General features: G+C 37.8%; 1 protein-coding gene and 1 pseudogene across 1 annotated transcript; both read right to left on the bottom strand.

Moving 5' to 3' along the window:
* Positions 1-30,239: 30,239 nt before the first annotated feature.
* On the bottom strand, positions 30,240-97,534 carry LOC142616038 (G-type lectin S-receptor-like serine/threonine-protein kinase At1g67520; annotated as a pseudogene).
* Positions 97,535-118,377: 20,843 nt separating this feature from the next.
* On the bottom strand, positions 118,378-120,375 carry LOC142616037 (uncharacterized). Its single transcript, XM_075788929.1, has 5 exons — positions 120,190-120,375; positions 119,849-120,070; positions 119,665-119,757; positions 118,566-118,667; positions 118,378-118,467 (listed from the first exon to the last, which is right to left on the bottom strand). Exons 1-5 carry the CDS (start codon positions 120,373-120,375, stop codon positions 118,378-118,380), a joined length of 693 nt encoding a protein of 230 aa, XP_075645044.1.
* Positions 120,376-144,179: the final 23,804 nt, after the last annotated feature.

Below are 144,179 nucleotides of genomic sequence, written 5' to 3'. Positions count from 1 at the left end.
AAAAGAATGAAAGGAAATTTCACTGGTGAGATGATGTGAATATATACATAAAATATAGGCAGGTATGGCCCCATCGCACCCAGAGTGAGTAAATAATTTAGTGGTCAAAGAAATTTTTTATTTTTCTTTCTTCAATTTTGTTCCACACATTGTCAGAATGTGTCATTGTGGTACTTCCGAATTCTGATCAAATCTATTAGCAAACCTTGTTGTTTATGGGTTTTTTTGGATAGAATTTATTGCTGAAAATTAAAAACTGAAAACTGAAAACACTGTAGCAAAATAATTTTTAAATGTATAAATAATATTGTGGGACCCATTTTTAATAAAAAAAATAGCTGAAAATAAAATTTGTGGGTTCGTAAACAGTACACGAATGCACGGTTCACGACAAAAAGCAGCTGAAAAGTCAGATATATACGGCTACTGTTCATGAACAGTAGCCGTTTGTCCCTGAAAAGCGTGTTGCTGCAGGAAAAAAAAAAGAGGAGAAACGTAGGACAGTCAACAAGTGCGGCTGGGGAAAAAAAAAAAAAAAAAGAGCAAAACGCGTCTGGACTAAACGCAGACGCGGAAACGCTCAATCTAGTTCCAGTTCATCATCCTCAGCAGTCATATCCTCAGCAGTCACTGATACCATTACCACTTCTTGTGATCTTTCCCAGAACTCCATTATCATTCCACTTTCAAAGAAATTCTGGCAGTTAAACATGGTATTGAAAAGTTCTGGCAGAATATCTTTCAAAGAAATTCTCTCATATGTTCATTTGTTAGTTGTGGTTTTGTCACGGATTGCCAAAAGGGGAGATTGTTAAAACATATGTGTTTCGTCTGTTTAGAACATATGTCATTTATTATTTATGTAATTGGCTAATCCTTTGTCAAAACTCACTTTACTTGCAATTGGGTAGATTTAGGATGAGGTTAATGCTTCAAGAAACAAGATTTCAAGATCAAGTGTTAAAGCCATGCAAGTCTGTTCAAGAAACAAGTTAAGAAGTGCTCTTCATTAAAGGTCGACAGCTGGCTCGACAGTTGCATCTATCAAGCTTTAAGAAGCTGTTCTAGCCCCGAGGCTCAACAGTTGCTCGACAGCACCTTGACACCTGTAGCTGTCGAGATTTAAGAAAAACAGATACCTAGTTTTGTTTTGATTCTAATTCGTAGATGTGTCTTTGGGCATTTTCTTCTCCTAACCCTAGACATATAAAATGATTATTCTAAGGGCCGTGGAAGTGTGGCAAGTTGCACAAGTATTGAGAAATCTTTGTTCATGCAAATTGTAACTTGAGACGAAGTTGTTGCCCTAGTTCATCTCTTTTGTGAAGAAATTGCTGTGTCTTTGCACCATAGGGTTTTGTAACCAAGCATCTTCTTGATCTTCATCGTGTGGATGAATTGAAGAACTTTGCAGCCAACAATCTTCTCTAGTTGGTGATTAAAGTCGCGTACTAGGATCCGCGCAATTGGTTAGTCACGTACTTGGGAGCCGTGCATTAAAAGGAGAAACTGTCACTACAGAACAAGTCCAATTGGGTATTGGGGTAAGGGTCCAACTGTAGGTTGGTAAGGTACTTGGGATTCCTTTACTTGTAACCGCTTGTTATGGTAATAGTGGAGTTTCGAGAGTGGTGACCTTAAAATCACCCGTTAAGGTTTTTGCCGTGTAGGTTTTTCCCATTCGTAAACAAATCACCGTGTTATTTATTTTCCGCTGCATACTTAGTTTATTTGGTGATTTGTTTGTGCTACCACATGTTTTGCATGTTAAATTGTTTAATTAATTGAACTTGGCTAATTAATCAATTAATCCATCATAAGGGGTCAATACGTTTTTAGCCTATCAAGTGGTATCAGAGCAGGCACACTCTGATTAGGGTTTAATCTTTGTGTGTGATCCATTGACCCCTGTTTGTCATGGATAGAGGTCAGTCTCTTATCATACCTCCATTGTTTGATGGTACTAACTATGCATACTAGAAAGTACGAATGAGAGCTTTCTTGTAGTCTCTAGATGAGAAGATGTGGCAAGCTGTGGGGATAGGCTGGACCAAGCCTAAAGAAGCGTCGGCTGATTGGGATGAAGCTAAGATCAAGGCGGCAAACTTCAACAGCATAGCATTGAATGCCTTATTCAGTGCGATCGCTAATGAGGATTTTAAGAAGATATTTTCCATTGAAACTGCTGAGGAAGCATGGACCATCCTCTAGACAACCTATGAGGGAACAAAGGCGGTCAAAGATTCGAAGCTACAAAGGCTCACTACAAGCTTCAAAGAAATTAAGATAGAGGAGGATGAGTCATTTGATGAGTTCTATGTCAAGCTCAAGGACATAATGAACTTAGCCTTCAATCTTGGGGAAACCATTCTTGAACCCAAGATTATGAGGAAAGTGCTCAGATCTCTACCCGAGAGATTCCATGCCAAGATCATGGCGATAGAGGAATCAAAGGATATTGACAAGATTCCTTTGATTGAGCTGGTTGGTAATCTGCAAACCTATGAGCTAGGATTGACAAGAATTGGCAAGTCGAGAAAAGGCAAGAGCATGGCACTAAAGGCCAAGAGTAGTAAGACAGACAAGTCATCGGACGATGAAGACTCTAAGATGAAGTCCTACATCACCTGGCAATTCAAGAAATTCATAAAAAATGCCAATGGAAAAGGCTTCGACAATGACCGTAGGCAATCTAGTTCTTTTCAGTTTAAGAGACAAGATAAAGGGAAGAAGGATGCAAGGGATGGCGGTTAGTACACTGTTCCCGCAGGACCCAAGTGCTTCGAATGTCAAGGTTTCGGTCACATAAAGCAGGAGTGTCCCACATATCTTAAGAGTATTGGGAAGAGTAAGGCACTAGCTGCTACTTTGAGCGACACTAAGCCTGAGGATGATTCCGACAATGAAGATGACGGAATTTTGAATGCCTTCACTGCCACTGTCAATCCTACTGAAGGAATTGTTGAAGATGTGGATGAAGAAGAAGAATTGGTGGAATCTAAGTTTGAAAAGATGGATGATCAAGATGATATCCATGCAGCCAATGAGAAACTGTACAAGCTTTCTGAGAAGCATGAGAAGCTCTATAGACTAGCCACCAAGAAGCTTAGTGATGTGGAACTTAACCGTGATGAACTTTCGACAAAGTTTGATGAAGCTAATCAAACTATTGGGGCACTGAGATTCGAGAACAATTTCTTGGCTGAGAAGATCAAGAAACTTGAAGAGGAGCTGTTTCAAGTCAGAGCTTAATTGGAGAGAGCATCAAGTGTGAAGCTAGATCAGATGCTCAGCATTCAGAAATCTGCTTCTGATCGAACAGGATTGGAGTATGAATTCTCTTCTTCTAATATTGCTTCCGCTAGTACTACTGTTTTTGTTCCTCCTGCTAATAATATTAAAATTGAAAACAATGATGTTAAAACTGAATTAGCCAGTGAGAACCTAAACAAGGTAAACAAGGGTAAATCTATCTTAAGAGTACCCCCTAAGCTTGAGAAGAAGGACACTAAAAACCCTAGGACTAAGAAGACTAACTCTCAAAAACCTAAACAGAAGAAGCAGAGTCTCTGTCATCATTGTGGTATTGCTGGTTATACTTGACCAAATTACTATAAGTGGTTAGCCACTCAACAGAGCAATGGCATGATAGCATCTGGGAACCAGAATCAGCTTCAGACCTCTTTTGTTTCTCTTGGAGATCTTCTCAAAGCTCTAATGTTCCTTTCAAACTTGAACGGTTTCAATCGTTCCCCCTTATCACCGGTTCAAGGGTTCACTAAGAGGAAAGGTTCTTCCAAGGTGTGGAAGGAAAAGGGTTCCAAGTAATTTATTCACTTTTTCTCTCTCTCCCCTTCTTGTTTTTGTTTTGCATTACTTGTGTGTTTTGCTTTCTGTTTTTGAGTCAATCTAGTTTTATGCATTGTTTTATCGTGCTTAATATGTTTTTGTTTGTGTGTTTTCAGTTTTATTTTTATTTTTGTTTTTCAAAAAAAAAAATTTGAAAAATCAGAAAAATACAAAAACAGTGTGTGTTTTGTGTACATCGGTTCTTGTGAACCTTAAAATGGCCTTTGAAACAGAATTTTTTAAACTTTGTATCTCTTATAGCTTAGATGAGCATTCTTATGCACAACTAAGTAAGTGAGCTTTATGGCTTTTTGTTTGTGATGAGTAAGGTTAAGTGATCTCTTGAACTTAACACTTGTATCACTCTTTTTGACGGGTAGGACTAGAAAATCCTAAGAGAAAGATATAAATAACCATCTCACCACTGTTACTCACCAATCATGATATGACATCTGTATGCTTCGGCATAGCAAAAGTGCAATGTCAATGACATTTGTATGCTTCGGCATAGCAAAAGTGCAATGTCAAAAGCTCAACATAATTGGGTATCTCTTATTTCTCTTTTATATACCCATGCATAAGTTGCTTAATAAAAAGAAAATATGCAAAGAAAATAAAGTCAAAAAGATAAAAAATGCTTTAAATATGGTTGCAAGGGTGTTTTCTAGGAGATGTGGGAGTTATAGGATGTACCTCAAAGGTGATAATCCCCATCAAACAGTTATGATTGTGTGTGAGTTAAAGTGATTTTCTCATATCTTAAATCGTCATAACATAAAGACACTTATGTAATCTTGCGATGTTTTCACACATAACACGCAATATTCTTTGCTACTCTTGATACATGTGCAAGTACAATGTGATTTGGTCATCACAAGGTTTACATGTGTTGATGTATGCTCACTAAACTGTCTTGACTTGTTTTTGAAATATAAAATCGGTTAGACTTGTTTAGTGTGTGAGTGTGTATTTTGAGATCCCTGTGCTTAAAATTGTTTTTGAGAGATGATTTTGAGAGTCTAATATGTTGATTGGATCATTGGTTGAGTTGCATGAGTAATTGCATTCATGTTCGTGTTTTTCCTTTCTTGAAAAACTATTTTGAAAGTTTGGCTCGACACCTCCTTGATACCTGGCTGTCTGTCGAGCTTCTCATCTTTTTCTTATCATAATCTCGATAGCTTCTTGACACCTTCTGGATCGATCGAGAAACCTTCTGTCCTCTCGATAGCTTCTCGACACCTGGTGGATCGATTGAGCATCTATTCTCGTGTCCTGTCTCGTTCCTCAACACATTCTCGATAGCTGGATCTGTCGATGTGTATTTCTTGCCACATACCTCGATAGATGTCTCAACACCCCTCGATACCTGTAGTTGTCAGGATTTACTGAGGTTCTATGTAAAGGTTTTTTGCAATCCGATTGTCATTTCTCTCGATCTCTCTCTCGACAGATTTGTTTATTCACCTTCCCAACCTTTCTCTTTCACTCCAAATCCATTTCTCAAGGTTTCTCAAAGCTTCTTCAAGTTTTTCTTCACTTGGTAAGATTCTTATTCATCATTCTGCATGCATTTCATGTTTTTGAAACCTAGATTTTGGGGCTTTTGAAAAATTTTGGGGTTTTTCAAAATTGATGGGTTTTTGTTGAAATTTTTGGGATGTGTTTTGTAGTTTCTATCTTAAAAACTCCATGCATTGCATCACATTCGCATTCCAACAGTATTCTCATGCATTTAGATGTGTGAAATATGTTTGTGTGCTGGTAGGATTGGATTGGGCTGAACCCATGATGTTTTTCATATTGCATGTCACATGTTCATGCATTCCCCATGCATACGTTCTATCTTTTCAATATACTTGTTATATTTGAATTGTGTTGAAACTCTTTTGAGTGTTTCTTTCTCCCCCCTCACTTTCTGCTTGCATTAGTAGTGTCTATGGCACCAAAACGTAAGTCTATTCCAACCCAGAACCCTCTTCGTTCTAGGGCCTCTTCATCTTCTGATTCCATTCCCATTTCTGTTTGGTTCCGTGATGAGAAAGCCCATCAGGACTTCTTGGAGAACTTCTTTAAACGAGGTGTTCATTCGGAACGCCACGTTGTTCTGGCAAACTTTGCCGACACTGACCTTCCCAATGTCTTTCACAAACGGGAATGGGAGTCACTGTGTGACGTCCCGGTCACTTGTCCTTTCGTGCTGATTCAGGAGTTTTACTCCAACATGCATGGATTCGATTATTCAGTACCTCTCTTTCTTACTCGCGTTCAAGGTACGCACATAGTTGTCACACCGGAGTTAGTATCCGATATGCTCCATGTTTCGAGAGTTGCGCATCCTGACTACCCTGGTTGTAAGCGTCTAAGGACTGTGTCCAAAGACGAGATGATTTCTGCTTTCTGTGAGCGCCCTTCTGATTGGGGTGAGCGCTAGTTTATGTCATGTCGACCTTATGCTAAAGGTCCTCGTTTCTTAAACATGGTAATGACTTTTGTCCTACATCCTCTCTCTCACTACAACTCTATCACAAAGCCTAGTGCTCGTTTTCTGTTGTCTCTTATTGAGGATCTTACCATTGATTTTCCTTCACATTTCATCTTTTCTATCTTAGATGTGTATAAGGATACGGCTACCCGTGATAAGCTCATCTTTCCTTCCGCTATCATGAGGATTGTACGCCATTTTTCTATCCCTTAACTTGTCTCCGACCCTTTTTCTATCATGGTTGCCATAGATGTCGCTACCGTAAAACGTAATGAGGCACAGTTTCGGTCGCGTTAGACAGGTTCGGCAGCTCCTTCCTCCCATTCTGCTCCATCTAGATCTGCTCGTGCTTAACCCACTCCCTCTTCCTCTTCGAGCGATGTGTCACTAGGAGATATCATGGCCCAGCTTCAGCGCATAGATGCTTGCCTGGATATGCTCTTTACAGAGTTGTATCAGGTGAATGTTCGTGTTGGTCACATTGCTAGGCGACAGGCGACCATGGGTGGCTTTGCTCCCGAGGTTCTCCTCCACCACCTCCTGTGGCTTCCACATCTGGGGATGATGATGGTGATGACGATGATGCTTCAGATGATGATGATGATGGAGATGCTAGCTCTACTGATGAGATGTCTATGCTAGCTCTACCAATGAGATGTCTACTTGACACTCTACCCTTTGTCACTCGTGACAAAAAGGGGGAGTAGTTTTGGGTTATGAGAGTAGTTATACTTAGGAGGAGAGCTTGTATAGGGACATTTTGATAGGGGGAGTGTTGAGTGCTGAGGGATGTAATGAGGATTACTTGTATCTTTTTCTTTTCTCTACTTTAGATACATTTTCTTCTTGTACCTAGGTCTTGTGACCATTATTACATACATTGTGCTCATTTTTGTTATATATATATGATGTTGTATGTTTTCTTCACCTACCTCTACATGTGTTGTTTCTTTTCTCCCTTTATACACATGTTTTTTTATTTGTATGCAATCTATTATTTATGTTTCACACTAAGATGTCTTGATGAGTTTTGTTTAAAGTGTTTCAGAAATACAGGTTGTCAAAATCTACTTGTCATAAACTCTCTTCTTGCAAAGTTTTTCAAGAGTTTGTGATAGGATAGATTTTATTTTATTCAACAAGTGAGTATAAGTTGAGTGATTTATGACTTCTCTCATATGTTCATTTGTTAGTTGTGGTTTTGTCACGGATTGCCAAAAGGGGAGATTGTTAAGACATATGTGTTTCATCTGTTTAGAACATATGTCATTCATTATTTATGTAATTGGTTAATCCTTTGTCAAAACTCACTTTACTTGTAATTGGGTAGATTTAGGCTGAGGTTAATGCTTCAAGAAACAAGGTTTCAAGATCAAGTGTTAAAGCCATGCAAGTCTGTTCAAGAAACAAGTTAAGAAATGCTCTTCATTAAAGCTTGACAGCTGGCTCGACAGCTGCATCTATCAAGCTTTAAGAAGCTGTTCTAGCCCCGAGGCTCAACAGCTGCTCGACAGCACCTCGACACCTGTAGCTGTCGAGATTTAAGAAAAACAGATTCCTAGTTCTGTTTTGATTCTAATCCGTGATGTGTCTTTGGGCCCTCTTTTCTCCTAACCCTAGACATATAAAATGATTATTCTAAGGGCCGTCAAAGTGTGGCAAGTTGTACAAGCATTGGGAAATCCTTGTTTATGCAAATTGTAACTTGAGACGAAGTTCTTGCCCTAGTTCATCTCTTTTGTGAAGAAGTTGCTGTGTCTTTGCACCGTAGAGTTTTGTAACTAAGTATCTTCTTGATCTTCATTGTGTGGATGAATTGAAGAACTTTGCAGCCAACAATCTTCTCTAGTTGGTGATTGAAGTCGCATACTGGGATCCACGCAATTGGTTAGTCACGTACTTGGAAGCCGTGCATTGGAAGGAGAAACTGTCACTACAGAACAAGTCCAATTGGGTATTGGGGTAAGGGTTCAACTGTAGGTTGGTAAGTTACTTGGGATTCCTTTACTTGTAACCGCTTGTTGTGATAATAGTGGAGTTTCGGGAGTGGTGACCTTAAAATCACCCGGTGGGGTTTTTGCCGTGTAGGTTTTTCCCATTTGTAAACAAATCACCGTGTTATTTATTTCTGCTGCATACTTAGTTTATTTGGTGATTTGTTTGTGCTACCACGTGCTTTGCATGTTAAATTGTTTAATTAATTGAACTTGGCAAATTAATCAATTAATCCATCACAATGGGTCAATATGCTTTTGGCCTATCAGAGAATGGGATGTTGACAATGAAAAAATGATGGAAGAAGGCTCTTTTGGCCTAAAAATGGCTGCATCAGTAACTAAAATAAGGTTGTTCTGGCTTAAGGATGGCTATAAAAATTAAAAGTCGGAGAATGGCTACAATAATGTCTTGAGAAATATCAATGAAGAAGGGCGTCATGATAAAGCATGTGTAAGTGGGAATGTTGCATTTTGTGTAAAAAAAAAGAAAAAAAAAAAAAGAAGCTTTTTGGCTATGATAGTAGGGTTACTGTGATGATATTTTGGTGGAACAAAAGGACAAATCATTTTTTTTTTGGAGGCCAATATCTTTTGCTTTAATACCATATTTGATTATCCCAAAAGTATAGAAAATAAAGTGGTAAATTTAATTCTTTAACTATATAAATTCTAACATTCTCCCCCTCATGTGTGGGCTCGATCTCTCCGTTAATAAGTGCGAGTAATACGTGAGATTTTGAATGGAGGTAGAGTGAAAGAGACAGATAGAACTTAAAATTTCATGCTCTAATACTATGTTAAAATAAAAAAAGAAATTGAAAATATTGATGTTAAGATTGTATTAGTGGGCAGAAACATAAAAGAGAAAGACACGAGGAAATCACATGGTTCGACCTGACGGCCTACATGTATGAAGGAAGTCCTAAACAAATACATCTCAATCCACTTGATTGATAACACATTATAAGAGAACCCATATTTATAATGGGATTTGCATAATTTGAAAATATGTCAACTATCAATTTATTTAAATAAAATATATTATGAATTTTTTTAGGAGCTAATTACAATATGCCTTGACTCATTTTTCCCAGATCTAGGATTTCAAGTTAGGGGGGTGGAATATAAGAAATAAAAACTTCAAATAGACATCCATATAGTATTAACAAATTATCAACCAAGAAAAATACAAAAAAAAAAAAACGCAAAATAGTCTTGTTTCTTTAGAGAATTTGCATTAAACAATGCAAAATAGAAAGAATAAAAATAAAAAGTATCACTTTTACACATTCAACTTCCAAAATCACTCGCATCAGTCAAACTAAAAATATGTTAATTTGCAAGTTGCTATAGTAATTGTATAAATTTACACTGATATTACTCACTTTGCATATAACTTATTTTTTTTCTTTACATATCCCAAGGTTGAAGGAAGAGAGTAGATGGCGGTTCTTGTGTGTGAAGAAAGAGAAATTGTTGCACCGTGAGCTGTGTCATTCCACTTCAAAACCAATTGGTGATGAGGAAGACACACTCAAATCTTTCTGGCATTCGACATCACGCCCCGTGGGCCTGTTTTTGGAGTGGTTGTAGAGAGTTGAATTGTGGTCCTCCCAACAATCTCTCCCTCACAATGACACTCTCGTGACTCGAACCCATAACCTTAGCTCTGATACCATTTGTCAGACTGTGAACTGTGTCATTCCACCTCAAAATCAATTGGCGATAAGGAAGACACACTCAAATATTTTATGGCATTTGACATCACATCTCTCGGGCTTGTTTTTAGAGTAGTTGTAAGGAGTCAAATTGTGGTCCGCCCAACAGAAACAATTAAAAATATCAAGAAAAATTGATATTCTAATGTAATGTAGTGTAAAATAAATAATCTAATGTGAAACTTTTTGAAAAATCAGTATGTAAAATAGAAAAAATAGGTTCTTATCTTAAAACAGACTAATTTGTTTTGCAATAGCTAATATAAATGCTCTTATACTAGGCTGGCTAGGATTTTTATTTTTATTTTTTATTTTTGTTAAGTTTTTCGTTTTGGTGGTTGCTAGATGGGTTGAGTTGGCTAGGTTGATTAGAGGGGAGGGGAGCCTAAGAGCACTAGCATCTAGGGATTGGAATTGATTTCTATTTTCCCATCTAAAAACCTGTTTTATCTATTATACCAACTCACTTTACTATTCACCCTACTTCCCATCTTTATTTTTGTATACAACCCAATAAAATAATATAAACTACAATTCAATAAAATAATATAAATTATCTAATAAAATACTAATAAAAAATTCTACTCTCACTCTCTCTTTTTCTCTTCACCCATAGCCACAAATATATCCAACCAGCAACCAGCACACCCATGATCAAAATTGGTTGCCTCCGCTACAACTAAAACTGACCTCCACTGCCACCACAATCAACATCCATCCAAAAATCAATCCAATAGCAAATAAATAAATAAATAAATAAATATAAATAAAAATAAATAAATAAATAAATTAACCTAAACTAAACCAAACACACTCCAGAAATCTCAATCCTCACCGGCGTGGCTGGACCATGGCCCCATGACCTATACCCATCAAGATGTGAGAGAGGGAGGCAGAGGACAAAGTAGCAAGAAAAACCCATCAAACCTAAGACCCACAGCAAGAAAAACCCATCAAACCCAAGACCCATGATGGCCCATGACGAGCAAAACCCACAGCCACCCAAGGCCCCATAACCCCACGCCCACTGGAAACCCACCCAATCTAAAACCCATGGCCACCCAAAGCCAATCTAAAACCACGACCACCTAAAGCCGATCTTGAGAGAGAGAGAGAGAGGCCTTACCATGAGAGGAAGAGAGGAGAGAGCGTGAGACAAAGAGGAGAAAAGATTAAGGAGATAGGAGTCTGAAAGAGAGAGAAAGAGAGAGTGTGAGAGATTAAAAATCTTTTTTTTTTTCTTTACAAACTCATGAAAAGTAAGGTTGCATATATGCAACCTTACTATAGTTAAGATGTAATTTTTTTTGAGTTTGCATACCCAAATGAAGCATGATTTTAAGAGTCAAGTTGATTAAATAGCAACTGAGTGGTTTTTACACCCCCAATATTAGTGCTCTAAAGTTTTGGAAGAGGGGGCTCAACTGCAAAAATAAAAAAATATAACTAGTGGAAAAAATTTCTTAGAACCAGGGAGCCTCCCCCCTAATCCATCCCTGCTTAAACTTCAAGCACTTTGTGCATAGGAATGAGCCAATTTAAGAAGTAGGCCCTTGGCAAATATATTTTGAATTTGAATTTCACTTCAATATAATTTGTTAGGTTCTAAAAGTTTAGAACAATTGACAAATCGTGAATACAAACTTGTCTAAATATAGATCGTAGAGTCTATAGGAATTATTAGACAATGCTCAAGGTGATACAAGTCAAAATTCAAGAATATACAAGCTGCAAAAAGAATAATTCGAGAATTTTCTTGGTTCAATCGATCAAAAGATAGGCTCGACCGATAGAAACACGTATTTGCAGAATTTTAAGTTAAGCCCAAACAGTAGTTCAATCCCAAAAAGGATTAGGGTTTTAGATCTACTTCTTCTATTATATAAAAGAAATCCTAAGCACATTTTTAATAAGGCTTTTCAAAGAGAGAAGAGTGTGCCTCTTTGTATCTAGGGTTTTGTATCCAAAAAGCTCTCTTATATCCTCTATTGGTGTTATTCCTTCAAGAACTTCAAGATCCAGTGTTGTAAAAGTTGCTGTCTTCTCTAGTCATCAAAGGTGCTGATGATTTAAACCTTCAAGAGTGGTCTTGGAGTCACAAATAGGAGAGTTTGTGTTGATTTCACAAGTGTGGATGCTTGTGTTGCAAAGGCCTAGAAAAGAAGTAGTCTGAGGACTCGGAGCTATCATGGAATTGTGGTAGTAAGTTTTCTACTCGATGAAGTAATAGAATGTAAGTGGTTTAAGTTCTATTGTACAAAGTTCAATTCTTTCACAGTGGATTTGCTTTTTACCTTGAGGAGAGTTAGGTTAAATCTTCCTCAGGTTTTTTACCAGTTTGGTTTTCTTGGGTCAATATATCATGGTCTTATTTATATTTCCACTGCTTTACATGATATGATTTTATTGTGTTAAACTAGATTTGAATAATAAACCTAATAACCAACTTGGTTAGTTAATTAGGTTAAGCAATCTAGTTTACAGGAGTCTAAAACTTAATAAGTGGTATCAGAGCGGGGTAGCTCTTAATTTAGGTTATTATACCTAGAGTTGATCCTTGATCCCTATTATCATGGATAATTTTAAGTGTCTTACTATTTTTTATTGTGATGTTTTGAATAAAAAAGACACTATTGTTTCAGTTGATCTTTTTGAGGCTTGTGAAAGGAATTTGCAGGATTTCAGTTTTTCTTAGAAGATTGGTGTAATCCCTCAAATACACTTTGCTTCTCATGGGTTTTCACCTACAAAGCCGAAGACTCGTGCTATATGAGTGAGAAAAGACATACTAAGGTGAGTGTTGGTTACTTGTCCCTGATTTAATTCTTTCAATTGTTTGTGGACATGTTTTGTTTTTGTTTTTTTTTTTTATTGTTTTTTTTTTTAAAAAAAGAATCCAAAAACATTGAAAATTTACAAAAAGACAAAAATATTTTATTTTATGTCTAGTTTTATTTTTCTTGAGGATTACATGAATTATGCTATCTCTCTCTTGATTTAGAACATGCTTGATATTGTGGAGAAACTCGAATAGTATGTATTTCTCAACTAAGTGCATGATTATTTTGAGATAAATATGATTTTGTATGAGTATGTACTAGTTTTTACATGTACTCATGGGTTAATAAAGAAATTGATATTTCTTTTTTGTGTACCCTTTATAGCTTAGTTTAGCACTGTCATGCATTGTTTTTGCATTTAATTTATTAAACATAATGTGTTCTTTTAGTTTTGGTCATAATTTTTTTTTTGAAACAATTTTTTTTTATTTCTTTTGTATTACAGATAATGGATGTGTAATTGAGGTTGGTCATTTTATCTTTGCATAACATGTCTGTGTACCTTGGTTAGCTTGGATGGGCTTATTTTTATGCATTTTGCTAATTTGTGCTATGTAGTGCATGTTTTGTGTGAGTTGTTTATAGCTTTTGATCAAATGCTCTTGATTTTGAAATCACATTCTTTTTATTGTAAGGACTAAAAAATCCTAAGAGAAATGCATAAATAACCATCTTACCGCTGTTTATTAGCTAATCATAAACACCTTAGTGCATCTAAAAAGTTTTTGTGCTTGAGAAAGTGTAGCACTTGCACATAAAAAATCATAAGGTGTTGCCTCTAAAAGAAAAGAAAAAGTTGAAAAGGAAAATATGCCTAAAAAATAAAACAAAATATGATAAGGCAAAACAAAAAAAAAATGCATGGTTCGATCTTAGATATAGATCTTGGCAAATTGTGAACATAAACTTGTCTAGATATAGATCTTAGAATCTATAGGTATTATTAAAAAATGCTTAAGGTGATACAAGTTAAGATTCAAGAATATACAAGCTGCAGAAAAAAGAATTCGAGAATCTGTCTGGTTCGATCGATTGAGAGACAGGCTTGACCGATCAAAACACGTATTTGTAGAATTTTAAGTTAAGCCCAAACAGCAGTTCAAGCACAAAAATAATTAGTGTTTCAGATCTACTTCTTCTATTATATAAAAGAAACTCTAAGCACGTTTTTAATTAGGCTTTTCAGAGAGAGAAGAGTGTGCCTCCTTTGTATCTAAGGTTTTGTACTAAAAAAGCTCTCTTATATCTTCTACCGGTATTATTCTTTGAAGAATCTCAAGATCTAGTGTTGTAGAAGTTGCTGCATTCTCTAGTCATCAAAGGTGCTGATGATCTAAACCTTCAAGAGCAGTCTTGGAATCACAAACAGAAGAGTTTGTGTTTATTTCACAAGTGTGGGTGCTTGTGTTGCAAAGGCCTAGAAAAAAGTAATCTGTGGACTCAGAGATATCATGAGGTCGTGGTAGTAAGTTTTCTACTTAAGGTAGCAATAGAATATTAGTAGTCTAAGTTCTATTGTACAAACTTCAATTCTTTCATAGTAGATTTGCTTTTTACCTTGAGGATATATAGTTCGGTTAAATCCTCCCTGGTTTTTTATTGGTTTGGTTTTCTTGGGTCATCATATCATGGTCTTATTTACATTTTTGCTGCTTTACATATTATGATTTTATTGTGTTAAACTAGATGTGAATAATAAACCTAATGATCAACTTGGTTAATTAATTAGGTTAAGCAATCTAGTTTACAGGGGTCTATAACTTAACATAATTAATTTCTCTAATCCTATGAATTACTCCTAGAATCCATTCCTTGATTTTATATTCAATTTGTGGAAAGTAAATCAAACTTTCCATCATCATTCATGTTTTATGGTTGCAAATCTTAGATACTCACTAAACTATTTGCCTTCCCGAGGTTCACGTTTTGCAGAACTTTTCATTGATATAGTGACGGGAAGTGTGAACTGGAAACATAGATAAAACATAAAAAAATTCTGTAGTGCATTTAGTCGGTGTGGTTCAACGATTGGGTAAAGAATTTTTAAGCAGAGTTTTGTCATCTGATAGGATTTTAGATTCTATTATGGAAATTTCATGTTTTGGGACAACGATAGAAAGAATTTTAAAATTTTAGTCAAGATATATATAGGTGGTGTTATAATTTTACCGTGTGTGGGCGTAGAATTTTTAGGCAGAATCGGTCATTTTATGAGATTTTAAATTCTATCATGGAAGACTCTTGATTTCGGAAAACAGTCGAGAAAAATATTTCAAATTTTGTACTGCATATATGGGCTCCATGTCCTAACTAAAAATCCTGCCCAATGAGATATCATTATTCATTACCATATGGGGTTTTATTAACGTATGACATATATTAGTAAACCATTTTAGTAAATGTTTTATGAAAAAATTTCTTACATTTTTTACATCTTTTTTAATTTTTTTGAAAAAGTTTCTTAAAATAGATGATTAATGTATACCCTTATGACATACATTAACCGGGTCTATTTATATATAATTTAATGTTTAGTGAAGTTGCATATTCCCTATGAATTCTCTGCATTTAGCATGCCAAATTATCATACATTTACATTTATGTCATTGAATTAAATTATCATCATTTATTAGTGGATAGATACAGTTTTGGTGTTGGCGTGTGTGTGTATTTCCTTATCTCATCTCTCTTCCCATATATATATATATATATATATATATATGTGTGTGTGTGTGTGTATTTCTCAAAAAAAAAAAAAAAATCTATTTCTCAAATAATTTTTTTCCAAAGAATTTACATGGTTCTCTCTCCCTCTATGATTGCATGAGAAGGATGTTGTAGTTTTTATTCCCCCCTCTCTCTAATCTTTTTTGTTTTTAAGGGTAGAAGTCTAGAAGATTCTCTCAAAACACAAAGCCTAATAGCTCAATTATTAACACATCATAATATTTCCAACATAGATTTTCATGGTTCAAATCTCCTCCCTAACTATTGAATAAAAAATATATATTAGCCATCAAATTTCTTAGAAATCTGTGTTTTTTATTTTTTAAGTAAACTATTACAAAGCTATACCTGATGTAATTTTAAGCACTATATATCACACAATATTTTTTTTTATTGTATAACAATTTTAACAAAGCCACCATTGTACATTACATCTTCTTCTTATATTTTCAATACTTGTGAAATTTCAAGATAATCAATGATGAATAACTATGTTATCAATCAAATATTTAAATTTTAGGTTTTTGTAGTTTAAAATTATGCATAAAAGATGAGTTTATGAAACAAATAGTAAATAACATTCATTTGACACAAAATTCTATCATAAATATTAAAAACATAAAGAAGATATAATTCTATGGTGAAATTTTCAAAATATCAATCTAGTAAAGATTTATTAAGTGATGCAACACACACACACACACGCACAAACACACAATTTTTTTGTTTAATACAAATTCAAAATTGTAACGTTAGATTATACATTTTTATTGTCCTTGACACGTAAGCTGAATTTCATGTTAATAAAATATTATTTATTAGTTAATCAAATATTTTACAAATAAAATAGTTATTGATCTATGCTAATTTTAATAAGAGAATAAAGACGTAATGTAATATCTAATAAACAATTTAGATTTTTTAACTCATTCTAGTGATGTTTAACAAGTAATTGAATTTAATTTTCTAAATATAATTGATGATGGGTAGTAAAATCAAAATTAAATTTTCAAATAATATAACATATCATGAGTATTACATATGAATCATAAAAAAAATAGTTTTTTATTAGAATTTTCAAAATGAACTAATAGCGTACATGAGTATGGCGCGGGATATTGAATAGTTTATATATACTTGCAAGACGATGAGTGACCAAATTTTCCACAAATTCTACTTTTTCTTTTCTTTGATCGTATTATTATTCACACCTTTGAGCCTTAACCACTCGTTTCGACAAATCATATGAAGAAAGCAAGAAAATTGAGGAACCATTATGCAATATAATTCAACTTTTGACACCGATTTCAAAGAAAAAGGATTGAACCTTCAACATGAGTCATTCCCTAATATATTTTACATTATCATTATTAAGATTTTTTTTTTTTAATTTTTTTTTCTGATCATAAGAATAAGATATGCATATCTAGATATAGTTGAGAAATGGCTCCAAGTTGTGAAGTTTTGTCGAGTCCAAGTTTAGGGGCCGACAACCTTGGATTGAGTACTCTTACGCTAAAGTGCCACCAAGTTGTGTTTCTCAAAATAAAAGAAAAAAAGAAAAGTGCTCCCAAGTTGTGAAGTTTCGTCGAGTTCAAGTCTGTATTTCTCTATAATTAAATCTCCTGCTCTTGCTTATCTTGAATTGTCTTTGAAGCTATCATTAGTTTTAATTTAACAAACGTGTTAATGGAGTGTTCCAAAATCAAGGAAGTCAATTTCTTAATGGAGTTAATACCAGTACACCATTTTGGTGTGTATATAATATATATATATATATATACACACATATATATATATATATAAGTGTGTATGTTTGGATTTAAGTTACAAGTAATGTAATTCTAAATAATGTTATACCATTTAATAACTTGTTGTTGAATTCATATTTTAAAAATTCTATTGTTGGATTGCATATTTAATACATGTTGAATCTTAACATGCATGCTAATGAAAATTTGGATGACATTTACAATTTGATCCATTAACTCATTTTTTATGCATTATTTTCTACTAGGAAAACTTGAATTTAAACAATTAATTGTGGACATGCATGGCTATTGAGAAAATTAGAGTTGCACACAGTGTATCTTTAAACAATATTATACCATTCAATAACCTTTTATTGCATGTGAATTTTAGCGATCCACAGTTGAATTAAATTTTCTTCTTATAATCTACATGTTTATAAGATTTCAAGATAATTAAGATCTATAATTATGTAATTAATCAAATGTAAAAATTATAAGTTTTTATATTTAAAATTGTGCATAAAAGATGAGTTTTTAGTTGAATAGAAAATAATATCCGATGAATACAAAACTTGATATGCGTGCCGAGAACATAGAGAATATGTAATCCAACGATAGAATTTTTAAAGAATTAACCTAATAAAAAGTTATTAGGAGGAGTAACATTGTTTAGAGTTATAACATGCATAATTGGATATATATATATATATATATATATATATATATATATTATTTGTGTGTGCACATGCTTACTTATTGATATCTTTATAAATATATAATTTATAATCCACATATTTTATATACGTAAATATTAGTCTAAATATATTAGTCCAATGTATTAGTTCAAATAACATGTTTAATAAATTTTCAACATTTTTTTACTGTATTGACCAAAGCATCAATATCAGCTAAAACATCCAAAAAATCCTTAGTACAGTTAGTACTGGCCAGTCCTACTGTTTACTACCTTCTATTTTATCCAAGACGATCTAGAAGAGTATCATTATCTGTTTAAGGCTGGTATGGTTTATTTTCCTAGTGCCAAGTATTGGATGGTATTAACCCCATTGTCCATAACTCTCGAACATAAAAGGGGATTCCTAGTTGGCCTAAGAGGAATTATTGTCCATAACCCTTTGTGTGTGTGTCTATATATATATATATATATATATATATATATATGGGCATAGTGATTCAAGGTTCTGTCATGTGCTAGATTCTTTTAAAAGAAATAAGAAGTTTTGGCTTTCAAAGTTTGGGGCTGTTTTCATTTAGTTCTTTTATGTTTCGAAATTTTCATTCTCATAATGTTTGTTTGCATTTTCATGTTGGCATTATCATTCATTCTATTACTAATCTAGAGACATCTAGAATTTTTGGGTGATGTGGCTAAATGTAAACACTACTTGTGCTACACTTAAGAGTCATTTATAATGAAAATGGACACGAGCGAAAATATGAAAATGAAATCAAACATAAAGGGTCAATTTTTTTTTTTTTTTTTTTTGAAACAGAAACCAAACTTCAATAATGAATATGCGCAAGATCCAAAAACAAAGCTTCTAAAGCGGGGGGAGGAGAATCCTCAATCCAAAAAACATTCTTCTGAATATGTCTCACATAACGAGTGAGCTACGGAATTAGCTTCTCGTTTAACACTACTAATAGAAAACCATGATAACTCTACCAACAAGGCTTGAATATAATTAAAAATGAACCCCAGCCAAGCCCCACAAATCTCCTTCTTAGCAATGGACCCCATAATCATAGCATTGTCCCCTTCTATGACAACATCGGTAATGCCCACCTCAATAGCAAATTGTAAAGCCCTCCGACATGCAAGTAGCTCTGCTTCACTGCTGTCAACAGCCATCGGACCACGGACAGAAAATGAGGCCATCACTTCAGCATTCTCATTACAGATAACAACTCCATATCTAGTGGACGGCAAGTTCGAAAACACTGCAGCATCAAAATTGAGTTTAAAATGCCCAGTAGGAGAAGGCAGCCACAAACTTGGATGTACCCTGCTATGCTGCACCGAGAGCCTAGTTTGAGATCGTTGAAACTCCTTCAAAAAATCCTTAGCTTGCCTATTAATAAGAGAGGGCTCCTGCACTTGTCCACTGTGCACCACCAAATTCCGTTGATTCCGGATAAGCTGCGCTTCCACATGAAAAAAAAAAAAAAAAAAAAACCTATAGTCTAAGTGCTAAAAGTGTACTTTAGTCTACTAATTTATTGTAATAGAAAATGCATTGGTTTTCATGCATTGATTATCTACAGATGCTACATATTTATGTAAAGAAATTTATGTGGTTATTTTTATCAAAAAGAAAAGAAAATAATTGATTTAAAATATAAAATTTTTCCGAATAAATTTTTCATTTTGGAAACATGAAACAAAAACATCAAAAGGTAAAAGCAAATTTAATAACACATGCAATAAAAGATATAAAAAATAATTGTGTGCTTAAATTATTAAATATTTAAAACTTCACTAATATAATATGTTAATTTTTTATTTAAAGTAATATATATATATATATATATAATTAATTTTTATTTCTCATTCTTACTCAAATTGAGTTGCTTTAACTATAATTGAAATAAGGTATAAAAAAAAAATTACACACGAAGATATAAAAGATAATTACATGCTTAAATTAGTAAAAAAATTGTCAAAACAATAAGTTCGTATTCTTAGTATCCTTTCTTTTTAATGACATGTTATCTGTATATATATCTATATATATTAAGATGATTCAAAAAGTTAGTTATTACTTTTTTTACTGTAAAAAATGCTCATAAATTAATTAACCAACAACTTAAAAATTGGGTTAAAATAGTAAATTGACAAAAGAAAGTTAGTTATTACTTTTTTTATTATCAAAAATACCCCTACCTAAAACTTAAAAATTGGGTTAAAATAGTAAATTGACAAAATAATAAATTCCTACTTCTAGGTTGAAATATCTTCCTACTTCTACTCAATAGTTAAAAAAAACTCTCCATTCCTACTTCTACGTTGATATAAATTCCTACTTCTACTCAATAACTTTAAAAACTCCCCACATATTTACCTTCCTCACATTTTCTAAATAGAATTTCTCAAAAAAAAAAAGGAACATGTAAAGAAAAGTAATAATTGATTATCCTACCCAATTTTTATCAAGCCTTAAACATGTAGGTGTAAGGAATTTTTAAGTTTTTAATTATCTAAAATTTTAAAATTTAGTTGAGGAGTAACCGAGTAAGAGAGATTTCTAAACAATTTTAAAAGTTTTATTTTATTAAAAAAATAATGGAAAAGATAAGGATTAGAAGTTAAGACTAAGAGTACAGCTTGAATTGTGGGAGAACATGTGTATCATGGTGGAAGTTTGTAATTGTGTAGAAGTTGAGTATTTTAAATTTTAAATAATTAATGGTCGTCTTTTCTATGCACAAAATAAAAAACAAACTAACTTTCATGTTTATCTTAATCTATAAAAAGTCCATCTATTACTCTCTTTTTTTCAAATTGTTGCAAATCCGTATAATATTCTATTATGTACCATCAAATTTTCATAAAGTACTACAAAATACTTATCTGATTTTCATCACATCCTATGTTTTTTTTCTTTTTTTGGTGATTTGAAAATATAGTAATCTCAAATTATAATGGATGTAATTTATTAAAATTTACCCAAAAATAAAAAAGCCTTTGGGTATAAATTATCCAAATATTCTAACACTTAATAAGTACTATTACTATACATAAATATATAATATAATTTCTTCACACAGGACATTAATGGAGGGAATGACGCTAATACTCCCATTTAAAAACTTGAAACACGTGAAGGGCAAATCCGTCACATGTGACTGCACCAAATATTCCTTTTCAATACAAACAACCTTTTCAAAGCTTGAAACTCGCAAAGCACTGAAAGCAGGTCGGTGATAACAATTTTAGACTTATCGGGAAAACTTATTAATTTTTTATTTTAAAAAGGCTATTGGATAACAATTTAATGATTGACCCCAAATACAAAGTCTAGTCAGTCCACCTTTTATTTTTGCATAGAATAACATAACGTGGAAACTGTATTGGAAAATCCGGAGATAAATGAGGGCCCCAGCTTCTATAAATATATACAAAACTTTTCTCGCATGGCTCTCTATTTTTACCTTGTTTTCCAGCCCAGCTTTTGGATAAGAAAGTTGGCTGGCTGGTAAAATCCCGACAAATTTACTAATTTTTGTTACGGCGGACAATCCAATTTTTGACGCATAAAAGCGTGGGTAAAAAATTTAGCAATTTCATACTACAAAAAACTATTTTATTTATTTTATTTATTATACTATTTTATTTTACAAAACACCAAATAGTAGTAATTTTATTTTAGTATTCAACATAATAAAATAATATAAACAACACAATAAAATAATATATCTTTTATAATAAACAACAACTACAATCACAACCACAACCACAACCACAACCAGGGACGGAGCCAAAGCTTTGAGCTAAGGGGGTGGCTTTATAGTTGGCTGTATGCAATGGTTTCAACATTTGACTTTGCTAGTACTTAGCTGTTGAGTTTTTTTATTTATTTTTTTGTCAGTAAGAACATAATTATTTTTGTTTAGAATTTTTTAAATGACAAGGTTGTTTATTTTAAATAAAATTGGTTAATTGAGCTTAATTTTTTTTTTTTTAAGTTTTACTATTGGTCATTTTTGTTGTTGAGCTATTTTTGGGGCTTGTATATATTGATTTAGATTTTAGATCTATAAATTTTTTTATAGTCACTAAAATGAGGAAAATATTAGTGCTACAAACTTTTTTTATAAATTATTAACGTAATAAGTGGTTATTAGCAGGGTCAGTCCTAGACATTTTGGGGCATAAGGCGAGAACTAAAAGTGGGGCATTTTTTATCCCTATATATTAATTAAATTAATGTTTATTTAATAATTTTATATTCAATTAATTTTTTTTTTCTTTTTTAAAGTTTTTCATATCCAGATGCATATTTTCTAGTAGACATTTCTAATCAAACAATATATTTATAAAGACTAAAATAAAAAATAATTTTTCAAGTGTAGAGCAAATGAAAAATAGAACCTGATTTATATAAAAAGTATTGTTATAGTTTCACCGAACAATAACAAGTTTTTAATAATCTAAACTTGCATAAATAAAGACTTATTCAATATATTACCACTAACTAATATATATATATATATATATATATATATATATATAAACACAAGATTAAAATTTAAAAAAAAAAATTAAGTACAAGCATAACAAAAATTTAAGCACAATTATATCACAAGGCTTATTAATAAGACCCATCCACAAAAAAAAAACACAAAACAAATCCTATCTATAACCCAAAAAAAGAAAACCAAACTTCATCTTATTACCACCACGGTTGAATCAATGAATCTTAATACAAAAAGTCAAAAATGGCTGACAAAACCAAGCTTGAAAAAAAAAAAGAAAAAAAAAAGGAACTTGAAGTTGAAGGCCCAAAATTGATTAACAAAACCAGGGCCCAAAACGGCAAAATTGATAAGTGATAAACAAGTGAAAGTGAAGTGCCCAAACCCCAAATATTTATACCTGATACATATGGTGAGCATAGAGCAGTTGAGGACAGAGGACTTGAGGGAGGCAGAGAGCAGTGAGCATAGAATCAGATTCCGATTTTCGAGAAAGCTTGCTTGACAGGCCAGGTGGAGGAAGAGAGGCGGTCTAGGCCAGGCGAAGGAAGCTTGCTGCCTCCTTGCTTGAGCTGTTGAGCAGATGAGAACAGTGGAGAGAATCAGAGAGAATGAGAGACAGAGAGAGGCAAAGAGCAGAGATAAAGGTAAAATTTTTATGGTTTTAGTTGTTTTATTTGTTTTGATTTGTGATTGTTTTGTGGTTAATCTCTTAGACCAAATTTGTAGTTTATCTGGTTGATTTTTGGTTTGTTTAGAGGATAATAATGTTTAACCGAATTCGTCAAAAATTTTGTTTTTTGGTTAAAATGATGTGCCAGATTTTTTTAATTTTGAAACTTTTCTTTCCCCTACTACCCCTTATTTTTAAAAATTTTAGGGTCTTCCTTCCACTTGGGAGTCTTAGGCAATTGCCTAACTCGCCTAAGGGAAGGGCCGGCCCTCGTTACTAGTAAGTAAAAAAATAATGTGAGTGATGGGTTTATATGCGAACTAATAAGAATTTGCTACCAAAACAATTTATAAAAATATTATAAAAACATTTGTGAGTATAGTATTATTCTTAAAAGAATCAATTATATCGTTTAAGGGAAAAAATGTAATTTTATAAAAAAAAATTGCTAAAATTAGTAGACACACACAACTATATATATATATATATATATATATATATATATATATATATATATATAAACAAATTTAGCCATAACCACCGTCACAGTGGTGTCTTAATAAAATAATTATTGGCAATGGGAAATAAGAAAGGAAGAGGAAAGGAAAAATCTACGCTACAATGGTGTCTTAATAAGAAAGGAAGAGAAGAAATCTGAGCTACAGTGGTGTGAGAAGAGAGAGGAGCTTGCAATTAGAAATAAGAAATGAAGAAAAAAAAGAGAGAAAAAGAATCATTTAAATAATCTGAGCTATATATATATATATATATATATATATATTAACATTTGAGCTACAGTGCATAGGCAAAGATAGCTCTACACTATAACTCAGTAGCAAAAAATTATGCCTTTAGCTCCATTGGTGTACTTGGCTTTTGCTATATTTTGATATTAAATTTAGCATTTTAGCAAAATGCCTTTACCAATACTAATTCTCTAATGATGAAGTAAATCATGTCACTTAAAATCTTAACATCAATAAAAGAGAAGAGTAGTTCTAGAATCACAAATTATTTTATATTTTTTTTTGACGTGACAGACTGTGAATAGTTCACCAGCACTTTCACATGAATCAACTATTTTTTCACTAATCACACTCTGTCACATCACTTATGACAAAAAGTTGTAAAAAATTTTGTAGTCCTAAACTTTTTCTAAAACACGACTACACGAAATCTTTAGGACAATTAATAACTTTTTGCATCATCCTTTTCGCTAATTGATGCCGAAAACTTATAGAGCATCATCAATTAGGTTGGCTTATAGTGTATTGAATCCTTATCATAAAATAAATTAAAATTTAGAGATTTGGTGAAGGAGAGATAGAGAGGGCACATGCAACTTGTGCTACCACACAATCTGAAACATATTTAGAGATTTGCTACTTAATTATTGTTGATACCCACTTTTAACAAAAGGCTTAGTGGCAAAAGAAGTCCAACAATAAGGAAAATGAGAGGAAGACAAAAGGAAAAATGGTAAAAGATAAGGTAACAAGCCCAGTGGGCTAACATAGTAAGAATGATGGCTAGCAAGCCTATGAAAGTAACAAGAGGTGATGGGTCGAGGAAGCTAAAGGAGTGAAGTGGTAAGCCCATGGGAACAATGAGAGGTAAAGATGAAGTAAATGGGCTAAGGAAACCTAAGGAATAAAGTGATAAGCCCATGAGATCAATGTTGGGTGTTTTGTAAAGTGGGAAGATAAAATAGATAAAATAGCTTTTTGTGGAAGTATATTGCTAAATTTATCCCCAAAATCTCTAAAATGAAAAAAATACCCATAAAACCTCTAAAATGACCAAAATACCCCCAATATCTCTAAAATCACCAAATAAAATATCCCCAAAATTTCTAAAATGAGCAAAATACCTATAAAAACGTCTAAAATGACCAAAATACTCTTGATATCTTTAAAATCATGAAATATGCTCAAAAACCACAAAAATGTTCAAAATATCCCCAAAATCTCTAAAATGAGCAATACCTATGAAACCTCTAAAATGACCAAAATACATCTAATATCTCTAAAATCACTAAATATGCTCAAAAACCACTAAAATGACCAAAATACCCCCCCAAAACCTCTAAAATGACAAAAATATTCCTAAAACCTAAAAAATGATCAAAATACCCCCAAAACCTAAAAATGACCAAAATACCCCCTAAACCTAAAATTTGACTAAAATACCCCTCTAAACCTAAAAAATGACTGAAATGCCTCCAAAACCTAAAAATGACTGAAATACCATTGAAACCTAAAAGATAACCAAAATACCGCCTCCAAACCTAAAAATGACCAAAATACACCCAAAACCTTAAAAAAAAAATGCCAAAATACCCTATAAACCTAAAAATGATCGAAATGCCTCTGAAACCTATAAATTACCAAAATACCCCATAAACCTAAAAAATGTTAGAAATACCCTCGAAACCTATAAAATGACCAAAATACCCCCAAAACCTAAAAATTAATAAAATACTCCATAAACCTAGAAAATGACCGAAATACCTCTGAAACCTAAAAAATGACCAAACTATCCCCTAAACCTAAAAAAATGACCAAAATACCCCAAAGATCTAAAAAATGACCAAAATACCACCAAAACCTAAAAGATGACCAAAATACCCCTGAAACTTGAAAAATGACCAAATTACCTGTAAACCTGTAAGATGACCAAATACACCTAAAACTATGAAAATTACCAAAATAGAGGTTTAGGGTATTTTGGATGTTTTGAGCATATTTTCGAAAAATTTAAGGTTCTAAGAGTGTTTTGGCCATTTTATAGGTTTCAAGGGAATTTTGGTAATTTTTTAGGTTTTGGGGTTATTTTGGTCACTGTTTTGATTCTAATGGTATTTTGATCATTTTAAAGGTTTTGGGAGGTATTTCAAACATTTTTTTAGGTTTAGGGGTTATTTTGGTCATTTTTAAGTTTCGGGGGGGGGGGGTATTTCGGTCATATTTTAGGTTTTGGGGGGGGCATTTTAGTCATTTTTTAGGTTTCGGGGGGTATTTTGATAATTTTTAGGTTATGCAGGTATTTCGATCACTTTTTTGGTTTAGGGGATATTTTTGTAATTTTTACGTTTAGGGGTATTTCAATTATTTTTTACATTTTAGGGTATTTTGGTAATTGTTTAGGTTTTAGGGGTATTTTGGTAATTTTATAAGTTTCAAGGGGTATTTCGGTCATTTTTTAGGTTTGTAGGGGGTATTTTGGTCATTTTATATGCTTCGGAGGTATTTTGGTTATCTTTTAGGTTTATGGGGTAGTTTGGTAATTTTCAGGTTTTGAGAGTATTTTGGTCATTTTATAGGTTTTAGGAGTATTTCAGTCATTTTTAGGTTTAGGGGGTATTTTGGTAATTTTTAAGTTTAAGGAGTTTTTTTTTTTTTTTTTTTTTTTAATTTTATAAGTTTTAGAGGAATTTCGGTTATCTTTTAGGTTTAAGAGGTATTTTGGTAATTTTTTATGTTTAGGGTGCATTTTGGTAATTTTAGGTTTTAGGAGGTATTTTGGTTATTTTTTATGTTTTGGGAGTATTTTGATAATTTTAAGGTTTTGGGGGTATTTTGGTCATTTTTTAGGTTTCATGTGATATTTTGGTTATTTTTAAGTTTCGGGGGTATTTCGGTCATTTTTTGGAAATTTGGATTTTTTGTTATTTATTTAAATTTTAGATGGGTTTTAGTGGAGTCCAAATCTTCTGTCCTACTCTTCTTTCTCCACTATATACTCCATAAATAAAAACATGCCACATGTCCATCTATTTTATTAAATGCTAAATTTATGGCTTCTATTATTTCAATTTCCTAAAATAAATAAATAAATAACCCATAATATTTAGGCAATTGAAATAATAAAAGGCATAAATTTAGCATTTAATAAAATAGATGGACATGTGACATGTTTTTATTTGTGGAGTATATAGTAGAGTAGGAAGAGTGGGACAGAAGATTTAAACTCGGTTTTAGTGGGTATTAGTGGGTTTATCCATTAAGACTCATATAATTAAATAATACAATAGGTCTTTACCCATTTAACCCAAATATTCAAATGGGTTGGATTAAGACATATCTAAATTAGGTGAACAATGGGTGGGTTCATGGATATGGATAAAAATTACCACCCCTAGTTGTATGTATTATTTATTAGGAGCAGTATTCCTTTTCACTCAACCTTATTAAAACTTGAAACAGTGAAGTAGGCCGATGATAAAATACAAATAAAGACAAATTTCAGCTACAAAACTAGTTGTAGCCTAAGGCTACAAACTGCTCTAAAAAACTGACATGTGTAAAAAATGGCATGTGCATTGCACATGATTACTTAAGTAAACTTAACTCAACTCACCCTAGTTAACTACACCACTTATTAAAAAAATAAAAAATAAAAACAATAAACCTAATAGGACATAACGTATAATCTCTCTCTCTCTCTCTCTCATCGAAGAAACCAAGCTCCTAAAACCAAAGAACTAAACCCTCCTATATCCACCGCTAGCTGGCCAACCCAAACGCTTTGTCTCCACCGTCAACCAATCTCTAATCCTATAATGTCTCTACTACCGGCCAACCTCAAATCTTGTACCATCTCCACTGCTAGCCTACCACCTAAAATCCTTTGCTATCTCCACCGCTAGCCCATTCATCAAACATTAATCAACATTTTAAATGTATAAGCATTTGGGTGTATCCCAATTCTCCCCATTTCTTCATATACCTCCTAACACTGATGAACACATCTGAGCTTCACCAACCCATTTTCAAACGAAAATTGCAAGCAACTACACTAGGGACAAAACCAACCTCCATAGACCTCCAAAAAGTCCTAAAACCTTTTTCAATCATGTTGGCTTTCACATAAGCCTTAATAAGCATATCAAAGACAACTGGATTCGATTTACAATCTTCACCGCACAAAACCAAACTTTCAAAAATATCACCATCATTTGGTGAAACAACCTTAATCATTTCTATCAATTCAGACAACAAGTTCATAGCTTGATAAAATTTTCTAGACCAAGTCAGAATATGAACAATAATATAATAATTCTAGATAGTGGGTTTGAGACTTAAATCATTCTTGACCCAATTGAATTCTTGACCCAATTGAAGAAAGTGATAGTTGACGAGGTATCCAAAAGAAACCTCAGCAGAACTTAAAAAAAAAAAAAAAAAAAACCTAGCAAATCCTCTTCAATTCTTGAAGGAATCAAGGTTATTAGGGAAAAAGGGAAATTTAGTTTTGACCTGTGAAGCAGCAGAGTGACGTACAAGAGTTGGCATTGAGCGATGGAGACTGGGTGGACTGGTAGTGGAGATAGATGAGGATTTGAGGTGGGCCGGCGGTGGAGACAGGAGGGTTTGGGTTGGCTAGTGGGAGCTGGGTTTCAGGGTTACAACTTACATAGAACAAAGAAGTCTGAGAGAGAGAGAGAGAGAGAGAGAGAGAGAGAGAGAGAGAGAGAGAGAGAGAGAGAGAGAGAGAGAGAGACAGTATAGGTATAGGTTTTTTAGTTTTTATTTTTTTAATAGGTGGTGTAGTTAATTAGGATTAGTTGAGTTAAGTTTACTTAAGTAATTATGTGCAATGCACATACAATTCTTTACATATATCAGTTTATTAAAACAATTTGTAGCCTTAGGTTACAATTGGTTTTGTAGCTAAACTTTGTCCTAAAAATATTACTTTTCTTGGAAAAATATACCTCTCTTTATTTTAACAAGGCTTTTGGATGACAATTTCGTTATTGACCCCAAAAGACACAGTCAATTTTTTGTCTATTTTCGTGTGGAATTATGACCAAGATAACATAACATGAGCTCCTTCGTAGAAAAGTACTATAGGAAAATACGAAGACAAATGAGGGCCCGAGCTTCTATATAATAATGATTATTACAATAAGAAGGATATAAGAACAAAAATTAATTGAAGATTTTATAATGTTCTAGTTGTTCCCACAAATATATAGCAGGTTCTTTTTTACCCAAAGAGCGCACAACAAAGATAATCTCGTCAACAGATTACCCAAAACTGTAGTTCTTCCAAATTAATCCTACGTTTTAGTTACAAGAATCAGCAGATCTCCAAAGGTGAATTTATTTCCTCCTGACAAACATAAGAGACAATTAACGAAAGAAAATTGTACCATTTATCAGGCATCCATATCTAAAATGGACAAGCTGTTCACCCGATAAACTTCCGTTCTTTATTATATATATTTTTGATACAATATAGAAATTTTACTTTAATATAATCTAAGTGTATATATATGTGAAGCTCATTTTTGGAGACTTGAACCCCAGTTTTGGCCCTCACACCCCACAAGCATTTATATTTGTAGAATGACCATTGCGCTAAAGGTGCGCAGTGGTGGTTCTTTATTATTGATATTTGCTACAATTGTTTTCCCTGTAATAGAAATCTTTAGATTCGTACTTTGATAAAGGAGTACGTTTTTGGCTTTTAAATCTCTATGGATTACTTTCAACCTTGAATATTTATGGACATATATCAATCCTTGAACAATTCTTTAAATAATTTTAAAACATTTCTGCCAATCTTGTAGCTTGCTTCTATTTGAATCTGGCCAATATAAAAATTTATGTATAAACAATAATCTACTTTATATAAAGTAATCTAGATTAATATATAAATTTTTTGGAGAAAAAAAATATTAAAAAAAAATGAAAGCTTAACAAGATTGAATGTTTTTCAAACCAAATAAAAAAATAGTCTAAGTTTTTGTTTGGCATGTATTCGTAGACCACTATCATTTCTTTTCCAACATGTAACAACATAAAAGCATAACAAGATATGAGTGTCAACTCATTCTTGAACTCAATTAATTCTTGTCCTGAATTTCTTGACAGTCACTTTTTATCTATTTCTCAACTAGTTGGCTGTTACTCCTCATCTCACAGTTACTTCACACCTAATACACATGCAACATAACAAAAGAAAATCATACTCTCTATCGTGGATCCATATCAGAAATGGATATTTTATTTGTCGTATGAACTTCAAATTCTTTCTTAGGAATAGTTGCCCCAACTGGTTTCCTTTCATTAGAAAAGGCTGGTTTTTTAGGCAAAGGCAATTGTGTACTTTCATTTGTCAACATAGATAGCATATCTAACATGGTAGGGCGATCAACAACACCTTCTTCCACGCATAAGAGGCTGACATGAATGCATCTTAGCACTTGATTTGCAATAAATGAATCACTAATTGTTGGATCAACTAGGTCTAGTCCTTTATCTTCTTTCCACAAGTCCCATGCCTAAAAAAAAAGGTAATAGTTATTTAAAATGTTGGATACACAGAACTATGAAAATGTAGATGATCCAAAGTTTTATATTTATATTACATACATATCCAACTAGATTGAGCACAAGGTCAAATTGATTGAAGCTGTTGTTTCTTCTACCACTCACGATTTCAAGCATCAAGACACTAAAGCTACAGACATCAGATTTTATAGAGAACACACCCTTCATAGCATATTCAGGAAACATGTAACCACTACACCAAAATATGAAACAAATATTTGCATTTCACATATGAATGAATGAGCTTATAAGAGCAGAAATGTTTAATTAGCAGCCAAATGAATGAATGAGCCTATAAGAGCAGAAATGTTTAATTAGCAGCCAAATAAATGCAAGCATAGGGCTGCCTTGTTAACCTTTTTTTTTTTCCCATGAAGGATGTGTAGTTAACTTACTATGTCCTAACAATTCTATTAGTATTTGCTTCTCGTTCATTTTGTTGAAAATTCTTGCCATGCCAAAATCAGAGATCTTCGGATTTATACTTTCATCAAGGAGTATGTTGCTAGCTTTTAAATCTCTATAAATTACTTTTAACCTTGGATACTTATGGAGATAGATCAATCCTTGAACGATTCCTTTGATTATGTTAAAACGTTTATTCCAATCTAGTAACTTGCTTCGATTTGAATATGTTCAATATAAAAAGATATATATGGTCAATAATATACTTAATATAAAGTACAATAGATAATTATATATATTCATTGGGGAAAAACTAAAGTCTTCAGAAAAAAATTATTTGCTTTTCAAACCAAATAAGTAGTCCAAGCTTTTATTGGGCATGTATTCATAGATTAACATCTTTTCTTCTCCAAAAATGCAACATCCCAGAAGCTTAACAAGATTAGTGCGTTGGAGTTTAGATATGAGTATCAACTCATTCTTAAACTCAATTATTCCCTGCCCTGAATTTCTTGATAGTCGCTTTACGGCTATTTCTTGACCTGTTGGTAGTTTTCCCTGTTGTGATGATCAAATAAAGTGTAAGCCAATGTTAGATATAAGTTAGTTTAAACGTCTCTCTTTATAGTTTTTTTTTTAGAGATTACCTTGTAAACAGGTCCAAATCCCCCCTCTCCAAGCTTGCTTTCTAATGAGAAATTGTTCGTAACTAAATACGCTTACATCATGTGCTTTCTTTCAATTATTTGAAATTCCATTTTCTCCCGTAAATATCTCTGAACTAAGTAATTGTTTGTCATCATTTGTGTCATTATTACCTGTATAAATTTACATAAATTCATAACCTCCATTTGGGTAACAAATAATCAAGAAATAATCCAACGAGTACAATCTATAGGTGAACCATCTACCTTGAAGTACAATTATTCTCCTTCTATGTAGATAACACAACATATAGAAAAAAATTACAAGCAGAGCAATGGCGCCGATGGCAATGGCAATGGCAATCCATAGCCACTTAGTTTTTCCTGCATTTAGTCATGATCATAAGTATATAGGCATCAATAATTATTTGAAAAACCATCTTTCTCTCTCTCTCTCTCTACTTGTGATTTTTTAAAATTATATATTTCTAGTTTATAATGTTATGTATATGTACGAATACAATTAAAACAATCGCAGTTAACATGTACACACACATATATGTAATATATTTGTCTCTACCAAGTTAGTAACGGAAGATACTCGGTATTGTTGAGTTGTTCTATATCGGTAAGGTGTGATATTGAGAAAGAGTTTATCACTTACTCCACGACACTAACTGCCGCATGCAGTTTTGGTGTTGACGTGTGAGTGTATTCTCTTATCTCATCTCCCTTCTCCTATATATATATGTGTGTGTGTGTGTGTGTGTGTATGTTTCTCAAAAAACGTTAGTAACGGATCCTTCATATTCATAGTATTGTATAAATAACTTATAAATTTGAATTATTTTAGTTATACAAAATAATGGTTCATAAAAGTAAAATTGTTTAAACTATCTCTTCTTTTAATTTTATATATAAATTTAGATATATGATTAAGTTTTTATTTTTTATTTTTATTTTTTATAATTTATTGATATTAAACTTCTCTTTTTCTACACTAAATTAACGCACTAGGTACAAAAATTAAAAAATTTAGATGGGACATGTGGTAGAAAATTAGACTCTAATTAAAATTTAATTTAAAATCTAATTGAATTTTCTCTTCAACTTTGGCTATATATATATGTATATATACACACACATATTATTGGATGAGAAACATATTAGATCTGAGAGTATGGCTTTGAATGTTTCTCATCCAATAATGTCCCCACACTCTTCTATATTTATGTCAACATTTTTTCAAATCATGTGTAAAATGGGGACATCTATTATGAAAGTGTGGATATTGTGTGAAACATATCAGATATGAGACTATGAAATAGTACTCTCTTTGAAGGTTTTACTTATTTACTTATATTATTCGACTTATTGTTTTATATAGAATTGTGGCAACACTTAGACTTCTTTTAAATTTTTGTTAGAGAAGTATAATTTTGAACATTGGTTTTTAGTAGAAGGAAAATGATTTCCATATAATTGGCACGCTACTTGGCAAATTCATACGATATTAGCTATGTCACTTGTCATATTTTAGTTTTCTAGTGTTTGCTTTGGAGTGGAATTGAAAAATTAATACTTTATTTAATCTTTAGAAGAAAAGATTTTGGAAACAAAATCATAATAAAGCACAAAAAAATGGATTAAGAAAATTCACAACACCTAAATTCTAAGCTTTGTCTCAACTGAATTAGACCTCCAAACTAACATTTTTTCAAATCATTGAGTAGTTGAATTCTTTAGGATTGGGGGAAAAAAAAAACCCTTAAATATGAAATTCATAAACCAGTATCATTCTTTTATTAAAACAAATGAAAAAGACAAACAAATCGAGTTCTCTCAATTTCACTAAACCGGAGACATTCAAAGTAGATGCGAAGATCAATTGGTGAAGAAGTTGAAGTCATAGTTCCAATCACAAACTTGCTACTTTGAATCAAATCTTCAAGGGGTTGTTGGATTCAGTCAGAGGTTCTGGTCATGAACACTACTACGTCATTCGTGAGGGACTTCACTAATATAAGAGTTTAGAGATTCTAAAGCAGAAGATTTATATTGTAAGTTATCTACAAGTTGTAGAGTCTAGGCAAAGGATTTACTTAGATTATAAACTTCTCTCAATATAGTAGATTTCCATTCTAGGCAAAGGATTTACTTAGATTATAAACTTCTCTCAATGTAGTAGATTTCCATTCAAGAAGGTTCCCCCCCCGCCCCCCATTGGTTTTTACTTTGGGACAATTTGTTCAGTTGTTTTTTCCTAGGTTACCAAACTTGGGTGATGTTATTTCAACTGCATTTATAATTTTAAACAAAATTGGTGTTGATTGTTTAACCAAAGCCTTAAGCATAATTTGATTAACAATTTACTTGGCATTAAACTAGTTAACCAGTACAACTGAGGTCTAAAAACCCTATCAATTGGTATTAGACTAGGTATACTCAGATTGGAATTTATTTTCTTGAATGTGATCCGTGACCCTTGTTTAATGGATCGTGGATGCTCTTTGACCATATCCCCACTCTATGATGGTTCAAGCTATGTTTATTGGAACGTGCACATGAGAGTATTCTTAAAATCCCAAGGTGAGGATGTGTTATGATAGGCTGGAGTCCACCTGAAGAGCTCTATGATAAATGGAAAAAAGAATGAGTGGCTAAGGCTGAACTTAATAGTATAAGCTTGAATGCAATATTTATTGTCGTGTTTCAAGAAGAGTTTAGGCGATTTTCTAATGTAGAAATTGCTAAAGAAGCCTAGACCATCTTAGAAACCACACAGGAGGGAACTTAGTCTGTTAAGAACTCAAAATTTTCAAATATTTACCTCTAGGTTTGAAGAGCTTAGGATCTAAGAAGATGAAAATTTTGATGAATTTTATGCCAAGCTAAATGACATAGTCAACTCTAACTTCAACCTAGGTGAAAGGTATTCTGAGTGCAAAATTATAAGGAAAATCCTTAGGTCCTTACTTGAGAGATTTAGGCCTAGATTCACTGCCATAGAGGAAATCAATGATTTAGATGCACTGAAAGTAGATGGCATGTGGAGGTAGAATCCTTCTAGACTTATGGGATGACCTTACCCTAGGGAGGAAGAGAGTGATTATTTTGATGATGTGGAAAATCTTCATATTACCAACTAGATGGCACGTGGAGGAATAGCCTAGTGCATGGCTAACCTTAGTGCGAAAATGAAGATTTAACATAGGTGGGTTTTATTTAAGCAAATCATAAACACGTTTCCAAGAATGAAATGTAGGAATACTTCTAGGAATTGGAGTAGGATCACTTGAGAGAGGGGATGCTGAAACCTCTATTTCCTATCATAGGAGAGAGTCCACAAGCTTTTCTCATACATGTTTTAGAGTTTGTTTAAGGGAGAATTCTTGAAAAAACAAAAAGAGTTTTAATTAAGTCCTTTAAATTATGTTCTTGCTTATAAATTGCATTCATGTTCAAGTTCTTTAAATTATGTTCTTGCCTATAACTTCCCTTTACATTCAAGTTCTTTAAATTATGTTCATCCTTGCTTTCAATTCATGTCTTTTACCTTTAAGCTCTCCTAATTGTCCTTGTTATCATTCTCATGGGTACAAGGGTTCAAGGGAGCTACATCTCTAGCTAGCACCATGAACCTTAGATTACAAAACAATAGAAGTTTGGGTAAACAAATATCCAAAAATGTGTTTTCAAAAAGATTAAAAAAAAAAAAAGACCCGAATGACCATCCCTTTTCTTTCCCCTGAAATTGGTCTTTACAAGGCATAAAATGCAATCAATGCCATTTTCAAAATCCTTTTCCAAAAAGAGATTAAGTTTGGGTTTTTTTTTTTTTTTTTTTACATAAAACTAAATAAAAACCATGGTTTTCACTAAAACCATGGAAGCCCATTTCTTAAAAACCTTTTAAAAAATGATTTTGACCTAAGTTTTGGACATTTTTCTTTAAAAAACATGGGAATTCATTTTCCTAAAATAACATGGTTTTACTTGTTCACGAGTGAAAGCTCCAGTCGCGAGTTTACTCAAACAGTCTGGTGACTCCTGTCATGACTTTCTCATGAGTGGAACTTTTAGTCGCAAAAAACACTTAGCAAAATTTTTCAAGATTTTGTCTCAAGGGTTCTTGGCGGCTTATTTTGGCGACTTGTTCACGACTCAATCCAGTCGCGAAAATTGCGCACTTTGCACAATAAGGGTTATTTCCAGGACAGTTTCACAAAATTTTCAGTTTTCCCCCACAACTAGTTTCTATTCATCTTGTTGTTCTTCTTTCCCTCTTTGAAACTCACCGTGTTCACACATAAACTTTTCATATTCTTTAACTCTTCTTCACCAATCTTCAAGAAAAGGTATGGGCTCTGTTTCTTACCAAATGTATTTCAAGTTTCTTTCCTAAGATTTCTTGATTTGGGTGTTGTTGATGATATTTGTGAATATGTTGCTTGAATATGGGTATTTGATGGTTTGGTAAGAGTATTGTGTGGATTGTGTTGGATACATGTTGTTACACTCTACCTTTGGTTGCACAATGTGTTATATATGGGACACACACATTCAGTGACATGATTGGAACCTCAGGATTTTAGAGTTTTCTTTAATTTTTTGTTTTGGGACTAACTCAGTGCTAATAGAGATTCTTGTCTTGTATGGTTTCTGTTGTGCTTTGGTGTGCCATGATGCAGCCTAAACATGTCCCCGTTCAAAAGATTTGCTTTGAAAGGAGGCAGCAGCAAAGGCAAAAAGCCTGTGATTGATGTCGATGATCTCTATCTTAGTGCAAATAGGACCCGATCACCAATGGGAATGTATGACCCTATCAAGTTCAAATCTTTTACTGCTTTTCAGACTTATGAGAAATTCTTTAGAGATGCCTCATTGCTGGTTGAAAGGGTTGTTGACCAGCCATCTCTCCTAGACACCAAGGATTGGAACTTCCTTCTCTCCAACCTTAATGATGCATATGAGAATTTGGTAAAAGAGTTCTATGCTAATGCCATTGTTAAGGGAGATGAGCTCAAATGTTGGGTTAGAGGTAAGAGTTTTTCCGTGTCTCCCGTTTATCTGGTAGATATCCTACACATCAACCGGCCAATGTTCCCTAATCCACCGGTATATGATGATCTGACACCGGATGAGGATTTACTTCAGGACGCTCTTGGATGAAACTTGGAATTCTCCCAAAATGGGAATTCAATCAGTGTTTCCTCCCTATCTTCGAAATTAAGGGCTCGTATAATAATCATGTTCCATAATCATTATCCTCTATTTCACACCGGGTACATGAATCTCGGGAGAGCTTTATTCCTTCATGATCTGATAGCTGATGAAGAGATTGATATTTGCGCTCATATCTTTCATATTTTGCGCAAAACTGCTGCAAGAAATGAATCAAGGATTTGCATTCCTTTTTGCTATCTCGTCTCAAGAATATTGAAACTCAAAGGCATTCATACATCGGTAGATGAGTCTTCCTATCCGAAGCCAAGTCCAATCAACATTTGTATGCTCAACGCTAGCATTGGTCATAGTCGGCAAGGAATCAAGACAGAGACTTCAACTTCTCATAGTGGTTCACGCTCTAGTTCATCCTCCTATGATGAGAAGTTAGACAAAATTTTGGCATTCGTTCACGACATAAGTACCAAGATGTTCGGATTTTCCTCTCTCCTACACTATCACAACATCCATTGTGATACGAGGTTCACTTCTCTCCAAACTCAATTGGATCAGATTCAGAGAAAGTTAGAAGAAAATGAGGACTAGCTATTCCATGACAAAAATGGGGAGATGATGATAGGGGGAGTCTCAATCAAAGGGGGAGTATTGAAGTTGAAGAACAGGAGAATGAACAGGCCTATGTTTATGTTGCTATGTTTTTGTTGTCTTGTGTTTTGTACCCATGCTTTGTAGGTTAGTACTTGTTGTTAATGTTATGCATTTCTTTAAGTACATCACTCTTGTGCCCTTGTTGGATTTTATATCCTTAATGTAATTACCTTGTGTTGTTGTATCGGTTGAGTGTATGACATGCAAATGATACTTTGCATTAAGCTTATTTCCTTGCATGTTCGGATGTTCATTCCTTGTGAGAATGATCATTATGGTCACTATTTATAATGATTTTTTTTTTGGTCAAGCCATGCTTTATTGCCTTAATCTATTTTGCTTGATCGTATTGTGCTTGCTCCATATGCATTTCAAGTTTTCTGCCTACAATGATTGTATTGTGTTCTTGTTTTCAGTTCGTATGGTTCAAGAGCTTCACAGATTCTAAAGTTAGGTGTGAGTGAGTTTTGTTCAACTGTTCCTAACTCACATGCTAAGTCTAGAGTTTGTTTTAGGGTTTTGTCACGGAATGGCCAAAGGGGGAGATTGTAAGATTGAATTTATTCAATCATTTTGTTGGCTTTATTCCATGCCAATTTTCTTATAATTCAGCATTTAGAAACCATGTATTTAGGTGTGAATCATGTAAGGGTAGTGTGTGAGAGAATGTGAAGAAAAGCTCAAAAGTGTGCATTCAAGCAGGGCCTCGTGACTGGATCTCGCAATTGGCTCGCGGCTGGCAAGTCGCCAAATGAGGCACACGTGTGAAGCATGCAGAGGAGCTGAAGAGTCACACCAGCTGGAGCATTATAGGACAAAACCTCTAGTCTGGCTAGGCAATTAACTAGCGACTCAGACTCGCAAATCAGTCAAGTCACGAGGTCAAGTCGCCAAACCACTCTGTTTGGGAAAAACTGACCTTTCGCATTCCAAACGCACACCAGTATAAATACCCCTTATACCCACGTATTGTAGAGAGCTTCTAGAGAGAATTTTGAGAGAGAAACTCTAAAGAAAAATAAGATTGACTCATTCACAACTTGGAGGGCTTGGCAAAGGTTCAGTGTAACCTCGTTGGAGCAAGAAGCTTGGAGGGCTTAGGTACACTGGGTAGATTAGGCTTGGAAGGTCTTTTGCTATTCATTTATCCCAACTTCATTCTCTAGTGGATTATTCACCGCTTGAAAGGCGGCGGAGAGGTTTTATGTTGAGGACTTCGGTTTCCTCTTTGATAACACATCGTTGTGTTGTCTTTGTGTTTACATCTCTCTTCCCTTAATCTTTACCTTTTAATTGCTGCTATGGTTGTGATTAATTTAGGTTTAGATTGTTTTACCAATTCTAATTTAGCTTATTTTCATATTCCGCACATACATTGTTTGATAATAACTTTGTGTTGGTAATTTGTATTTTGAGAGTTTAAACATTCATAGGTGTTTTACACACTTTTAAAACATTCAGAGTTCAATCGTGTGCACATACAGGCCAGCAAGTGAGCCCACAACATTGCTAGACATACGAGACATGTTAGCAACGGTGTGGATGGATGATGTTGCCTCTACACCTTTTTCAGTTATTCAAGTCAATTCGACTTATCATCAATAAAATTACAGTGCTCTTTCTCAAAAAAAAAAAAAAATTAAATAAATAAAGTTTCTATCTTTTACCTCCAAAACTTTACCTCAAAAAATTTATGAATATATTAAAAGCAATAAATCTTAAGATTAATATCATGGGAGCACTACCATTTAATTAAATTGAAATTGTTTTAAATGATAAGTTCAAATAATTAAAATGTGATAGGTTATGATTGGTGGAGTATAAAATAGAATACTCAGAGCAAAATAAATGATTAATATTCATTGTAATGTATTATAGCTGTGAAATCTTGATTTTGTGGATCACCACTTAAAAATAGAAATAAATATAATCTTTTTCCCGTGCCAATGACTTCGTTTTACTGCATAATAGTTCGTAGTTGTGCAATGCACTAAAACTTTTTACAAAATATAATCATTTCTTTTTGTTTTATTTTTAATTTGATAATTTTGATATTAATAATATTTACTATGAGTATGTTCTCATTTGGAATTATCTATTCCACCATTTAACTTTGTGTAAATTTCTTTTATGAATGATATGTATTTAGCTTACTATGTACCAACAATTCTATTTGCATTTGTTTCTAGATCATTTTATTTGAAAATTTTTGCTATGCCAAAATTAGAAATCTTTGGATTCATACTTTCATCAAGAAGTTTGATAATGGTTTTTAAATCACTATGAATTATTTTCAATCTTGAATACTTATGGAGCTAGATCATTCCTTGAGCAATTTCTTCAATTATGTTGAAATGTTTCTTCCATTCGAGTAGCATACTTCTATTTGAATCTAGCAATATAAAAGTCATACACAATCATTAATCTACTTTATATAATGTAATATTGATAAGTATATAAATTCCTTATAGAAAACAAATGAATCCTAAAGATAAATAGTTGAATGTTTTCCAAACGAAAGAGAAAGTAGTCCAAGCTTTTGTTGGGCATATATTCATAGATTAACATCCTTTCTTCTCCAAAAATGCAACAACCTAGAAGCTTAACAAAATTCACGTGTTGGAGTTTAGATGTTCGTATCAACTCATTCTTGAACTCAATTACTCCTTGCCAGTGAAGATGATACCATACCGTACCGGCCAGTGCACCGGCATAGGTACACCCCTTATTTCATACCGGAAAAAATACTGGCCATACCGGCGAATTCCAGCCGTACCAGCCGATAAATGAGTACCGGACCGAAACAACAGCAAGAATAAAGCCTTTGAGATTTTCAAAAAATGAGGCTTCTATGCTCACCAAAGATGATGATGATGCTGCCATTGGTCATTGGTGGGTACAATTCTCATCTGGGTAAATAGTAGAATAAGAAGAAGAACATAAAGATGAAGTGCACACAAATACAACTAAGTAGCCAAGAAACTAAGAAGAAGAGTAGTATGGTTTTTTTTTTTTTTTTTTTTTTGGGTTGTTGTATCAAAAGTGAAGATGGAGTTTAGAGGTGAATAATGTGAAGATGGGTTCACCTGCCAGTCCAAAGAGAGATGGTGAAGATGTGTCTTGTTTTGTTATCTATTGTTCTTTTTGTAGTTGTAGTTGTACATAATCTTAGGCCTTCTTTTCTGAACAGTTTACTTTCCACAGTGGTTGATAGTTTGCTAAAGGGGATATTCTTGTGCTGAAGGGGATATTCTTGTGATGCTAAAACATGATACTTTGCTGACCGTTTTTATTTTCTTTTTATAATTTGAGAGGTTTACATTTGTTTTCTTGTGGGGTGTGGGGGGCAAGGGTCGGAGTTCAAGTCTCCAGAAGGTAGTTTCACACACATATATATTTAGATTAGGCTAGAGTAGAAATTCTATCTTGTATAAAAAAAAAAATTTAATTGTAAAATATTTTCACACGTTTGGTTCATAAGAAAATTAGAAAGAAAAAAATTTCTCTAACAAAAAATTGACCATAATTTTAAAATAAGTGAAAATACCATTTGTATTAAATTTGTGTTAACTTAATTATTTGTATTATTTTTTTCTTTGTATGTAATGAACAATTAAGTTTTTTGTTTTTTATATTGTGTTTTTTTTTTCTTTGTATGCAATGAACAATTGAAATAATGTTATATTGTAAATAGAGATTTTTGAGGTAATGTTTTATGGTAAATATAGATTTCGTGTGTGTGTGTGTGTGTGTGTGTATTAAATATATAAAATAGCAATAAACCCGAAACAGTACACCGATATTGACCGATACCCGAAATATATCGTACTGGTGGCCAAACTGATACAGCCTCCGGTACGGTATTGACTTCCTTGCTCCTTGCCTTGAACTTTTTTATAGTCATTTTACAACTATTTTTTGAACTGTTAGCAGTGTTCCCTATTGTAATGATCAAATCAAGTTTGAAGAGTATTAGTCATATGTAATTTAAATCTCTTCTTAGAAATTTTTTAGAGGTTACCATGTAAATAGTTCCAAAACTCCCTTCTCCAAGCTTTCTTTCCAATGAGAAGTTATTTGTGGCTACTATGATAGATTCATAGCTAAATATACTTACATCCAGCCTCTTCTTTCTATCACTTAGGACCTCATTCTCATCAATAGGTCTATTTGAAATCACTAAATTAAGCAATTCTTTTTCTTCATCTATTTCATTATTTCCAGTATAAATTTTTTGAAAGTGATATTGAACATTTAACAACAATAACAAAAAAAAATTTGGAAAATGCAAAAATTAGTTTGATGAGTTTAATATTGTTGGGGAGATAAACACCTTGGGGAGCTTCCTCGAGTAATTAATATAACATATAGAGACATACTTTAACCTAAAAGACCTAAACCCAATGGGTATGTGCTCAATTATGTTATATTAACTACTCATTCTTCTCATCTTTATTTAATGTTGGACTTCACTCACACGTGTAACCCAACAATCTCCCCCTCATATGTGAGTTTTTGCCTCTCTATGAGGTTCAAAACCTCTCTGTGGGCCATGAACAAGTCCAACTCACTCATCCTAACCTTCTCCATACTAGGTAGGGACCATGAACTCCTCACAACTTTCTCCGCACACCACCATGGGCTCTAGTACCACTTGTCCCAATATATTTGTGAATTAAATTAAATATAACTCAAGTAATAAAAAAAAATATAGAAATCTACATAAGCGATAAAAAAATCAACCAATAAGAACACTAAGAAATTACGTGGAAAACCCTCTAGTGTAGAAGGAAAAACCACAAGGCAAATCTGATCAATCCACTATAATAAAATAGATATTACATCACTCAAGTAATACCCAAAACCTAAGTTCATAGTAAATTGGGAAATTACAATAATAACGCTGGGACCAAATACAACATCATCACAAAACCTAGCAGTATGATCTTCCACTATGAATACTTCAACTCTTTGTGATTGTAGCACCCAAATATTTTTCCCAGAGAAAACCCCAATTTATCTTCCTCGTACATCTTGAGCAAAAGAAAAATCACATTTTCTTTTTTCCCTTAGTGCCGCACAAAATACTAATCTTTTTCTTTCAGTCAGCTTCAAATTTGTGTTTCAGACTTCAATCTCTCTCTTTCCGCCATGGCATGAAATTTCTTGAAGTGCTTAAATACTTGGTCTTTAGTTTTCAAAAACCTTTTGTGAAGCATCATCAATAAAAGTAACAAAATACTTATTATCACCTAAGGACTCCGCATCAATGGGACCACATACATCAAAATAAACGAGATCTAACACATTGGGCTTTCTAGTAGAGAGAATGCGAAATGAAACTTTATGATGTTTTCCAAATAAACAATAATCACAATGTTTAAGTGACACGCAAAAAGAATGAGAGATTTCTTTTCTAAAATTTGCAACCTTTTTTCACTCATGTGAGACAGCCACCTATGTCACAAGTTAGGCAAAGATTCTTCTTGAGTTGCATTAACAACATATTTGCATACCTTTACTTGTGTCTTGTAAAGTGTACAACAAATCTTCCTTCCAGCAAACACCAATGATCCTTTGGAGAGTCTCCATTTACCATCTCCAAAATAGTTTTCATAGTCTTCTTTATCCAGAATATGAGTAGAAATCAGATTCAAGCACATATCAGGCACATGCCGCACCTTCTTCAATGTCAAGGTGTATCCAGTGTTAGTCTCAATACAAACATCTCTAATTCCTACAATGTCAGTATAACTGTTATTGCCTATCTTCACTTTCCCAAAGTCTCCTGCTTTGTATGAAGTAAAGAGCTCATTTCTTCGAGGGACATGATAGGAAGCGGTTGAGTCAATCACCCATTGAAAAAAAGGATAAGAAACATTGCAACATTCATCCTCCCCTACATAGATCACCACATCTTCAATTGTCAAGACAACGGTGGTATTTTTTTCTTCTACTTTATTCTAAATTTTCTCATCTTTCTATTTATTTTTCCAAGCCGTGCAGGTTCTACTTATGTGACCTTCTTTGAACACTTGAATTTTCCTTTTGATTCTGATTGACTTCTGGGTATACCACGCCTCTTAGAATTTGTAGTCTCCTTCCCTTGTTTTCGGTGATAAGAGTCTGTGCATTATCCTTGCTCATGTCTTTTCTTCTTGTTTCTTCATTGAATAAGCAATCCTCGACCATTGCAAGTTGTAGCACACCATTTGGAGCGAAGACCACCAAAGTCTCCCAATTATCAAGTAAGGAACTTAGAAGCAATAAAGCTTGAAGCTCACCATCAATTATCAACTTCATTGTAATTATCTGATTTACCAAGTCTTGGGACTCACTCAAATGCTCAGCTGCAGATCTCTCTTCCTTAAGCTTCAAATTCACAAGCTTTCGCGCAACAAAAGATTTATTTGGAGGTGTCTTTCTTTCATAGAGACCCTTCAATTTTTCCCAAAGAGCTTCAGTATTAGTCTCTTGGGATTCATGATGAAACACACTCACATCGATGCATTTTTTAATACATCCAATGGATTTTATATTTTTTGATGCTCATTTTGGAAAAGCCCAGCAGCAGGAAGAAGCCCAATTATATGGGCAGGAAGAGAGTTAATGGATTGAGAGAAAGAAACTCATCAAGCCTGAATGATAGGAATTATGAGTCTTAGGCCCAATAAGTAAACAAATGGGCCTTGGAAAAGCAAATGGGCCAACAAGAGCCCAAAGGAAGAAGCAGTAAACCTATGGGCATTATGTGATGTAGAAAAGTGAGAATGGGCCACAACAGGCCCGAAGTAATAAAGTAAGAAAGTAAGGGGTTTATGGGAAGCCCATGAACCCCGAGGATGAAGGATATAGTAATTGGGCTAGGGAAGCCCATAAAGAGTTAGTAAAAGCTCATGGGAATGTAGAATTGGAAATGGGCCGAGGACGCCCAAGGAAGGAAAATGGGTCGAGGATGCCCAACAAGGAAGAAATAGGCCAAAGGAGTCCAGAAATAATGTAATGGGTCTAGGAAGCCCAACGCAACATGACTACAAGCCCAATGACAATATTATGGCGTTGTAACTAATTGAGGGAAGAACATGCAGTAGGCCTGAAAGAGGCCCAGTAGGCAAGGATCAAATAGCACCGCAGCATAAATAATAGAATGGCATGGCAGGAGCACCGGCAAGCCAACGGAAAGAACAAATGGAGGGCTGATGGAGAGAAAAGCCTACTATCAAGCAAGGCCCAGCCCTTGGGGGAAGCATGCCATCAAGGGTGGAGGGTCAGAGAACAGTTCACGCCACAAGAGGTCAAGAATGGGTGGTAGAATGCGCAGGCAAGCCTCCAGTCCATGGAAAATGCATGAGCAGCAAACAAGTCTTGGATATACATGAAATGTGGAGCACGCACAAGGCCCAGGCACCACCAACCTGTACCTAGCTAATACAGGAGTAGTGGGAAATGGATCAGAGTTAAGAGAGGGTATGGTCTAGCGGTGGGGAGAAGGAAAGGCCTATTTTCGAGTTCCCGCTCAAACTCTTTTGGGGGAAATGTCCTACTGGGATGGCATACTACCCAAAAAAGGGAGAATGAGTTGGAACCACTAGGTGCATGCCATGAGGGATAGTGAGAGAGAGAATACCTACACTGTGGTAGATAAGAATGCCATGGTAAGCAAGCAAACAAAGTAGAACTCTTTGTTTGGTAATAGGGTATGGCACGGCCAACGCACACAAGTGGTGGTGGCCGGGCAGTTGACAAGCCAATAAGTGCTCTAGAAGTACACCCACACCTAGAAAAAAGTTGTTAAAGGGAAAAATAGTAAAAAAAGTCACGACAAGTAGTATATAAAAGGCTTTCGCCGTGCACAAGATCATCATCGAAATAGTAGCAACCACTAGGAGTGAATTGCAGCACCACCATCACCATAAAGAGAGAAAAGAGCCGAAAAGAAACAAAGGGACAAAACGGAGAAAAAAGATAAAGAGAATCAGGACGAGAAATAGGGACTGTAGAGTGGTAGGCATGCACCAATAGGCTTATCTTTTCTCTCCCTCTGAAAGCCAATCCTCTATTAAGGATGAATGATTTGCTTGGGTATAAGCCATTCAGGTCCGTTCCCTCAAACTGGGTAATTTCTAATGGCACGATCGTCCTGTGAGGTTACCCATGTTGAGGAAGTGGTTTCCTTCTTAGTTTTAGTCCCATAATACCACTAAGCACGGCAGACTAACCTTTTGATATTATTGTTCATCACAATCATTTCCTTTCTTGTCTTTGTGATTTCACCCGCAGTGTATTTCTTATTGCCATATCTTTTTCTTGAGGATTCCGTACTTATTTCATCTAACTGGAAACATATTGCCTTTATTATTATCATACTGTACTTGTCTGCCATAACCCCTGTGTAATAGTCTCGCCTACCATAGGCATGTGAACCAAGTTTCAGCAAAGAGGGGCATAGTTTGTGCACAAGCTAGCCTAAGGTGGGTTGCAATTGGACCAGTCCCAACTCTCCTATCCTAAATACTTGGGCCCTGGTACAACAGGAGACAGTCCAGCCCAAAATCACAAAATGGCCTACCACACTATTTAACTTATCCTAGTCTTTATCAAACATCTCGCTTAGCTTAGCACTATCACCCTCAATAGGGTCATGCAAATCCTTATAGTAAAGGACATCCTCTATCATCAGCACAAGACAATCACGTTTAACAACCAATGCTCTGATACCACTTCTTGGGGGGGGGGGGGGAAGGGGAGGATAAACACCTTGGGGACCTTCCTTGAGTAATTAATATAATATATTGAGACACATTTTAACCCAAAAGGCCTAAGCCCAATGGATATGTGCTCAATTATGTTATATTAACCACTCATTCTTCTCATTTTTATTCAATGTGGAACTTCACTCATATGTGTAACCCAACAATTTTGTATGTGTATATATATATATATATATATATATATATATATAACTGTGGAAAGAAAGGTCATTTCAAGAATGAGTGTAGAGCTAAAGCCAAATCCCTTATCAATGCCCTCATTATTGACCAACCCAGAAAAGAGTAAGTTACAGGCTAAGGCCGGTTGGGGCCATGTGCGGAAAATAAACATAAAGGCCGGTTGGGGCCATGTGCGGAAAATAAACATAAAGGCCGACTGAGGCCATGATATTACAAATATGAAATAGTGCCATCTGTTTACAATGCTAAGGGTTGTAAAGAGGAGGCAAAGCTGAACTCTTGGCTGGAAAAGGAGGGAATTTTGGAGTTGCTGAAGTTTCTCCTAAAATTGGACCTGCCTCAGAATGGAGGAATGGCTTCCTTAAATAGGCTGGAGGAGGCCTTGGATGCTGCTGGATGATTGCTGAAAATCCGGAAGGTAAATTGCTTTTACTGAGGTGAAAGTTAATTCCACCGAAAGCAACAGTATCCCTTGATGATTGTGTCTGTGAACAGTAAAACTTTTACTATTCATGCTACAGTGATTTGTCCCCTTGCTTTTCTGGATTCGGTCACTGTTGAAATAGTAACCTGTCGGGGAATCTCTGGGTGCGAATTGTTCATGATGCGGGTACTGTTCATATCAGTGGCTGGTGCTGATTTTGAATAGTAACCGGACTGGGATTTTCATCCTGAGTTGCTTTGACAGGATGTTTCAGTCAGTATCAGGAGCATCTGATGGATATCCATCATAAGGATCCCATGGGGAATCGTTACCACAATCGTGCTCGTGATATCTGGCATAGGTGTTGCAGAGTCCACAGTAGAGAAGTGGTTCATGGACAGGCTTTTTCCCTGTAAGAAATTCTCTGGGACTATCAGGACCAAGTTTTTTCAAATTTCTAATGGCGGAGTCATATGGTCGTCTCCCAAAAACATAGATCCTGTCTGTGGAGCTTATAAAATGATAGTCCTTCCAAAGCTCTTGGCTGACATCGATGATTTGGTTGTTGAAGTAATTCCTCCAGCGCTCTGCTAGAGCATTAGGGTATTTGTATGAGATATATGTGTCTCCTTCATACCATGGGCCCTGATAAGAGAAACCATTAATGAGGACAAGGTGCTTTGAGGGATGAACTTCCATCCAACTGTTTTTGTCCCATTCTGGTAGAGTACTCCAACATCTGATAGAAACAAAGGGGCTGTTGACTTGCCTAACGGCATTTTGGATGATCTCAGGAAGCTGGCTAATTTGGTCATGACTTGTGAGTTTGATAAGTCTAATAAAACCGGATTCAAACATCTGGGAGAGCCATTCTGGATCTCTTTCTTCTTCATCTGACCCGTCTTCATAATTGACCAAAAGTCCTGGGAAGGGATGCTTATTTTCATATACCCTGGAGCTGCTTCCAAAGTATTCTTCCCATGCAGCTTGTACTAGAATGTTATCCATATCATCCGAATCATCTGGATTAGGAATAGTAGTTGTAACTAGTATTTTGAAATGCTCATACCAGAGATTCTGGCTTTCGTTCATGGCCTTGCTTCTCAGAATACGAGTTTGTAAATCTGATGGCAAGTTGGCAACGGCACTTCTTAGAGTTGCTCTAGTCTTAAGACTGAGTTTAGCATAATCAGTGCTCATGATAGTCATTTTGTCCATTGAATGGACATCCTCTTTGCCAGAGAGTTGACTAGTTAAGATTTCATTTCTTGCTTCAAGGTTTACTAGATGGATTTCTAGTGCTCTGAGGGTTTTTAGGAATAGGTCTTGATTATTTCTGGTGTGGGCAAAGTGAAGGTTATCAAGGAGACATTTAATGGAGTAGGGTAGGTCTGTGTATGTTCCATTATTGAACTGTAAAGCCCTGGATAAAACTTCCTGTAAAACAATAGCCATATCACCATTGGAATATGTCACCGTTGGAGGGACAAATTCCTGAAGGGATGTTGCTCCTCTATGGCTTGTAGAGGATGCGCCTTCATGCTTTACAAAAGACTGTCCCGCTGGTAGTCTTTTGTCTTGAGGATAGTCCCTTGCGGGTGCTTTCCCCTTGCCTTTCTTCCCAGCTGAAGAAGTCATCTCCCACTTACTAGTGGTATTAAATATTGCTCTCTTTATCTCCTGCCAAGAAAGGTTTGGATCATTTGAGATTTTTAAATAATTGTGAAAAAACCTTTTGCTTTTAAAACTGATGGATGCAGAGATGCAAATATCTTCATGATGAATGTATGATGACAATTGATTGGAATCAAAGGGATGATCAATTGTTTTGGCTGAATCAAGATGCTGGGCTTGATTATGAGATGGAAGGATGGTGATAGTACTGAGAGTTTTTGATATAGAAGCTTTTTGGAGGGAGCAAACTTCCCAAGGTTCTGGGCTTCTCATAAACTCAAATTTGACAGTCTGACCAAAAGGATGGGCTGTGATTCCTTCAGTATTAGTGATGAAAGGATATAACAAACACAAGAAAGGGTTTCCTAGGATGACTCTATCTGTCATGTTTTTGACAAGGACAAATTTTGTCATAAAGGATATGCCACCTTGGCAAACCTCAGCTTGTGGGATATTGAAATCAATTTGCATTCTCTCGCCACTTGCGGAAGTTAATCTCTCCTTAGACCTTTTAAAGTATTTGGAGGGAATGATGCCTTCTTGAATGCAATTAAGATCAGCACCTGAATCTATTAAGGCTATGACCTCAAATTCGAAATCATTGCTAATGACAATCCTGACTTTGGAATGCCATTTATGGAAGTTAATCCTACTGATGGTTTCTAAGAACAAACCTTTGCTGGGTTCTTGGATAAGGTCAGCTGTAGGGTTAACTGTTTGATCAACTTCTTCATCTGAGGGATTTTCCTCATTGCTTTGATGAGACGTGCTTTCCAACAGTTGGATCCTTCGATTAAGGAGATCATAATCGACCCTAAGAATGGTTAATTCTTGCTTAAGGATTTTGACTTCTGATTTGGTTTCCTTAATTTCTTTCTGAAGGTCGTTGACAGTAACTTCCTTTTTGGACAGTGTAAACCTATTGTAAATTTGCTCTAAGTCTACCTTAGGTTGCTGGATTTTAAGGGCAGGTTTGCTGGTTTCCCTAACTAAGGTCTGATGGAAAAGGGTAAGCTTCTGGGCTTTGGTAATAGGATCTTCTATAGCCTCTATAAGGTCTAAAAGGAGTTCTTCTTGTCTGTTCAACACATTGATGGTTTTGTTTCTGCAGCAACCATCTTTGCATGGCGTGGGTTCATCCGGGCCACTAGAGGTACTGGCACTAGAGGAATCAGAGGATGACCTGTATAATTGCTTGAGCTCACTGTTACTAGCACTGCTAAAAGACTCGCTGTCAGAGCGGTCAAGTTCTAGTAACTTGAAGATCTCATCTTTTCTGGGTTGGTCACTAATGAGGGCATTGATAAGGGATTTGGCTTTAGCTCTACACTCATTCTTGAAATGACCTTTCTTTCCACAGTTGTAGCATCTGCCTGATGCTTGTGGAATAGGTTCCTTGGATTTTCCTTTCTTATAGAAATCATCAGTCTTGTGCTTTTGTTTTCTATAATACTTGGTTGCTTTCTTCCTATAGGATTTCTCAAAGGATTCCTTTCCTTTGTGCTTGGATTTCCTCTTGGAAGGTTTGACAGAAGGTAAGCCATATACCGAGTACGTAAATGTCCTATTTCGTACTTGGCTTTATTTTTGTTGATATGGCTTTGGATTTTGAGATCTCTGCACATTTTCATTCCTTCACTTCTAATAGTGCTAGAGATGTCTCCATAGGTTAGGTTATCATAATCTATGACACCTAAGGGGCTGCAAAGGGTTTCTTTAACCTTCTGACTGAAGAGGGTTGGTAAACCATTAATAAATTTCTCCTTCCAAAATGGAGAATTACAATCTCTCCTGTGCATGACTCTAGTGGTAAAAGCGTCTTCATACCACTTGTAATCTCCTAGGGTTTTACACCTAAGGTTGCTCAGTTGCTCATAAATCCTAGCTGTGATATTGCTGGGTTTTCCTATGAAGTGTTTCATGATTGTATAAATCAGGGTATTGACACCATCAGGAATTCCTTGTTCTATTTCATTGATAATGGGGTTTCCTTCCTCATCTTTCTGGATGGCGTACTTGATGTCTTCTTTAGACACTTCAGTAAGGCAATTGTTCCACCATTGCTGGAGTTTGCCTGTAAATCCTAATGCCATCATTTCAATGACTTCTTTATGGGGACGGCCTTCGTCCAGGTAGTTGTTGGCTACCATAGTCATATGCTGGATTTTGTTTAGGATTTCCTGTTCTGATAAACCATCTATGTTCCATTCATAGAGTCTACCAGAAGATACTGAGAATTGGTTGCTAACATTTCTTTCCTCATACCGGAGGTCAGGGGGTGAAGATCTCGGATACCAATTCTTGGGTGAGCTAGTTGGATCGGGATGGTAAAGCCGTTTTACATCTAAATCCTGAAACTGGTTTTCTAATTGTTCCATCTCTTGGTCAGAGGTTTGGCTAGAACTGCTAGAGGCTGATTGGATATCTAGAACATTCATTGATGAAGGGGTGGCTGGTTCCTTCTTAACTAGTTCTTCTAGCTTTTGGGCCACTATCTCTAAGGCTGTCTTATCCTTAGGATAACTAAGGCTGGTGTGTCTGGTTGTGGGTAACTTGACTAAGGGCTTTTCTAAGGTTTGGATCGGCTTACTAGAGCTTCCTGGTTGGAGGATAACTTTGTTTTCGATCCTATCTTCTATTCTGTCAAGCTGTTTTCCTATGATATTTAGACACTGGTTGGTATAGTTGTTTTGCTCAATAACCTTGTCAACAGGTTGATGTCTATCTATGGTGGCCTTGAAGGGAGAGGCTATTATCTCTGTCCTTCGATGGTTGAAGGTTATGGCTTCTAGGGGTGGATGACTAGACCTTACAATTTCTTTGGTTGCATTGGGTCCTTCTATGGTCCAGGCTCGGGTAAGGACACAAAACTGCTTGTGCTGGCCAAAATACCTTTCGAAGTATAAGAAAAAGGGGACATTACGGGATATTTCCCTCATGAATGCCGTCCATGCTTCAAATACTTTTTCTTTTTGATCTCTGGTATAATTGGCTTTGTAGGCTTCTCTTTTAGTCCTGTTTTCCTCAGAACTAAACTCCTTTCCTAATTCTTCTAGGTCAGGAACGAATTCTCTGTTTAACACTAAGATATTCAGAGATTCCTCTTGCTGATCTGGAGGCTGTTCCATATCAGTTCCAGATGGGGATGGGGGGGATTGTTCACGATCGTCTTCCTTATTGACAATCGAATCCTGTTTGGCTGTGTAGCAAGGTGTGGTGAGTTGGGAATTGGTTCTAACTCCCTGAAGCTGAACACCTAAATCTCTTCTAGACCTAGGAAAAGGTGATCCTAAAGGTCTGGTTGAGCTATACTGGGATGCAGATCTATCTCTAAGGTAGATAGGTGACTGCCTATGGGGCTGCTGTAGATCGATTGGAGATCTAAACCGGGATGTGTCCATAGGTTGCCTACACTCATAGTCTAGAGGAGTGCTAAGCCTAGATCTGTCGAAACTTAACCTAACCGTGCCATCGGCTAGTTGTTGGACAAATTCTAGATCTGGATTCTGGGCTGGGTTTTGGATCTGTAGAGCATGATTTTCATTTTCTAACATCCAATTGGCTGGGAAAGTAATTTCAGACCATTTGAGGGTTCTGGGAACCTTAACTTTGGCGCTAGGGTCAGTGGTCTGGATGAGGGTTGTCTCACCCTTTTGCCTCCGATCAAGTGCCCCAACATTCATGTTCGTTCTCATGCACTTGTAGTAAACTCTATATATCAAGGCGATCTGACTAGTTCCCTGTGTCATAAGGGTTCCATGGGTCTTGATATTGAGTGTGAGGGCTTTGATAACTGTACTGTAATGGAGAAAGATGCTAAAATCTGGGAAGCAATTAAAATGAATGGGTCCGTTACTAAGACTGGTTTCTATGGTTCCTAGGAGGCTGTCATCAAATCTGACGTGACGAGCATCTCTAAGGGCCATGAGGATTGAGCTGTTCAAACCTCTTCTGGTGAGTGGTTTCACTCCTATTTGGACTAATCCTATGTGAAGGAAGTTATGTCCTTTGTCTTTATGACTCTGGATAGCTGAGGGTGATAACAAGTAGCACGTTTCGTACTCCTTGTTGATTCCATAGACTTGTTCTATGGTCTTGACATGGTAGTCTGTTCTGAAAGCTGTTTTCAAAGACCATGAAGACTTATAGAATTGGCTGGTGGAAACTTTAGGGATATTCCAATCTCCTATGTCTAGATCAAGATCGGATAGCTCATAAGACTCCGAATTAATTGCTCCTACGTCTGCTGGGATATCAGGAATGGATGTGGGTTGAGAACATCTACTACTGGTGGAAGAAAAACTTCTAAACAACTTATTCATGATTCTGAGGTTACAAGTTTAAATCAACAATTACAACCTAGTTATCTTTTATCCTCAAACTCCTGGATCTAACCTTTAGATCTGAAGCAAAAATACAACTATGGGATAGACACCTGATCTGTGAACTCCTACCTACCGGACTCTCCTCCAATAATGGGGACCACCCTTACACGCCTTCACTCGGCTTCACACGGGCTGACCAAACCAAACTTAGGAAGATTTTCGGTCATCTTAGGGCTTGGAGACCACACAGATTTCGGTGACAAATCTCACAGGTATAAATCTGCAACAAATTTTAGGGCTAAACACAAAAATAGGAAGAAAAGGGATAACAGGGAAGCAAAGGTTAATCTGAACAAATAATCACAGAATAACAAATAGAATGGTTAGAAGGAGGCTCAGCCTACCATTTGCAGATGTAATAGAAAATGATGAAATAATAGCAGACGAAGAAATAAATAAAAGGGAACGGAAGAGTTATCAAGAAATAGATGTAAAACAAAATATGGGGTATGGGAGATATATTCATGAAAATAATTCAAAATAATTATAATGCCAAAAATAAGCTGGATAACTATGGCGGCAGTGCCGACCAACTTGATTAAACAATAAACAGTAACTTACAATCCGACCGGGCCAAACTTGGCTCTGATACCATAAGGGGGTAAGTTACAGGCTAAGGCCGGTTGGGGCCATGTGCGGAAAATAAACATAAAGGCCGGTTGGGGCCATGTGCGGAAAATAAACATAAAGGCCGACTGAGGCCATGATATTACAAATATGAAATAGTGCCATCTGCTTACAATGCTAAGGGTTGTAAAGAGGAGGCAAAGCTGAACTCTTGGCTGGAAGAGGAGGGAATTTTGGAGTTGCTGAAGTTTCTCCTAAAATTGGACCTGCTTCAGAATGGAGGAATGGCTTCCTTAAATAGGCTGGAGGAGGCCTTGGATGCTGCTGGATGATTGCTGAAAATCCGGAAGGTAAATTGCTTTTACTGAGGTGAAAGTTAATTCCACCGAAAGCAACAGTATCTTTTGATGATTGTGTCTGTGAACAGTAAAACTTTCACTGTTCATGCTACAGTGATTTGTCCCCTTGCTTTTCAGATTCGGTCACCGTTGAAATAGTAACTCGTCGGGGAATCCGGGTGCGGGTAATCGTTCATGATGCGGGTACTGTTCATATCAGTGGCTGGTGCTGATTTTGAATAGTAACCGAACTGGGGTTTTATCCTGAGTTGCTTTGTCAGGATATTCTTTAATCGCTGTCCAAGTTATACCCGCTGTAAGGGTCTTGGGAATCTTGGAATGGATCCGGTGGATCGTGGTTGATCGATCCTTCGAAGCGTGGGAGAGACTCGTTCTTCGATTCTAGCCGTTGTGAGTGAGCTATTAGCCGCCGGGCTAATTCTTTCAACTCTTTGCTAGATTTTCCGGATATCCGGACGAGTCTAGGCTAGACCGAGATCTTGTCCCGTGGGCAATGGGTTTCTGTCGGGGGAGGATAATCCTTATAAACCTGATTGATGATTGGATTGATCCTGAGGCTGTCCCACCATTTGACTGAAAAATCCCGCTCCAAGAGGTTGCTGGGCATTGTCTATTTCCACATGTAGATCCAGGGGACTTTGTACCTACGGGAGAAAATTAAGATTACCGGAACTGGGATCTGTGCTTAGAGGAGCTGCACCTTGAGTCAAAATACCTCAAAGCATCTTGTAGTGGTTCTGGGAAGATCTGGGGGATGGATCCAAACATCTCCCACCATTTAAGGAACCAGGAGGGGGTTTGGCTACCAAAATCTTTGCTGAACATTAAGAACCATGAATGGTTGAATTTTTGGTTCTGGAAGAAGAGTACTTTTTCAAAAGCATCCATGTAGTCATAATAACTGTAATGGAGTATTGAGCCTGATGGAGATCTGTAGTTTTTGAGGATCCTTAACAAAGAAGGATGCTGTCCCCATTCTTTACTACTGATGAAACCGGTGATGATGAACTTGTGATAGAGGACTATTGGGGGTCCCCTTTCTTGTAGATGTTTTCTATTTGAGCAGACTTTTCTGGGTGAGGATGCTCTTATAGAACCGGATATTTTTCTCTCGGATGTTTGGGTAAGAAATGCCGGTTTGGTGGCAAAACTTCCATGGCTAGGGCTAAGGGATCTGTTATATGAGCCAGGTGGGGTTCAATATAAGAGATATGCTGGGTAAAGGTCTTTTTGACATAAGAGGACTGTCCTTCTCTTTGGGTTGGATAGGAAGAAGGCCTCTGAGTTTGGATATGGCTGAAATGTTCTTCTATCTGATAAGGGTTGGTTGCTTTGGGTGCTGGGGAGGCTAAGGCTGAGCTGTAGCTGGTCTGGCCATATGGTGGCCTTTCATAATTTGGTTTTGGGATTGATGAAACCAAATAACGATTGGCAATACTTGATGGTGATGCAGGGGTATCTTGTTTGGGGTTTTTTGCTTGTGAAATTGGGACAATTTGGCTGGGGGTGATAGGTACAACTTTTTGTGAGCTCTGTGTTTGGCTAGTACTAACAAGGTTTTGCTGTTTGGATAATTTAGGGGGTTGGGGTTGTTGTGGTTTTTTCCCGGACATCTTGGCTGTGACTCTGCAAAAATTCACGGGTTAGGAAATCAGGGATACTGTTTTGGCTTCCTTCAATGAATTCTATATCAAAGTCAAAGATTGAAAGGATGGCTTGCCATCGTGCAAAAATCTGTTTTGATGCAATGTTTTGAACATCTTTTTCTAAAACGTGTTTTGCAGATTTACAATCAATCCTGATTAAAAACTTTTGATTTAAAAGATCACTTTGAAATTTTGAAATGCATAGTACTATGGATAGTATTTCTTTTTTAATAGTACTATAATTGATCCGAGTGGGAGTCCAAATTCTGAATGGAAACAAACTATCTGTTCAGGGGTATTGGGATTAATACGCTGGAGGAGGATACCACCATAACCTATGTTTGAGGCATCAGTCTGGACAATCTTGAATGAGTTGTCAGAAGGAATTCCTAAACAAGGAAGGGTTCTGACATATTGTTTGATATGCTGGACCACTATGGTATGAGCTGGAGTCCAAGGGGAAGGATTGGCTCGGAGTCTATCAAAAAGGAGTTTGCATTGTTGCCTGAGATTTTGATAGAAGTCTGAAATGTAATTGAGAGAGCCTAGAAATCTCTCGAAGCCGGGTTTTATCTAGGATTTCATCTCGGAAACTTATCAAAGAACCGGATAGCTCGTCTATAGGCTTGATAACACAATTATGAATATCAAAACCTAAAAACCGGACTTTAGTTTGGAAAAGCTTGATCTTGGGGGCTGAAATGACAAGACCATTGAGCTTGATGGTATGGAGGAATGCTCTTATGTGCTTCTGGTGTTGTTCTAAGGATTCTTAAAAAATGAGTACATCGTCAATGTACACAATGGCATGGCTGGAGAATGGATTAAAAATCTCATTCATGATATTTTGGAACTCGAAGGTGCATTTTTTAGACCAAAGGGCATCACATTCCATTCATAATGACCAAAGGGTGTGGTAAAGGCTGTTTTATACCTATCGAGGCTCTCGATTTGTATTTGCCAAAATCCACTCTTCATATCAAACTTGCCGAAGACAATCGCTTTGCTAAGCCTGTTAACTAAGTCCTTTTTGTTGGGAATTGGGTACCTTACCCATTCTAAGACTTTGTTGAGGGGCTTGTAGTTGATAACTAACCTAGGGACACCTCTTTCTATCTCAGCATTTTTCTGTACGTAAAAGGCTGGACAAGACCATGGTGATCTAGATTTCCTGATGATTCCTTTCTTAAGGAGGTCTTCTATTTCAGCTCTACAAGTATTCATGAGTTCTTGATTCATCTGGATAGGTCGAGCTTTGGTAGGGATATCTTTTTCATTGAAATCTTTGACATATGGGAGAGCTACCTCGTGTCTCTTTACGTGCCAAAAAGCCGTGGGTAGATCGGAGCGGACTTCCCGCTTAAGTTTTTCCTCAAACTTTCGATCTCTTCTTGGAGGGTTTTGCAAGTTAGTTGGTCCTCAACTTTCTTGTATCTTATTTCCTCCTGAAGGTACTTGAGATGTATGGACTTGGCACAAATCAGGTTTAACGTTTTGGAGACTGCATTGGCTTGGATGGTGCTAATATTTCTAGGCACAGGTCCACTGATAAACCTAAACTTGATGGTTTGGCCAAAGGGTTGGGTAGTGATTCCTTTACTATCCACTGTGAAAGGGTAAAGGATGCAAAGGAAAGGATTTCCTAAAATGACCTTGTCTGTCATATTTTTGACAAGAACAAACGTGGTTTTGAAACACATGTTATCTTGGCAAACATGGGCTTTAGGAAGTTTGAATTCAATCTGCATTTTTCCGCCACTTGCAGATGTCAATCGTTCCCTAGATTTTTTGAAATACTTGGAGGGAATGATTCCTTCTTGAATGCAATTGAGATCAGCACCTGAATCAATTAAGGCTATGACTTCGAATTCAAAATCTTTGCTAATGACAATCCTGACTTTGGAATGCCATTTATGGAAGTTAATCCTTGTGGTAGTATCTAAGAATGGTTCTTTGCTGGGTTCTAGGATAAGATCACCTGTAGGGTTAACAGTTTGGTCATCTTCAACATCAGAGGGATCCTCCTTGTTGCTTTGATAAGAAGTATTTCTCAAAGGTTGGATTCTCTGGAAGGCTCCAAGGTTTTGCTTTAGGGTTCTAATTTCCCTCATGGTTTCCTTGGTTTCATTTTGAAGGTCGTTGATATTAACTTCCTTCTTGGGCTGGGCAAACCTATTGTAGATTTGTTTTAAATCTACCTTGGGTTGTTGGTTACTGGGTCCGGGTTTATTTGTTTGCTGTACTGAAGGCTGTTGGATTGGGCTAGGTTTCTGGGATTTGTCAAAGGGGTTACTTATTTTTCTGTGAGAGGATTTGGTGCCACAATTTTTCATGAGATGGTCACGCTTACCGCAAGCATGACATTTTCCAAGCTTAGGAGGGACATGCTTCTTAGATCTTTTGTAAGCTTTGGAAATAAGTCGATGGGTTTTGCTGGTACGGTTTTCAAGTCTTTTTATTTTTAACCGTTTCCACTTGGCATCTAGAGGTTCATCTTCTGTTTCAGAGGAACTGCTAGAGGTAGTATGGACTCTTAAAACCTTAAGCTGTCTTATGGATCTTGGCGGAGAAACAGCCGGTTTCCTTGTAAGTTCTTCAAGTTTCAGGGCAACTATTTCTAAGGCTGACTTGTCCTTAGGATAACTGTAGTTGGTTGTGGGAGACTTGACAAGAGCTTGCTTAAGAGTTGGTTTACTATCCGTATCCTTAACTGAGTTGGGTTCATCTATGGTCCAAACTCTGGTGAGGACACAAAACTTGTCTTGGCCAAAATACCTTTCGAAGTATAAGAAAAAGGGGAGATTACGGGATATTTCCCTCATGAATGCCGTCCATGCTTCAAATACTTTTTCTTTTTGATCTCTGGTATAATTGGCTTTGTAGGCTTCTCTTTTAGTCCTGTTTTCCTCAGAACTAAACTCCTTTCCTAATTCTTCTAGGTCAGGAACGAATTCTCTGTTTAACACTAAGATATTCAGAGATTCCTCTTGCCGATCCGGAGGCCGTTCCATATCGGTTCCGGATGGGGATGGGGGGGATTGTTCACGATCGTCTTCCTTATTGACAATCGAATCCTGTTTGGCTGTGTAGCAAGGTGTGGTGAGTTGGGAATTGGTTCTAACTCCCTGAAGATGATCACCTAAATCTCTTCAACACCTAGTATAAGGTGATCCTAAAGGTACGGTTGAGCTATACCGGGATGCGCATCTATCTCTAAGGTAGATAGGTGATCGCCTATGGGGCTCTTGTAGATCGATTGGAGATCTAAACCGGGATGTGTCCATAGGTTGCCTACACTCATAGTCTAGAGGAGTGCTAAGCCTAGATCTGTCGAAACTTAACCTAACCGTGCCATCGGCTAGTTGTTGGACAAATTCTAGATCTGGATTCTGGGCTGGGTTTTGGATCTGTAGAGCATGATTTTCATTTTCTAACATCCAATTGGCTGGGAAAGTAATTTCAGACCATTTGAGGGTTCTGGGAACCTTAACTTTGGCGCTAGGGTCAGTGGTCTGGATGAGGGTTGTCTCACCCTTTTGCCTCCGATCAAGTGCCCCAACATTCATGTTCGTTCTCATGCACTTGTAGTAAACTCTATATATCAAGGCGATCTGACTAGTTCCCTGTGTCATAAGGGTTCCATGGGTCTTGATATTGAGTGTGAGGGCTTTGATAACTGTACTGTAATGGAGAAAGATGCTAAAATCTGGGAAGCAATTAAAATGAATGGGTCCGTTACTAAGACTGGTTTCTATGGTTCCTAGGAGGCTGTCATCAAATCTGACGTGACGAGCATCTCTAAGGGCCATGAGGATTGAGCTGTTCAAACCTCTTCTGGTGAGTGGTTTCACTCCTATTTGGACTAATCCTATGTGAAGGAAGTTATGTCCTTTGTCTTTATGACTCGGATAGCCGAGGGTGATAACAAGTAGCACGTTTCGTACTCCTTGTTGATTCCATAGACTTGTTCTATGGTCTTGACATGGTAGTCTGTTCTGAAAGCTGTTTTCAAAGACCATGAAGACTTATAGAATTGGCTGGTGGAAACTTTAGGGATATTCCAATCTCCTATGTCTAGATCAAGATCGGATAGCTCATAAGACTCCGAATTAATTGCTCCTACGTCCGTCGGGATATCAGGAATGGATGTGGGTTGAGAACATCTACTACTGGTGGAAGAAAAACTTCTAAACAACTTATTCATGATTCTGAGGTTACAAGTTTAAATCAACAATTACAACCTAGTTATCTTTTATCCTCAAACTCCTGGATCTAACCTTTAGATCTGAAGCAAAAATACAACTATGGGATAGACACCTGATCTGTGAACTCCTACCTACCGGACTCTCCTCCAATAATGGGGACCACCCTTACACGCCTTCACTCGGCTTCACACGGGCTGACCAAACCAAACTTAGGAAGATTTTCGGTCATCTTAGGGCTTGGAGACCACACAGATTTCGGTGACAAATCTCACAGGTATAAATCTGCAACAAATTTTAGGGCTAAACACAAAAATAGGAAGAAAAGGGATAACAGGGAAGCAAAGGTTAATCTGAACAAATAATCACAGAATAACAAATAGAATGGTTAGAAGGAGGCTCAGCCTACCATTTGCAGATGTAATAGAAAATGATGAAATAATAGCAGACGAAGAAATAAATAAAAGGGAACGGAAGAGTTATCAAGAAATAGATGTAAAACAAAATATGGGGTATGGGAGATATATTCATGAAAATAATTCAAAATAATTATAATGCCAAAAATAAGCTGGATAACTATGGCGGCAGTGCCGACCAACTTGATTAAACAATAAACAGTAACTTACAATCCGACCGGGCCAAACTTGGCTCTGATACCATAAGGGGGTAAGTTACAGGCTAAGGCCGGTTGGGGCCATGTGCGGAAAATAAACATAAAGGCCGGTTGGGGCCATGTGCGGAAAATAAACATAAAGGCCGACTGAGGCCATGATATTACAAATATGAAATAGTGCCATCTGTTTACAATGCTAAGGGTTGTAAAGAGGAGGCATAAGGGGGTAAGTTACAGGCTAAGGCCGGTTGGGGCCATGTGCGGAAAATAAACATAAAGGCCGGTTGGGGCCATGTGCGGAAAATAAACATAAAGGCCGACTGAGGCCATGATAAAGGCCGACAGAGCCAAGTTTGGCCCGGTCGGATTGTAAGTTACTGTTTATTGTTTAATCAAGTTGGTCGGCACTGCCGCCATAGTTATCCAGCTTATTTTTGGCATTATAATTATTTTGAATTATTTTCATGAATATATCTCCCATACCCCATATTTTGTTTTACATATTAGCACCATCCAAGCCAATGCAGTCTCCAAAACGTTAAACCTGATTTGTGCCAAGTCCATACATCTCAAGTACCTTCAGGAGGAAATAAGATACAAGAAAGTTGAGGACCAACTAACTTGCAAAACCCTCCAAGAAGAGATCAGAAAGTTTGAGGAAAAACTTAAGCAGGAAGTCTGCTCTGATCTACCCACAGCTTTTTGGCACAGAAAGAGACACGAGGTAGCTCTCCCATATGTCAAAGATTTCAATGAAAAAGATATCCCTACCAAAGCTCGACCTATCCAGATGAATCAAGAACTCATGAATACTTGTAGAGCTGAAATAGAAGACCTCCTTAAGAAAGGAATCATCAGGAAATCTAGATCACCATGGTCTTGTCCAGCCTTTTACGTACAGAAAAATGCTGAGATAGAAAGAGGTGTCCCTAGGTTAGTTATCAACTACAAGCCCCTCAACAAAGTCTTAGAATGGGTAAGGTACCCAATTCCCAACAAAAAGGACTTAGTTAACAGGCTTAGCAAAGCAGTTGTCTTGACAAGTTTGATATGAAGAGTGGATTTTGGCAAATACAAATCGAGAGAGCCTCGATAGGTATAAAACAGCCTTTACCACACCCTTTGGTCATTATGAATGGAATGTGATGCCCTTTGGTCTAAAAAATGCACCTTCTGAGTTCCAAAATATCATGAATGAGATTTTTAATCCATTCTCCAGCCATGCCATTGTGTACATTGACGATGTACTCATTTTTTCAGAATCCTTAGAACAACACCAGAAGCACTTAAGAGCATTCCTCCATACCATCAAGCTCAATGGTCTTGTCATTTCAGCCCCCAAGATCAAGCTTTTCCAAACTAAAGTCCGGTTTTTAGGTTTTGATATTCATCATGGTGTTATCAAGCCTATAGACAGAGCTATCCGGTTCTTGATAAGTTTCCGAGATGAAATCCTAGATAAAACCCGGCTTCGAGATTTCTAGGCTCTCTCAATTACATTTCGGACTTCTATCAAAATCTCAGCAACAAGGCAAACTCCTTTTTGATAGACTCCGAACCAATCCTTCCCCTTGGACTCCAGCTCATACCATAGTGGTCCAGCATATCAAACAATATGTCAGAACCCTTCCTTGTTTAGGAATTCCTTCTGACAACTCATTCAAGATTGTCCAGACTGATGCCTCAAACATAGGTTATGGTGGTATCCTCCTCCGGCGTATTAATCCCAATACCCCTGAACAGATAGTTTGTTTCCATTCAGGAATTTGGACTCCCACTCAGATCAATTATAGTACTATTAAAAAAGAAATACTATCCATAGTACTATGCATTTCAAAATTTCAAAGTGATCTTTTAAATCAAAAGTTTCTAATCAGGATTGATTGTAAATGCGCAAAACACGTTTTAGAAAAAGATGTTCAAAACATTGCATCAAAACGATTTTTGCACGATGGCAAGCCATCCTTTCAATCTTTGACTTTGATATAGAATTCATTGAAGGAAGCCAAAACAGTATCACGATTTCCTAACCCGTGAATTTTTGCGAGTCACGACCAAGATGTCCGGGAAAAAACCACAACAACCCCAACCCCCTAAATTATCCAAACAGCAAAACCTTGTTAGTACTAGCCAAACACAGAGCTCACAAAAAGTTGTACCTATCACCCCCAGCCAAATTGTCCCAATTTCACAAGCAAAAAACCCCAAACAAGATACCCCTGCATCACCATCAAGTATTGCCAATCGTTATTTGGTTTCATCAATCCCAAAACCAAATTATGAAAGGCCACCATATGGCCAGACCAGCTACAGCTCAGCCTTAGCCTCCCCAGCACCCAAAGCAACCAACCCTTATCAGATAGAAGAACATTTCAGCCATATCCAAACTCAGAGGCCTTCTTCCTATCCAACCCAAAGAGAAGGACAGTCCTCTTATGTCAAAAAGACCTTTACCCGGCATATCTCTTATATTGAACCCCACCGGCTCATATAACGGATCCGCTTAGCCCTAGCCATGGAAGTTTTGCCACCAAACTGGCATTTCTTACCCAAACATCCAGAGAAAAATATCCAGTTCTATAAGAGCATCCTCACCCAGGAAAAGTCTGCTCAAATAGAAAACATCTACAGCAAAGGGGACCCCCCAATAGTCCTCTATCACAAGTTCATCATCACCGGTTTCATCAGTAGTAAAGAATGGGGACAGCATCCTTCTTTGTTAAGGATCCTCAAAAACTACAGATCTCCATCAGGCTCAATACTCCATTACAGTTATTATGACTACATGGATGCTTTTGAAAAAGTACTCTTCTTCCAGAACCAAAAATTCAACCATTCATGGTTCTTAATGTTCAGCAAAGATTTTGGTAGCCAGACCCCCTCCTGGTTCCTTAAATGGTGGGAGATGTTTGGATCCATCCCCCAGATCTTCCCAGAACCACTACAAGATGCTTTGAGGTATTTTGACTCATGGTGCATCTCCTCTAATCACAGATCACAGTTTCCAGTAATCTTAATTTTCTCCCAGAGGTACAAAGTCCACTGGATCAACATGTGGAAATATACAATTAACAGCAACCTCTTGGACCGGGAATTTTCAGTCAAATGGTGGGACAGCCTCAGGATCAATCCAATCATCAATCAGGTTTATAAGGATTATCCTCCCCCGGTACGAAACCCATTGCCCACGGGACAAGATCTCGGTCTAGCCTAGACTCGTCCGGATATCCGGAAAATCTAGCAAAGAGTTGAAAGAATTAGCCCGGCGGCTAATAGCTCACTCACAACGGCTAGAATCGAAGAACAGGTCTCTCCCAATCGCTTCGAAGGATCGGTCAACCACGATCCACCGGATCCATTCCAAGATTCCCAAGACCCTTACGGCGGGTATAACTTGGACGGCGATTAGAGAATATCCCGACAAAGCAACTCGGGATAAAAACCCGATTCGGTTACTATTCAAAATCAAGCACCAACCACCGATATGAACAGTACCCGCATCATGAACAAGACCCGCACCAGATTCCCCGACAGTTACTATTTCAACGGTGACCGAATGCGAAAAGCAAGGGGACAAATCACTGTAGCATGAACAGTGAAAGTTTTACTGTTCACAGACACAATCATCAAAAGATACTGTTGCTTTCGGTGGAATTAACTTTCACCTCAGTAAAAGCAATTTACCTTCCGGATTTTCAGCAATCATCCAGCAGCATCCAAGGCCTCCTCCAGCCTATTTAAGGAAGCCATTCCTCCATTCTGAAGCAGGTCCAATTTTAGGAGAAACTTCAGCAACTCCAAAATTCCCTCCTCTTCCAGCCAAGAGTTCAGCTTTGCCTCCTCTTTACAACTAACTTGCAAAACCCTCCAAGAAGAGATCAGAAAGTTTGAGGAAAAACTTAAGCAGGAAGTCTGCTCTGATCTACCCACAGCTTTTTGGCACAGAAAGAGACACGAGGTAGCTCTCCCATATGTCAAAGATTTCAATGAAAAAGATATCCCTACCAAAGCTCGACCTATCCAGATGAATCAAGAACTCATGAATACTTGTAGAGCTGAAATAGAAGACCTCCTTAAGAAAGGAATCATCAGGAAATCTAGATCACCATGGTCTTGTCCAGCCTTTTACGTACAGAAAAATGCTGAGATAGAAAGAGGTGTCCCTAGGTTAGTTATCAACTACAAGCCCCTCAACAAAGTCTTATATATATATATATATATATATATATATATATATATATATATATGTATATATGTATGTAATCTATCTTGAAGTACGACTTTCTCCTTAATTTGTAGATAACATTTTATACTAGAAAAGGCTAAAAAACAGCAACTAAAATGCCAATCCATATCCACTTATTTATTCTTGCATGTCGTCATAAATAGCTGAGGTTCGTAATTGTAGGGATAAAGGGCCCAAGACTATATATTGGGCTATAGGTCTTGTCCGAAGACGCTTAATGATCCTAGGAGAGATAAACGATAAGGAAGATATAAGAGTCAGAGTGCCATGAACAAACTACAATTGCGAAGGTAGTCCGAGGAGGGACGCCTCTTCGGTTAAGAAAAGCAAAGGTCAGAAGGTTTGGTCTACCCTTAAGAGCAATACTTTTAAAGGTTCTACAGATAAGGATAAACATCAGGGAAGCATGGGACAAAGGGAATCTAAGAAATATCTAAGGAAAAGCTGCTACCATCACATTGAATACTCTGCAGCTAACCCTCTAGCCACATTAATGTGGATGTGATACTTGAACAATGGCAAGTAGCCTTACAGCTACTCCCAAAGACTTTAGGAAGATGTTGATGTGATAAGGATCAAAACCAACAACTTTATCTACACATGAAGGGTGGAGATGAATAAGAGAGGGGTATATAATAGAGAAAGAAGCCCCTTACGGGGGAGGGGAGGATCAGAGAATGGAGAGAAAAAAACTGTAGCTACAAGAACTGGACTTGTAATCAAATTCAAAGGAAATATATACAAGAACTAATCTTCTCAGATTGAGCCAAGGATAATTTTCTTTGGATAAAACAAGTATATTTTTGTTTTCTTGTCATCTGAACTTACTATAATTGTTATTCGACTCACTAGAGCCTAGTTTTTTAACCCACTCTCGACAAATTCATTGTATTGGGCTCTTTGGGCTTATATCCTTTGACCTTTTAGGCTTAGGAACCAAACTGTGTCCCTACAATTAGCGTCGTCTATGGGAATTACTTGTGCTTTGGTGAGACTAATGTTCAGTTATGGTAGGCTCAGAGGCAAACGGGGAGGAGTCTGTTGGGTCCAAATGTCAAGATCATTATGTTAATCTTAAGTGGAGAAGGGATTTGAAGGTTAGTATGCACACCTCACACACTAGAAGGAGCCAATCTCAAAGTGGGAGTCACCTCTCCCATGAGGAAAATACCAGGAGAATGTAGCTGGAGATTGACTGATTGCGAAAAAGCTTACGCCGTGAGCAACACAAGGGAACTCCCTTGAGTTCTGACATTTCTTCTGGCGGTGATAGCGATAATAGTTACCGGCCTAGGTTAAGGACTCCCCCCAATAAGTCTTTTTCGTGTGACAAGGAGCTCCATTATAGGGGGAAAGGGAAAATTCCGTCTCACAGGGGCTTAGGCAACAATGCTATGAGCAGGGCCCTGAATCAAATTTTTAAGTCACCTTTTACCCGAAAAATTGAGAGGGGGAAGCTTCCTCGGCGATTTACTTAGCCAACGTTCAGTATCTATAATGGCAGAACAGACCCTGTGGAGCATGTGAACCACTTCAACCAGAGGATGCCTGTTCACTCGAAGAACGAAACCCTGATGTGCAAGGTGTTCCCATCTAGTTTAGGGCCTGTGGCGATGAGATGATACAATGGTCTAGAGGAAGGCTCTATTGCCTCCTTTAAGGAGCTTACCAGAGCCTTTGGTCATCATTTTGTAACGTGTAGTAGAGTTGCTTAGCCTCTAGACTCCTTGTCGTCTGTGACTATACTAGAGGGGGAAACCCTAAATATGTACTCTGACAGGTACTAGGAAATTTTCAATGAAATATATGGGAACTTTGACAACGTGGCTATAAGGACATTCAAGGTCGGCTTGCCGAGCATGGTTTGAGGAAATCTTTGACTGGGAAACTTGTAAAAAGTGTGCGTCAACTCATGGACCGCATTGACAAGTATAAGCAGGTTGAGGAGGACCAACAATTGGGAAAAGGCAAGGCTAAGGTGGTCCCTCAAGATAGAAGGGGCTTCAAATTGGACAAGTATAATAACAATAGTCCTTGGTGAGAGTTTGCTGGGCAATCTAGAGTTGCTGTTGCTCAAGTGGTTAACACAGTATTCCAAGAACTAGTGCATGAAATCCTAGAAAAAATTAAGAATAAACAATATTTTTAGTGGCCAAATAAGATGGGAAGGGATCCCATGAAGCACAACCAAAGCCTTTATTGCTAATACCACCAGAAACGAGGGCATACCATAGAGGACTGTAGGACTTTGTGGAATCATCTGGAGCGGCTAGTTTGAGGTGGTAGGTTAAAACAATTCCTACGTCCCCCCAATGGGCAAGGAGGTTAGGTAGGGTCAGAAGCTCAGAAAGATGCTTCTTCAAGGCCACCTCTGGGTACAATTAGCGCCATTCTTGTCGCTCCGGGAAGGACTGGTTCCCACCCCTCTAGAGTATTGTCCATAGCTCAGCCATTCGTAGAGGACTCATCCTTTGAGCTGAAGAGAAGTAAGATGGAGGCCCAACCTGTGTTGAGTTTTTCCAATGAAGATAAGGTTGGAACCGTGCAACCACACGACAATGCCCTAGTGGTCACCCTTAGGATAGGGGGCTACGATGTGAAGAGGGTGTTGGTGGATTAGGGCAGCAGTGTAGAAATTATGTACCCTGATTTGTATAAGGGGTTAAAGTTAAAACCCGAGGATTTGGCAGGTTATGATTCACCTTTAGTAGGTTTTGATGGGAAAGTCATTATTCCAATGGCCTAGATTAGATTACCGATATAGCCAAGTTCAGAGGTGGTTGAGGTGGACTTCATTGTCGTGGATGCTTACTCCCTCTATACCTCAATTGTCGCAAGACCCTAGCTCCATGCCATGGGGGCTATTTCATCCACTCTGTATTTGAAAGTGAAGTACCCGTATGGGGCCCATGTTGAGGAATTGGTCGGTAACCAACCTATGGCTAGGTAGTGCTTGGTAGTTGCAATTAAGCATCAAACTGAGATGGAGACCTCAGCCCCTGCTGAGCGGAGCTTATAGCAATCAAGGATGCTAGTGTTATCTACGAGTGCGGTGTTAGAAGGGGCAAAGTGTGAGGAATTGGAGAAGATGGTTATAAGTGATGATAAGGAGAAGTTTTTCCAGCTCGAAGAAGGAAGAGCTGATAGTGTTCCTTAGGGAGAATAGTGATGTATTTGCATGGAGTGCTTATGAAGCTCTTGGGGTGGATTCGAATTTCATTTGCCATCATTTAAATGTCAACCCATCTGTCATCCCCAACCACCTCGATTCTCATCTAAACAGCGTTTTGATGCTGTTAAGGAGGAGGTGATTAAGATTAAGCAGGTTGGGCCTATTAAGGAAGTGTTCTACCCTGAGTGGTTGGCTAATACGGTGGTGGTGAAGAATAAGAATAGGAAGTGGCGAGTATGTGTAGATTTCACAAATTTGAATAAAGCTTGCCCTAAGGACCCCTTCTTCATGCCCCGAATAGATCAACTAGTGGATGCAACTGTAGGCTATCCTTAGATGAGCTTCTTAGATGACTTCCAAAGGTTCCATCAAATACCTTTAGCTTTGGACGATTAAGAGAAGACAAATTTTGTTATTCTTATTGGATATTATCACTACAAGGTGATTCCCTTTGGTTTAAAGAATGTAGGATCTACTTATTAAAGGATGATGACCTGGATGTTTAAGCCACAAATAGGAAAAAATATCGAGATTTACATAAATGATATGGTGGTGAAGAGTAAGGTAGAATCTGAGCAAGTTGGCAATCTCTAGAATATCTTTGAAATATTGAGGAAACAAAAGATGTGCCTTAATGCTTCTAAGTGCTCTTTTGGTGTTGGTTCAGGAAATGTTTCGGATACATGGTCACTCATCGAGGAATTGAAGTCAACCCTGATCAGATTAAGGAAATTAATAGTTTGCTACCTCCTTGGAAACCCAAAGAGGTCCAAAGATTAATAGGGATGACTGCTGCCCTGAACCGATTCATCTCTCGATCGGTAGACAGGTGCAGACCTTTCTACCAGTTGTTGAATAGGTGGAAGGGGTTTGAATGGATTGAGGAGTGTGTCTTAGCCTTCCAGCAATTGAAGAAATACCTTCCTCGGCCACCCATCATGTCTAGGCCTAAGGAAGATAAGGTCCTATTTGCTTACATTGTTGTAGCTCCCCATGCAGTAAGCTTGGTACTGATATGAGTTAATGATGGGGTGTAGAGGCCAGTCTATTATATGAGTAAGTCTTTACATGAAGTAGAGGTTCGGTACCTACCATTGGAAAAGGCCATATTGGTAGTGGTGCATGCTACATGTAAACTCCCTCATTACTTCTAAGCTCGCACGGTCGTGGTGTTGACTCAACTTCCTCTTCAATCCCTACTTCGAAGAGCTAATTACATAGGAAGGTTTGCCAAATGGGGTACAATTCTGGGGGCTTTCGACATCAAGTATATGCCTCGCACCTATATTAAGGGCCAAGTCCTTGTGGATCTGGTGGCCTAGTTTGCTAAACCTCTTTTGGAAGAAGAAAGAGAAAAACAGAACATGGATGGAAAATTAGTTGGAATGGTCTCCTTACAAGGACCTCTATTCTAGAGGGTGTATGTTGATGGTGCTGCTAATTGAATAAGATTCGGGGTGGGGCTAGTCATGGTATCTTCTAAAGGGATTGTTATTGAGAAGTCTTTAAGGTTAGGCTTCTTGACCACGAACAACGAGGCAGAGTATGAAGCTTTGTTGGTAGAGATGACTATGGTTCAGAAAATGGGAGGAAATGTGGTGGAAGTGTTTTCAGATTCTAGGCTGGTTATTGGACAAGTAGAGGGAGAATTAGAAGCTAGGGATTTGAGAATGCAAGAGTATTTAAGTCAGGTCAAACATTTGCAATCAGGGTTCGAGTCTTTCACCTTGCAGCAAATCCCTAGAAGCAGCTCCTCGGCACAAAGTTTACCTCAGGACATCCTAGTTAAGGATTTGTGTAGGCTTGCAGAGGTAAAGAAGGAGTGGGTGTAGATTCAACAGATTAGATTGGAACCTGGTTGGATGGGTCCCATTGTTATGTTCCTTAAGGATGACATCTTACCCAAGGAGAAAGGAGAAGCTGATAAAGTGCGAAGAAAAGCTCCTCGTTTTTGGTTATCTGAGGACCAAAAATTGTACAATGGCTCTTTTTTTGGGCCATATCTATTTTATGTCCATCCTGAGGCAATAGAGCCCTTCCTTGAAGAATTACATAAAGGGATTTGTGGAAGTCATACAGGGGGTAGATCATTGTCTCATCGGGCCCTCACTCAAGGATACTGGTGGCTAGGTATGCAAAAGGAATCACAAGAATACGTGAAGAAGTGTGACCAATGCCAGAGGTTTGCCCCAAACATTCATCAGCCTGAGGGCGTTCTTAATCCTCTTTTTAGAACCTGGCCTTTTGTTCAGTGGGGTTTAGACATTGTGGGATCTTTCCCTAAAGTAGTAGAAAACAGGAGATGGCTTTTGGTTGGTACTGATTACTTCACCAAGTGGGTTGAACCTGAGCCACTGACAAGTATTAGGGACGTGGATGCCAAGAGATTTGTATGGAGGAGTATTGTCACTCGATTTGGGATTCCTTATACCCTCATTTCGGACTACAGACTTCAGTTTTACAACAAGGCTTTCAGAAGATATTATTATGAATTAGGTATCAAAAATAGGTACTCAACTTCGACTTACTCGCAAGGGAACGGACAAGCTGAGGTTGTCAATAAAGTCATAGTAAATGAACTCAAAAAGAGGTTGGACGATGCCAAAGGCAAATGGGTAGAAGAGTTGTCACATTTTCTTTGGACATATTGGACTACCCCTCGTAGGTCAACATGGGAAAACCTTTTTCATTGACTTATGTGGCCGAGGTTGTAATTCCCCTAGAGACTGGATTCCCGACACTGAGGACAAGCTTGTTCACTCCAGGCAGTAATGATGGGTTATTAAAGAGGAGCTTGGAGCAAAGATAAAATGCCATGGTTCCGTTAGCGTATTACCAACAAAAGCTTAAGCAGGGGTACAACTCAAATGTGAAGGTAAGACCATTAGCTCCTAGAGACTTGATATTGTGAAAGGTTTTAGGTATTGCAAAGAACCCAGCATGGGGGAACTTAGGGCCTAATTGAGAAGGACCATACCATATCACCTCGATGGTTGGTATAGGTGCATATTTCCTGGAAGATCTAGATGAAAATGTTGTACCACGCCTCTAGAATGTAAATAACCTGCAAAAGTATTTCTATTAATGAAAGGCATTTCTGCCATCTACCATGTTTTTACTTATAACATTATTTGTTGCTTTGATTATCTACTTTAAGTGTTAAACAGAACCTTGGTAATGTCTAGCTCCTCGGACCACGTACCTTGGGTAAATTAATACTTCTTATTATTTGTTTAAGTGTTAAATAGAACCTTGGTTATGTCTAGTTCCTCGGATCACCTACTTTGGGTAAATTAGCACTACTAAACATTTAACTTAGTGTTAAACAAAACTTTGGTTATATCTGGTTCCTCGGACCACCTACCTTGGGTGAATTAATACTTATTATTATTTGTAAGTATTAAACAGAACCTTGGTTATGTCTGGTTCCTCAGACAACCTACTTTGGGTAAATTAGCACTACTAAACATTAAACTAACTGTTAAACAAAACCTTGATTATGTCTGGTTCCTCAAACCACCTACTTTGGGTAAATTAGTACTACTAAATATTTAACTAAGTGTTAAACAGAACCTTGGTTATGTCTGGTTCCTCGGACCACCTGCCTTGGGTAAATTAGCATTACTAAATATTTAACTAAGTGTTAAACAGAACCTTGGTTATGCTTGGTTCCTCGAACTAACTATCTTGGGTAAATTAGCACTACTAAACATTTAACTAAGTGTTAGACAGGACCTCGACCATGTCAGATTCCTTGGATCATATGCCTTGGAAAGGTTAGTAACAAGCTTAGCTATGGTGTATAATCAAAATCCCCATTAAGGTAATTTTAGAGAAGGGGAACGCTTGAGCATAACTTAAAGCATTTGCAAGTATGTCCACAATCAATTCATAAGCTAACTGTCATTTACAATTCTTTGAATCTACTGCTAAAGGGAAGGTTATGTGGAACCATGGATGGATAGATACTCCACCATTCTCTGAGATCAATACAAGGTCCAGTGATATGTAGGGTCCTCCATGTTAATTAAGCTTAAGGTATGTTTTTGAAGTTAATGGTATATTTTGTTGAGGTTATAAACTTGGATGGTTCAGCCTGATCTGTTGTTGATTGTATGGGATGTGGCAACTACATTATCACTTATACAAATAACTGAATTAAGTTATATTTCGTTTGTATCTTGATGAAGTGTGAAGTAAAGTGGAAGCTATGTTAGAACTTGAATAAATATCACAAGAGTAAAATAAAAGCTTGTAATTGTCATTAAACTGAGCCTTAAGAGAAAGGCAATTTGATTACAAATTTTGGAAACAAAGACAAGAGTAAAAAACAAAGAAAAAACGAAAAAGAAAAACAAACTATTCTAAGAACTATTTGATCTTAAGTACAAGCTTGTCTTTTATTGGGGGCTTGGCAAGCTAGGTAGGGGTTGTAGTTGAGGATGCTGGACCTTTACCCTTGAGGTCATCCTTGGTAGGCAGATGAAGAGTAGCCAGGATGATCTCCATGTTGTGGGAGGCCTCTTTCTCCTTGGAGGGGTCCTTAGGGGTAGTTGGAGCTAAGTGGAATCAAGAACCACCCCTGTGGTTATGTCTGCTTCCTCTTCAGCAACTCCAGGCTGCCCTGCCTCTCTAGAAGGGCTATCAGAAGAAAGAGGGGCCTTGGCCAGGCTGTCCTCGCCAGCATCAGCCTCCTTTGAAGTAGTGTCAGCCTAAGAGCCCGAGGAGCTTAAGGTGAAAATGGGAAGCATGTAGTACACACTCTTTGCCTTCCTAAGGGCAGAGGAGGCCTCAATCCGTGCTTGGTTGGGGGCCTCATTCCATACCTAGAGGCATTATTATCTGCACACCTACGAGACCTCAGCCTTGAGGGCCTCCTCAGTCTCTGCCACTCTCACCTCATAGCCATCTTGCTTAGATTTTTCCACGGCTTTCTTGGCCTCCTCTAACTTCTTTTTCAGGGCCTTTATATTTTCCTTGGATGCAACCAGCTCCTTCTTGCCCTGATGGAGCTGTTTATGCTGAGTTGCTTGGTTCTATGCCCCTTACAAAGCAGCTTCAGTGCTCTTCCTAGCTCGGTCAACCTTGGTAAGTTGGGTGTTTAGCTCCTGAATACTTTTCTTTGCCACCTTGAAGGCGTCCACAAAAGCTATATGCCTGGACTCCTTATCTTTCATTTGCCTATGGGTATTTGTCACTATTTCCTCAGCCTTGTGTGCAACTTATACAGCCTTTCAAGGAAGAAAAAGTGCAAATGTTAGAGTGAACAAATATTGTTCTAAATAAAAAAAAGAAAAAAAAAAAAGAAAGAAAGAAGGCAATTAGCGGACTTACCAGGGCGAGGTCCCTCTTCAAGCTAAGGAATACCTCATGCTTTCTTAGTGAACTCAGATTGGCCATGTCCCCAGGCAGAAACAGAACCTGTTCCACAGTATTTGCCACGTAGTCAGCTCTGCTTTCCTAGAAGTCCTTAATGGAGGCATCGGCGGGCAAAAGAGCTCCGTCTAGCACTATGGCAAGAGTCTAGGCTGGAACCCTGGCCTGGAAACCGCTTCTCTTGTCCATAGTGGTCTGTGTCACCCTGGCTTGTTTAGCCCCTTCTAGGGCTTAGCCTCCTTGGTAGGGTGGCTTTTTCCTCCTTCCACCACCTCCTTGCTTTTCCGCTCCCTTTTCCTTTTATGGTTAGTAGGGTCAGGTCGGTGAACTTGGGTGGATGGAGGGGTGGGAGGCTTCATCTGGGTAGCTTTCTCTAGTGCATTGCCCCCTAACTGGGACTCCATCAGGTCTTGAAGGCTTGATCTGGTCTTATGCTAGAGTACCATAGCATACGGGATGGTGCAGTCTTCTTGGGAGTGGCTTACTTGTGCTGGAGGAAGATGGCTGAGGTCACTGACTGGAATTTCTAGGGATGGAGGAAGGTTGAAAACTTCAAAATCTTCTTCAAAATCTGAGACTTCAACTATCTCTTCTTCTTCCTCTTCTTTGATTATAGGCTAAGAAGGGGTGGCTTCCTTAGCTGTATACTGGAACGGTAGGGTTACTTCTAGTACACCTTCTAGAACAGGGCCTAGATTGAGGAAACCCAGGGCGGCAATCTTTATTTGGTGCAAGCGTGGGTCTTTCGCCTTAATCACACACCTAGGCGCCTGGAAACTAGATGAGAAGGGGATGTAGCCAAGGATAAGGTAGGCCACTCTTAATTTTCCGTCCTTATGAACGAAGACCTCGACCTTAGGTATTTTGTCCAAATCGTGCTGATTAACGAGGCTTAGGTTTGGAACTACGGTGTGCTTATCTATAAAACCATTAGGAAAGAAAAAAATTGTCAGAAAGATAGCGTGAATTAAAGAAAAATTCGACTACAAACACAAACAGAGAAAAACAGGTACAGAAGATGTCAAAGGGAAAAAGGGGTGACATTAAAATAATAAATCTAAACCTAAAAACCCTACCTGGTTTCCCATCTCTTGTTGGGTAGTGGAGGCCATCGTGTCATTCCCTTAAGACAATTAGAAAATCTTTATTCATGCCTTTGTTAGACTTAGGGAGGCATGAGATAAGTCTAACCTCAGAAACCCTAGTTTTTAGATAGTATCCCTGACCTTTTAGGTGGTGAAGGTTGTAAATCCAATTGATATCGTGGTGGGTGAGGTTTAAGCCCATCTTTTCATTAAAGGCATCTACACTACCCAAAATCTTAAACATATTGGGAGCACAGTGGGTGGGAGAGAGCCTATGAGCTATTAGGTAATCCTTGGTGACTTTACCCATGGGCATTCTTATCCCTTCCTTAACAACTTCTCCCTCTAGCCTTCTAGTGTGCCACTCCCCCTATTTACAGTTCCTAATTGAGACCTTTGGAGGAATTCGGTTTTGAGTCTTCAAACTCTCTAGACCCTCTAGGGTGTATACTAGGTAAGCGAATCTCCCTATGTGCAAAGAAACTTAAAGAAACTAAAGAGATGAGATGAAAATGGATAGGCCGAGGAAGAGAGAGATCTAAATAAACCAGAAAACAGAAAAGACCAAAGTGAAGAAAGAAAGACAAAGATTGCTAAGAACAACTTACGAGAAGAAAGAAAGGCTCCTCGGACTAGCTCTTGAATTTTGAGAGTGCAAAAAGTGAGGTAGATGAAGTTTCTGAGCAATACATATATGACAGAAAAAAGCAAGTGGGAAAAATCCCCAACCATTGGATCCCTATCATACCGTAGAACTTGGGGAACATGGAGCCATAGGAATTAATTATAGGTGCGTCTCGGATGCCGAAGCTTCAAGAGCGTGCTTCTAGGCAGTTGAAAAGACACCTACACAAACAGAAATGATGTGAGGGAAGAGCAGAATTGGGATTATGGTGTCGAAATCCCTTTCTTTTCCGAGGAGTAATAAAAGGAAATTTTGAGGGGCTATTGTAGGGATAAAGGGCCCAAGAGTACATATTGGGCCGTGGGCCTTGTCCGAAGACGCTCAGTGGTCCGAGGAGAGATAGACGATAGGGAAGACATAAAATTCAGAGCACCACGAACAAACTACGACTGCGAAGGTTTGGGAAGGTAGTTTGAGGAGGAATGCCTCCTCAGCTAAGCAAAGTGGAGGTTAGAAGGTTTGGTCTACCCTTAAGAGCAATACTTTGAATGGTTCTACAGATAAGGATAAAGATCAAGGAAGCATGGGACAAAGGGAAGCTAAGAAATATCTAAGGGAAAACTGCTACTACCTCTTTGAATGCTCTACAGCTAACCCTCTAACCGCATTAATGTGGAGGCGATACTTGAACAATGGCAAGCAGCCTTACAGCTACTTCCAAAGACTTTAGGAAGGTGCTGATGGGACAAGGATCAAAACCAACTGTAAAGTTTTAGATCCCTTAACAGAATATGTTTAACCTAATATTAAGCCAAGTTGATTAACAAGTTTGTTAATTAAAACTAGGTTAAACCAATATATGTAAAATATATATAATGCGAAAATATAAAGAACACAAAGATCTGATGACCCAAGAAAACCAAACCAATAAAAAATTTAGGGAGGATTTAACTTAGCTATCCTCAAAGTAATGACAACCCCACACAATTTGGACGAATATGTTCAGTCTTTCCACAAAAATGACAAACCCACATAGGTCTATCATGAAACTTATCCTTAGGGAGGTTAGGATTCTTAGGCTTAGTCTCTTTAAGATCAACCCTAATCTTCCTAAGAGGTAGTGTAACTTCTACTGGTTTGATAATCTCACTCTAGGGAGGCTCAGAAGAAGGAACAAAATTTGTGAAATGAGTTTCAGACATCGAGATGCTTTCTACAAAACCTAGACCAGTTTTGTCTAAGAGAGACTTCTAAACACTCAACATGTGATCAAGTTTAGAATTAGCAAACCTATTAGTTTGTTCTCTAGCAACAAATAAATCTAGTTCCAAATTCTTAATCTTATCAAGCAGCATCATGTTCTCAGTCTTCACTTTATCAATTAAAGTACTAGCATCAAGCAATTTCAACAGAAAATCTTTCTTATCATGTTCAAGAGAAGCAATTTTCTTTAAACCTAAATCAACATTCATTGCATCATTTGCAGCAACTTTGTATAGCTTATTGTAAGCTTCTTGCAAATCAACACATTCAGAGAGTTCCCCATCAGAAGACCTCTCTTCAATCACAACACTTTCATCAACTACAGTTGTAGCTCTGAAAGCAATGAAGTTTCTATTTTCATCACTAGCAGACTCGTGATCAGAAACTTCATCATCACTAAGGGTTACAGCCATAGCTTTACCCTTTGATCTCAAGAACGTAGGAAATTTTGATTTCACATGACCATACCATTGATAACCAAAACATTGTTGACCTAGAGAGTTACTAGAGGTTTGACCAGCTTTCTCTTTTGATTTTTCATTATTGTTATTAAGCTTAGTTGGCTCATATCTCTAAAATTTTCTAAGTTTAGCATTGTTTTTACCTCTTGCCCTTCTGTTGTTATTCCTAAGAAAATTTCTAAACTTCTTGGCAAGATAGGCTACTAATAGATCCACTATGAAAGAGTTGAAGTTTGTATAATAGAACTTAGACCACTAACATCCGATTGCTACCTCGTGTAGAAAACTTACTACCATGACCACGTGACAGCTTCGAGTCCACAGACTATTTCTTTCCTTTGATCCACTGCAACCACAAGTTCTCCTACTTGTGACTTTAGGACTCCACTTAAAAATTTCAGATCTTCGTTAAGTTCTTTATGTAGCAACTGAAGCAATCACTAAACTCTTGATATCAATCTTGATTTTGATAACCCTAAGTGTGTATGAAGGTAAATATCTCTAAATCTCACAAGAGATTTAACACACAGCACATCAAAAGCCTCTAAAACATAGCTAGGGTTTTTCTTTTTATATGTGAAGTAAAACATGAAACTCTACACATCAAACGAGCTTGGGCTAAGTTGGAAATTCTGCAGAAAAAACAGTCCGCACGTGGTTCGATCGATCGAGTCTAATTTTCGATCAATTGAGCCTTGCATATTTAGTCCAATAAATTCTGTAGTCACTTGATTCCAAATTTACAATAAAACATACTTTGAGAAAGCCTAAACCTAGACTCTATGTTTTGATCATGGTTTGCCAACACATTACACATTGAAGTTCTAATACATTAGTCCCTAAGGTCTCAAAACCTAACCCCTACAACTTGATCTACACGTGGAGGGTGGAGATGAAGAAGAGAGGGGTATATAATAGAGAAAGAAGCCCCTTAGAGGGGGATCGGAGAATGGAGAGGAAAACATTGTAGGTACAAGAACTAGACTTGTAATCAAATTCAAAGGAAATATATACAAGAACTGATCTCCTCAGATTGAGCCGAGGACAATTTTCTTTGGATAAAACAAGTATATTTTTGTTTTCTTGTCATCTGGACCCACTATAATTGTTATTCAACTCACTAGAGCCTAGTTTTCTAACCCACTCTCTACAAATTCATTGTATTGGGCTCTTTGGGCCTATATCCTTTGACCTTTTGGGCTTAGGAACCAAACTGTGTCCCTACAATCATAGTTTATAAATCCTCTCTCTCTCTCTCTCTCTCTTTCTCTCTCTGCTTTTGAAGAAAATTATATACTAAAGGGTAAATTATGTTTTTGGTTCCTATCTTATACACCTTATTACAATTTGATTCCCAACCTTTCAATTGTGTCAATTTTATGCTTAGCCTTCCACTATTGTGCCAATTTAGTCATTGTCATTATCTTTTGGATAAAAATTAATGACGTGTCCAGTGGCCAAAATAAAAAATTAGTTTTCGTTAATGGAAGAATAAACTAAAATTTTATTTTGGCTGTTTGCCATGTTTGCAATTTTTATCTAAAATATAATGACAGAGACTAAATTGATACAACACTGAAAGATTAAGGATCAAATTAACACAATTGAAAGTGATGATGCCGAAGAAATCACCAGTAAGCTACGAATACTCCTCAAATCGAAGCAACACTTGCGAAGAGAAAATAGATGATCGAACAGAGAGCACCGATGTGGTGCCGGCCAAAAACCCTCCGACGATCAAGTTAGAGTCTTTCAAACAACCCTAGAGTGCCAGAGTTGGGATAATTGTGTGTACCTTTGGGTTATGAGGGTTTTTGGGGTATATATAGTGGTATGGGGCCGAAATAAACGCCTTGGTGAAGAAGTACTTTCCTTTTAGAAGAGTAATTCGTGGATCTTTGCCTATTGTATAGAGCCTTTTCCTTATAGGAATCTTCTTGACTAAAGTCGAACGTGTAGCGCAAGAACTTTCCTTATATTCACGTATGTAGAAGTCAAAAGAAGCTAAGAATGAAGGTTGGATTACTCCTTCAGCTTTTGCCCCTGCCAAGGTCGTCAGCCCACGAGTACCTCCTATACTGCCGTCAGCCTATGTATGTCTCCACAAAGAATGTTAGCCAAGGACCTCTACAATCAAGATCGTCAGCTTTGACTCGTCAGCTTAACGTCGCTACGTAAGGGGCATGGCCTCAAACGTCATAAAGGAGGCATCCTAATGAGACTGGCTGACGGGTTGTATATTCCCGTCAGCCTTCTTAAAAACGTCACTATCAACTGCCCCTCACTCCATTACCCCGTCAGCTGTGAGTGACGGGTCATGGAGTTCTCGTTATTGGAGAAATGGTTCGTGCATGGTAGTTTGTGCCATCTTCATTAAATGGTGGGACACATGGCGTAGAATGATTGGCTCCGTGTCTGGACGGGTGTGTCGCTTCGTCTTTCGCGCCCCCTCTCTCCTATATATACCTCACTATTTACCTTTTTCCCACTTTTTTCGCCTTGTTCATCTTGAGAGAAAGAATTCGTCACTGCCAATTTTATCACACCGTCGATCATGCAACCGTCAACTTCTTGAGATCGTCCTCCTACACGTAAGTTTTCCTTTACCTTTTTACTTTTTTCTAGTGACGCCCTTTAGTGAAGTCGTCTGCCTAGGATCTTAGAAAAACTCGTCGTTTGTAGGTAGTCAGATGTCTAGGGAGACGCCGAGTGATCAATCGTCGATCCGCGACGGAGCGGGTTACGACGAAGTTTTCCCATCAGGTCGTGAGCCCGCGGAGGGCCTATCCTGGTCGTCAGAAAGAGAATCGTCAACTCCTTCTGACGGTGAAGTTGAGAGTTCTAGAGTAAGTGAGGTGAGCGTGATGAAGAAGGGGTAGACGATGAAGACCGGGGGGTTCATGAGAAGGCAGGTATCAGTGACGGGGGTGAGAGTGACGGCAACGAGGAAGCCTTAGAGAGCACCTCGGGATCCTCTGGTGATGACCGTCCCTTCGTCTTACCCTCAGAGTGGTCCGTCAACAATTTTCTCCCGACAATGTCGGAGAATGTTTTCAAAAGTTTGCGGTCCCATTACCAAATACCTGACGACATTCCCATCCGTCTTCCGGAGGAAGGTGAGAGGTGTTACTCGGGACGAACCGCGGACGTCGGCATGTATGATGCCATGTTCGCGGCCGGGCTAAGGCTGCCGCTGACGGCGTTACACCGTCAGTTGGCTAACTTCCTCGGGATATCCGTCAGCCAGATTGCCCCCAATGCTTGGCGAACCTTCATTGGTGCCGAGATCTTGTGGGGTCGTCTGAGCGGTGGGAACCGTTAGCTGACCTTGGATGAGTTCTTTTGGTGTTATCGTCCTCAGCACATTTCCTCGTCAAAAGGAGTGTATCATTTTGCAGTGAGGGAAAAGGAGCTGAAGTTAGTGTCAGATATGCCTGACTCAAATAGGAAGTGGAAGGGCAGATACTTCTTTGTAGAAGGAACAAACTGGGTTTGTCGTCAAGAGGAGTGGGAGTCAATGCCCAATGGTTTTGATAACACATGGGCGTATGTTAGAGATTCAGGTTAATCCCGTCGACCTTCTCACTTCGTCTACTTATTTGATATCCTAAACCATCACTTTTTATTTGCAGCTAACAGTCGTCCACGCATTACCGAGAAGCAAGAGGAATTCATTCGTCGGGTGACGGCCATTCCCTTGGACGAGAGGAAGTGTCGGGATCTAATCACGTTAGATACTCTTCACTTATATTGTGGTGGTCCTAAACCGACGGAGGAAGCTTGCAAGTTGAACGCTTATTCCCGTCGTCGTGAGTGTCCTTCAACTTCTTGTTTTTATCCTGACGCTCTCTTTCTAACCCTTATTTTTCACAGAAATGGAGTCAGCTAAACAAAGGGTTCGAGCTGCCGCTGCGGCCAAAAAGAAACAGCAAGAGAAGGCTGGGGGCGAGTCGACCCCACCGTCAGCCCATAAGTCCATCGGAAAGGTTGTGGCCAAGAGGAAACCTGACGGTAGGGAAGACCGTCCAGGGAAGAAAGCTGCCCCAACTCCCGGGGACAAGTCTTCACGAAGGCCGTCACCTCCCAGGCCCGTTCACGGGGCAGGTAAGGGGCCCATGACCTCGTCAAGCCCTATCTCCCAGGGATCTGTACGTCGTCTGCTGACCCATAAGGACTACGCTGTAGAGGTGATGGAGTCCATTTTGAAGGATGAGGAAATGGACCCTTGTGCCGAGCAGACTGTTGACGAGATAAAGGCGTCAGGCCTTTTCGACCTTACCAGAGTGAGCCTCGCTTCCTACTTTGGTGCCCGACCAATTTTTTATATCCTGACGTTGTCTTGTCCCCTTTTTCTTCCAGGCTATGGTTCGCATGAAGGCTCTGTCAAGCAGGTGCTCTACCAAGGAAGGGGTGATTACTCGTCTGCACGAGCGCGTCAAGTACCTAGCTGACGGTCAGGCGCAGTTCAAGGAGACGAACCGCATCTTGGGCACGGAGCTGAAAGATTACAAGGAGAAGCTGACGGAGGAAGCCCGCCGACGGGAGCTGGAGACGGAGGCCAAGGTGGCGGCGGAAAAGGAGCTGAGTTCCATCCTAGTCCAAGTGGAGACGGCTAGGAACGACGCTGTGACGGAGTTGAAGGATTCGTCAGCCTTCATAGACGCTTGTGCTGCGTACTATGGTGACGGGTTCGAGGACTGCTTGAAGCAAGTAAAATCTGTCTATCCTGACTTGGATTTGTCAAGGATTTCAATGGATGAGTCCATCCCGTCAACCCCTGCAGGCGACGCCGTCCATGAAGAAGCTGACGACAACAGTCAGAGAGACAACAGCGTCGTCCTAGCTCAGCCAACTGCAGACCACTCCGTCACTCTAACTCCGGCAAATCCTCATAATGGCGACCCAAATGCCGTCAGCCTTTCTCTCTCCTGTGCCCAGCCTTTTAATGCCGAAGACGATGGAGGACACTGACGCCCCCTTTAAAGTTTTCTTTTTCTCTCTCTTTTTTTTTTTTTTTGAGAAGTGTAGACGGAGTTGTAGTACTTGACGCCCATTTTTCTGGGCTTTTGTAAAGACATCGCCTATTTTAATTTTAATGTCATTTTATGCTTCAAGTATGTGTGTTTTTTATTGTAAGTCAGAATTATGTTCGTAATGAGCTCGTCAATTTAAGGGTGACGGGGTTTTTCTCTTTCAATTCAATTTTTGAACTGATGACGGCGTCAGCTTCTTTTCCATGAAAACTTAGGGTCGTTTTTTATCATTCCGTCAGTTTCATGGGCGACGCCGTTGGACAACTTAATTGTATGCCTGTTAGTTTCCTAACGGCGTCAGCTTTTCTCTTTCAGCTAATCTAGCTCGATGTATCCATTTGGCAATACGCCCATCATTTCTACGAACAATGTCGTCAGCTAACTTATTATGCCGTCACTTTGAACATAACACCGTTATTATGCCGTCACTTTAAATATAACACCGTCACTTTGAACATAACATCGTCACCTTGTTGCATAATGGCAAGGTGACGAGCCCAAGAGGGAACATATCAGCATTTTATAGCCTTTGTATATCTTATGCACTTGGTGGTAAGGCCTTCTAGTAATGAGGTCGTCCACCTTGTTGTCCTTAGACTGGGGTCGTCCACTTTGTGGACTTTGGAATAGGTCGTCCATTTTGTGGACTTAGGAATAGGCCGTCCACTTTGTGGACTTAGAGGTAGGCCGTCCACTTTGTGGACTCATAGGTAGGCCGTCCACTTTGTGGACTTAAAAATAGGCCGTCCACTTTGTGGACTTAGATGTAGGCCGTCCACTTTGTGGACTTAGAGGTAGAGGATTTGCTGTTTTCTTCAAGACATAAGAAATTTACTAGTCGTTTCTGAATGAACCTCCTCTTATTATGATGAATGCATAAGTAAAATTTTGTTCAAAAAGAAAGATAAATATACTGTAGACAGGAATAAGTTAAGACAAATAATTAAAGATCGTAAACTGGTAATGAGGAATAACGTTCTGCTTGCTATCTTCTACTGGTAATACTTTCTGAGATGCTTAGCGTTCCATGGGTGCCGTAGTCTCTGCCCGTCAAGAGTCTCTAGGTGATAGGTGCCCTTTCTTAGCCATGATACGATCTTGTAGGGTCCTTCCCAGTTCGGGCAGAGCTTTCCTTGTGTGGGATCTCTGGCTGCGCCCATTACTTTCCTTAAAACAAGATCTCTGACTTTGAAGCCTCGGTGCTTGACTCGGGAGTTGTAGTGCTTGCTTACGAGGTCCTGGTATCGTGCGAATCTCTGCTCAGCCACCGCCCTTATTTCGTCAATTAGATCCAGTTGTAAACGAAGCTCTTGATCATTTCTTCCCTCGTCGTGATTGTACACCCTATAACTTGTGAGTCCTATCTCAGCTGGAATGACCGCTTCACTTCCGTATGTCAGCTGGAAGGGGGTTTCTCCTGTAGGGGTTCGTACTGTCGTTTTGTATGCCCATAACACGTTGGGTAGCATCTCAGGCCATACGCCCTTTGCCCCCTCGAGCCGAGTCTTGATGATTCGAAGCAAGGAGCGGTTGTTTACTTCCACCTGTCCGTTTGCCTGAGGATGGGCTGGGGAGGAATAATGGTTCTTGATTCCTAACTCTGAACAGAAGGCTCGGAAGGAGTCGTTGTCAAATTGTTTTCCGTTGTCCGAAATTAAGACTCTTGGAATTCCATACCTACAAACGATGTTTCTCCATACAAAACCCATTATATTCTTTTCAGTAATTGTGGCTAGGGCTTCAGCTTCAACCCATTTGGTGAAGTAATCGATGCCGACGACGAGGAACTTCAGCTGCCTTACTGCCATCGGGAATGGTCCCATGATATCCAACCCCCATTGGGCGAATGGCCATGGGGCCGTTATGGGGGTCAATTCTTCCGCTGGTTGCCGAATGATGTTGCTGAACCTTTGACACTTGTCGCAAGCTCTCACATAAACCTGGGCGTCATTTTGCATTGTCGGCCAATAGTATCCGGCCCGAATCAGCTTTTGTACCAATGACCGTGATCCAGAGTGGTTGCCACATATTCTCTCGTGTACTTCTCTCATAACATAGCTTGCTTCTTCGGGGCCTACGCACCTTAGGTATGGTCGAGAAAAGCCCCTTTTGTAGAGGACGTCCTTTATCAAGACAAACCGCGCAGACCGGACCTTCAGCTTCCTGGCAGCCTCCTTCTCATCAGGCAACGTGCCATTTTTTAGGTAGGAGATCAAGGGCGTGGTCCAATTGTTTTCGGAACCAATTTCCTGTATGCTGACAACGTCAATTAACGGTGAGGACTGAGTAAAAGAAAGTACCTTGTCAATGGTGGTCGTAGGCTCCGCAGATGCGGCTTTGGAAAGTCGGTCGGCATGTTCGTTTTCTCCCCTTGGAATTTGGACTATTTTGGCTTGCAGCCCGTCTATTCTCTTTTTTGCTTGCTCCCAGTACTTCTTCATTCTTTCACCCTTGCATTCGTACTCGCCGTTTACCTGGCTTGTGACGACTTGGGAGTCGCAATGAACAACCACGTTCGTGGCCCCTATAACTTGAGCAAGGTCTAAACCTGCTATCAGGGCTTCGTACTCAGCTTCATTGTTAGTTGTAGGAAAGTCGAGGCGAATCATACATTTGAGCTCGTCGCCTTCCGGAGAGTTAAGCACGATCCCTACCCCGCCAGCCTTCTTGTTGGATGACCCGTCAATGAAAATGCTCCATTGGGGATTCTTTTCCTCTTCGCCTTCCGCGCTGGTGAACTCCGCAATGAAGTCGGCCACTGCTTGCCCCTTGATGGCAACGCGGGGGCGATATTGTATATCAAATTCGCTTAGTTCTATCGACCACAACGCCATTCGTCCGGCAGCCGCGGGGCTGCCCATTGCTTGCCGCAAAGGTTTGTCAGTTAGGACGACTATTGTATGGGCTTGAAAATATGGCTTGAGCTTACGGGCCGCTGTAACCAAAGCGAAGGCGAGCTTCTCCATGGGGGGGTATCTCTCTTCTGCACCGTGCAATGCCTTACTCGCATAGTACACGGGTCGTTGAATCTTATCGTCTTCTCTAATTAAGGCCGCACTGACAGCTGCTGGGGAGACGGCCAGATAGAGGAACAGTTCTTCTCCTGGTTGCGAGGGGCTTAGCAATGGCGGTGAAGAGAGGTAGACCTTTAGATCTTTGAACGCTTGTTGACACTCGACAGTCCATTCAAAGGATTTTTTCAGTGTTCGGAAAAAAGGTAGACATCTATCTGCAGCCTTCGACACAAATCTACTAAGCGCGGTGACCCTACCATTGAGGCTTTGTACTTCCTTAATATTCTTAGGAGGGGCCATCCCCATAATGGCCTGAATCTTGTTCGGGTTGGCCTCGATCCCTCTTTGGGATACCATATACCCTAAGAACTTTCCTGCCGTCACTCCAAAGGCACACTTGCTTGGGTTGAGCTTCATGTTGTAGGAGCGAAGAGTATCAAATGTTTCCTTAAGATCCTCCAGATGAGCTTCTTCCCTTTGGCTTTTGACCAGCATGTCGTCGACATACACCTGGACGTTCCTTCCAATCTGTCGTGCAAAAATCTTGTTCATGAGCCTCTAATAGGTTGCGCCAGCATTTTTCAGGCCGAAGGGCATGACCTTGTAACAAAAGAGGCCTTGGCTTGTTACGAACGAAGTCTTCTCTTGATCAGCTTCATCCATTCGGATCTGGTTATACCCGGAGAATGCATCCATGAAGCTTAGCAACTGATGCTTGGCCGTAGAATCCACTAGGATGTCGACCCGCGGGAGGGGGTAGCTATCTTTGGGGCATGCTTTGTTTAAGTCCGTGAAGTCGACGCACATCCTCCATTTCCCGTTGTTCTTTTTGACCATCACGACGTTCGCCAACCAATCGGGGTAATACACTTCCCTGATAAATCCCGCTTCTTGCAATTTGCGGACTTCTTCTGCTATTGCTTGGTCTCTTTCTTGGGCAAAGGTTCTTTTCCTCTGTCGGATGGGCGGAGAAGATGGCGACACGTTCAAGCCATGAACATAGAGGAATGTCGGGTGGCGACAGAGCCTGTCGAGAGGCTCGAAGACGAACTGATGATGCCGAAGAAATCACCAGTAAGCTGCGAATACTCCTCAAATCGAAGCAACACTTGTGAAGAGAAAATAGATGATCGAACAGAGAGCACCGGTGTGGTGCCGGCCAAAAACCCTCCGACGATCAAGTTAGAGTCTTTCAAACAACCCTAGAGTGCCAGAGTTGGGATAATTGTGCGTACCTTTGGGTTATGAGGGTTTTTGGGGTATATATAGTGGTATGGGGCCGAAATAAACGCCTTGGTGAAGAAGTACTTTCCTTTTAGAAGAGTAATTCGTGGATCTTTGCCTATTGTATAGAGCCCTTTCCTTATAGGAATCTTCTTGACTAAAGTCGAACGTGTAGCGCAAGAACTTTCCTTATATTCACGTATGTAGAAGTCAAAAGAAGCTAAGAATGAAGGTTGGATTACTCCTTCAGCTTTTGCCCCTGCCAAGGTCGTCAGCCCACGAGGACCTCCTATACTGCCGTCAGCCTATGTATGTCTCCACAAAGAACGTCAGCCAAGGACCTCTACAATCAAGATCGTCAGCTTTGACTCGTCAGCTTAACGTCGCTACGTAAGGGGCAGGGCATCAAACGTCATAAAAGAGGCATCCTAATGAGACTGGCTGACGGGTTGTATATTCCCGTCAGCCTTCTTAAAAACGTCACTATCAGAAAGGTTAGGGATCAAATTGAAATATGGTGTAAAGGATAGAGACTAGATATATATGGTGTATTGGATAACAGACATTTTGTCAATTTTCTTCTCTAGTGTATTCCAGTGGATTCAAGGAATCACTCTTGGATTTGAGTTTACTATCTAGAAACTAATAGTTTAGTTTCTGCCTATCAAAGAGATAATTGTATGTGTTTTTTTTAAGCTTTCTCGACTTCATTTCTCCACCAACCTTCCCAGAGAGACCTCCATTAAGCACTAATGGAAAACCATCAATAAGATTGAATATTTAGACGGCTTCCTAAGTTTCCACAACTTCACTCATATGCCATCAGATCATCTTGCTACGTTCATCAACCCAAAATATTTTTGTGGGCAAAATCAAAGTGGAGGGAAAAAAAGATTAGGAATAGTGAACACTAATCGTGCAGTTTGCGACATTGCTGTGATCAAACTAGTTGCGAAATGGTTATGACATGCCTAATCACCACTCTGATCTGATTCATTTGCCACATGTCACTCATTGGTTGTGCAGGTCGCCTAAGGTCGCAAGATGTCCTTGACGGCAGCTTTCACAAGTGTAGAGGGCTCAAGTAGTCTCTATCCCAAATACAATTAGGCCCAGAAAGATAAATTTAACTAGAATAAAAAAAAATACATATAAATTTGCAACGAGATAAAACTAATAAAAATAAGGAGTTTTTGTAAGGAGTTCACAAAAAGTATTTTCGTCTCATGCTAATTGCTTTCTGCAGTTGCCAACCTGTAACAACAGACGTTAACCTCACGGTATATGTGGTCAATAGAGACTTGCCAAGGTCTTTCTAGTAAGTGCCTGCAATCAGTAATCAACTTAGTTAAATCCGGTGGGAATAATGAAAACGAATTTCTTTGCAATTTGGTTGCTAATAATGACTTTCTTACTAGGATTATTTATTTATTTTCTAATTTAATTTAATTTAATCCATATATAATCGCCCACAGTTCTACTTTAATTCTCCCCCTGTTCCTGTTGGGCCTATCATTTCTTTAGCTCTGTCATCAGTGTTTAGTTTTATCATTTGGGTTGCCTGAAAATTAGTCTTTTAGGACAAGTACTAGCCTCTGATGGTATTTTATAGTGCATACATTTACAAATAAAAAAGTTGAATTTTTGGTGGGCACCAAATCTTCCAAATCCATTTCTGGCCCTGTGTGTTTGGGCTCGGTTCCCTCGTATTCAATGATGGATCTAAAAGTAGACTGAACAAAACAAAATTCCAAGTTGAAAGGCCGAAAACAAATGACAATTTGTTGGGTAAAGTAAGAAGGTAAATCAAAAGACAAATGCTTAAGATCCTAAAAATACCATGTTTTGTAATTAAGTCAGTTAGTGTTATCAGTTTCTTTGAGGGGGCCTTGAATGAAAGATCCCAAAGGCCTACAGTTGATTTAACATTGTTGTTTTAGCATATATTTATAGTCACATCAGAGTCATTGGGCAGTGACTTGGAGAAGTAAATTTGCTAAAAGAAAGATTTTAGAAAAGTAGATTCAAGAAAAATAATCGGAAGAAAATTTTATAATTGCAATCAAATCTAAACTTACGGTACTAGAACAAGTTTGGGTCCCGTGATAAGAGCTAGCTTAAATTTATGGAAGGAAATTCAATGGAATAAAACATTTTTTGAGCTTATTCTTACCAACTACACATGCAAAACAACAAAAGAAAATTATACCCGGCCTCTATCGAGGATCAATATCAGGCTCTTTATTAAGAATATTTACTTCAATTGCTTTTCTTCCAAGAGAAAATGCTGATTTTTTAGGCAAAGGTAATGGTGTACTTTTATTAGTCAACATATGTAGCATTTTTGACATAGTAGAACGATCAATTGCAGCATCTTCCACACATAAGAGACTGGCATGAATGCATCTCAGCACTTAATCTACTTTGTATAAAGTAATGCAAACAAATATGCTGAAGAAGTGAAATGAAGCTTGAAGATAAATAATTGAATTTTCCATACCAAATAGGAAGTAGTCCAAGCTTTTGTTGGGTATGTATTCATAAATTAACATCCTTTCTTCTCCAAAAATGCAGCAACCTTGAAGCTTAACAAGATTCACGTGTAGGAGCTTAGATATGAGTATCAATTCATTTTGAACTCAATTATTCCTTGCCCTGAATTTTTTGATAATTTTTTTACGACTATTTTTTGTCCAGATAGAAGTGTTCCCTATTGTAATGATCAAATAAGGTTTAGCCTCAGATAGTCATAAGTTAATTTAAACATATCTCTTTAAAAAAAATTTAGTGTTTACCATGTAAACAGGTCCAAAGCCCCCTTTTCCAAGCTATCTTTCCACTGAGAAGTTGTTTGTGGCTACCATGATAGATTCATAGCTAAATGTACTTACTTCAGGCCTCTTCTTTCTATCAATTGGAACCTCATTCTCATCGATAACAGTATCTGAAAAATAGATAAATTATGCAATTCTTTTTCTTCCTCTGTTTCTTTATTTCCTTTATTAATTTACTTAAAGTCATAAGTTTTATTTAACCAAAAAAAAAAAAAAAACACAAATAATCAAGAAAGTACAAAAATTAATCAAATGTGTTCAATATGTTAGGTTCTAAGTACTTAGGAACTAATGTATTAGAACTCTAATGTGTATTGTTGGCAAACCATGATCAAAACAGGTGTCTAGTTATGTTTTAGACTTGCTCAAAGTATGTTTTTAATGTAAAGTTGGAATCAAGTTAACTATAGAAGTTACTATGTATTTCTGCCTGACTCGATCGATTGAGAATTAGACTCGACTGATCGAAAGTCGTGCAGATTGTTTTTTCTACAGAATTTCCAACTTAGCCCTAAGCCCATATGACGTGTAGGGTTTTATGTTTTGCCCTAGGTATAAAAGGAAAATTCTAGTCACGTTTTTGAGGTTCCTCATATTGCTGTTTGTGTGAATCTCTTGTGAGATCTGAGAGGTGTTTACCTTCACACAAGCTTAGGATTATCAAGAAGGAGATTGCTTCAAGAGCTTGATGATCGTTCAATTACTGCCATAAGAGCTTAAAGATACACAAGTGGGAGTGCTTGTACTTGCTGGAGAATCCAAGAAAGAAGGAGTCCGTGGTCTCGGAGCTTGCATGTGGTCGTGTCAGTAAGTTTCTACTGATGGGAAGCAATAGGATGTTAGTGGTCTAAGTCGCTATTGTACAACTTCGATTTTTTCATAGTGGATTCAGGTTTACCTTAAGGATAGCTAGGTTAAATCCTCCCCAAGTTTTTTACCGGTTTGGTTTTCCTAGGTCATTATATCTTTGTGTTTTTATATTTCGCACTTTGCATTGATATGATTATATAATTGTGTTAACCTAGATCTGGAATTTGGACTAAGTAATAACTTGGTTTGTTAACTACGTTAATCAAATTGTGGTTTAAGAGGTCTAAATAACTCTACAAGTGGTATCAGAGCGGGTAGCTCTTGTGTGTAGATCTTTTTATCTCTGAGCTGATCCTTGACCCCTGTTGTCATAGAACATGGACACTCTCTTGTTATTCCTCCCCACTTTGATGAGAATAATTATGCTTACTGGAAAGTAAGGATGAAAGTTTTCTTGAAATCCATTGATGAGAGAGTTTGGTACTCTGTTGAATACAGATAGGAGAAGCCCACTACTCCTGTGAGTGAGTGGCAAACTTCTTAGAAAGAAGCAACTGCTTTCAATAGCAAGGTTATGAATGCTATCTTTAATGTTGTTTTTATGAAGGAATTTAAGAGAATCTCTAATATTGAGGTTGCTCACACTGCTTGGAATATCCTCTAGACTGTGCATGCAGGCATAAAGGCAGTTAAGATCAATAAGTTGCAATAATTAACAACTAGATTTGAAAGCATCAAGATGTCTAATGATGAATCTTTTGATGAATTCTATGCTAAACTAAATGACATTGTTAATTCTGTATACAACTTGGGTGAAATCTGTGATCAACCTAAAATTGGTAGGAAGATTCTTAGATCTTTAACTGAAGATTTTAGACCCAAAGTGACTGCCATCACTGAAAGCAAGGATGTGAACTCCATCCCTGTTGATGAACTTGTAGGATCTCTTCAGTTCTATGAGTTGGACCTACCCAAAATTAGCAAATCCAAATCAATGGCTCTTAAGTATGTTGATGATGTTGATGTTGGTGGATTTGATGATGAACTCTCTGCTATAGAGATTGCTTACCTTGCCAAGAATTTTAGGAATTTTCTTAGAAATAGCAACAGAAGGGCAAGAGGTAAAAACGCTAATGAACCTAGAAATTTTAGGAAGACTGATCCCACTAAGGTCAACAAAATTGATAAACCTAAAGAAAAATTAGGTCAATCTTCAAATAATTCTATGGGTCCTCAATGTTTTGGATGTCAAGGGTATGGCCATATGAAATCTAAATGTCCAACATTCTTGAGGTCTAAGAGTAAGGCTATGGCCGTAACCCTTAGTGATGATGAAATTTTTGATGATGAGTCTGGTTGTGACGAGGATGGAAACTTCATTGCTTTCACTACTATTGTTGTAGTCAATGAGAGTATGACTGTTGAAGAGAACCCTTTTAATGGGGAACTCTCTGAGGATACAGATCTTCAAGAAGCCTACAATAAACTTTGCAAAGTTGCTACAAAGGATTCCATGAGTGTTGAATTAGGCTTAAAGAAAATTGTATCTCTTGAGCTTGAAAAGAAAAATTTGCTTATGAATTTGTTTGATGCTACTGAAATTTTGAATAATGTGAAGATTGAGAAAATGCTTTTGCTTGATAAAATTAAATTTTTGGAACATGAACTATTTGTTGCTAGAGAACAAACGAGTAGGTCTGCTAGTTCCAAACTTGATCAGATGTTGAGTGTTCAAAAGTCTCATTCTGACAAAACTGGTTTAGGTTTTGTAGAAAGCATCAATGTCTCTGCACCTAATTCCACAATCTTTGTTCCTTCGTCTTCTTCTGAACCTCCTGTGAGTGAGGTTGTTGGTGATGTTGTCAAACCCATAGAAGTTTCGCCTCGAAAGAAGATTAGAGTTGATTTGAAAGAGTCTAAACCTCAGAAGTCTACTCTTTCTAAGAACAGGACACATGATAACCTGCTTGGGTTTGTCATTTTTGTGGAAAGTATGGGTACATTCGTCCAAACTGTTACAAGTTTCAAACGGCTAAGAGAGCAACCAAACCAAAAGTACATGTGCCTCAAGCACAAGATACTATGGTACTTATTGGTGAGTTGGTAAAGGTTCTAAACCTTTATTCCAATTCTGGAGTTAGAAATCATTCTAATATGAATCAGAACTCCAATGCTCAAGGTGCATCTAAAAGACTTTGGATGTAAAGGCTCAATCTAAGTGAGTCTTTTTGACATGGTCCTTGTGCTTCATTGCTCTACTCTTTGTGACCATTTTTGCTTGTTTTTTTTTTTGTTCTCTTTGTTTTCTAGGATTTGCATTGCATAACATTCATGCATTTTATTCTAGGATTTTTTTATTAATTTTCACTGAAAAAAAAAGGGAAAGAAAAGGGGAAGAACAATGTGTTTTGCATTTATTTTCTTGGTTTTTTGAAAACAACGTTGGTCAATTTATTTACACATAACATGTCTATGTCTTGTGTTTAACTTGGATGAGTTTATTTCTTGCACTTTACTAGTTGAAACTTTGTAGTGCATGTTGTGTGAGAAGTTGTTTGTAGTTTTTGACTACTTTGTCGTGATCTTGAAGTCACTAGTCTTTGACTGTCGGACTTGAACCTTTTGAGAAAGGCATAAATAATCATCTCACCACTGTTCACTAGCCAATCATGAATACCTTAGTGCATATCATAAGATTTTGTGCCCGAGAAAGTGTAGCACATGCACAAAAAGAACATAAGATGTAGCCTCGGTTTATATAATTAAAATTGGTGAGTACATTCTTAGGCTCAATGCTAAATCAAATAAATAAAATTGGTGTGTACATTATCTCGGCTATTTTTAATAAGTTTCTGAAAAACTTAAAATTTGTGTACATTATGAGACAAAATCAAGAACTTACATGATTGCAAGCTTATGATCTAGGAGATGTGGGAGTTATATGATGTAACTCTTTAGGTGATAGTCTCTTTCAAATTCTTTGTGATGAATTTTGTAGACTTTGTGGTTGACTTCCACTTACATATCACCTCATATGTATCTCAAGTTTCTGCTAATTATACACACTACACAAGTTATTCTTTGCTAAACTTTTTTACATGCTATTTTGGTCTGGCCAACCAAGTTTGAAAATGCCTTGAGTTTTATGCAAAATAGATTTGATGCTTGAGATTTCAAGGAAAATGTTTGAAAATCTACACTTTGAGTAAACTGGGTTCAAAACATGTGTTTTTGAAATGCATTTCATCTCACACTCATGCATTTTATTCATAATATTCAATGGTTTGAGGAGTTTCTACATAAAAATGATCTATTTTTTCAAAAACTGTGTTTTCCAGAATTTCAATTGATCGAATCTGTTTTTCGATCGATCAAAATTGCGATTAAATTTTTGGTTAGCTTCTGTCTGTTTCGATTAGTCTTCAATCAATCGAAGCATTTTCAACCGATCGAATCTATTTTTCGATCGATCAAAAATTGTGTAGAGACTTTTTTAAAAAGGATTTATTTTCACTTTTCAAAAGTTTTTCAAACTTTCTCTCTCTATAGGATCCGGTCAAGGCTCCAATCCAATTTTTTGTCATTTTCCTCCGTTATTTTTGCAAGGTTTTGCTCTCCCAAGGCTGGTAAGACCTTTTTACCCTTTCTTTTGCATTTTATTTCATGTTTCATGCATTTATGAGGGATTTTCGTACCTAAGCATATTTTGGGGTTTTTGATGATTCAAGCCTTATTTTTTGAAATTGATCAATGGGTTTTTGTCCTATGATGCTATCATCATGATCTATGGTGTTTAATTTGATAAAAATTGTGTTTTGTAGAGAATTGAAAATTCTAGGGCTTGTTTTGATCCAAATTGGGGATTTAGTTCCAATTGAGTTTGATTGATGAAATTGGCTTGTTAGTTTGATGTAATTGATCATTATAAACTGTTATATAACTTGTGTGGTGATCAATTGGTCAATTGGTAAAATTTCTACAAGTGGTTTTTCAAAATTTTGGAGTTTATGCTTTAAACTCTATGCTCAAGCCAATTTTGTGATTCTAAACTTAAAAATTTGAACTTGTTGTCACTGCATTAGAGCATGCATCATGACATTTATCTGTTCATGCATCATATAGATTTTTTTTATTGTGCTAACTTGCTATCTGCCCTTGTGTTTTGTTTTTGTTCTTTCTCTTGTGTCTCTGTTTCTTACTCTAGCACCATGCCTAGGAAGACTAGAGCAAATAGATCATCCACCTCTACTTTTGACCCTTCCTTTGAGAGTGACAGATTCTTGAGTGCGAAGCACCAAGAGACCTTTGAGACCCTTAACACTAAGAGAAAGATTTGGGCTGAACGTAAGGTTCTGCTAGATGAGCTTGATCCTGCCATTAGGGCAAACTTTGAGCGTCGAGGCTGGTTGTCTCTTTTGGATTTTGATTCCCCTCATCCAACCATCTTGATTAGAGAGTTCTATTCGAACCTCTCTATTCATTCTTATGATTCCAGCACTCTTGTGAGGAGTTGGATTCGTGGTGATGAGTACACCATTACCCCTTCGGTAGTGGCTGATGCTCTTGGGGTGCCTCTTGTTCAGCATTCTGTTTACCCCTATGATGTGTCTCCTCCCCTAAACGAAATTATGTCATACATCACTGGTACTTCTATTCGGTGGGGTTCTGATCCTCTGATTACTTCTACTGAGCTCACTGAGTCTACCTATCTTTTATTTAGGATAGTGTGTCATTCCTTGTGGCCTATTTTGCATCTGCACACCATTCCTTTGGAGCGATGTGCATTTTTGTATGCCCTTGTTACGGATGCTCCTATTAGTTTTCCTCATCTGTTACTTCGTTCTTTGAACGAAGTTTATAGGAGTTCCTCCACGGCTCATACTCTTTTCCATCCTATTTTTATTCATAGGATTTTGTTGTTTTTAGGTTTGTCTGACTTCCCCGTTTCTGAGCCCGTCTATGTTATTGCTCCCACATGTGCCACCTTTCTTAGGCAGAGGTCTGCTCAGATGAGAAAGCGTTCTAAACGTCCTAGAGTTGAGTCTTCTGGTACTGTACCCCCTTCTTCTTCTTCAGGTGTTCCTTCTTGTGAGGAGTCTGCTGATCCTATAGGTGATGCTGTTGTTGATGTTCCTCCACCATCGATTTTGGATGACTTTGACATTCATCGTACTTTGGAGTCTGTCGTGACCGTTCAGGCGGCTCATGGTCAGATTTTGGTGGACATTCTTGATGAGATTCGTGCATGGCGAGCAGATTTGGCACTTCTTAGATGTTTGTCTTTGCCACCTCCTTTTGGTGATGGATTCTAATTTATCCTTTGGCATTCCGTCACAAAAAGGGGGAGTAGATTTTGTATCTAGTTAGGGGGAGTTTTGGAGTATTGGAGAGTTTGAGACTTTGTTTTTGTGAGAGCCTGTGGAGATTAGATTGTATCTAGGTGCTTCACCTTGTACTTATTGATTTTGGCTCCTGCTATATTCTTGTTAGGGGGAGATTCTTTTTATGTTTCTTTTTTTACTGCTTATAGACTTATGATTATGAGTTATTCATTGATATTTGTCTATATTTTGTGTTTTGTGAAATCAAGATTTTAATTTTGTGTACTTGTATTTTTGACACATACGTTTATGCGTTTTGTTTAGTGTTTCAGGAAATATACAAGTTGATTCAATTGAGCTGCTATCTACACTTGCAACTGATGGATAGTAGTTAGGATTAGATTTGTTATAATGGGCATATTTTTGTAAAGGACTTTTCTTTGTAAACTTTGAGCTTCTAGTTGTGTTTTGTCATGGATTGCCAAAGGGGGAGTTTGTTAGGTTCTAAGTGCTTAGGAACTAATGTATTAGAATTCTAATGTGTATTGTTGGCAAACCATGATCAAAACAGGTGTCTAGTTATGTTTTTGACTTGCTCAAAGTGTTTTTAATGTAAAGTTGGAGTTGAGTTAACTGCAGAAGTTACTGTGTATTTTTGCCTGACTCGATCGATCGAGAATTAGACTCGACTGATCGAAAGCCGTGCAGATTGTTTTTTCCGCAGAATTTCCAACTCAGCCCTAAGCCCATATGACGTGTAGGGTTTTATGTTTTGCCCTAGGTATAAAAGGCAAACCCTAGTCACGTTTTTTAGGTTGCTCATATTACTGTTTGTGTGAATCTCGTGTGAGATTTGAGAGGTGCTTGCCTTCACACAAGTTTAGGATTATCAAGAAGGAGATTGCTTCAAGAGCTTGATGATCGTTCAATTGCTGCCATAAGAGCTTAAAGATACACAAGCGGGAGTGCTTGAACTTGCTGGAGAATCCAAGAAAGAAGGAGTCCGTGGTCTCGAAACTTGCACGTGGTCATGTTAGTAAGTTTCTACTAGTGGGTAGCAATAGGATGTTAGTGGTCTAAGTCGCTATTGTACAACTTCGATTCTTTCATAGTGGATTCAGGTTTACCTCGAGGATAGCTAGGTTAAATCATCCCCAGGTTTTTTACCGTTTTGGTTTTCCTAAGTCATCATATCTTTGTATTTTTATATTCCGCACTTTGTATTGATATGATTATATGATTGTGTTAACTTAGATCTAGAATTTGGACTAAGTAATAACTTGGCTTATTAACTAGGTTAATCCAATTGTGGTTTAAGGAGTCTAAATAACTATACACAATATATACCTTGAAGTACGTCTTTTCTCCTTAGTAGATAACATACTATAATAGAAAAATTTAGAAACATAGCAACTGCGATTAAAATGCCAATCCATATCCACTTTTTTGTTCCTGCATGTTGTCATAAGAAGCCCATGTTAGTAATCCTTTGAGAAATCCTCTCTCCCTCTCTCTCTCTCTCTCTCTCTCTCTCTCTCTCTCTCTCTCTTTGCTTTTGAAGAAAATTACATATTAATTGCATATCGAAATTCTTCCAGTCAAAGAATTAATTATATTCATGTTTTAAATAGAATTGTCAAGTTTGAGTAAGAAACGCTTATAATCGACTTGTTTGAGAAAGTTTGGGAAATTTGTGTATTGTTCATTGGATAAAAAAACTAGTAAACATGCCACTCTGAGAAGGCTTTGTCGATATAGCATAAAAATGATATGAACTTGTCGATTCACCAGGATAGTAGCTCGAAATATTTGTCCAAAATTTGCACCCTGTTGCATTTTCGTATTGAAAATAAAAAGTCACACAGCTACAGTTGCTCCAGCAAGAAGCTTTACAGTCACTAAAGGAAAATTTTGGATTTGGAATGTAATACATATCTGGATTCTTCCATGAAAAACTACTTTTTAAGTTTAACTGTGTCACCATGATGCCTACACTCTGGCTGTTCCCACCTTTGACATCCTTCGTCGTTGTTATTGTCGTAACAATTATCTGCTCGTGCAATGGTCTGTTCACCTGCGTCGCTACTATCCAATAATTGCCCCATGAACGTTAGACCCCACGTCCCTTGCTGACTTTGATTTTTATAGTTGAAAGAGAAGGACTGTTCATCCTCATTTGAAACAATGTTGAAATCATACATTGATGTTATATCTAGAGAAACATTCTCAAATTGGTTGTCTCTCGAGACCCCACTTTTCCAAACATACGCTCCTCGTCGCTGAATGATCAATTGGCGTCCCTTTAGGTCCCATTTAAGACTGAAAGCCCCCGGAACTCCGAAGATGTCGCCAGTTAACCATGATGGGAGTGACCATGTTTGACCAGTTTTATGGTTCACTCCTAATTTCATACTTAGCAAAAGCCTTTGTCGGGGATGATCAAAAGTCTGCTATATCACCCGCTTTGTAAATCCATTGGAGTACACTTCTTGGAAGATGAAATTTCCAGAATCCAATAAAGTAGCTACAATGTTATTGGTAGGTTAAGCAGAAGAGCATAGCTCGATAGGTTCCGCACCTGGGCGCCTAATTTTCAATGCTCCTGCGTCGTTGGCCAAAGTAATCATGTCGGAGTTGTTAGCTGCAGTAATGACAGAACTTGCAAACCAGACAGTATAACTTTTGCCTTTGCCGAAACCCACATGCTCCGTACATAAGTATGTGCCGTTAGTTAATACAAACGTAGTACTCCACCGCAAAACGAACATCCCATTTGGAGAAACTAGCCTACTTGAGGATTAAGCGTCTTGCCAGGTTTGAGACTATTACGCGTCTCTATATGTTGAGCATGAGGAGTCCACAAGAATCAGAAGAAGAGCAACAACAGAAATTTGAGAAGGTGTATGTTCATGATTTCTGAAATGGTAATGCATAAAGAAAAGTATTTTCTACTTTCAAATATAATTTGGGTGATCTACGAGAGAATCATCGTGCGGTTGGACTAGTTGTTTATTTGTTAAAGGTAGGCAAAAGTATACCCCAATAATAAACTAAACAAGCTTTCAAAAAAAAATTTAAAAAAAAAAACGAAGAAGAAAAAAACAAAATCAAATGCGGCGCCAAGTGAACGAATCAGTAAAAAAACATGATTCTAATGGAAAGTAAAAATATTATGATGTCAATGTCAAACCACTTGCTAGCATTACTGAATCTTGAATTCTTGATACCTATTCAAACATGCCGACAACATATCTTATGTTTTTGAAAGAAAAATGTAAGAAAGTTATGCATGGCTGTAGCTAGTGAAGTCATGTGGACTTCGTAGGAATCGTTCTGTGATATGGTGAAAGGGATTTATAGTGAAGATAATAATGATAGATTAGGGGAGTGGCGCAGATGTAATGTACCCGAACCTATACAGGGGGCTCGGCCTGAAAAAAGGAGACTTGTCCAAGTATGATACACCTTTAATGGGATTCGACGGGCACATGGTGATTCTAGAGGGGCAGATTTCGCTCCCAGTTATCATGGGCGGCCGGGAGGTGATGGTGACGTTCATAGTGGTCACCTCTTTCTCACCATACACGGCAATATTCGGAAGGCCGTGGATACACGACATGGGGGCTGTGCCGTTCACCTTGCACGTAAAAGTCAAGTTTCGAACTGATGAGGGGATTACAGTAATAAGGGGTGATCAACAGGCGGCTAGACAATGTTTGGTAGCTGCGGCAATCAAACAAATTGAGCAGAAGGAATTAGCCAAGAAGGCGCCCCTATAGCAATTACAGCATCTCCAAGTGGAGGGGACCAGCGCTGCCGAGGATTTAGTAAGCGTAAAGATCTTGCCGGGAAGTGAAAGGAGATTTCAGATAGGGGCAGGCTTGAGTGATGGGGAAATGGTGCAGCTACTGTTATTCCTCATACAAAACGTGGATGTGTTTGCATGGAGTCTATATGAGGTGTCCGGCGTCGACCCCGAGTTCATAGTTCACAAGCTGAATGTGGATCCTTTGTGCCCCCCAAGAAATAGAGACCGAGAAGGTCTGCTAAGGAGCACACGGAAGCCATCAAACAGGAAGTTGGGAGGTTGAGAAAAGCGGGGGCCATAAAGGAAACATTCTTTCCGGAATGGCTCGCAAACACGGTGGTTGTGAAGAAGAAGAGCGGCAAGTGGAGGGTTTGTGTTGATTTTACCGATCTGAACCAAGCATGTTCGAAGGATCCATTTCTAATGCCGAAAATCGACCAATTGGTGGACGCTACATACGGGCACCTGAGAATAAGTTTCCCCGATGCTTTCTAGGGCTATCACCAAATTGCCCTAGCTGCCGAGGACCAGGAGAAGACGGCATTCTTAACACCCGATGCTAACTACCACTATACTGTGATGCCGTTCGGTTTGAAGAACTTAAGAGCCACATATCAACGAATGATGATGAGGATGTTTAGGGATAAGATTGGACGAACGGTGGAAGTATACATTGACGACATGGTGATAAAGAGCAAGCAAGAAGGGTAGCGCGTTGGAGACCTAAAAGAAGTGTTCGAGATACTCCGAAGACACCGACTGCGCCTCAACACCGATAAGTGTGCATTCGAGGCAGATTCCTGGATTATTTGATTACTAAACGGGGGATAGAGGTCAGCCCCGATCAAATTGAAGCCGTGAAATGTCTCAGACCGCAGGGCAATCCGAAGGAGGTTCAAAAGCTAACTGGTATGCTAGCTGCTCTCAACCGATTTATTTCCAAGTTCGCCGATCGGTGCCAGCATTTTTACCAACTTCTGAAGAAGTGGAAGGGGTTCCAATGGAACGAGGAGTGTAACAGGGCCTTCCAAGATCTAAAGGATTACCTTGGCCGGGCACCGATGTTGTCAGCCCCAGAATTGGGAGAAGACTTGTACATGTACCTCTCCGTGTCCGAGCATGCGGCGAGCGTCGTACTACTAAGGGATAACGGTGCACAGCTCCTGGTTTATTACATCAGCAAGACGCTAGTCGACGCGGAGACCAGGTACTTACCACTAGAGAAACTGGTGCTGGCACTCGTGCACTCCACCCGAAAATTACCCCATTATTTTCAGGCCCACACAGTCCACGTCTTAACTGAGTACCCACTCCAGTCGCTATTGAGGAGATCTGACTTTGCGGGGAGGATAGCCACACAGTCCACAAACACCCTCCTTTGACATCAGATACAAGCCGAGGAACTCTGTGAAGGGACAAGTACTTACGGAATTTATTGCCGAGTTCTCGCCGAGGGCAACGAGCATAACCGGTGTGATAGAAGTCAGGGCATGGAGGGTGTTTGTGGACGGAGCATCTAATACAGCTGGAGCGGGGGTAAGGATCGTGGTCATCACCCCGAAAGATCTGAAGCTAGAACACTCATTCAGGTTAGGCTTCAGGGCTTCTAACAATGAGGCCGAATACGAGGCTTTGCTGGCAGGACTGAGAGTTGTCACGGATCTGGGGGGCAAAGGAGGTGGAGGTATACTCAGACTACCTCTCGTGGTAAGTCAAGTCCAAGGGAACTTCGAGGCCAAGGATCCCCAGATGATAGAATACCTGCGGCTAGCAAAGCAGATGATGGGTAACTTTGAGACAGTCAAGATCGAGCGAATAGCCCAGGGACAAAACAGGCACGCCGATTCCTTGGCAACTCTAGCATCATCAATAGCTGACGAAGTACCTCGGCTGATCAGGGTGGAGTTGGTGCCCCAGTCAAGTATTGCCGCTAGGGCACTGATTGTACAGGTCACTGAAGCCGAGAAGTGCTGGATGGATCCGATCATCGACTTCCTTTCAGAGGATTGAACCCCGGAAGATGAGAAGAAGGTAGCTAGAGTACGGCGAACTTTCGCTCGATACTAGTTATCTGCCGATCGGAAGCTATATCGCAGATCATTCGAAGGGCCATACCTGCAGTACCTCCGCCCCGGCCAGGCTAAAGAGTTGTTAGCCGAACTGCACGAGGGAGTCTGCGGTAGCCACGTGGGGGGACGCTTGCTGGTGCACCGAGTAATGACTTAAGGTTTTTGGTGGCCGTGGATGAGGAAGGAAGCCACCGAGTATGCTAAGAGATGTGAACAGCATCAGGTTCATGCGCCGATGATCAGCCAATCGGTCGGGAACTTGAACCCAGTTTGTAGCCCGTGGCCATTCGCCCTTTGGGGGCTAGATATAGTCGGGCCTTTTCCCCGAGCAACGGGTAACCGAAGGTTCGTGCTGGTGACAGTAGACTACTTCACAAAATAGGCAGAGGGAGAGGCGCTGGCCAACATCCGAGACGTTGATGTTAAGAGATTTGTATGGAGGAACATTACAACAAGGTTCGGCGTGCCGGAATCTTTAATATTGGACAACGGCCTGCAGTTCGATAGCACAGCTTTCTGGGAGTTCTGCGAGGGCTTTGGTATCTGGAACCGATACTCCACGCCGGCTTACCCACAAAGTAACGGCCAGGCAGAAGCGACAAACAAGGCTATCGTGAGTGGCCTGAAGAAAAGATTGGAGGGCGCCAAGGTTAGATGGGCCGAGGAGTTTTCCAAGCGTCCTATGGGCATACCGAACCACTCCGAGGAGATCCACTGGAGAAACACCGTTCTCTCTAACTTACGGGGCGGAGGCAGTCATCCCCGCTGAGGTAAACCTGTGTAGTGCCCGAGTTGCGGGATTCGATTTTGACGAGAACAAGGAGTTGATGGCTAAGGAGCTGAACTTACTGGAGGAGCACCAAGATATGGCCACGAGAGCTTGCCCGGAGGTACGATAGAGCTGTCAAAAGGAGGGATTTTGTCGCGGAAGACCTGGTAATTCGAAAGGTAGTGGGGAATAAGCAAGACACGAGCACGGGAAAGCTAGCTCCGACCTGGGAGGGGCCCTACTGTGTGACTGCTATTGCCAGTGCAGGGGCATACTATCTGGAAGATTTGGAGGAAAAACCGCTTCCTCGGCCATGGAATATTCGCAATTTGAAATTTTTTTATCAGTAATCGGACACCTTCCAAAGATATAAACTTGATGTAACCGGGCATCACTGCATATTTAATATGAAGACCTTGATTTAGCGCCCCCCTTTTTCTTATTTCGAGTTATTATCGCCAGGCAAGAATTATAAAGAGATTTGCGAGGTTAAAGGCAACTCATTCACGGCAAGCACAAAAACCTACCCTCAGTTCGAGCTCTATCACCGAGCAGGTGAAAACCTGACTCTATTTTTATCTAAGGATAGAAACCTGCCCTCGGTTCGAGCCCTATCATCGAGCAGGTGAAAACCTTATGCTATTTCTATCTAAGGACAGAAACCTGCCCTCGGTTTGAGCCCTATCATCGAGCAGGCGAAAACCTTACTCTATTTTTATCTAAGGAAAGAAACCTGCCCTTGGTTCGAGCCCTATCACCGAGCAGGTGAAAACCTTACGCTATTTCTATCTAGGGACGGAAACCTGCCCTCGGTTCGAGCTCTATCACCGAGCAGGTGAAAGCCTTACTCTATTTTTATCTAAGGACTGAAACGTGTTTTTAGTTCGAGCCCTGTCACCGAGCAGGTGAAAACGTTACGCTATTTCTATCTTAGTACAGAAACCTGCCCTCGGCTCGAGCCCTATCACCGAGCAGGCGAAAACCTTACTCTATTTCTATTTAATGGCAGAAACCTACCCTCGGTTCGAGCCCTATCGCCGAGGAGGTGAAAACCTTACACTAGTCTCACGTAGGTATAGGGACCTGTTCACTTACGACGGGGGTCTAGTAACATAAGCCCCTATGGCTTGAATTCAAAGGGGCTACTCTCAGCAATCTAAAGCGAGAAAGTGGGATATGATGGCATTTACCAACGACATTAACATTAAGAAGGTAATCGCATACAGAATCGGCGGTTATCAAGCAAATAATAGAAAAGCACAAGCGGCATATAAAGGACATAAATTGAAACAACGATATCCAAAAAACATAAATTATAACTGTCTGGCAGACGGGGGAAATTGTTCTATCGCCACAGCCCGGCAATTTAAGCTCTTCGAACGTCGAAGAAAAAATTATTACAGCAATAAAACAAAAGGAAAAAGCAGAAAGACAAAGAAGGGTTGGATTATCAAACGGCAGGGTCGGCTGGAGGGGGCGAGGGCATGGGCTACTCGGTTCCGCTCACAGTTGTCGGTGGGACTTGGTCTGGTGTAGCTTCAGCCCCCGCGCGGATGTGGATTGTCACCTCAGGGTCAGCTACCTCCATATGAGCATCAATGTCCAGCACAAGGTCGATCATACTCGAAGTCTCCTCCTCGTCTAATACCTCAGTCCGACTCTGAACGGCAGGGGGAGGAGGGGCCGGGTAGGGTATATGCTCGGTGTTCCATAGTGGGGAGTCCGTAGCCACCCCTATTGCCTGAAGGGCAGCTAGCCACCCCTCCCCGAAGCCATGGTGCCGAGCTTGGTGAATGATCAGCTCCGCGGAGTTTTCAGCATCTGAGAAGCTGACATTGTACCACTTCTCCTCACAGGCCTCGAGGGACTCCTTCAGACTGGCGATCTCATTAGCCTAGGCTAGACTCAAGCTGTCCGTCGTCGCTAGCTTAAGCTCGATCTCCCTTCGCCTCCAGGAAAGTCAGCTTTCCCTCGGCAGCCTACCGGGCTTTCTTGGCGTCCACCGCTTTCCTCTCTGATGCCGTGGCAGCCACCCCCTTCTCCCTTGCCATGGCCTCAACAACAGCCTTCAGCGCCTTTTCCCCCTCCAAGGCCTCAGCCTCATCCTTCAACCGCCCAGTCACAATGCTAGTCATCTGCGCGGCCTAGAGATAGGATAGTAGCACAACGATGGAATTAGAAAAGAAAACAGAAGACCACTCAGTGCGATGCACATGGTCAAGGAGGATAGAGCGTTACCGCGATGGAATGCCATTGTAGTCGCGTGGCAAGTGTCTCGTCATCGCCCTGTGCATAGTAATGCACATCCTCGGGCAGCATGAGGCCCCGCACCAAACTTTGGGCCACCCGCCCCTCTGCACCCCTGTCCCATAGTCGGACGCTGGTAGTTTCCGGAAAGCACTCGCCACCTAGCTAGAAGTTGTGCTGCTAATCGGCTACCGGGCGGGAAGAGGATGCCACTTTGGTTCCGACCTGAACCGCAGGGGGTGTGGCCATCGGCCCCTCCGGGAGCCTAGAACCACCTGCTGCACGGGGAGGGGCCCTGGGCAGAGCATCACCTGGGACGGGAGGGTTCTTCTCAGCAACCCTTTTACTCTTCCTGTTTTCTCCCCTGGGAGGAGTTTGACCCGCTCTTTTCGGGGACTGAGTTGGTGCCGTAGGACCGGCACTAGGGATGAACTGGGAAAGGGTCATCTCCCTCTGTTTCACCATTCTTTCCACTGGGGCAGTAGCTGGTTCCTCTGCTACGGGGGTAGCGTCCTTTAGCTGTCCAATTGTCTCGTGCCTTCGCCGACTCTGCGACACTCGCTTGGCAGAGCCTTCCCTCACTGGCGTGATGTCGTCTACTGTGGTATAGCGCGGGCCACTTCCTCGAGTGAGCCCGGGGGGAAGAAAGGTCTTGTACCGCACGTTGATATACAACAGGAGTGGGCTGTCTACCAAAAGTGCCTAGCCAAAGTTTTGCCAAGTGGTGTACATGGGGTTGACGCTGAGGATCAAATGAGACGCCCTAAGCTGCCCGTCATTGTGCACGAAGATCTCCGACCTAAGAACGAAGTTGAGGTCTCGTGCATGTATAACCCGACTGTCCGGGAAGAACCTTCTAGATTCTGTAACAAGTCCGAGAACAAACCGATCAGCTAAAAAAGAAAAAAATATAATATAATGGTGAGAGCGGGCAAAGAAGCTCACTGGCGTGCCAGTTACCATGCACTCGAATGAACTCTCCAGCCGAGTTCCTATTAGAGTCGGGCAGGCAGGATCTGAGCCGGACTCGGGTATCTCTAGTTTTCAAGTAGTAACCATGGGCGAAGTTGCCGCATAGTTTATACATGAAATTTATGTCGTGCTAGTTCAACTGCAGCCCGAACATGTGGTTTAACCGAACGACACAGCTAACAACCCTATAAAAGTTAGAGGGAAACTGGTCAGGGCACAAGCCATAAAACCCTAGGGTGCCTATGACAAGAGGGTCTACCGGGAACCTAACCCCACCCTCGAGTATCCACATCAGCGGGAAGAACGCTGCGTTCGAATCAACAGCCCTCTGGAGTTCGAGGTCGCCCACGTTACAATACGCAACGTCGACATCCCTCGGGATGCCAAATGTCTCTCTAAAACTAGCCAAGGCAGCCCTAAGGGTAAGTAGGTGAGAAAATCCCATTACTATAATATGAAATGGAAGAGAATCGAAAAGGAAAAAGAGGTAGAAGGAACTTACTTGGGGCTCTAGAGAGTGGAGAACTGAGGAGGTTTTTTTGTGCAGAAGAAGAATGCTCGGCAAAGGAGGGGTTGGGAGCGACAAAATCACGAAAGTGGAGAAAGAGTCCAGAATGGGCCATTTATAGGCCCTTGAAACGTTTCATGAGGCCAAGGGCGGGAAAAATAACCCTCCCAAATCTTTTTCTTGGATAACCCCCCATACACGTAGGCACAGTTCATGAACTGTCAGATGGTTCACGAACCGTCGGACGGTTCGCCAACTACCCAATATTAATTACTGACGTGATGACCTGATACGGTGCCATTCTCGAGAAATCTGCCGAGGCGATCACCCTGGCCGCGTGCCGAAAGTATACGTCTGCGAGAGGCCATCACTACGACTTGCCCGGGATCCTTGATTCATCGCCTGAAGTAGAACATGAATCAAGGGGGGCTATTGTATGGGCCCTACCCCCTTGTTAAGCCCAATCGCCCTAGGGCCTATGAAGACCAACTCTTATAGCAGCCCTGCGCTGATCACATATTGTAAAGCACGTGCCGTCCGAGAGTTGTGAGCTCGAAGTGCTCGAAGCAACCTGTGACATGCCCCTGTCGAGCACATAACATGTGTGCGGGGCTAGTCTCAGCGCAACTATCATTATCTCATTCTCGCCACCAAACATCAACTTAGACGAAATGGCATTGGACCTCCCTTCCATTGCCTAGGGAACGCCCCTGCCGAGAAACAAACCCAGCGTTGGAGCCAATTCCAATGCCACTCTCATTTCCTCCCACTCCCAACTAAACCCCCACTTGTGGGTAATTGTATTGGACCCGTCCTTTCACCCATCAGGGGAATAATCATGACCGTTCCACTAAGTTTGGCTATAAATAGGCAGGGAAGACTTAGTTATGGGAGTTGGCAATTGGAGAGAGAAAAGACGAGAGAGAGAACGATATCAATTCTCCCCAAGGAAGAAAGGGAAGAGATAGTGAGGAAAGGAAGGAGGCCTAGTATACGGGCTTGCCAAACATAACACCACCTGTGATAGGAAATCCAAAAGCCCACTATTCAAATAGATTGTGAGCCCAAATTCCTTCGAGGCCCAGCAGCCTTATTTTGGGACGCACAATATAAATTAAGACTAATTTATTGGATTAGATTAGGATTGTGTTTAATTTGATGTGATATAGATAATTAGATAAGACTATTGTTAAGACTTAGATGTTCTAATGGGTTTACATTGCTTATCACTTTATCTCAATTTTTAATTATCTCAATATTAAGAAATAAAGTTTCACTCCTTGTTAAGTTTGGACTAAAAAAAAAAAAAAATTTATTTAAATAAAATGATAATTTTATTTAAATATTATGTTGACATGGAAAATTGTGAGAGCTTCAAAGGCTTCAGTTTTATATATATATATATATATATATATATATATATATATATATATATATATATTTAAGAGCCGTCTTTTGGAAACAATTGTGCAATCGGTTTTTGTATGTTTTTAGATCCCTTAAAATACAATAAGATTAACCTAGTTATTTATCCAAGTGATTAACTAAGGTAAATTCTGCAGATCTAGGTTAACACATATAAATTATATCATGCAAAATAGCGGAAATATAAAAAACACAATGATATGATGACCCAGGAAAACCAAACCGGTAAAAAACCTGGGGAGGATTTAACCTAGCTATTCTCAAGGTAAAACTGAATCCACTATGAAGAAATTGAAGTTTACACAATAGCGACTTAGACCACTAACATCCTATTGCTACCTTGAGTAGGAAACTTACTACGACGACCACGTGACAGCTCCGAGTCCACAGATTACTTCCTTCTTGGATTGCCAGCAAGTACAAGCACTCCTGCTTATATATCTTTAACCTCTTAATGTCGCAACTGAATGATCACCAAATTCTTGACATAGTCTTGAACCTTAATAACCCTAAGTATGTGTGAAGACAAACACTTCTAGATCTCACAGAAGATTCACACACATAGCAGTAACAACCACTGAAAACGTGGCTAAGATTTTCCCTTTTATACCTAGGGCAAAACATAAAACCCTACACACAAAATGGGTTTGGGCTGAGTTGGAATTTTTTGCAGAAAAACAATCTGTATGACTTTCGATCGGTTGAGTCTAATTCTCGATCGATTGAGCTGGGCAGAATTGCACAGTAACTTCTGCAGCAACTCAATTCCAACTTTACATTAAAGACACATACTTTGAGTAGTCTAAACAAGACTTAAAAGGTTTGATCTAGGTTTGCCAACATTACAAATTAGAGTCTAATACATTTAAATCTAAAGGTCTTAGAACCTAACAATTTCCGCCCAAGCATAGAAAATCATTTTGCCAAGTGCAAGAAAACGCCGCATAAAAACTATTACCCCATTCTAAGTTATCGATCTCCTAAATTTATCTCTTATTAATTAAATCTTCTTATTTGTTACCACCCTCCTTTAAAAGTTACTTGAACATTTAAGTCAAGTTTATGATGCGTTTTTGTTAGAACCATATTATCTCTCTTTTTTGTGTGTGTATGTTTCTCTAGAAACAATTAAACATTTTCCTTCGCTTTCATTGGATTCTCTTTCGAGCTACTGTGAATGTTTGATTAACAAAAGTGTGAAAGGATGAGATCCAAGGCAGTGGAGGGTAAATGGGATTCCTAGTGGGCCTAGGAGGTTTGTCATTAGGTTAGAAATTTTCCGTTGCATGTGTTACTGATAGACGGAGTAGGATTTCATTTATATTTCCAAAAAAAAAAAAAAAGAAGATTGCAGGGTTATCTAGATTGTCCAACTAGAAATAAAATAAAGATAATTGTCCAGGAATGTATTATGCTCCATCTTTTTCTTACAATAAGTTTGCCCGGTTATTCATCATATGAAGACAGCACCGAAAATTCTGAGCCCAACAACAATTTTGGAGGGTATGAATCCGTTTAGCCGCATGATCTATTAGAAGCAGTACTATTCCTTCTCACACAACCATTTTAAAACTTGAAAAAGTGGTAGGAGGTCGGTGATAATATAGAAATAAGACTTTTTTCGTGGAATTATTTTCCTCACTTCCTTTTAACAAGGCTATCGGTTGACAATTTTGTGATTCATTCAAAAGAAAAGTATAGGAAAACAATAATGTTAATATCACACACTATGTTACCAATAGGACTCACTCAATATATTTCAGAGCCTAAAACGACAATAATATATATATATATACTAGTCTTATCACATGCGCTTCGTGCGTGCGATGAGACTTTTCTTTTTTAGTGATCCTATTTTGTAAAAAAAAAACTGTATTTAATTATTTTATATATATACTAGCCTCTGAGCACGCGCTCACACGCGTGTTCAAAGGCTCTTCTATTTTTAGGATAAGGTTTAATCTAGAGCATTTATTATAATTTGGGATTATTACATTTTCCAATCACAAAAAAAAACCTAGGAGTGTGATGAGTAAATAATTTTTCATCACACTCCTAGGTTTTTTTTTGTGATTGGAAAATGTAATAATTCCAAATTATAATAAATGCTCTAGATTAACTCTGACCCAAAAAATAGAAGAGCCTCTGAGCACGCGCGTGAGCGTGTGCTCAAAGGCTAGTTAACTCTAATTTGAGTACATAACAACATTACTTAAATTACTCTTTTACCCATCCATCAATATCACACATGGTTTTCTTTGGACAAAAATTTGGCTTTACTTGTCATCAAGTACCTAAATCAAATACAAATCTGAGGAAATTCTGTAAAGATATAGGTTAATCAAATGTTGCTTGCTGAGAGCTGGAAAAATAATTTGACACATACAATCTTAAGCTATTGGAGGGACAGCTGAATCCCTTTAAGAGATCAGGCTTTTCCCTCATTCCAGATGCTCCGCATCAAAAACATTACGACTCTAGCCCATCAACACTACTCTTTCCTTTCCCAACAACCCTTTTTAACATTCCAAAAAGTCCAATATGGTTTTGAACGTGCAGAACAAAGCAAACTTCCACTATTTCCATAGAAAAATAATAACAAATCGTTGATTTAGAAAAATAGAAAAAATGAAAAACCTACCCATGCTTGGGTAAAGTTTCTATATGTCACACACAGCTAATAAAGCTTCAAACACGCAATGTCAAAAATATCAAACTGCAGTGTCCCCTCCTCCATATAAATAAGTGTTAAATTATGAACAACTTACACCCATGTCGATCTCAAATGTCCCCTGCTCCATATCAACATTGTTTTGCATTGGTTTAGATCTTCAAACAGATAACGTCACAAATATCAATCCTCACTAGCCAAATAAATTGCATTGGTTTAGATTGTAGATAAAATATAGAAGGGAGAATAAAAAGTGAGAAAAGAAATTTGGTATGATGAAGATTAAAGAGACTCAAAGGATTGCTATCCAAAAAATAAAACGATTCAGTAGCTAACATTGCTCAGTTCTACTTTTTTGCGGTGAAGTCATGAAATAACTTCTATCAAAAGTCACCGCTAACATTTTGTCATTTCTTTTAATTTCTTCTAAAGAAGCATAGTCCTCTGTAATAATCACACAGCACACAAAAAAGAAAAAAAAATTCAAAATTAAAAAGCTTGAGCAAAGATTAAAAACCCCACAATTTGAATCCCGCTTACACACAACAGAACAAAACAGAACACATAAGAAAAAGCCATATTTTCAAAACCCAAAAACGTAAAAAAGAAAAAAAGAAGACATAACCAGAGTAATTGATAAGTCGGTGAGACAAAGCACTAACCTTAGCAACCATGCGTGGAATGACAAACAGAGCTCTGGTAATTTTTCCACATTTCTCGTTAGCCAAACAGGAAACAAAGGAAACGTAATTTTAAGCGAGTGAAAGAGAGTACTGTTTCAAAGCGAGAGAAAGAAAATAAGATAAAAATTACCGGCCACATGGGATGAGAATTTTTTCCAGCGAGATTGCAAATATAAGTCTCATATCAAAGAGCAACAATTCATGAGTATCAACGAAATAATCTCAGAATAAGAGCCATACAAAAAGGGATTAGATTTTGGAAGTTATGTTTAGTTAAAATTTGAATTTGAGGATAAGAATCATATCAAAAGTGATTAGGATAGTGGGAGTTATGTTTAATTTAAAATTTGAAATTAAATTTCTATTCTGATGGAGAGTTAAATTGCAAATATGAGCCTCATCGCAAGAAGTGCGTGTGATATATATATATACACACACATACATATAAAGGGTATTTTTATATTTAAATATTAACTAAATTATATTTATTTAATTTTTAATATTATTATTAATAATGTATTAAACATTTATTTGTCTTCGTATTTGAGATGTAAATTTAATAATTAAGTTTTTAATGTGATAAATGAAATGAGATCTTTTACATTTTACTGTAATCTCATACGGCAGCAGTATATCTAGTTATGCTATAAAGATTTGTATACATGTAACACAACATGCAAAAGAGAGAGACTTAGAGGGCATTTGGATTCCACTGAAACTGCGTTTTGCGTTTCAGCGTTTTCAGTTTTTTTTTTTTTTTTTTTTTTTCCAGCCGCAGTTTTTGACCCAGTCTTCTGTGAACAGTGCATCCGTGCACTGTTTACGGACCCACAAATTTCACTTTTCAGCAACTTTTTCATTAAAAATGGGTCCTGCGGTACTATTCACACATTTTAAAATTATTTTGCTACAGTGTTTTCAGTTTTCAGTTTTTAGTTTTCAGCAATAAGTTCTATCCAAACAGACCCTTAGAAAGCTAATTGAATTAATAACAAAATTATCTTGCTTTTGTACAATACATGTTGGGGAAGCAAAGACTAGCTAATAAAGAAACATAATTGGTAAAATGAGAGAAAAGCTAAATAAAAATAAATAAATAAAGTATTGGTAAAATTGGATATGCGCTGAGTGAATGACAATAATAAATAATAATAAAAATATTGTGATAACTTTGCGATTGTCGAAAGAAAAAGACGAAGATCAAGAAGTGAGGGAGAGTAAATAAAAGCCCACTTAAAACGCAGTTGAAAAGAGAGCAGTTAACACCAATTTATGAGCAACTCAAAAAAAAAAAAAAAGCAGAGAGAGAATCAAGATGGAGAGTAGCAAGGTAAGAATAGAGAGCAATTCTTAAATTGAGAGATGAAACAAGGAAGTTTTTGAGGTGGAGGATAGGAAAACTATATTTCTTTGGCATGACCTTTGGCATCTTGCTGGAATATTGGTTCCAAGATATAGTTTTCATGTCATTTATGATGCTGCAAGTAATTAATCTTGAAGTTAAAGTGAATTCTGTGCTAAAAGATAAAACATGGAATTGGAGGCCTACTACTTGTAACTATTCATAGCCAACTATTTCTTGTTGAACTTAAAAATGAGGATAAAGCCCTTTGGCAAGCTACTAAATCTGGGAAGTTTCTTGTGCTGCAATATATATTGAAATTAGAGATAAATCTAGCAAAGTTGAGTGGTGGAAGCTGCTTTGGTTCCATTTAACTATCCCGAAGCATTCGTTTATTGGTTGGCTAGTTGTAATCAACAAGCTACCCACACAAAGATAGAATAACCAAAAGGAGGTAATTGGGAGATAGCTTATGTGCTTTTTTTTTTTTTTTGGGGGGGGGGGGGGTGTAGAAATTGCCTTAAAAATAGAGATCAACTCTTCTTTGAATGTTCTTTCCTATGTTGCATGGACACAACATTTTTGGCCCAGTACCTATGTCTGACATGTGTTGGACACAAGTAATAATAAGACAAGCCCAAAATCCATGTCTGAAAGGTGTCCCTTTTTTATTTTTTTTAATAGAGATTTCGACACGATGCTGACACGACTCTAACATGGCATTGACACGACTTTGTCACAATGGACACCGAAAATCTTTAAAAAAATTAAAATAAAATAAAAAGCTTAGGGCACATACTGTTGATCTTGTTTGATTAAAGCCCTTGCTTGCCTCTATTCTGGGATTGAAGCTCACACAGCACACACACTCCCACTCCCCTCTCACTCCTTAGTCCTCAGTCGAGCCCTTCTTTGTCCTTCATCTATGCTGAGATCGGCAAGTTGGTGACCACCGTAGGGTGTAGATCGACAACAACCACAACTTCTCCGATGACCCCAAAGCCTTTCTCCCTTTGTCGTTTCTCTCTCTCTCTCTCTCTCTCTCTCTCCTCTTCAGGTATTGTGCCTCTCTCTCTATCTTTCCGTTGTAATTTCTTTTTCTTTTCTTTTTTTGATTTGGCCATTTGGCTTTGGGTTTACACGCGTAATTTTTTTTTTTTTTTTGGTTGAGATACACGTGTATTCTTAATTCTTATATATAATAGGTTGAATATATATATATATATATATATATATATATTTTTTTTTTTTTGGTTTTATAATTTTAATTTTAGATGTGTATTTTTTTTCCTTTGAAATATACTGTTGCCTCTCCATTGTACTTTAAAAATTTTATGGGTGTTATTGTACTACTTTGGGTGTTAGTTTTCTCCCTGAGCTTACAAAAATGTTTTCTCCCCAAAATAAAGAGGAAACTGAGTGGGGAAGCATTTTTTCTTGATTAACAAAAATGTCCATATGCATGTACACATGATCTTTGTACAGTTGCCTCTTTTTTTTTTTTTTTCTGGGCAGTAACATTTGCCTCTTCTTCATTTTTTTCTATTCTTTTTTTTTTCTTTTGATTTTCTAGGGCTTGGGTGTGATAGTTGATTTTTTTAAAAAAACTAGACATGAGTTTTTTTTGGAACATGATTTTTCTTTTTAATAATTTCTAGTGATTGCCTTTTTTTTTTTATCACTTTTTTTAATCGGGCATCATTCTTTAACAAGGGTATATGAGTAAACTTATTCAAACTCATTTTTTCTATCCCTCCACTTTTCCACTCACAACCAAACAAAAATGAGAGAAAAATTAAAACAGGAGGAGTCGGCCAAAATGGGCTTTTACCCCTTTCACACAAAAAATCCAGCATTTTGCCTCATTTCTCAAACTAATTAGGGAAATACCCTTATTTTGAAACTCGATTTTCTAAAAATCGAGTTCCAAATGTAAAACTAGATTTTGAGAATATTGAGTTATAGTGAACATGGACTAAGGAAAATTTTTTTTTTTTTTTGGAACTCGAGTTTCATGTGAAGTACTCAAGTTCATGGAACTCGAGTTCCAAATTTTTTCTTTTAATTTTTCAATTTGCTATAATTCGATTGTCCAAAAATCTAGTTTTAAAATAGGACATTTCTCTAATTAGTTTAGGAAAGAGGGCAAAATGCTGGATATTTTTGTATGAAAGGGGTATTTGCCCATTTTGGCCGGAGGAGTCAAATGGAAATTTGTCATATGATGATTGAACCAAATTTGTCATATGAAGGCCGCATCAGTTTGACTTTTGGCTTAACTACTTTGCTATATATCTTTTTTCTTTTAACAAAGGCTATTGGATGACAATATCATGATTGACACTAAGACAGTTAATTCTTTGTCTTTTTTACGTGGAATTATGATTTATGACCAAGAGAACATAATGTTTATACCTTCGTGGAAAGTATACACAAGCTTTTCTAGCATGGGTCCCTAATTTTCCTACCTGTTGCAATGAGATTCCTTTCGTAGAATTTACGAAAAAGGAGAAGTCGTGCCAGCTTTAACATAAAACTTTCATATAGTAGAATTTACCGCGCATTGAATCACTAATTAATACACGCACATCATATAATGTCTCCCTTTTTGAAAGTTAACTTTGATGCAACCACTAATTAGGAAAAAGCATGCATAGCAAAAGTAATTAGAAATCATGAAGGAGAAGTTATATTTGAATAGAGCTAAAGGAAGACCAAGACCCTCCTATTGCAAAAGTAAAAAAAGTTGCATTGGTAGCAGCCAAAATACGGTGTTTCAAAAGTAAAAACTTGAGTACAATAATTTGGCAAATAAAGTTGTGCTACAAGTTGTGTTACTAGACTTATTCAAAGTTGTGGCTTCCAAACAATTTCATTGATGAGGAAAACAATGATGTGTCATGCAAGATCACAGAAGAAAATCATTCCCTCATTGGGCATCTATATCAGAAATGGACAAGCCATTCACTGTATGAATTTCTAATTCATTATTAGGAGTATGCTTTCTTTTTAATAGAAAATTCTGGTTTTTTAGGTAAAGGCAATTGTGTATTTTCATTTGTCAACATGGATAGCATATCTGACATGGTAGGACGATCAATTGCACCATCTTCCAGACATAAGAGACTGACGTGAATGCATCTCAATACTTGATACTCAATGTTAGATCAACTAATTCTAGCCCTTTACCTTCTTGCCATAAATCCCATGCTTGAAGAGAAAAAAGAAAAGGTAATAGTCATTTAAAATGTTGTGAACAAACAACCATGAAAGTGTATATGATTTAAGTCTATATATATTACAAACATATCCAACTAGATTGAGTGCATGGTCAGCATGATAGAAGCTATTATTTCTTCTACCACTCAAGATTTCAAGCATTAAGGCTCCAAAGCTATAGACATCAAATTTGATTGATAACACACCCTCCATAGCATAGTCAAGAGACATATATCCGCTACACCAAAACAGAAAATAAACAGTATCTTTTCACAAATTAAACATTACAGGAGCACTAATATTGTTCAATTAGCAGCAAATTAAATGCAAGATTATGGATGCACTGTTTACGCCTTTTAGAAGAATGATGTCTAGTTAACTTACTATGTTCCAACAATTCTATTAATATGAGCCATTAAAAATTGATTTATTATTATTTTATTTAAAAATTGTGAGGATTGAGTATGAGCCATTTAAAAACGGAAAATTTATCAAATACTATTGATTTATTATCATTTTATTTTAAAAATTGTGAGGATTGAGTATGAGCCATTTAAAAGCGGAAAATTTATCAAATACTATTTCTTGGAGAGGCCTTATTAGCCGAAGATTCCTAAATAGGCCTAGCATGTTGAGTCTTGGAACATGTAAACAAAGTAGGCCGAAATTTCAAATCGAATTAGATCTAAATATATAGGACCGTACAATTTGTCCAAAAAAAGAACTATATAAAACTTTATTAATGCAAATGGCACTTAGCCCAATCGCACTTCTCCTTTGTGACAACAGTTATCTCATGTGCTTACTTTATGGAGTAGACCTCTTACAAGTTGTTGACTCATCCTCCATCCCTGAAGAGTCCACAGCCTATGAGTGTGATGGTTGGGCCTACCCATATATGGGTCTACTAGAGCCACCCACCACCTTTTTCAAAGAGATTATCTCTGTGTGGAGAAAATCTCGGTGGATACATATATCAAGTACATATAATAAAGGGATATACTTGTGGCCTAGGGTTTCCTGACAACTCTGCTTAGTAAAGGGATATACTTGTATTAACTAGTTGAATCATTTGTTGTAATGGGATAGAAAAGTCACCCTAAATTTATTGTTGTCAAATCGAAGGCATCATTATAAAATGTCTGTTCTTTGTAAAGTTATGGTGTTTGCGACACAACCTCATGATCATTAATACTATTTTTATGAAGTGAAATATTGAAAGAATGATATTAGATTTTTTTTTTAACAATTGGTTAAGGTAGTAATTATTTATGATTAGAGTAACATTATTTTCACATAAATTCTCTGCAAATAACAAGTTACTTGAACAATTATTAAACCAAAAAAAATAAAACAGAAGAGAGAGAAGAAGAAGAAGAAGAAAGTTTGTCTCATACTAAAGAAATTGAAAACTTTGTGCATTTGTTCATGTCAAAAACAAAAGAAGCAAACTCACCTTTTTCGAGAAGGCTTTGATGATAGCATATATACAGAAGTTGAACCAACCGAGTTGCCCTGAAGGAACATCGACATATCCGTCCAAAACCGGCACCCAGTACCATTTTCATAGAGAGAATCAAAAGCCACATAGCTACTGTCACTGAAGCCAAGTCTTGGATTTGACAAGTTAATTGAACGATCTCCATCTTCAACAAAATAACCAGATCTAACATCAAATGGGTCACTAGACACAATCTCCCGCTTACACTCCCATCTCTCACATCCCCCATTAGTGTTATAGCCATCACAAGCATCCACTCGTGCAATAACAGGTCCTTCCAAATCCTTCAAAAACACCGCTATAGACCCAAAAAATGCGGCTATAGACCCTAGCTGCATTTTCTATAGCCGCGTTTATAAGCCAGGCCAATATTGCGCAACAACAGCCCTGCGAGTCTATAGCCGCGTTTTTATAACCGCGGCTACAAGTCAAACCTATAGCTGTGTTTTTAACCACAACTACAGACCTGCTTTGAGCTGGGCTTATAACCATGGCTATAGGCTGTAGATTATAGCTACGTTTTTATAAACGTGGCTATAAACCTAGATCTATAGCTGCATTTAATCATAGACACAACTATAGACCTACTTTGAGCCGCATTTAATAAAGGCGGCTATAGACCCTCTTTCAGCTGCGTTTACTGCCCAAAGCCTCCTACGTTGGTAGAAACCATAGCCGCGTTTTAAAAACGTGGCTATAGCTTTATTTTTATTTTTTTTCCCTTTTTTTTCCCTACAATCACAACTTAGGAATTTTTTACATCCCAACATCACAAGTTCCCAACATCATAAGTTCCATAAACAAGTTCCCAACACTTAATTGCCAAAATAAACAAGTTACCAATACAAGACATATTTTGTACATCACAAAATATATACAAGAGTACATTTTTTACATTCTAAACTGCCCTTAAACAGCCACAGCCAGCAAGCAGCAACATCACAAAAATATACACAAACGTTTGTTCACAAAAATATATACAAACATTTGTTCATGTCTACTCACAAAAACTTTACAACATGCTTAGAATGACAACATGTTGTGAGGCCTCTGGAGTTTCCTCAGTGAACGGAAACGCTTTCTTGTCCACTTCGTGGTATAACTGCACAAATTATTCTTTGTCAAGTTAAACTTGCAAATTTTTGCTTGCAATACATAATACTCTAAACATGAATTCAAATTCAAACATTTGTATCAAAAGGCATGATCATGGAGCAATTTGGCAGAACAATGTTATGAGGGAAAGAGACATAATTTGACATTATTTTTGCCTAATTATGGAGTAATTTGACTTTTTCAAATGCCAAAATGGAAGGGAAAAAATTAATTAGAAATAGGGAGAGCTCATTTGGATTTTTTTTTTTTTTTTAAAACAATACAATGAAAATATAGTACCACAAATCAATCGTTGCCCCATATCAGTTATGTTGTTTTCATCAACTTAGTAACATGAGAGGAAGACTCGCTATAGTTCAACTATTCGTTAATAATTTAACAAGAGTAGTGTAGTAACATACTTAGTCAATTTATCAGAGTTAAAACGTAGAGAGAATAAAAAACTCTAGTCAAAACTTCCAATTCATGTGATAATGAGAGCAATTGTTTTTTCCCTTTACATTACGTATTTTGCATGTGTCTAGTCATGGAAAAATTGCATATGCCAAGCAAGTGTGTTCTTCGTGTTTCAGGTGCCAAATAAGAATGCGATACTCTTGAGTAGTCACTATATCAAAAATAGACCTTTGAAATGCGTCCTGGATCAACTTATAATATTTTATAACATATTCACCAATAGAAAGTTTTCTTTCCTACTGTACTGAGTACTGAGGTTCATAGTTTATCCATCATAGCATGGTATGTACTGGCTACTGTTTTTAGAGAAATTTTGTTTTAACTTCGGAGTCACAGTTTCATTCCCATCATTCCCATCAAGCATTGCCACCCTACATATATATTAATGGCATCGTATTAATATCACATAACAATGCATTGTAAAACAAAGTGTTTCACTAAATAACATTTGTTTGCTACCTGAGAAGGATTTAAATCACAAATAAGTGGGCTAAGTTGGTTAAATTGGTTGAACATGTCTCTAATCGAATTCCTCACGTCGGCCATTTGTTGTTGGTGCCTTGCCTTAGATTGAGCTAGGTCCACCCTATGCCTCGCCTCGGATTGAGCTAATTCCTCCCTATGCCTCACCTCTGATTGAGCTAGTTGCTCCCTAAGCTCTTCATGGCTCGTCTCCAACTCTAAAATCCATTGGGTCATTCTGGTTGACAACGATAGACCTGAGGTAAACAGTGAAAGGTTGGTGGCACTTCTTCCTGAGGGGGTGATTCCAAAACCTACCCCGCGTACACGTCTGGGTTGCTTTGGACGACCCATCACCCGAGCCTACACATCGTCTTTCGACCAAAGGATTCCACTACCAATCTCTCCTTCTAGTCGCATGCCCTGTTCATTCAAAAGTGCTGCCATCCTATCCTGTTTTCCCACAAGAACCAAACAACATATTACACACCATAAACAAATTATACAAACATAACATACACTACAATTCGATTCGATCAAGTTGTGCTTACCATGTTCTCTTGCACACGGCTACTAATAGCAACCCCATCTTTGGTGCAGTATACTTGATGATACACATCTGCGTGCTCCACGGGCACCCCTTTAGCTTTTGCCTACATGATGAACAAAATTCATACAATAAACACTAAAGCATTCATGTTGTTAACAGCTTGCTGCACATACCATGTACATGCGGCCAACAAGGCTAATTTTCATTATAAAAAGCAACTTGTCCATATCCCACAAGAGGGTTTAACTACTCAAAGAGACAGATGACACATAGTGAGGTGAGAAAAAACTTGCTTCTACGATAGGAAAGATTTCTTGAAAGCTTCCTTAGGAACTAGCTATCCAAATCTTGGCTAGACAATCGAAGAGGAAAGTTTTCGAAGTAGTTCGAAGACAAAGCTTTTCAGATGAGTAAACTTTGTCTAATAAAAACATATATTATGCTTTTCTTTTTCTTTTAATTGTGGGTTTATTATGTGAAATCCTCTTCATTATGTTGGTGGAAAAAGGATTCTCTTCATTGGAAATAGGTCACTAATAAGGATACTTTGGAGGGCTTATGGAACATATATATTAGGTTAGCTTACTCACAAAGAATCAAAGAAAAACACATGAAAAAACAAATTATTAATGCGTAAAGAAAGATATATCAGTGGCCTAAATGCAGCTAGCTAGTACTCGTCAGCCCTACTAGAATTGAGAAAATGGTGGAAAAGTTGGTTGCCTCTAGAGAAAATGATGCAAACCTCAGCCAAAAAATAACGATAATAAAAAGAAAGGAAAGGAATCAAAGGATAAATTCATAATGTATATGAATTTTGCTTACTGTGATAAATTCATAATGTATATTTTGATAAAGATATATTTATAATGCAATAAGTTAGGGGATTCTCACAACCAATATATTACATCATTTGGTGGGTTAAGCAGGCCTCAACATATGTCTATTATTAGTTATTAAGTTATTAATAACTACCTTCGAAATGAGGGAAATAATGTAATTAATAAGATAATTGAACTAACTTATCCTTATTCCTAAAATATATGAAATGAGGTTAAAACCACAACTAGGCATTCATGAATTCTAAGTTTATTTCTTACCATTTCATCAAAAATTTGTGCAAAACTTTTGGCCCTAGACCTGGCTATTTCCTCATGTTTACCTCGACTAGCCGCATTTTTTTCACTTAATGTCTACAACCACATTACCATCAATACTTTAAAAAAAAAAAAATCTCTTGACAAATTACCACGAAAATGAGATTGACGAAGAAAGTAGCAGTACCTCTGTTTTGTCATTGAACCAATACTCAACCATCTCTGTCCATTGCGCTGTGATAACCGCTGGCGGTTGGGTAGCCAATACCTGCTCACGTGTTATCCCTCTTTTTTTGGCTTTCTTCTTTAACTTCGTCCTCCGATTTCTCCGAATTTCCCCTAGCTGATGCATTGCCCATGTCATGTGATTGGGTGGTGTGACAATGGTGGGATCAATTATATACCGTTTCTGAAATGCAAAAGTGGAGCAAGAAAATGTAGTAACTTAATTAAAACAGCGGCTGAATATGACATTTACTTAGGACAACAACTGTAAATGTAGTAACTTATACTTTATTTTCATACTACCTCAATTTCCATCCAACAATCCCATTTAAAATTTTCACCAATGCTTGGCCACCCAACAGGCGTAAGCGCGCATAATAGGCCATTCTCACAAAACGAGCCCAACCACAGAACGAATAAAGACTCGTCCCGCCCAATCGGTTGGCCTTCAGCATTTAATGGCAACGGGATTTTGTACTTACCAGTCATTGCCCATATGTCAGCCAACCTTGTTTTGCCACGTCTTGCACGCCTATTTTCTGGTGCTAGATTTTGTATTGGTACTAGGGTTTGAATGTAATCATTTGTATATACAAAACCACCAATATTAGGACTAATTTATCAAAGCTCACAACTACTGAAAAATATCACACCACGCAAAAATTAAGACCCATCTACCTAGTACCAGAAATAAAAAAAGGTTTATGATTTCATTTAAACAAAACTTGAGTAAATGTAGGCCTTTCTCCCACGCATTCATGTAACCCACTGGTTGTGCAAGTGTAATTTTCAATCGTTAGGAACAGCAACATATTTAGTTGACTTTGGATTTAATGAGGTCGCAAACGACCAATACCTCCCATACTAGACCAAGTTAATTGTTGACAACATTTGCTTACTAGCTTGCATTATAATTAGAATGACTGCTAGTTCTTAATTCTGTGACTTCATAAATGTATGGGACTTCTTGGTACTATGACTAATGAACCTAGATGCCTATTGGCATTGTGAGTAATCGACCAATCAACTTGTTCACCCATTATATTGGCAATCAACACATTTCGTAACGCATTACCTGACAACCTCCAACCAGTTCTCCTTAATAGTAACTTATAAGTCCCATAGAAAGGTTGTAACTTCGCCTAGAAAGGAGAGCACATTACTAAAACTATGTGTTTGCACTTATAAAAATAAAAGGAAAATCAAATTATGACCTCTTCCTATGACAAGATTTTGTGGGATCAATTATTTTGATTTAGGTTAATTTTGCATCTTTAAACAAGCATGCACTTACCTAGCATTTGAATAGATGAGCAACCTCACTTCGTTTGGGTTGCCTTCATTTTTCCTTAATAAATTCAGATTTAGAACGTATAATTTCAACCCAAACTTATCTTTTATCATTCTTAGGTGCACTGAATGGACCAAAGTGAACTAAAATGGACCAAAGTGGACGAAATGTACCAAAGTTGTTCAAATTGGACTGGAGTGATTGAATGGACCATAGTGGACCTAAAGGACTAAAGTAGACAAAATTGGACCGAAATGGACTGAAGGGAAATCAATGGATTGAGCATACCAAATTGGATCGAATAGACCAAATTCGACCAAATTGGACCCAAGGGAAATGAATGGACCAAACGGACCGAAGTGGACCGAATATACTGAATAGACCAAAGTGGACCAAAATGCTACGCTAATGTACTCAATAAGAGCGTAGCAACAACAAACTATTAAATATTATATAAATATAGATTATTAGAACTGAATCACGCATCTAGTAATAAATATCAAACTTTAGATTCGAAGACATGTTAACTACCTGGGGGCTGTGTCTCATCATCACTTCCCACCGGTCTTGCCTCCTCAGAATGATGGGCTTCTTGATCTATTGCCTCCACCCTTTGTCAGGAATTCGATGATCCTTGCCCAACGTAAACCATCCCTAATTGACGTTTCCTCACCATTCTTGTGTCCAACACCTTTACAACCCAAACATAAAGATAATTATAGCCAACAAGCAATCACATGAAGAAATAAGAACGTGAAGAAATATCAATTGTAAAGATAATTATATATGTTAAAACTGTTATTTCTTAACAACATGAAGAAATCACAGTTTCCACATATATATGCAACATTGTCAAACATTGCACGCAATAGACCTTTACAAATTCTACTTATAATTTCAATAATAACTATAACATAATTACGCATATAACAGCAGTATCCTATTACATTACGCATCATCGCTGTACTTGACTGCATTTTCATCTTCATCGTTGGACTCATCATCAATGAACTCACAATAATCCAAGTTGTCCATTTCATGAAGATCTCTTTCGCCAATGATAGAGGCACCAATTATCATTCCCTCCACATCATCTCGACCCCAATGAACGTCATCCCTATAAACATCATTACCATTTATACTATACGGAATGTTCTCATAAAAGCCATCCGTGTCATCCTTGTCATAATTGGGGTGAATACCAGCATCAAACACATCTCTAGCTTTCGTTTTAACAACTACATACCAATCTTTGTGCCTTTTATCTTCAACATAAAAAACTTGTGTAGCTTGAGACGCCAAGACATATGGTTCATACACAATTTCCTCCACACCATGTATGGAGTGAGTAAAATTCACCATAGGAAACCCAAACTCATCAGTCTTATATACCTTCCTATTTTGATCATCAACCCATGTACATTTGAATAACACATGTCTGATACTGCCAGAATAATTCAACTCAATAATATCTATCAACACACCATAGTACGTAATGCCACCTTCATTGGCAACACTAACTCCACTATTCTGCGTTTTTCTATTTGCCTCGACATTCGAACTCCTAAATTTTAACCCATTTATGACATAATGTTTCAGCCGATTTACTGAAGTATATGGTCCCTTAGAAAGTGTGACAAGTGTATTAGTAAGTGCAGTACTTTCCCTATCAGCATCAGTTATTGACATCACCTAATATAACCAAACAAACTTAAGAAGTTGAAGATGTGACACCTACGTGAGATCTAAACCAGCCACAAAACTTCTCCATGTGGTGCTTATGAATAATAGCATTGGATATACGATAGAGGCCCCTTCGAAGTTCATCCTCCATCAAAATTTTGTGCATCTTGCATGCGATGGCAATTGTATTAGTGTTAACACACGTAGCGAACATTGGATTGTCGTGCAATTATATTTGTGTTCATAGTACTTACTCACGAAACTGGTAAATGTTGTCGAAATTGAATAGAACCTAGCGTTGAGCTTGGGTCAACTCCCTATTGTCTAGTGCCACACTTGAAACTGCCCTTGTTGACTCCTCCATCGTCCTTGTGGGTCGATTAAATATAGTTTCAACTCCTTCCATATACCGTGAACAAAACATTAAGCATTCCTCCACTATGTATCCTTCGACAATACACCCTTCTGGAGCAGCCCTATTTCTTACATAAGACTTAAGGTGTGAGAGGTACCTATAATGCGCATGAGAAGGTTTGCAATTGACACTAGCTATTACAAAGCACACATTATTTTTATATTGTAAATGTATTACATACGACTTACCTTTCAATGAGGTACATCTAACAGTACTGAACTGGACCACCAATCTTGGCTTCAGTATCCAAGTGCATGATCAAATGTACCATCATAATGAAGAAAGATGGAGGAAATATCTTTTCCAATTCACACAACATGACTGCAATGTTTGCCTCAGCACTTGCTATATCTGAAACCGTAAAGGTTTTCGAACAAATTTTCCTGAAGAAACAAGCTAACTTTATCAAAGGCATAGTAACATGCGATGGCAAAGATCCTCGTACAACAATTGGAAGGAGTTGTTGCATCAGGATGTGATTATCGTGACTCTTTAAACCATAAATCTTGCGTTCATTCAGATTGGCATGGCGTGAGATGTTGGAAGCATATCCATTAGGCACTCTTAAGTCCTGCAAAACTTGCAAGAAACCATCTTTCTCCAATGCAGTCATATGAAAACACGCGGGCGGTATTGTATACTTATCATCACCTTTTCACTGTAGGTGGAGTTCACTCCTTATTCCCATGTCTGCCAAGTCAAGGCGTGCCTTGTAATTGTCCTTTGTCTAGTCCTTCAAGTTCAGCACCATGCCAAGTATATTGTCCATCACATTCTTCTCTATATGCATCACATCAAGATTGTGTCGCAAGTTATGATCCTCCCAATAAGGCAAGCTGAAAAAAATACTTCTCTTCTTCCAAACACACTGATTTGCCTCACCTCTCTTTCTTTTGTTGCATTTTTCTTGACATTTCTTTCCCAGACAACGTCTAACTAAACTTTCAGTGTCCACAATTATGCTTGCCACAACTTGTGGCACAGGAGGCATTCGCATATCAGTAGATCCATCAAATAATGTATCTTCTTCCCAAAATTCATGGTCCCTACCCAACCATTGCCTATGTCCAATGTAACAGAATTTGTGGCCATTTTTTAAATATCGAGAGTCAATCTCCAATGCACAACAAGGACACGCATACTTACCCTTCGTACTCCAACCCGACACATCTGCGTAGGCAGGAAAATCATGTACGGTCCACATCAATGTTGCACGCAATTAGAATACATTTTTTGAAGATGCATTGTACGCTTCTACTCCAACATCCCATAATTCCCTCAGTTCTTCTACTAAGGGTTACAAGTACACATCTATCGCAATCCTTAGCGACTTAGGACCAGGAATAACTAGTGATAGAATCAAAGATGATCGTTTCATGCACAGCTAAGGCGGGAGATTGTAAGGGACTAGCATGACAGGCTAAGTGCTGTGAGTAGTACTCAGAATTCCGAAGGGGTTGAACCCATCCGCAGCTAGTCCAAATCTGACATTACGAGGGTCAGACAAGAACTGTAAATGCATACTATCAAACATTTTCCATGCATCCGAGTCAGTAGGATGTCGCATGACCCCGTCATCTGTACGACCATTAACATGCCATTTCATAGAACTAGCCAGGTCGGGTGACAAAAACAGTCACTGCAATCTTGGCTTTAAGGGGAATCACCGTAGGATCTTTGCAGCTTTCTTATTTCCCTTACTAGATGATGCATTATTACCTGTAACAGATGCCTTATTCGTTTTCCACCTTGAAACTTTGCAACAAGGACACGCCTCGAGGTTAACATTCTCCTTCTAAAATAGCATACAATCATTAGGACAAGCATGGATCTTCTCATAACCCAAACGCAAATCTCGAAATATCTTCTTAGCCTCATAATGGTCCTTTGGCAACTTAGCGTCTAAAGGAAGCATATCTATCAGGACTTGAAGCAACATAGTAAATGACTTGTTCGTCCAACCACAAAGACTCTTCAACTAGAACAACACAACGATGACTGAGAATATGCTAAATTTTGTACAACTAGCATATAAGGGTTTGTCCACATCATCTATCATTTTGTAAAACTTTTGTGCACCATCAGTTGGTTGGCCTTGAGCCAGTTGTTGCACACTTTCACCTTTTTCCATTGGTTCGGGTGGCATTTCTTGTGTGGGTCACAAATCATGCAACATCCCACGAAAGTCACCGTATTGTTCTAGGGAGTCTTACACATGACTACTCCCACATTCGGTGGTAATAGGCCAAAAATGTATTGACCCCTTGTGATGAATTAAGTTGATTAATTAGCCAAGTTATTAATTAATCAAATTAACATGCAAAGCGCATGGTAGCATAAACAAATCACCAATTAAACGAATAGGGAAAACCTACACGGCAAAAACCCCACCGGGTGATTTTGAGGTCACCACTCCCGAAATTCCACTATTATCACGACAAGCGGTTACAAGTAAAGGAATCCCAAATACCTTGCCAACCTACATTTGAACCCTTACCCTAATATCCAATTGGACTTGTTCTGTAGTGACAATTTCTCCTTTCAATGTACGGCTCCCAAGTACGTGACTAACCAATTGCGTGGATCCCAGTACGCGACTTCAATCACCAACTAGAGAAGATTGTTAGCTGCAAAGTTCTTCAATTCATCCACACGATGAAGATCAAGAAGATGCTTGGTTACAAAACCCTATGGTGCAAAGACACAACAACTTCTTCACAAGAGAGATGAACTAGAGCAAGAACTTCGTCTCAAGTCACAATTTGCATGAACAAGGATTTCTCAATGCTGGTGCAACTTGCGTACGCTTTGACAGCCCTTAAAATAATCCTTTTATATGTCTAGGGTTAGGAGAAAAGAAAGACCAAAGACACATCCATGGATTGGAATCAAAACAGAACCCAAAATCTGTTTTTCTTAAATCTCGACATTTAGAAGTATCGAGAATCTGTCGAGCAGCTATTGAGCCATGGGGCTGGAATAGCTCTTTAAACCTCGACATAGGCTAGATGTCGAGCTTTAATGAACTTGCACTTTTCAGCTTGTTTCTTGGACAAACTTGATGCCTTCAACACTTGATCTTGAAACACAGTTTCTTGAAGTATAAAACTCATCCTAATTCTACCCTCTTACAAAAAAAGTGCATTTTGTCAAAGGATTAACCAATTACATAAATGAATGACATATGTTGTAAACAAGTGAAACACATATGTCCTAATAGGTGGCCATTGGCGCATTGGCCGATTCCCCATGCCATTTCCAATGTGTGTAACTTTGAAGCATCCCCTTCCTCCATAGATGTTCACGTGCCACCCTTGGCAGGACCAAACACAAATTCACACATTTGGTACAAGGACAAAGGATTTTCCCATTGCGTGCATGTACAGATGTAAATTGCACAAATTTAAGTACACCTTCAATATATTCCATTGGACCCCTCTACTTCTTCATCCAACTTTTATCCATTGCTATACAAGATTTCGAAATTCTGACCTACAACAACATTTGGTAATGCATAGCCAGTAACCCTTCAAATTAGTTAAGACGAAATTATATGAGTGATGGTTGAAACTTGCTGAACCAAATGTTCTTAAAATAGAGGACAAATTTTAGTGAAACAATCCTATCTTTTAGCAAAAGTATGTTGGTGCATTTAGGTTATTGTCAAATTGTTGTATAGAAATATAGAATGTGTCTTTGGATGATGGGGTTTGCAATAAATATAGTATTATGAAGATGATTTTCACGTGGTTAAGAAAGATCGAGGATGTTTCGTTTGTGAGTTCATTTTCTAGCTAGAAAATAGTAGACCCCTAACCATGACCTTATATGCTAAGGTTCTATTTAAACAAATTTGTTGAAGATTATAATGTAAATTGAATTTCACCAACAAAGGATGTAAAGTTTTTTAAAGCCCCGCTTATTGTAGCTATAGTCGTATTTTTAAACAAATAAGACAGTAAAAATAAATGTAGCTATGATCATGTGAAACTTATTACTTATTACAGAGGGGACCTATAGCTGCGTTGTTAAAAACACTGGTATAGGTGGTGGGTTTTAGTTGCATTTATAACAAACGCGGCTATAGGGCAACTATAGCTAGATTAGGGAACACTCTTTCTATTTTTTGTAATCATATATTACACCCAGGTGCATGTCCAACAAGGCGAGTAATTAAAAGAAAGCTACCTTATATTCAGCAAGCAGTGGAAGATGAAGAATCATAGGTGGCTTAGTGTTTTTCTACCTGAAACCCCCATTAAGAAGCAAAAATAAATAAGAAGTACGGTAAGATGTAGAAGATTGGACCACATGTACACAATGTAGTACAATCATGTACACATGTAAGATGTATAAGAAAGCTAAATATTATATTACACACGAACTATGAAATTTTTCTTTTAGTTTTTAATAAAAATCTATAGCTGCATACTTACGTCACCGCTGACCTCGACAAGAATCATTAATTTTTATTTCATTGGAACTCATTTTTAGGGAACTCATTTTTGGTTAATGAAAAAATAGAATAGAAAAAGGGTTACCTTGCTTACTCAATTGATTTTCTATAGAATTGTAATAGAGCACATATACTAATACTATGTATGGTGATATTTCATTTCCAAAATAAATAAAACTATTGCCCACATAGTAAAAGGTTTGAGGGAACTCACTTGTAGTTAAGGAGAAAATGATGTAGGAAAATAGTTATCACAAGCTTAGCCAGGTCACTTGCAAGACAAAATCTACTGCCCGCACCAAATGGAATGAGAGCCTATGCTTTGGCTTTTAAATTCTATTTACAAGAAAAATAACAAGTTAGTTATTTCAAGAAATATAGGCATGGGGCTTTGACCACTTCTTTGAGGTGCCAAGAGTTGGTCTAAGTTGCCTCAAAAAATTGATAAGATTTGTTGATTCTATCAGTGAGAAAGAACCTAAGGCATCCACATAACTAGGAGTTACTTGTTGAGAGTCGATTGTCACATTTTCTTATGGAGTTTAAAGTTGATTTAATTTATGAAAAAAGTTAGGCAATATCAGTTTGTATGAAGGGTTAAAATTAATTTAATTTATGAAACTTGATTTCATTTATGAAATAAGATAGTCAAAAGAGAAGATATAGGTATGAATCTTTGAAAAATAATCTAGGTACTATAGTTTGGAATAAGGATCAGAGGAAGTTTAGGTTACATATATGTGTGTGTATATATATATACACACATGCACACACACTCAGGTGTCTCTTCATTCAATTTCAAGGGCGATAAATTCACCCATTCAAATATAGTACCACTTCCCTTTCCAGGGCGAGAAATTCACTCATTTAAATATAATTCCACTTCCCTTTCCAATACAGTATTGCATGCATGCATGTCCCAACTGTGTTTGTTTTACAAATTTTTTTTTGAAAATTTGTTTGATACGGCCTACATATGTCTCAGATATGGCCCTATGATACAAATCTGAATGTACATAATGAAAAGGAAAAAAAGAATAAAAAGATAAAGACTTACAACGATGCATCCAAAGCATCAAATGAAGAAAGATATTAAACACAACAAAACACATTGTAATCAACAATGTACCCCAAGGAAAAAGATATATATATATATATATACACACACACACACACACACAACAATTATAGTTCTAAAGCTTACAAAGAACAATGTTGAGCAATAAGTAACAAAAGAGGAACAACCAGCTTTGGTTCGTCCTTTGGAAGCAATGAGTCCCGTAGCCTGATAGTGGACTTGATCAATGGCTGCATAGAGAATTATGTGTTAACATCTTCAAAATTAGCTTGTCAAACACCATGATATTATGCACAGAAGATTTACCTAGCTACTACAATAGTCAAAAAGCCAATTTAACAGTCCAAGAAAAAGAATTCTTTCTCTATTTCTTTTTTATAAGTAAAAACAAATTATTAAATACAGTCTATATCATGCAAAAACGGGGCATGAAGCAGCCAAATAGGTATAGAGAAAGCTCAAAAAGGGGCAACGTTGGTATTGCACAGTTTGTGTTTGATTAAAAAGCTTTTACTTTCTTTTAAAAATAAAAAATAAAAACAACGTAATGCTAATAGAGGTGACCCTTCTTTAACCTGGGCACTTTGTATCTTGATTAGTACTCTGCCCTCATGGTGACTCCTACCCTCTTCTGCCTATTTTCCAGCCCAAAAATCCTATCCACATGAAGCCCAATCACCAACATCAATCAATGATCGCAGAGTATGACTAATAAACCAATGATCGCAGAGTATGACTAATAAACCAATGATCGCAGAGACACTAAGCAAAGATGCACTACTAAAGTTCATTCAATGCAAGGCTCAGGTAGAGAAACAAGTATACTTTGGTAATTCCTTGAACTACATAAATATTGATATCTATATAAGACCCAACTTCTGTTTTAGTCCAAAAGTTTTGGAATTGGAGAAAATAATAGCACCTTTATGAAACATAAGGCCATTATAAAAGGAAAGCAACAGGAAGAGACAGTAAATGGGGTTGTGTATAACTCAACTTCACATGGACTACACCAATTGTATGAGAAAAAAAAAACACTGCAGGGTGTAAAATAATAGAACACTTTATTATGGAACAAATATAAATGGGTTTTCAAGAGGGAAGAAAATAAACATTATAAAATGGTTTTTAATTTTAATAAAAAAAAAATCAAGAAAGTGTGTGAGTCAACTTGACATTGACTCCACCAGTGTAGGAATAATTAGTGACATTGGCATCCACCCATTAGGCTGCAGCACCATGATCCTCACACATCATCTGCAACATGTTATTAGGTATTCCTAGCATCACTTCAATTTCAGTCCCTATCAGAGCCTCCAAAATCCTCTCATCAGCCTCAAAGAGCTTCAATTTTTTTAACCCATTTTGCCTCAGCATTTTCACCACCGTATCAGGTGGGAGTTGCTATGTGGCCTAGGTTCCCCAGTTCACCCCAACACTCAAGCCACTATACAACATGGCCATGGAAAGAAGAGAAAACAACAATATTGAACAATAACTACTAGACTCTACTAGCACTCTACTAGAACAAATCCATAATTCATAATCCATAATAAATTCACTTTTCAAGGAATAAAAAATAAAATCAACTAAAAAAGCAATTCCAAAACTACCAAATAGAATAAATAGATAACTGGTGCAAATCCATAAAAGTAGATGAAAATTAATGGCATTCAAATTCATTAAATCAACAGCATATACCTTGCCAACAATAATTCTTAATCAATAGCAAATTCATTTGATGCAATATATATATATATATATATATATATGTATGTGTGTGTGTGTGTGTGTGTGTGTGTTAATACACACACATACACATGACCCACAGGAAAAGGGTCTCCATTCGAAGTGAATCCAGTTCGTAGTTCTGATTAAATAGAACAAATCCAAATGGTGTATCTAGTCTAGTGTCGAAGATGAATTTTGAAACATTTCATAATTTTTAAAAACTTACCGTTGGGGGGATTAAGAATAGGGATAAACTACTTCATTTCTGGCTCTTGCAGGTCGGGCCAATTTGAGCAGACATTGGTTCTTGCAGGCCTATGGGCTGGCCTAATTTAATTTCTCCAAGTACTTTTAAAGCCACTATTTTAGTATAAATAGCCATTTCATTCCACATTTTCATATACAATACCCAAAAATCAATAAATCATCTTGCAATGAGCAATTAATATATTTATTAAGGATTACTATCAAAGTGAAAAGTGGCTTGGGGTCTGACAGCTGAAATCCAAGATTAATGTAGTTCTGTAAATATTAGGGTAACTCAATGTGCTGAGATGTTTTTTAGGTAGCTTTTTTCTGCAATAAAGATGCTAAAGGTTATTTTCTTTCCTTTTGGTGCATATAGGCATGGGGGGAGTGAGCCTGGGAGGGGAGGGGTTAGTGTTTTACTCTCAGTTCTTTATTCACTATGAACTTGGCCAACATAGCTAATTTTTTAAGTTAGCCTCTTTGTATGTTAGTGTTTTGCCTTTACATTACACCATTAGCAAGTTGAGGAATGCAATGGAGTTGCATTGTGTTGCGTTTGAACATTGTAATTGTTTCTTCCATACATTGCAATTTTAAAAAAAAGGGTAGGGGTCTAATTTTCTTAAAACTTTAGTTTTGGTTGAACACCACCACATCATAGTGGTCTAGGTGTGCTCAGTGTTTAGTTTTTTTCGTTGGATATGTTTTCCTTTTGAAGTAAAGTTAGACTTTGATTTTGACAATGCTCGTTTTTTGTTCCATACAGGCCTTTTTTTTATATAGGTAATCAGAAAGCTTTTATAAATGATAGTAAAAAAAGACATACAAGAAGTTCATGATGATGAACAACAAGAAATAAGCTATCAAGAAACTAAGCTAAGGGAGGACAAAAACTCAGAGAGAGAAGAACAATTAGTAAATAAGCTATCAGGCCTGTTTTGTTGAGATTTTAACTTGTTTCTATCTTTTCTTTACAGCTGAACCTGAACACCAACAGAGGTAACCACAAACACACAACCAAAGGTAGCAATACAATACAACAAGAAATGAAGAGCAAGAACAAAGTAAATATCAACAACAACAAAAAAAAAAAATCATAAAAATATGATCTGGTGAACCCAAGACCCCATCTTCCATTTCTCTTTTCCATATCTCAGTTATGTTGTATTTACACAAAACACATACACCATCACAGAGTTGCAGCACACACATTCTACTTCTAAATATAAAATGGCTTAATAATCTAAAACTTTCAAGCTTTTGGCCCTGTGAAGAAAGACCTTGTTATTGTTTGTGAGAAGAAAAAAAAAAGAAAATAAAGAAAAGAGTACTAACTGAAAGTGTGAAATATATTTGAACATAGTTAGAAAGCCAAAAAAAAAAAAAAAAGGAAGAAAAAATTTATTTTGAAAAAACAGGCTGACCCATGTGACTAGTAGGTTAACCTTACCCAACCTACCATTTCAAGAGGTCGGCTACAAATGGGTTACCCTATTTTTCACATGTTCTAAATTTCCTATCTATTCCCATATTTTTCTTTCAGGGTTGAAAGGGTTATTGGGTTAGGGTTTAATTTTATTAGGTTTATGAGCTTGTTATGTGATGGGTCTTGGGTTGGGATATTTGAGATCGATTCAATTTCAATGGGAAGAGAAGCAATGCAGTGGTAGTGTTGTTGATGTTAAAAGTTATGCCAAAGGTTGTGTCCCTAGCATAGTTCATAAATAAATTTTCCTTCATTTTCTTTTCCTTTTATATATTAACAAAGAAGGATCCTTTTCCTTTTTTTCTAATTAACAGGAAGGATCCTGAAAGTAATTGGCTATGACTCAGCCTCACCTTGAATTTGATCCTTAAAAAATCCCCAAATATTTTCTCTCTTAATTTTTGAGAAAGTGAGATTATTGAATTGACTAAATCTTGCAAATACTAAATCTCTTGTATTTTATTTTCACTAAGAAAATATACAAACCTCTTAACAATAGTAATGCTAAGACTCTTGTAACTCAATTGATATTTTTTAGAATTTTTAATGAAAACATTCAGAAGCTCAAATCCCCCTCTCCCAACTATCAAATTATATATATATATATATATGGTAGCACCATAACAATATTAAACATTTAGTGTATATATATGTGAATGGTAGTCTTGCATGGAGAAAAATTAAATAAATTGGTAAACTCATATAACCTAATTAAGCATAAACTCATAGGTTTAACTTTTAAATTTAGTGGTGTTCTATATTTTATATCAAGACCTATATTAGAGACTAATCAAGATGTTGTCTCCACAACAAAATACAACAACTAAAGTGCTTGAACTATTTTCTTTTTTACTCAATGCTCTTTCAAAACATACAACATAACAAATATATTTGTAAGCTTTAGTAATGGCAATCAACCACTTTAAACTTTAATTGTAATAGCTGAAGATACTAGTACTTACGTCAATGACTTCCCATGAAAGACGATTGGGGGTGCAATAGCAGCAAAAATACAAAAACCGAATAGAAGCTGCATCGTGCCAGATTGATCAATAGACAGAAAAATAGGCCACCTATTCATGAGAAGCATAGCTAAGACAGAATTATATATCACATACCAGATAGAACAAGGAAAACCAGCTGAAATTCAAGGCACTGTCTGTCCTGCAATTGGAAACAAAGCAATTTTCAACACCCATCAGCACACATAATATGACATTTTTTTATGCTATCACTACAAAAACTCTTTCAAATAGAAAAATAAATGAATATCTTTCCTCTAATAGGTTAATGTAAGAGCTTTCTCTCACCAGTTAAACAATAAATGTAACATTGATGCCACCCAAACAAGCAGGTGCCACTAGCTATACAATATACATGCATGTACAAAGGCACACATGCACAAAAACACTGAGATGCACACAGGAACACACCCAAAAAAGAAGAAAAAGAAGAAAGGGGGAGGAGTTGGGGGGCTAAGGTCACTGAAATCCTTCTCTTTCTCTTCAACTTAAGATAGCCTACAAGTAAACCTTCTCTTTCTCTACATTACGAAATACTAACCTCATAGCACGATAGAGAGGCCAATACCACAGCACATATGAAAGGGGGCATCCAAGTAGAGCATAGATCTTATATTTACTAGAAAATTTTGTTTAAGATGGTACTGAGTTGCCCCACTAGCAGAAACACACAAAGGGACCATGAATTAGTTCATTCTAATTTTGCCTAACACACAAATGCTGTCACATGCTTACCAAGCCCAAACATATGATTATAATGTGCTGACAAGGAAGTTACTTTGCCAAGTAACCGCCCCTTGTTGCCACAACATATATAGGAAACTACCTTTAGAAAACTGTCTTGATTTGTTGGAGCCTTTGCTTTACTGCTTGCCCATCACATGCCTCTGGCAACCCATGCACACTATCTAGCACATCAAGCCTAGCTTAATTTGTCCACTCACCAATATGTTGAGGGCTTGGCCTGTGCTAATGCCAGCTTCAAGTTTGGGCAGCATAGTCCACATTGTACACACAACACAGTAACACACTTAGCACATTACCACCCATATGCAAACTTAGTTCCACTTGTCCATGAAAATCACAGCCTAACTTCACATTTTCCACTCTAAAATAGCATGCTACACGTCCAAACCCTTCTTTCACACTCACTCAGAGTACCCAGTAAATGCTAATCTGCCCATGACCAAACTCGCACAAGGTTTGCCATAACTCAACCTCACTGCACTTGCTGCTCACAAATATGCATGACTTGCAGCCAGCCAAGCCATCACCACAACCCAACACCTTAGCAAAGCCACTATCATGTTGTTATCAAAGTCACTTGTGTAGTCATGCATGCACCACCATGAGGTAGCATTAGCATAGTGTACCTGTGTGTCAAGATTCAAAGATCTAATAATAGCTTACAAACTAATATGTCATTAATCAAAAGAATTATAGTAATTATGGTGCTTATTTACTATATGTTGAAGTGGCATCCGTCACATTCTTTAGCACTGTGAGTTTAATTTGTAAAGTTTTTGAAAGTAATTATCCAATGCAGGTTTATAAGTTACTAGAGTTGTCTTGTCAACTAGCTTTCCTCTAGAAGATTATATATGAAATCCATGGATATATAGCAATATTAATATATGTCTAGTGCCGAAGTATTTAATTTTCACAATAAATCATGATTCTTCATGCTAGAACTTTTTCTATCTCTCTCTTTCCCAAGACAATTTGCTAAGTAGTATCATAAGAGATGTAAGCATCCTCATTATTGTTGTCGTTGAGATCTAACATATTATGTTCATGCCAAGATTGGTGAGCTATTGCATATTACTAATTAGAAACATTCGCCTGTATTTTTCAACTGCTTATGAACGAAACCACTAATGATAGTCGAGTCTACCACTTCAAGGTCTAGCAGCACTAATAAAAAAAAATTAAACAAACTCTAGCCTCTTAATTATTCCAAGAACCAACTTAACTTTAATCCCCAAGAATTCAATTATATTTTAGACAAAGATTTATGCAAATCTTTAAAGCTTTATATATATCCACGTGGCATCCTCTCCAAGGAGAATATCCACGTGCAACTGTTTAAGCCTCTCCATGCAGCCTATAATCTTAACATGTTAATTAAAGAGAAGATATCTTTTAGGATTTCATATTAAATACTGATATGTGATCGATTTGACAAGATTCTTGCCTTCAAATTTAAGATGAGAGAAGTGTAGAGAATTTCTACGAATTCCTAAACCTGTGAGAAACAAAAAAATGGAGAAAATACACGCCAAAGAAAATAATCACACGCATAAGACAGTATTTACGTGGTTCGGTAATTTGCCTACGTCCACAGAGTTGCAGGGATTTCACTATTATCAAAGAAAAATTACAAATTGCGGCTACAGACCTCTTTATCTCACTAAAACTGACTTCACACAAACCCTAATCACAAAGTCCGGCTTGGGCCTATCGGCCCAAGCCTCCGCTCCATGGACTAAACTTCAGAAAATCTCCCATTAAAAACACGCAACATTATTCGAGTCGGGTCAGGTCATTAATCGGATCAAACATAAACTAGGCTCCACAAAGCCCAACAAATCTCCTACTTGGAGACTAGTTCAATCACTAACATCAGCCGCTATCTTCCAAACACAATCCCTCATCCATGCAATTCATCCTCCTGTCCTCAAGCTAAAAGTCCAACTGAAGCTGCACACAACTTCAGCTTCTCAATAGTGACACCCTTAGTCAACATGTCTGTCGGGTTCTAAGATCCACAAATCTTCTCAAGTATTACTAGCTTATCTTCAACAAGGTACCGGATAAAATGGTATTTTGTCTGTATATGCTTTGACTTTGAATGAAAAGCTGAATTCTTAGTAAGAAAAATTGCACTCTGACTGTCACTATGTAGAATGCCCATCTCTTGTTTCTTACCCAATTCATTCAAGAAGCCATGTAGCCAAATCATCTCCTTTCCAGATTATGTTGCTGCAACATACTCAGCTTCTGTAGTAGACAAAGTAACAATCTTTTGCAAATTTGTGGCCTAAGATATAGCTGTACCACCCAGAGTAAATACAAACCCGGTAGTGCTCTTTCTACTATCAATATCACCAGCAAAATCAACATCTACATAACCCAGTAGTTTCAAATTTGCACTTGTGAAGCAAGACATGTATCTGATGAACTCCTCAGATATCTCATAATCCACTTGACTGCCTCCCAATGCTGCTTTCCTGGCATACTCATGAATCTGCTCACAACTCCCACTGCATGTGCAATGTCAGGCCTTGTACACACCACAGCATACATCAAGCTGCCAATAGCTGAGGCATAGGGCACCTTGCTCATATAGTCTCTTTCTTCTTCTGTCTTCGGTGAGTGTTCTTTGCTTAGTTTGAAATGACTACCCAAGGGTGTGCTCACTGGTTTAGCTTCATTCATATTGAACCTACTGAGAACTTTTTTCACATACTCTGACTGTGAAAGCTTCAATGTACCATTAGCCTTGTCTCTAATGATTCTCATACCAAGGATTTGCTTTGCAACTCCCAAATCCTTCATTGCAAACTGTTTTGATAATTGCTTCTTCAGAATATCAATCTCCTCAATGCTAGACTTTGCAATGAGCATATCATCCACATACAACAGTAAAATGATATAAGAATTGTCAAAAAATTTAACATAACAACACTGATCAGCTTCACATCTTTTGAACCCAATTCTATGCATAAAACTATCAAACTTCTTGTACCACTGTCTAGGAGCTTGTTTTAGGCCATACAAGCTCTTTCTCAGTTTGCAGACTAGATTTTCTTGTCCTTGAACAATGAACCCTTCTGGCTGAATCATGTAAATGTCTTCCTCCAAGACACCATGAAGGAAAGCTGTCTTCACATCTAATTGCTCAAGATGTAAATTTTTTGCAGCCACTATTCTCAGTACCAGTCTAATTGTTGACATCTTCACAACTGGAGAAAATATCTATGTGTAACAATGCCCTGCTTCTGCTGGAACCCTTTAACAACTAATCTGGCCTTGTAACATTTGCTACCATCATGCTCATTCTTTATTTTGTATACCCACTTGTTGTACAAAGCCTTCTTTCCTACTGGCAGTTCAATCAGTTCCCATGTCTGATTCCCCAACAAGGAATCCATCTCATCCTTCATGGCCAACTCCCACTTGCTTGAATTATCATCTTGTAAGGCTTCATCATAGCATTCTAGCTCACCATCATCTGTCAACAGGAGATAATTTAGAGCGGGTGAATAACACTGTGGAGGTCTAATGGTCCTGGAAGATCTACGGACTTCAGCTATAGGTGTACTCTGATCTACCTGTGAATCTACATTCTCCTTATCTTTTTCACCCATTTTCTAAACAGTGTTATCAGTCAATTCATCTAAGTTGACAAACTCAGATTTATCTTGATTTATCCCTGTAACATCTGGCACTATAGTTGACCTGTCCTTATACATAACTTGTTCATTAAATATCATATTTCTACTTCTGATGATATTCCTGTTTTGTTCATCCCAAATCCTATAGCCAAATTTCTCATCACCATAGCCAATGAAAAAACATATTTTAGACTTTGCATCAAGTTTACTACGAGCATCAGAATCAACATGAACATAAGAAACACAGCCAAAAACTTTTAAGTGGGAAAAATTTACCTCTTTACCGCTCCAAACCTCCTCAGGAAGTCTGAGCTCCATAGGAACTAATGGTCCTCGGTTTATCAAGTAAGCTACAGTGCTAACAGCATCAGCCTAGAAAGTTTTTGGCAGTCCAGCATGCAACCTCATACTCCTAGCACGCTCATTGAGAGTTTTGTTCATGCGCTCAGCCACACCATTCTGCTGTGGTGTCCCAAGAATGGTCTTCTCTATCCTAATTCCTTGTGCAGCACAATATTCACTGAACCCTTCATCTATGTACTCTCCTCCATTATCTGACCTCAAACATTTTACTTTCAAACCTGTTTCTGTCTCAACCATAGCCTTCCACTTCTTAAAAGTTTCAAATACATAAGATTTATTTTTCAGAAAATAAACCCATACCTTTCTACTTGAGTCATCAATGAAAGTGATGTAGTTCCTTGAACCTCCAAGGGATGCAACTAGAGAAGGCCCCCATAAATCAGTGTGCACTAACTCCAATTTCTCAGCCTTCGGTGTCCTGCCAGTTTTCAAGAAGCTCACATTTTTCTGCTTTCCTAAGATGCAGCTTTCACACATGTCAAAATCAACATACTTCAATTCTGGTAGTTTTCCTTTTGACAGCAGCATCTTCATCCCTTTCTCACTCATGTGACCAAGTTTGTGGTGTCATAGGCTTGTATTAGTACTTGCTTCAGCAACTGCAACTGTGTCTCTTGAACTTGAGGTCATATAGAGAGTACCTGTCTTCCTTCCACAAGCCAATACTCTAGCTCCCTTTGTAACCTTCCAAGTACCACCAACAAATAGTATTGCATGCCCTTCATCATCAAGTTGTCCAACAGAAATCAGATTCCTCCTTAGGTCAGGAATATGTCAAACCTTCTTCAGTAACCAAACAGACCCATCAGACAACAATATCCGGACGTCTCTCATACCCACAACATCCAAGACTGAACCATCAACCAAATACATCTTACCAAAATCACCTGCAACATAATTCTGTATGATTTCTCGGTGTGGAGTGGTATGAAACGAAGCTCTTGAGTCCAGAACCCAATCATCAAGTGAACTGTCTACTACAAGAAGTAATGCATCCTGTACCTCTTCTATTACAGCATTAGCAGAGTCATCTTCATTCTTCTTCTTAGGATTTCTGCATTGCCTCCTAAAGTGACCTGTTTTCCCACAGTTCCAGCATTGTACTTGTTGGCCTGATCTAGATTTACTTCTATTCCTGTTAGAATTTCTAGATTTTGATCTGCCCAGGTTTGAATTTCTATCATTACCCCTGTCTCTTGTCTCAAGGTTTAGGGCTGAACCAAATCCTGAGGTTTCACTTGCATCTCTTCTGCGAACCTCCTTAGCCAGAATTAAATCTCATATGTTGTTGTACTTCAGCTTTTCTTTTCCTGTGGAATTGCTTATTGCCATCCTCATTGCCTCCTAACTGTTTGGCAAAGAAGCCAAAATGATCAGTGCACGGATCTCATCATCAAAATCAATTTCTACAGACAACAATTGATTTGTGATAGTGTTGAATTCATTCAGATGTTGTGCTACTGATGCGTTCTTTGCCATCTTCAGATTGAACAATTTCTTCATTAGATGCACCTTGTTGTTTGCTGACGGCTTTTCATACATACCAGACAAAGCCTTCATTAGATCTATAGTGGTCCTCTCTGTGGAGGCCAAGGAATGAGGAAAAAGTACTGGTACCAAAAGCTAAGCAACCTAGCATGAGCAGCTCATTGGCTCAAGAAGACAATGTAGATGGGTTGCACATGAAGATGCAAATTGCATGCTAGCTAGACTATAGTTTATTTTTATTTTGTCACTACTGAACTGCTCCCACAAAACTATGTATCTTTTTCTTTCCTCTTTTTGTATTGATGGGTGGCATCTAACATTAATCATGCAGACCCACTTAAGTGATGATAAAGAGGAATATGTTGAAAGGGGTTGCAATCCTCTACATTTTCCACACTTCCCTCTTCTCACTAATCACACATGCCAATAAGATCCAGCTAAAGGTTGCTGTTATTCTTCTAATATATGGCCACTTTGGTAGTTCATATGAATTGTTTTTTCAGGGTTTGAATCACCCCATTACTCATAAAAGTGATAAAATATCAGTTGTGTTAGGCCCCCACAATTTTCACAACTTTGTTTTACAAAGGTTGACATGGTTTGTTATGATTTTGAGCAACATTACCTTTATTTGGATCCATTAATGATACCATTTTTATTATGTACTAATCACAACGTGCCGATAATCTTAATAAAATCTGTAAGAAATTTTAGCCCTAAGCATTAATGACATCAGTTATAGTTATTCCATAGATCCTTGGTCTTATACATAGTTTAAGATCTCTAAAAAATTTTAGGCTTGACAAAAGAAAATTAATAATTATGCTTATTTGTTAAAAGTAGGTTAAAATATAATTGTATCTTGAATAGTGAAAAATGAAATGTTAAAAAGATGTATATAAACAAATAAACATATAAATGAGAAAAAGTTTATGCTAAATAGATTCTTAATTAATAAAATTTTATGGTAAATGATGAACAATACTTAGTGATACGTAATGCAGTGAGTGATGTGAGAGATTAAGCAAAAGTTGTTAGCGATGTGTAAAACTTTTATAATAACCGATCAAATATTATTCTTTTCGGCATGGAAGATGGAACCACGAAGAGAATCCATGGTGGTGTATATATATAAATAATAACTTATAAAAGGGTTTTTAACTCCATACACTAAGAAGCCATCGTTAGACACATTTAAGGTTTTCTCATTTCTAAGGAGAGATCAGCAACTACCTCGAAGCTAGTTCACACTAGTGGGAGGTTGTCTGCAGAAAAAAAAAAAAAAAAAAAAAAAAAAAAAAAAAAAACAAAAGGCTACCAAGTTGTTGAAAGATATATCTATTTCTATGACTCGTGGAAAGGTTCAGCTAAAGCGGAATGAGAACCCTGTGCACAGGCAGGTTACCTTTTCTCTACCCATACAAATATATCTTATCACAGTGTATATCTATTTCCTTATGTAAACTAAACACACTTATTTTAAGCTATCATTTCCGATTATTACCTTAAACAATTTATAGCATAAATATCAATCAAACTGCCTAAATTACGTTCCTTGTTGCAATTTTCATGGAATTTAACGAATAGGCTTGGTGGTAAGTTGGTCAACAGGTCATAATTACTTAAAGAATATGCGTGGTATATTATGAGTCTAAAGAAATTCATACAAAAAAGTCCATTTAAACCCAAAATCGATACCCAGAATCGAAACCCTAAAACAAATCAAAACAAACAATTTAAAAAACTTACTGTTAGTCAGCCTTGTGAGAGTGGCTTGAGTGAGATTGAGAGTTCGAGAGAGAGAGGGAGAGACCCAAGGCAGCGCCGATTCTCCTCTATTGAGAAATACCTACAAACCCATATCAAAATCAGTGAATCAAACCCATTGAAACCGACACATACAGAGACAGTGCAAAGTGTGTGTGTGTGTGTGAGAGAGAGAGAGAGAGAGAGAGTATATGTGTTACCAGTTCTAGATTCCGACCTTGAAAGGGTCAGACTTTTTGTCAGAACGCAACCCGAAGTTCTCGATTTTTCATTCAACTACTGTTGAGATCGGCATAGGAGTAGTTGTCACTTGACTTTCGTTAGGGTTACATCTAAGAGTGAAAGGCCCAGGAACTGGGTAGTTGTCACTTGACTATGATGCAAGTGACCAAGGTAGATTATTTCTATGGCTGATACCTAATTTCATACCTAGTAAAAGGGTGTTTGTAGGATAATCAAAACTTTACCACAACACTTGATTTATTGATCCATTAGAGTGCAATTCTCTTAAGTCAAAATTACTAGAATCCAATAGAATAGCGACAGTGTTATTGGTAGGTTGAGAAGAAGAGTGTAGCACTATTGGATCACTACCTAGGCGTGTGATTTTAAGTGTTCCTGTGTTACCAAAGGTAAGTACTCTGGAATTGTTGGCAATAGGATTGATTGGACTAGCGGACCATACTAGAAAATTTGAAGCAAAGTTTGATATTCCGAACGACAACAAGGAGTTAGTAGTATTGCCCCATGGGAAGAACCACAAAGAGAGTTTTATTTGGAGAAGTTAGGTAAGATGAGGAATTGAGGGTGTCACCTGGCTTGAGATTATCACCTGCCCATGTTAAATTCCACCATTCTCCTACAGCATGAGGAGCTCCATAAGCATGAGAAGAGGATCATGAAAAGAAGTCTGAGAAGGTGTACAGTTGTAGACATGATTACTTGTTAAGTTCTAAAAGTTTAGAACAATTGGCAAATCGTGGACACAAACTTGTCTAGATATAGATCCTAGAGTTTATAGGTATTGTTAGACAATGCTCAAGGTGATACAAGTCAAGATCAAGCAAGCCGCAGAAGAGAGAATTCGAAATTTGCCTGGTTCGACCAATCGAGAGACAGACTCAATCGATCGAGAGTCGTATCTGCAGAATTTTAGTTAAGGCCCAAATAGCAATTCAAGCCCAAAAAGGATTAAGGTTTCACATCTACTTCTTCTAGTATATAAAGGAAACCCTAAGCACATTTTTATAAGATTTTTTCAAAGAGAGAAGAGTGTGCCTCTTTTGTAGATCTAGGGTTTTGTACCCAAAAGCTCTCTCTAGAGTCTTTGATAAGTTGTTTGTTGAATCTTTTGTGAGATCTAGAGGTGTTTATCTTCATACACACACTTTGAACTTTCAAGATCAAGATTCACATCAAGAACTTGATGGTTGTTTCAATTGTTGCATAAAGAAAATTCAAGATGATCAAGATTCACAAGTAGGAGAACTTGTGGTTACTGTAGATCAAAGAAAGAAATAGTCCGTGGACTCAGAGCTATCATGAGGTCATGGTAGTAAGTTTTCTACTCGAGGTATCAATAGAATGTTAGTGGTCTAAGTTCTTTTACCTTGAGGATAGCTAAGCTAAATCCTCCTCAGGTTTTTTACTAGTTTGATTTTCCTAAGTCATCCGATCTTTGTGTTCTTTATTTTCTGTTGTTTTAATATTTGTAATTATTTTGAATTAACCTAGATCTGAATAATAAACCTAAGTATTCACTTGGTTAATTAATTAGGTTAAACAATCTAGTTTACAGGGATCTAAAACTTAACAAGTGATATCAAAGCAGGTTAGCTCTTGTTTTTAGGTTTCTTGACCTAGAGTTGATCCTTGATCACTGTTATCATGGATAATTCTAAGTATCTTACTGTTTTTTATTGATCACTAAAACAATTTTTTGTTGCTATATTTGTGATAAAAAAATTTGTCGCTAAAACTTATTTTCTGTTTTTATTTTTTTCATGCCTTTGATATTAACCTGTAACCTGTCATTGCATTATTAAAACATCACGCTTGAATAATACATTTATTTCAATAACACATTTATAAAAGAAGATCCATACATTCCACAAGTAAAAAATAAAACAGGTATCCAATTCTAACTCCTTCCATACAATAATTGTTTGCAACACATACAATAACTCAAGATGTTTTATAACAATACAAAAAGTGTAGCATAATATAATTAGAACTAATGGAAGATGTCCTCATATGTTGCTCCCTAGCTCTTGCCTCTTTGAGCTCAATTATCTCACTTTCTAGCCGTTGGATATACTCCACTGAGGAATTAGATGAGGCAGTAGTTACTAGAGAAGATGAAGGTCTCATGCCAAGTCCTTTACAATACCGGACTTCTTCTTAAAAACCAAGTTTGAGATCTCCTCTTGTGTAAGGGGAATTGCATTAGGATCTTGACAATGATCCTCTAGCACTTTAAGAATATTTACCTATCATTTGAAAGAGAAAAAGAAACAAATAATCACAACATTAATACTACATATGTTATAGCTTACAAACATGATAGGGATGGAATTATACACATAAATATGTCGCTTCATCCTTATGGTGTATCCACATATTTGTATTTGGATTGAAATGAACATCTTTGAAGATTTTTGCCAATTCAGGAACTTGACCGTCATTATTATTTGTCTGATTAATTAACATTCAAGTGTTAGATAGATATACTTAATTAATCACAACATGTAATATACTAAGGCTTAAGAAAATGAAAAAACACGCACCTCCTCATCAACCCTAACAACAAGTGTCTTGTCCTGCATCTATGTTTGCCTGAAGTTTTCTTCCAATTTTCAGAGTTCTTT

This window comes from Castanea sativa, chromosome 11 (genome assembly GCF_040712315.1).
Source record: "Castanea sativa cultivar Marrone di Chiusa Pesio chromosome 11, ASM4071231v1".
In the NCBI taxonomy this organism is placed as follows: Eukaryota; Viridiplantae; Streptophyta; class Magnoliopsida; order Fagales; family Fagaceae; genus Castanea; species Castanea sativa.
Note: the sequence above shows the minus strand (reverse complement) of the source record. Positions and strands in the feature narration are given on the sequence as shown.

What these genes read in the sequence shown, in the direction of transcription:
- LOC142616037 (XM_075788929.1), bottom strand. Translation starts at nt 120,375, where the DNA reads ATGACTGGTAAGTACAAAATCCCGTTGCCATTAAATGCTGAAGGCCAA. An exon ending in CACAAATTTTTGATGAAATG is followed by an intron (nt 118,668 to 119,664) that starts GTAAGAAATAAA and finishes TTCATCATGTAG; the next exon opens with GCAAAAGCTAAAGGGGTGCC. An exon ending in GCCGTGTGCAAGAGAACATG is followed by an intron (nt 118,468 to 118,565) that starts GTAAGCACAACT and finishes GTGGGAAAACAG; the next exon opens with GATAGGATGGCAGCACTTTT.